At 41.3% G+C, this 102948-nt stretch overlaps 2 protein-coding genes across 2 annotated transcripts; both read right to left on the bottom strand.

Annotated features, from left to right (window-relative positions):
* Positions 1-11175: 11175 nt before the first annotated feature.
* LOC132830263 (uncharacterized) lies at positions 11176-59190 on the bottom strand. The gene is made up of 3 exons (XM_060847806.1): positions 59120-59190; positions 29404-29477; positions 11176-11492 (listed from the first exon to the last, which is right to left on the bottom strand). The coding sequence occupies exons 2-3, from the start codon at positions 29453-29455 to the stop codon at positions 11176-11178; spliced, it is 369 nt and encodes a 122-aa protein (XP_060703789.1). The 5' UTR covers positions 29456-29477; positions 59120-59190.
* A 31552-nt stretch (positions 59191-90742) lies between these two features.
* LOC132830425 (fibrinogen-like protein 1-like protein) lies at positions 90743-98661 on the bottom strand. Its single transcript, XM_060848105.1, has 3 exons — positions 98641-98661; positions 93542-93621; positions 90743-92128 (listed from the first exon to the last, which is right to left on the bottom strand). Exons 2-3 carry the CDS (start codon positions 93606-93608, stop codon positions 91518-91520), a joined length of 678 nt encoding a protein of 225 aa, XP_060704088.1. The 5' UTR covers positions 93609-93621; positions 98641-98661; the 3' UTR covers positions 90743-91517.
* Positions 98662-102948: the final 4287 nt, after the last annotated feature.

Below are 102948 nucleotides of genomic sequence, written 5' to 3'. Positions count from 1 at the left end.
TAACTTGAGAGTGTGAACAATACAGGCAGAAGCCAGGGACCTACAGAAGGGCAGGTAGCATCTCTTTCCCCAATAAAATATCAAAGTTGTTTTCTCTCACCAGCTGCTCTAAGTTAATGCCTTTAATCAATAAATCTCAGTTTTCTGTGTGCCTCCTGCAAAGGAAAAGTTCACAAAGCTAAAGAACTTGGGAAACAAAGAAATCCTCCACTGAACCCTGAGGATTGATGTCATTGAACATTTCACTCCCAGTATTTTCTTTTCCCTTCATCCATAACACCATTTTTTTTGTATAAGCCCATAAGATAAAAGAACAGTATTAGGCCATTTTGCTCATTACTAATCAAGAAACTAGCTTTCTCTGTCTTAAATACACTCAATGACCTGGTTGCTAGAGCTTTTTGCGGCAGTGAGTTCCACAGATTCATCACTTTTTGGCCGAAGAAATTCTTCCTGTTCTCAGTTCAAAAGAATCATCCCTTCATGCTGAGGCTGTGCACTCAGCTCCTAATCTCTCCTATTAGTGGAACCATCTTCTCCATGTTCACTCTACCAAGCTTGTCAGTATTCTATAAGTTTCAATCAGATCCTCGCTCATCCTTCTAAATTCCATCAAGTAGAGACCCAGAGTTCTCAACCACTCCTCATATGACAAGCCCTTCATCCTCAGGATCATACTTGTAAACTTCCACTGAACCCCCTCCAATGCCAGCATATCCTTCCTAAGATATGTGGCCCAAAACTGTTCACAATATTCCAAATGCGGTCTGGCCAGAGCTGTATACAGCCTAAGCAGTAGAAATCTGCTCTTGTATTCTAGCCCTCTTGAAATGAATGCTAACATTGCATTTGCTTTTCTGACCGCCAACTAAACCTGGATGCCAACTTTAAGAGAATCCTGAATGAAGATCTTTGTTTTAGATTTCCGAAGCCTTTTCCTGTTTAGAAAATAGTCTTTTTCCTACTGAACTGCATAATCCAAATCCTTCTGTAGCCTTCCCAGTTCCTCATCACTACCTGTCACTCTACTTAGCTTTGTGTCATCTGCAAACTTAGCAGAGGCCCTCAGTTCCTTTGTTCAATTGTGTATCATGTTGTGGTCTCAACACTGACCCTGCAGAACTCTACTGGCTACTGGCTACTATCCTAATGAAGACCTGCTCTCTGCCTTCTGCCAGTCAGACAATCCTCTATCCAAGCAAGTACCTTGCCCTCAACTCCACGGACTCATCTTATTTAGTAGCCTCTTGTGCAGCACCTTGTCAAAGGCCTTCTGGAAATTAAACAGATCATGCTCACTGGTTCTCTTTTGTCTAATTTTCTTGTTACCTCCCCAAAGAATGCCACCAGATTTTCCAGGCATGACATCTCCTTGATGAAGCTGTGCTTATTCAGCCCTATTTTACCATGCAATTCCAAGTACGTTGCAATTGCCCTTAATAGGCTAGGTGCATTAATTAGGGAAAATGTTGGTTAATAGGTGTAGAAAAATGGGTCTGGGTGGGATACTCTTCAGTGGGTCAGTGTGGACTTGTTGGGCCAATTGGCCTGTTTCCACACTGTAGGGATTCTAATTCTAATGGATTTTAAATTCTTACCAACTGAGGGAGGCTAACCAGTTTACAATTTCCTGTCTTTTATCTCTCCGTTATCGAACAGTGGTGTTACGTTAACCATTCTCCAGTCCTCCAAGTTCCTTCCTGATTCCAAGGATTCCTGAAAGATTAGCACCAACCCTTCCATAATCTCCTCAGCTTTCTCCTTCAGAACTCCGGGATATAGTTGATCTAGTCTGGGTGATTTATCCATATTCAGACCTTGTTAGCTTCCCTAGCACTTTCTCCTTAATGTTGGCTACTACGGTCACCTCAGCCCTCAGATTCTCTTGAAGTTCTGGTATGCTGCTGATGTCTTTCACTGTGAAATCTGATGCAAAGTACCTATTCAGTTCCTCCACTATTTCCTAATTCCCCATTGCTATTTCTCTTGCCTCATTTTTCAGCAGTCCGAGGTCCACTCTTGCTTTTCCCTAACCTTTTATAGATCTAAAAAAAACTCTTTTATATTACAATTTACCTCATCTTCTCCCCAATTACTGCTTTTTTAATTATCCTGTTTGTGTGTGTGTTTATGAGGAGATTTTTTAGAAGGGGTTACAGTTTAACTAATAGAGTTATGTATCAACAATTTATAGTTGCTTACCTGTGATTCAAATTTATTTATTTGTAACAAATAATAATTATTTTCAAAGTACAGAAACTTGGTCCAATTTTTCTGTTAATCTGCATCCATCAGAAAGATAAATTGGCAATGTGTACTTCCAACAAAAATTGTAACTTTTGTGAAGGTGGGTCTTTAGTTCCAATGTGCTACCCCAATGGAACATAACAGAACCAGTGTAATGCAGTTAGATTTCCAGGAGGCATTCAATAAGGTCCAAAGAAAGGTTACGAAACAAGATTACAATATTGGGGATAACATACTACTTGGACTGAGGAATGGTTAACACACAGATGACAGAGAATCAGGTAAAATGGATCTTTACAGATTGGAAACATTAATGACCAACTGATGTGCTCAAGGATCCTGCAAAAAAAAAGTCCTACACAATAAGTGCCTCACAACCAACTTGGTAATACTCAACAACAGGTACCACAATTTTCTACAAAGCTGAGAGTCATAGAGTACGGAAACAGACCCTTTTATCCAACTAATCATGGTGATCATGTTCGCAAACTCAACTACATGTCTGTGTTTGACCCATATCCCTCCAAACCCTTCCTATTCATGCATTTGTCTAAATGATTTTTTAGTGTTGTAACTATACCTGCATCTAACCATCACTTTCTCTGGCAGTTCATTCCACAAACAAAATACACTGTCCTTTTAAAACTTCCTCCTCTCACCTTAGAAATATGTCCTCTTGTTTTGAAAAACCCTACCCTAGGGAAAAGATCCTTGCTATTCATCTTATTTATGCCCCACATAATTTTATAAACCTCTACAAGGTCACCTCATAACCTCCTACACTCCAGTGAAAAAAGTCCCAGGCTATTCAGCTTATTTTTATAACTCAACCTCCATTCCCAGCAACATCCTGGTAAATCTTTTTTGAGCTCTCTCAAATGTTCTTCCTGTTCTTCCTATAACAGGGTGACCTGAACTACACACAGTAATGCCCTGTAAAAGCTGGTTTGCTCTTAGATTTAGTACAATAACACATGTGAGATTACTGCACTTCTCTACCAGGAAATATCATGACTGATTGGAAGAGAACTACCAGGAGATTCAGGAGCTACTAGGTGACAAAGTGCTTCTGAACTGGCAGCACCACTATAATGCAAAAATAGCACGCAGTTCTACATCCAAAATGGTTGCGGTCCAACAAAAGAAAATAAACAAAATAAAGGATAGATGGTGGCAAGAGCACAGGAAACAAGTTGCTGACAGCAATCACATATGTGATTTCTTCAATGGAGTCATGACTATCTGCCATCCAAGAACCTACCTGAGGATCACTGCCTCAGCACAACACTCACCTGACATGTTGCACACACTAATATTCATAGAATGAGACAGCAACGTTGTTTGGGATTTGCAAAGATTATTGTAAATCTATAGTACAATAAGCAAAGTTGTTGTCCCAAAGGAGCAGAGAATTGCGCTCCCATTAGAGGCACAACTGGTGGTGAATTTAGACTGAAGGTGACCATTCCTCTGGCGACAGGTGAGGTTGAGAAGGTGATACTTCCATGGTAACCTCAGCTGATATGGGAATTAAACCCACGCTGTTGACATCACTTTGTATTGCCAAATACCTGTATTGCCAGCTGAGCTAACTAACCCCGAGAGTCACATGTTGAAGGAATCAGTTTTTGCCTGTTTTTAAAATAAAGTGACTGTACAAAATGCAATATTGCTGCTACTTTTGCAAAATAAAAGCCAATAACATCACATGGCCGTGAGAGGACCGGTTGCAGCAAGCATCTGCACGTTAATGACATCACTGCATTCAGTGCATAATAACAGTGTCATCAGCACATGCACATTTGATGAAGGTTTGGGGAGTGGAGACTCAGGCCCCAGCTGGAGCAGGACTAAGTCCTGTGTCAGGAAGGGGATAGCAAGAGCTGTGGAGGGAGGCCAGAATTGGGAGGCACCACTCAAAACCAGGTAGAGTCAGTCCCTTTTATTCACATTCTGTCAGCCTGATTTTCTCATATCACTTCTGTGACATTGGGTCATGACAGAACACAGGTACACTCTTTGCTCCTCCTAGTGGTGGTATTCACAATAAATGCCACCGTTAAAATACTGAGTAATTATAACAAATGCCAAAATGGCCAATGGGCCACCCGCATTCGCAGACAAGGTCAATGACATCAGCTGGCCGTGAAAGTCACCGATTGCTATTCATTACAAGCAATTACACACATAAGCACTAAATAAATCTCTAACCTCTTATAAACTATGCTGTTCTAACATACATTGAGAGAAGAGCTCCATCAGAAAGTCAGTCAACCAAGCATCCAAGGTAGTAAGAACAATATTTGAAACGGAAGAAGAAATTATTCTACCCAAAATCTTTTCAACTTCAAGTTCGTTAAGAACTAACCTCCCACAAATTCACTCCAGAAAGTTGCACTGCTTAATGACAATCTTCTGTTCTACTAGACCTGCATTTCAACTAAAACACCAACTGATTTCAAAAATTATAGATATTGACATAATCATGAACTGTTTTATCATCATCTGCATCAGATCTGTTGTGAATATTAGAGTGTTTGCCATGAGTGAGAGTGACTGCATTTTAAAAATCCAGCATACGTATGTGATTTATAATTAACCTTTGTATTTGAAAACCCTTGAAGCTTGCTGCTGGAAATTATTTGAGACAATCTCTCTGAGGGTAAGAATATACTATCAATTACATGTAAATGTACTAAACAAAAGGTGACACATGGATGTCCATGACACCATCACTTTGCTCTGCAAATGATTAATCTGGCTATTAAATCATTAAAATGTCAAGTCATATTACACATTACTGTTTCAAAGTTTTCAATACAATCAGGATATCACAGCATCTAGGAATGCTTCCTCCTCATTCAGGGGACAGTAACTACAATGGGATGTCTCAAGATCCCATTTTAAGGGATCATTCAATGTTGTAGTGTCACAGTCATAATAGTTATAATGTCTGCACACTTAATATTGAAACTTCCATGTAGCACTGTTTTGCACCAGGACCAATGCAGCATGCATGACATAATCAACACCATTTTAGAACAGCCCTTCCTGCTTTCCAACTCTCTTTGTCAACCGATTTCCACCCACTCGCTGACTCTTTCTTATGCTTGCTAGTCTTTCTTGTTCCTCAGAGTTTCGCCAACTTGCCAGAATCCCCAAATCTATTGTAGTCCCTTAAGCTCTCTGCTTGCTGGCTTCTCCGACTTGCTCTCACTTTCTGCAATAAAAGAGGCAATGAGGTCCAGTTCATTGGCTGGAACTCTCGTCACATCTTTTTGGATGGTGTTGTGCTAATACCAGCCACAGTAATAAGACAAGCTTAACTTGGCATTGATTGCTCAGTTTTTGGGAATTCAAATACAGTCTAAACAAGGAATCATGGTACTCAAGTCCCTAATGAATTGGGAAGGATGGGGGTGCAGGACATTAAAGAAAATGTTATTATTGAAATTTCAAACCATGAAAAGGTAATTATAAAGGTAATGTAAGTGTTTTGTTGTGAATTACACAATGTTATGTTTGTTGCCAAACTTATTCTTTTTTTTAACTTGTGTACAGTGCACTGGCTGCGGCGAGCCAGCTCGGGGTCAGTCCTGTTTACTGAAGAGACCAAACTTATTTTTAAGCTTTATTTTGATTGCCAATTAAAATTGGGTGTCTATTGAAATAATTTGCCAATCATACCTTCTATAATTTCATTGATTCCATTTTAATTGCCCAATAAGTGCCTCAGTTGGTGATATTACAAAGCCTCATAGATGATCATGCCCTATCAGGGTGGAGGGAGGTAGGTGGCAGAGTTCCCACTTGGCACTGTCCAGCCTAATTAATTTACCCCATCCACCAACTTACTACTGGGGAAGGAATTAAATGCATTCACTAAAGTCTTCAGCTCTTCAACAACACACACCCACCTCCCACCCCCGCTTCACTGCTTCACTTCCTAATATTGCCTTGCTCATTATCTTCCACGTATCTCCACCCATCAGTGTCACTCACAAATAGGGATCAAAAGAGGAATATGGCAACAGAGTGGCTGTAATCAGGATGATGGGCCAGCAGGAGTGAGTTGGATAGCAGGAAAGAATGCAATCAGTAGAGATGGAGAGTGGATAGAAATAAAGATTTTTAAAATATTTTCAATTCCAATAAATTTAGCTTTTAAATGATTTCATTTACAGATATAGAAATTTAGAAATGTACATTTCAAATTTCAAGACTTAATTTTTAAATGTCTTTTTCTTAGGGCCTTAAAATCTGATTGCAGATTTTATCTTTACGCAATGGATAAATCAGATTCATTTCAAGTTGTGAGATTTAAAGGTGCTTTTTTCAGGAATGCAACAACAAGGCTAAATAAGAGTTACTGGACTTACGTACCTGATGTCTTGGGAAGGGTGGGGCACAGGACTTTAAAGAAAATGTTATTGTTGATATTTCCAACACTGAAAAGGTAATTATGTAGGCAATTTAAGTGCTTTGTTGTAAATTAAACAGTTTTTCTATGTTTGCTGCCAAACTTATTAGAATAATAGGGTGGTTATTGTAGGGGATTTTAACTTTCCAAACATCAACTAGGATTGCCATAGTGTTAAAGATTTAGATGGAGAGGAATTTCTTGTGTGTACAAGAAAATTTTCTGATTCAGTATGTGGATGTACCTATACAGAAGGTGCAAAACTTGACCTACTCTTGGGAAATAAGGCAGGGCAGGTAACTAAGGTGTCAGTGGGGGAGCACTTTGGGGCCAGTGGCCATAATTCTATTTGTGTTAAAATAATGATGGAAAAGGATAGACCAGATCTAAAAGTTGAAGTTCTAAATTGGAGAAAGGCCAATTTTGACGGTATTAGGCAAGAACTTTCAAAAGCTGATTGGAGGTGGATGTTTGCAGGTAAAGGGACAGCTGGAAAATGGGATGCCTTCAGAAATGAGATAACAAGAATCCAGAGAAAGTATATTTCTGTCAGGGTGAAAGGGAAGGTTGGTAATTATAGGGAATGCTGGATGACTAAAGAAATTGAGGGTTTGGTGAAGAAAAAGAAGGAAGCATATGTCAGGTACAAACAGGATAGATCGAGTGAATCCTTAGAAGAGTATAAAGAAAGTGGGAGTATACTCAAGAGGGAAATCAGGAGGGCAAAATGGGGACATGAGATAGTTTTGGAAAATAGAATTAAGGAGAATCCAAAGGGGTTTTACAAATATATTAAGGACAAAAGGGTATCTAGGGAGAGAATAGGGCCCTCAAACATCAGCAAGACGGCCTTGGTGTGGAGCCACAGAAAATGGGGAGATACTAAATGAATACTTACTGTGGAAAAGGATATGGAAGATATAGACTGTAGGGAAATAGATCTTGCAAAATGTCCAGATTACAGAGGAGGAAGTGCTGGATGTCTTGAAACAGTTAAAGGTGGATAAATCCCCAGGAGAAAATGAGGACTGCAGATGCTGGAGATCAGAGCTGAAAATGTGATGCTGGAAAAGCGCAGCAGGTCAGGCAGCATCCAAGGAGCAGGAGAATCGACGTTTCGGGAATGAGCCCTTCTTCAGGAAAAGGAAGGGCTCATGCCCGAAAAGTTGATTCTCCTACTCCTTGGAGGCTGCCTGACCTGTTGCAGTTTTCTAGCAACATATTTTCAGCAGCGATAAATCCCCAGGGCCTGATCAGGTGTACCCGAGGACTCGGTGGGAAGCTAGAGAAGTGATTGCTGGGCCTCTTGCTGAGATATTTGTATCATTGATAGTCACAGGTGAAGTGCCGGAAGACTGGAGGTTGGCGAACGTGGTGCCACTGTTTATGAACGGTAGTAAAGACAAGCCAGGGAACTACAGACTAGTGAACCTGACCTCAGTGGTGGGCAAGTTGTTGGAGGGAATCCTGAGGGACAGGATGTACATGTATTTGGAAAGGCAAGGACTGATTCAGGATAGTCAACATGGCTTTGTGCGTGGGAAATCATGTCTCACAAACTTGATTGAGTTTTTTGAAGAAGTAAAGAAGAAGATTGATGAGGGCAGAGCAGTAGATGTAATCTATATGGACTTCAGTAAGGCATTCGACAAGGTTCTCCATGGGAGACTGATTAGCAAGGTTAGATCTCATGGAATACAGGGCGAACTAGCCATTTGGATACAGAACTGGCTCAAAGGTAGAAGACAAAGGTTGGTGGTGGAGGGTTGTTTTTCAGACTGGAGGCTTGTGACCAGTGGAGTGCCACGAGGATTGGTGCTGGTCCCTCTACTTTTTGTCATTTACATAAATGATTTGGATGCGAGCATAAGAGGTACAGTTAGTAAGTTTGCAGATGACACCAAAATTGAAGGTGTAGGTATAGCAGGACTTATACATTTAATGGTAAGGTCCTAGGGAGTGTTGCTGAACAAAGAGACGTTGGAGTGCAGGTTCATAGCTCCTTGAAAGTGGAGTCGCAGGTAGATAGGATAGTGAAGACGCGTTTGGTATGCTTTCCTTTATTGGTCAGAGTATTGAGTACAGGAGTTGGGAGGTCATGTTGCAGCTGTACAGGACATTGGTTAGGCCACTGTTGGAATATTGCGTGCAATTCTGGTCTCCTTCCTATCGGAAAGATGTTGCGAAACTTGAAAGGGTTCAGAAAAGATTTACAAGGATGTTGCCAGGGTTGGAGGAGCTGAGCTACAGGGAGAGGCTAAACAGGCTGGGGCTGTTTTCCCTGGAGCGACGGGGGCTGAGGGGTGACCTTATAGAGGTTTACAAAATTATGAAGGGCATGGATAGGATAAATAGGCAAAGTCTTTTCCCTGGCATTGAGGAGTCCAGAACTAGAGGGCATAGGTTAAGGGTGAGAGGGGAAAGATATAAAAGAGATCTAAGGGGCAATGTTTTCACGCAGAGGATGGTACATGTATGGAAAGAACTGCCAGAGGATGTGGTGGAGGCTGCTACAATTGCAACATTTAAGAGGCATTTGGATGGGTATATGAATAGGAAGGGTTTAAGAGGAATATGGGCCGGGTGCTGGCAGGTGGGACTAGATTAGGTTGGGATATCTGGTCGGCATGGACGGGTTGGACTGAAGGGTCTGTTTCCATGCTGTACATCTCTATGACTCTATGACTTAACAAATGAACTGTGAATGTTGGAAATCTGAATCATAAACAGGAATTGCTGGAAAATCTCAACAAGTCTGGCAGCAGCTGTAGCGAGAAATCAGAGTTTTGGGCCCAGTGATCCTTCTTCATAACTTGTTCTTCAGAACTCTAGCTATTTGGTTTTATTATTTTTAGTTCTATTTGATTGACTGATGAAACAAGGTGTCCATCAAAATATATCTATAATTTCAGTGATTTCGTTTTACCTTACTGACAAATACTTCTTTATTGGTAGGTTCAACCTCATCTTGGTACTTTTTCATTCAAAGCTTTTGTTCCTTCTTGACAGCTGTTGATTTTTTTGTAATCATTAGACCATCATTGGCCTGGATAGTATTTATTATTCATCTCTTGTTATTTTGATAATATGATAGTTTTGGAATGATTTTTTGATGCAAATGAGTAGCTTCCTAAGCCGCTTGTGAATCAATCACATTGTATGGGTTTGCAGGCATATATATTAGACAGCAGCCAAAAGATATTAAAGGACAATCTGATAGCTTTAATGTCATATTCACTGATAGTCTTCTTATTTCCAAATTTTTAAAAATTTAAAATCTGAAATTATCTTGGTGGGATCTTGAATTGTTTTCTGATTCCTTACTCCATTAACAATCACTAATATACTTGATTTGTTGCTGTCTTCTAAATAACATTTAACACCTTTAACTGAGAGGTGCATGTAACATACATAAATACCACTTGAGTGTGGTGAATTGGTCTGCATGTTTTGCCTTTACCTCTGCATCATGCAGTGACTGTTATCATGAATATTGTTTCAAGACTGTTTTATTTAATTCAGGCAGAATTAACTACTTTGGTGTTTTTACTTAATGTGTGCTCATGAAAGGATTTTGCTACTTAATATCAGAAGTGTTTCTACCATTCCAATACACCAGCAGAGGGCTATATTTGCAAGAAGGCTAAATAAGTTCACAGATAGTCCTCCAAGTGTAGCTCCCTGGTGGCATAGGGCAGAATTACAGAATTAACCTTATTTGGAAATACACATGAAGAATAGATTTCTGGCATATTTCTACCTAATGTGTTAATCAAAAATGAATACCATCACCTAGCAATCCTTTCAACAGCATTCCTAAATCCACTTTCTGTTTTGAGTAGAAAGCTTAATTGATTCTCAAAGTACCAAGAACTTCCAGAGGAAAAAAACATCACAGATTTCTAAAACATGAACAATTCAAGAGATTTTCCCTTGCAGATACATGTTTAAGGTCCCTTAAGTCTCTCAGGATACACAACCTGAAATACAAGTGCCATTCAAGAATGGGCGGCATGGTGACTCAGTGGTTACCACTGCTACCTCACAGCGCCAGGGTCCCAGGTTCGAGCCCAGCCTTGGGCGACTGTATGGAGTTTGCACGTCCTCCCAGTGTCTCAGTGGGCTTCTTCCGGGTACTCCAGTTTCCTCCCACATTCCAAAGATGTGCAGGCCAGACGAATTGGCCATGCTAAATTGTTCACAGTTATTAGGTACATTAGTCAGAGGGTTACTCTTCGGATGGTCGGTGTGGACTTGTTGGGTCAAAGGGCCTGTTTCCACACTGTAGGGAATCTAATCTACATTCAAACCCAAATATGTTATCCAATTAGAGTAATCAATTCACCATTAACAGCAATCATGAAGCTTAGACTATTAAATTGTATGACTAACAAAATCAAATGGAGACACATAGAAGTCTTTATTCCCTATTGTTACTTATTTTAGGTAGACACTATGGACAAATTCATTTTGAACATCTGAAAAATCAATGACCACTAATAATGTAATTAACGCACATAGTCATCAATATCCCTGGCAAACTTCCCACGAGAATAATATTCATACTCCCTTTTCTTCCTTTCTTCATCTAATGCTTTTCTGCTTCTGTGTGCATGTTGCTTCAATTTCATTTTTGGCTCCTCATAGTCAATATCGGAATCTTCGTCGTCATCATCCTCATCTTCATCCTCATCATAATCCTCACTACCATCTAAATTTCTCTTTTCCTTCTCGTAATAACCACCAGCAGGAATTCTTCCATCCACAGCCCTCTTTGTCTTCTCATAATAGTCATCAACATCTTTTATGGCTTGCACTTGGAATACTAGAAAACAAAATAGGGTGATCTAAAAATTTACAAACAAAGCTTAAATGTATTTTATGATTTAAAAACATTTCTGAAATTTCAAATGATGCTTAACGTTAAAATATCTTGAAATATATTATATTTTAATTGAGGGCTGGCATGCTGTGCCCTCTATCTGTCAGTATTTTCATGTTTCCAATCTTTCCTTGTTGAAGATGCAAGAGTTTTGGCAGCTTATAGTTTCACAAATACTAATTATATTTAAGTGACAATTTTTGACACTTGCACATAGTTGTTTTCAACTGGAAAACATCACAAAAAATATCAATTCCTCTCTCATCTAACATCTATACTTTCTAACAAGTAATATTGGAATGGTTCAAAACAGTATTTTGAAAAAGGATGATCCTAACTTGATAATACCTTTCTCTTCGTACATACTGATCAGCCTATACAGTATTTTTGCATTTGTTTTTGTTAAGTGTGCTGAACACTTACTCAAATATGTGTCACCAAACAAATTTCTAATGTGCAAATGACACAAGGTCAAAGTTTTGCCACATAACACTAATGAACTTTGGTTAAAACTAAATGACAGAGCAGTGGACGAAGGCTCCATGAACATCCCCACTAAAATTGATGATGTAAACTGATATTTGACCGCAAAAAGGCTGAAACTCTTCATCCAGAATTATCAAGTTAATGGTCCTTGGTTGCATGTTCCAGTAGTCTTCACCATCACAAATACCAATCGTCATTCAATTTGAGTAATCCTGCTGTTCACAAAGTCAATGGAAGCTGACATTACTCTGACTACTTGCGTTCCAGCATGAACCACATCATTAATTAAGTTTTTCTAGTGCCAATAATAATACTGGTAAAAAACAGAGAAGTGAAAGAAGCAGCCAGATATTTGCCTTATGAAAAAAACCTAACCAGATAAATCACACTGCTCACCACAGTGATGGACCTGATTAAGTGCATTAAGTCACAGGACATTGTGGGAAGCTTGGGAAGAAATTGCAAGGACTGATTAGCGATAATCAACATGGCTTTACGTGTGGGAATCATGTCTAACAAATCTGATTCAGTTTTTTTGAAGAGGTGTTCAAGAAGGTATATGAAGGCAGAGCAGAAGATGTTGTCTACATGGACTTTAGCTAGCCTTTGACAAGGTTTCACATGGTAGACTGTTTAGTAAGATTAGATCATATGGGATCCAGGGAGAGCTAGCTAATTGGATACAAAATTGGCTTAATAGTAGAAGGTAGAGATGGTAGAGGGTTGTTGTTCAGACCGAAGGTCTGTGACAGTGGTGTGTCACAAAGATTGGTGCTGGGTCCACTGTTGTTAGTCCTTTATATAAGAGGAATGGTTAGTAAGTTTGCAAAATTGGTTGTATAATAGACATAGAAGAAGGTTGTCTAGAAGTGTATTTTGGAGTGAGTAAGGGATGGTTTTCTTGACCAATATATGGAGGAACCAACTAGAGAGCAGACCATCTTAAACTGGGTACTGTGTAATGAGAAGGGAATCATTGCCAATCTAGCTGTGCGAGATCCCTTGGGGATAAGCGACCATAACATGATGGAATTTTTTTTATCAAGGTGGAGTGAGATAGTTGATTCAGAGGCGAGGGTGCTGAAACTTAACAAAGGAAACTATGAAGATATGAGGCATGAGTTATTTATGCAATGGCAAACATTCAAGGAACGCATGGGGCAAACTACAACAACTGTCCAGCACAAAAGCAAAATGGGTAAGAAGGTCAATCCATGGATTACAAAGGAAGTTAGAGATAGCATCTGATCCAAGAAAGAAACATATCTAGATTGGCCAAGAAAAACAATAGGTCTGAGGATTTGGAGCAGTTTAAAACTCAGCAAAAAAGAACCAAGGGATTGATTAAGAAGGGTAAAATACAGCAGGATAGTAAGCTTGCAGGGAACATAAAGATTGACACAAGGAATTCCTGAAGGTAAATGAAAAAAAAGAGATTAGTGAAGACAAATGTAGGTCTCCTACAGACAAAAACGGGAAATATATATTAGAGGACAAATAAATGGGCTGAGCAATTGAAGACATATCTTGTCTCTGTCCTCATTAAAGAGGACACAAATCAGATGCCAGAAATGTTGGAGAATGCAAGATTTAGTGAGAGGGAAGAACTTAGAGAGAACAATATTAATAGAGAAATAGTGCTGAGAAAATTGATAGGATTGAAGGCAGATAAATCTCCAGGACCTGTTATCTACATCCCAGAATACTTAACTGAGTGGCTCTAGAAACAGTGAATGCATTAGTGTTCATCTTCCAGGATTCTATAGACTTTGGAACAGTCCCTGCAGATTGGAACTAATGTTACTTCAATAGTCAAAAAGGGAGGTAGAGAGAAACCAGGGAATTATAGACCAGTAAGCCTAACATTGCTAGTGGGGAAAATTCTCAAATCCATTATCAAGGACTTTATAGAATCCATTATCAAGGAGCATTTAGGAAGCAGTGGCAAAATCAGCCAGATTCTGCATGGATTTATGAAGGGGAAATCACGCTTGACAAATCTGTTGGAATTCTATGAAGATGTAACTAGTAGAGCTGACAAGGGGCAACCAATTGATGTGGTATATTTGGACTTTCAGAAAACATTTGACAAAGTCCCACATAAGACCTTTTTGTTCAAGATTCAAGCACATGGGATCAGGGAAAGTGCATTGAGATGGATAGAAAACTGGTTGGCAGAGGCAAAACAAAGAGGAGGAATTAATGGGTTCTTTTCAAATTGGCAGACAGTAACTAGTGGGGTGCTACAGGGATTGGTGCTGGGACCCCAGCTATTCACAATATATACTAATGATTTGGATGAGGGAACAAAATGTAACATTCAAAGTTTGTAGATGATACCAACTTGGGTGGGGTGGGGGAGGGGTGAACTGTGATGAGGATGCAGAGATGCTTTAGCATGATCTTGACAGATTGGGTAAGTGGGCAAATCAATGGCAGATACAGTAAAATTTGGATAAATTGAAGTTATTCACTTTGGAAGCAAAAGCAAGAAGGCAGGTACTACTTGAATGGCTATAAATTGGAAAAGGGGAGCGTGCAGCAGGACCTGGGCGTCCTTGTGCACCAGTCACTGAAGGTAGGTATGCAGGAGCAGTAGGCGGTAAAGAAGGCAAATGGTTTGTTGGTCTTCTTTGCAAGAGGTTTCGAGTACAGGAGCAGGGATGCATTGTTGAAGTTACACAGGGCTTTTTGAGGCTGCACCTAGAATACTGTGTGCAATTGTGGTCTCTTTTTCTGAGGAAGGATGCTCTTGCTCTCGAGGGAAGGTTTACCAGGTTGATTCCAGGGATGGCAGGACTGATGCATAAGAAAAGATTGACGAGGTTACGATTGTTTTCGCTGAAGTTCAGATGAATGAAATAGGGGGATCTCACAGATACTTATAAAATTCTAACAGAAATGGACAGGGTAGATGTAGGGAGGATGTTCCCGATGGTGGGTGTGTCCAGAACTAGGGGTCACAGTCTGAGGATTCAGGGTGGACCATTTAGGATGGAGATGAGGAGACATTTCTTCACCCAAAGAGTGGTGGGCCTGTGGAATTCAGTGTCACAGAAGAGAGTTGATGCCAAAACATTGAATGCATTCAAGGGCGGCTAGATATAGCACTTGGAGCCTGTTTCTCTGCTCTATGACTCTATGAATGATCTTCAGAACCCATTACAGCTTTTATCCAGATATGCTTTCAAGCTGAGTTCCAAATGAGGCAACAGTATTTGTACTTGGCATTAAGACAGCATTCTACCAACTGTGGCACCAAGAAACTCTAGTCAGCCAGTAAATATAGTTCCAGGTGTTCTTCCCAACATTATCCTCTACCCAACCATATTCTGCACGCTTTATGGTGACATTGTAAAGTTAGATTTGGACTGTTCACTTATCAATATAGTTAAGCTCCATTTACAATTCTTCATAATGAAGCAGTAACCAGAAATTCAGCTGTTTAAATACCCTTACTATCTGACCGGTATTCTACACTCCTGACTCTCCAAAGCATCTCTATCAGCTACGAGGCATAATCTTTAGATATGATATGGAAATTTCTTCACTTGTTTTGATAGGGTCATAAAGTCCTGCAGCACCGAGACAGGTCCTTTGGCCCAAACTGGTCCACACTAACCAAAATGTCCATTCATGTTAAATCCATTTCCCTGCACTTGGCCCATTTCCTTCTCATCCTTTCCTCTCCATGCATTTTTCCAAATGCCTTTTAAATGTTGTTAATGTATCTGCCTCAACCACTTCTGCTGGCAGTTCATTCTATACACGTACCACCCTCTGTGTAAGACAGTTACCCCTCAGGTTCCCTTTTATTCTTTCCTCTCTAACCTTAAACTGATGCCCTCGAGTCCATGATTCCCCAACCCTGGGAAAAAAACTGAATGCATTCACACCTTCCATGCCTCACATGATCTTTATACTCGCATAAAGTCCTCTCGTAATCTCCTACGCTCTAAAGAAAAACGTCCTAGCTTGTCCAACCTACCCTTTATAACTCAGACCACTGAGTCCAGGCAACATTCTTGTAGATTTCTTCTGCCCTCTTTCCAGTTTAATAATATCCTTCCTATAACAAGGTGACCAAAACTAAATACAATACTCCAAGCGCAGCCTCACCAACGCCCTGTACAACTGCATCATAACTTCCCAAACTTCTAAACTCAATGGCCTGACTGAAGGCCAGTGTGCCAAAAGCCATCTTCATTGCCCTGTCTACCTGTGATTCTACTTTCAGAGAACTGAGCACCTGAACTCCAAGATCCCTCTGTTCCACTGCACTCCTTAAGGCTCTACCATTCACCTTGATTTTACCTTCCAAAATGCAAGACCGCAAAGCTACCTATATTAAACTTCATTTGCCATTCTCAGCCCACTTCCCCAGCTGATCAATGGCCTGCTGCAATTTCTGATAACTTCCCTCATTGTCATCAATACCACCTATTTAGGTGTCACCAGAAAATATACTAATCACACCTTGTACGTTCTCATTCAAAACATTGAAATAGATAAACAATAATGGGCCCAGCACTGACCCCAGAGGCACTCCACTTAATCACAGGCCTCCGGTCCGAAAAGCATCCTTCCACTATTACCTTCTGCATCCTACCATTAAGCCAATCTTGATGGTACAAATTTGCCAGCTCACCCTGGATTCCATGCGATCTAACCTTCCAGAGCAGCCTACCACGTGGAACCTTATCAAAGACCTTACTGAAATCCATGTAGACTATGGCTACCACCCTGCCCTCATCAACCTTCCTGCTAACTCCACCAAATTTGTGAGGCATGAGCACCCACTCACAAAGCCATGCTGACCACTCACAATCAAACCCGGTCTTTCCAAATGCATGTATACCTTGTCCCTCAGAATCTTCTCAAGTAACCTACCCACCACAGACGTTAAGTTTACTGGTTTAAAGTTCCCAAGCTTGTCTTTGCAGCCCTTCTTGAATAATGGCACAATATTTGCTACCCTCCGGTCTTCTGTGATATCATCCATGGCTAACTATGATGCAAAAATATCAGATAGGGCCCTGCAATTTCTTGTCCGGCCTCTTGTAGTGTTCTTGGATAGGACCAGGAGATTTATCCACCTTCATACATCACTTCCTCTACTGACCCCAAGATATCACCACGAATTTCCCCAAGTTTTCATGTCTTTCTCCATGGTAAGCACAGAGGAGAAATATTTATTGAGGACCTCGTTCATCTCCTGTGGTATTACGCATACAAGTCCACTTTAGTCCTTGAGGGGTCCTATTCTCTCTCTAGTTATTCTTTTCCTTTAAGATACTTGAAGTATCTATTTGGATTTACACTAATCTCTCAGCCAAGGCCACCTTATGCTCCCTTTTCACCCTCCTGATTTTCTTCTTCAGTCAACTCCTGTCTTCCCTGCATACCTCCAGGGATTCCCTTGATCCCCGCTGCCAGTACCTGAGCCATGCCTCCTCCTCTTTTCTGGTCAAAGCCTCATATCTCTTGTCATCCAGGGTTCCCTATGCCTGCCAACCTTGCTCTACATTCTCATAAGGAACATACAGACCCTTAAGCTCGAGCTATCTGACTTTTAAAGGCCTCCCACTTGTCAGAGGATCCCTTTGCCCGAAGGAAACTACTCTAATCAACTCCTGCAAGCTCCTGTATAATTCCATTAGAATGTGCCTTGTCCCAGTTTCGAACTTGAATCTGTGGACCAGTTTCATCCCTTTCCATAACTATTTTAAAATTAATAGAACTTTGGTCACTGGCCCCAAAGTGCTTCCCTATTGTCTCCTCCTTCACCTGTCCTGCCTTATTTCCCAAGACCAGGTCGAGGTTGGCCCCTTCCTGACTAGGACCCTCTATATACTACTTGAGGAAACTTCCTGAATACACTTAACAAATTCTAACCCATCTAAGCCCATCAAATGAATAGGAAGGTTTTGGAGGGATATAGGCCAGGTGCTGGCAGGTGGGACGAGACTGTGTTGGGATATCTGGTTGACATGAACGAGTTGGACCGAAGGGTCTGTTTCCGTGCTGTACAGTTCTATGACTCTATAACCCTGTTGCTCCTGCAAGTCTCCCCAGTATCCCTATGTATTTGTTCCTCTAATTCCCGTTGACTATTTGGTGGCCTATAGTACTACCTCAATAATGTCACCATCACTTTCTTATTTCTTAGCTCCACCCACAAAGCCTCACTGAATGATCCTGCAGTTATTTCATCTCTGCCTGCAGCTGTGATACTCGCCTTAATCGAACATGCCTAAATCACCTGTACTCTGGCACATTAAGCTGCCAGTCCTGTCCCTCACTTAGCCATGTCTCTGTAACGGCTATAATATCCCTGTCCCATGTACCTGTCCATGCCTTGAGTTCATCGGCCTTAGCTGTCTGCCCTCCTGCATTGAAATGAGTGCAATTTATTCCAACAGGCTTTCATTGCTTGCTCCCTGTAGTATTCCAGCCTGACCTATCTCTTCAACCGATTATTTCTGATTACTATATCTCCTTCGAGCCTCGATATTTGCCTTCCTGCTGTTGAGGATCCCACCCCTGCCAATCTAGTTTAAACCCTCCGTTGCATCTCTCACAGACCTGGCCATCAAGAGATTGGTCCCCGTCCAGTTCAGGTGCAACCTGTCCCTCTTGAACAGGGCACTTCCGCCCCAGAAAAGATCCCAATGATCTAAAAATCTGAATCCCTTCTCCCCACACCAATTCTTTAGCCACGCATTCATCTATCATAGCCTTCTGTTCTTACCCTCACTAGCATGTGGCACTGGAAGTAATCCGGTGATTATCACCGAGATCCTGGTTTTTAGCTTTATTCCTAGCTTTCTATAATCACTCTGCAGAATCTAATCTCTATTTCTACCTGTGTCATTTGTGCCAACGTGCACAATGATTTCTGGCTGCTCACCCCCCTCTTGAGAACATTCTGCAGATGGTCTGAAACATCCTGGAACCAGGGAGGCAACACACCATCCTGGATTCCCATTTTCAGCCACAGAATCTCCTATCTGGCCCCCTAACTATCGAATCTCCTATCACCAAGGTCCTGTTTACCTTTATTCTTTCCTACTGTGCCCCAGAGCCAGTCGCACAGCCACCAATCTGGCAATTGTTGCTTTCCTCTGAATGGTCATTTCCCCCCGCCCTCCAAAAAAGGTGGAATAGATAGACAGATTTAAACATTCTTTCCTATTCCTGTAAATAATAATAAGGACAATAGAAAAGTGATAGAGTTGCTTGATGTTGTGGTGCAAAGGTAACAATCTGTCCTTGAACATCAGCAAAACCAAAGGGCTGATCACCTACATCAAGGAGCAGAAGTGGAGAGGGTAAAGAGCGTTAAGTTCCTAAGAGTGATGATAACCAACAATCTATCCTGGTCCTCCCACACAGATGCAACAGTCAAAAAGGCACAACAATGCCTCTTCTTCTTCAGAAAGCTCAGAAAATTCAGCATGTCCATAAGACCCCTCACCAACTTTTACAAATGCACCACAGAAAACAATGAGTGCATCACAGCTTGGTATGGCAACTGCTCTGTTGAGGACCGTTAGAAACTTCATAAACTTGTGTACGCAGCCCAGACCATCATAAAAGCCAGAGTTCCATCCATGGACTCCATCTACACTTCTCGTTGCTGTGGCAGCCTACCCCAGTTATTCTCTCTTCAAATCTCTTCCGTCAGGCAGAACATACAAAAGCCTCAACACACGTACTAACAGGTTCAAGAACAGCTTCTTCCCTGTTGTTTTAGACTGCTGAATAGACCTCTCTAATTTCAAATCTAATTCTGATCTTGCTTTTGTGCACCTCCTGTACAGCCGTAACCTTTATGCTTTGCTCTATTTAAACACACTATTATCTGCATGTCCTTATATGTTTTGATCTGCCTGTACTGCACGTAAAACAAAACTTTTCACTGTACTTAAGTACGTGACAAAAACAAATAAAAAAAATCAATGCCAACATCATAATCATTTTACATTAACTGTACAATGAAATGCCAAAATCTACAGTTATTGTCCAAGTTTTGTTGTAACTCAGAAAAAACGTCAACTCCAATTGGTTGAGGCAGTGCCATGGAGAGTGCACCAGCTCTCCCCATTTGCCCTCTGCTTTTATTTAACTGAAAGAGGTGCAATGCCTGCAATTTATTTTTAGTTTGCTGGGGGGGGGGGCAGGGCCCTGTATACAGGTAAGTGTAGCTTCATGCAAGCATGAGTAAGCCACTTCATGGTAAGGATCACTTTGTCAGGCCAACTTTTGATCTTAAATTGAGTTTTTGTATAACTGGAAAGAATATGTTCAGACATTGTGCCTTTTTCAATTAAACAAAAATAAGGGGAGAATGGTTCCCTGGCATATTTTCCATTATTACACTTCTATCAATCTGAGTCTTCTTGACAATCAGTCAGCACCTTCCTCTCATGCAGCATAAATTGTTGCTTGCTTTAAATTTTGATATTCTTGTCTTTTTCCTGATCAATGCAAGATGGAAAGCTTTGATATTATGTACTTTTTCTTAGCAATACAGCAATTAATTTTTTTTTTGTAAGCCATTTTTGCCTGGAATATTCATTTACTTGCCTGGTAAAGGTGCTCTGTAGAGAATTGGGCTTCATTAATCCCATGTCATATTCTTTAGCGCAGATGGATGCCGGACCCCAGCCTGAGAAAGCAGGCAGTTAAGTTTGATGATCTCACCAATTGGTGTCCCATAATCCCTTGAAGTTTGTTCATGCACCAGCCTCGAACCTTTCTGCAGCATTTCAATTAGTGATCTAGAAACCAGACAAAATAATCTAGGAAGGAAGATATTAGGCCAACCAGAAGAAAGAATATTGCAGTGAAGGGTTGGGATGGTATATGAGGAACAGTGACAAGCAAAATTCAAAATGGTGTACTTCAGTGAGGAACATTTTTTAAAAAATGTTGGTGCTTCACTAATTCTATAACATCCTTTTCAGTAGGTGATGCAAAGTAAGGCAAAATAAACCAGGCTTGGGTGAAGGGCAAATGGATTTCACAGCTGAGATGCAGATGAATGCAACAGACTACTTGTATGAGAAATTGCTTGCTTGGATGCCTCAGAACTCTTCAGTTTGAATAAAACAAACGCTTAGAACATCAAGACAATTGTTTGAAAAGTAATTCACAAGCCAAGATTGAAACTTTAATTCTAACCTGTTTAGTGAACATAAGCACTTAACAGGTAATGAGTATGAATGTGAGGTGCACAGAAAAACCTACTTAAAGAACTGGAAAGAAAGGAATTTGATTGAAAGTGCATCCATCTCAACACCAGACTGAAAATTACTTTGTCACTTTTGAGTGCCAAATGTATGCAGGGACACTACTTGTGTTTACAAAGAGACTCAAGAAGGCATTAATTTAATAACAGCGATGCTGCTTATTAACAAGACTATCTAGATTTAAGCTGGTTTGGATGCCAGCCCTGTCCCAAGAAAGAACTTAGAAACAAAAGAAGCATTCCTGCATCCTCTGCCTGCAAATTGAGTAAGCATCGAATAACTTAGTCTTTTTGATAGTCTCATGCAGTTCCTTGTAGATACTCTGGTTAACTTTGTGAAGAAACTAGTCAGAACTTGAGTGCAAGCTGCAACTACTTTTCATAAATTCAGAAAATGGATTGTGAACATAGTGCATGATCTTCATTTAAATAAAGAACACAAATTGGATGCAAATTGTACCACAAAATTTGTCACCATTGCACCCAAAAACTGGGTAGACAGTATTCTAACATCTCACTCATTGTCTCTGTGCATCTGAAAGACATTGAGAATTCATTTAAGATCTATAAGGAGAGAATAGGATGTAGGAATGGAAACATTTTAATGCCAAGCAGATATAGGTCAAATAGTGCCTATATCTAGATACTTAAAGGACTGAATTTTTTTTTAATAATCTACTCATGGAAGATTTATTGCAGTTTGTCTGTTTGCAATTTTTAAAAAGCTTATATAACCAATGTTTATTGGACAGGATAAGTTGTTGATTTCAATCATACACTAAACAAGACTGTAGTTATTCATACTATGCACAGTGAAGTTTCAATTAAGCAGGAATAGGCCTTAATAAGCTCAAACACCTTTGAAGTGGAAGTGCTTCTGACAAGGACAACTAAATAAAATTACACCATCAATGTAAAGGGAACAACAGGTAGCCATTAGAAGAACTAAGTTTTTGTGCATATTTATTTTCTGCTCTGAATGGAAAATAGATCACGAAGGTAAAACAGAAGAGATTCATGGCGAGCTTGACCTTCTCAGCTGACAACTAAAAGCTACTGATAACTCAAAATCAGCAGGCATATAAGGAATAAAGATTGTTTCCAGGCAACAGCTTACATTTGGAGAAAAAATACTATCTGTCCAAACCAACAGGATAAGAAATTATGACTTGTTGAAAGTATGAATAATAAGGGCATAGCATAACTCATTATAGAATGAGAGACCTTGAGATACAGAAGATATCTGGTCATTTAGGACATGTGCAGTAAACTATTTATGTTGAAATTAAAGTAGTGCAAGGTTGCTTGCTTGAATCTTATGGGAAAGTGGTAACTATTGAGCAGATAAGCACCAATGAAAAATTGTTCATAACTATGAATCAATATGATCAAATGTTTTTCCAGTTTCTCTGAAAAAAATGCATTACTACACAGCAAAGCATTTACGCCTCAAGAACATGCAAAAGGCAGTTTTAAATTTATGAAACACTGGCAAACCTCAAGTTTTTCATGCTCAAAAGAAAATGCTCAAAATGTAAACTCAGGAATATAAGCAGTAATAAATAGTATGTCAAGTGTAATTCTAGAAAATTAAACTGAAATAGTAAAACAAGGGGACATGAGTACAAACTAATAAATTGCAAATTTAGAATTTCTACACGAGAGCTCTTTATTCATACAAACAGTAATAAATGTATGTAATAGGTTCTGATACAGTCCTGGAGACAAAAATCCTGCATTGATTTATGGGTGCTCCTATGAATAGATGACCATGCAACGTTTTCTAGAAAGATGAGTAAAATGCCCAATGTCTTTCCTTTCTTGTATTTATCTTGTCAACTATGGACCGCTTAGACCAAAGGGTCTGTTTCTGTGCTGTATGACTCAATAACTTTATACACTGACTGTCCATGGGAAAGTTGTTTCCTATTAATCTTGTCAAAACACTTGCCAATGTTAAAATTGTGCAAAGAATCTCCTCAGCCTTCTTTGCTGAAACTGAATGGTCCTCACACCAAATATCCTCAGATGACAGGTCTTGATCCCTGATTTCTTTTTGATCAATCTATACCATACACTTCCTCTTGCCTTAACACATCTTCAGGTCTTAAAAGAAGAGGTTGCAGAGCTAGTCGATTGGTGGCAATCTTGTAAAACATCCCTAGGCTCTGGAAAGTTCCCAGTGGATTAAAAACCACTAATAAAAGACTCCTGTTCAAGAATTAAAGGAGACAGAAACTAAGAAGTTACAGGTTAGTAAGCCTAACATCTCACTGGAAAAGTGTAGGAAGTAGTTACAGGACATTTTGAAAGTAGGTATAATCAAGCACAGTCAGCATCAAATTATAGAGAAAAATTGTATTTGATCATTTATCTGCCACTTTTTTCCCCACTTCACTTATCTCTACCCTTTTCTGATTTCCGTGACAGACTTACAACTTGCTTTCACGTCTATCTTTGCCAACACATTCTTTTCTGTTAGTTAATCAATCTTCTAAGCTTGATGACACATTACCACATACATTAAGGGATTTTATCATGTAGTTATCCTTTGCAGCACCTCCTTGAATACCTCTTGAAATTTAAATGCATAATATTTCTGTGTTCCTCTTTAACAAACTTATTATTGCATCCTCAGAAAGTCCAAATTAAATGATCAAATACAATTTTCTCTATAATTTGATGCTGACTGTGCTTGATTATACCTACTTTCAAAATGCCCTGCAACCACTATCTACACTTTTCCAGTGAGATATTCGGCTTACTAATCTGTAACTCCCAAAAAAGTAGCATGCGGTTACATCAGAAGAAAAGTTTCATTGGTGCAATTGGCTGACTAGGTGTGTTTAGTTCATAATTTGCAGTTTATTAAAGAGTTGAGCAAGTCTATGTTCTTTTGTGAGCATTAGTGTAAGGAGACTTCATAACTCAGAAAAGAATGGAGGATCAGTTATGTTGAATTTTAAGATTTAACCTTTAAATGTCGTAGAAAGGTAATTGCTCTGGATTTGAATTGCTGCAAATTAATGGCATTGCAAAATAGAGTGACACATTGTTTTGCTGGGTATTGAGATGTTTTTCTAACTGCTTACCTTTTTTATGTCTTTTATTTAATAAACTCTGTTGTGAAAAAACTCTGCAGCTTGTGCGACTACCATACAAACACAGGCAAAAAAACCTCTGGCTGATTACGACTGACCTGCCCCCTTAGCTGATGAATCCTCTATATCGAGCACCAGATGGAAGAACTACTGAGGGTGGCAAGAGCATGGAATGTACATAAATGCCCATCCCTAGGAGTGACTCAGTAGTACTCGTACTGCCTAGGCTGTCTGAGCCTCGATGGACACAGGTGCTACTCAGGGCCAGCAGCAGGGGTTGACACAGTTATGAACTGCCTATAGTTTTAAGGAGAAAGTGAGGACTGCAGATGCTGGAGATCAGAGCTGAAGAAGGGCTTATGCCCGAAACGTTGATTCTCCTGCTCCTTGGATGCTGCCTGACCTACTACGCTTTTCCAGCAACACATTTTTCAGTTCATAACTGTATCTGTCCATGTCAATATTGGTAGGAATGATCACCACACAGTCCTTGTGAAGACAACATCTCGTGTTCACCTGAGGATACCTCCACCATGCTCTGTGGTATTATTACTGTGGTTAAAGTTCTAGCAATTCAAAACTAGGTATCCATCTGGGCCCATCAACGGAAGCAGAATTGTATATGACCACAATCTGTTACCTCGTGGATGGCATATCACCTTCTACTATTATAACAAGGCCAGGGAATCAAGTTTGGTTCAGAAAAGAGTGCAGGACAGCATGCCAGAAGAACAACAGGCATACCTAAAAACGAGGCATAATTGAAGCTACAACACAGGACTTTTAGAAAGTCAAACAACAGAAGCAGCACATGAACGCAGAGCTAAGCAATCCTACAACAAGCTCTGTAGTCCTGCACATCCAGGCATAAAAGGTGATAGACAATTAAATAACTAACTGGTGGAGGGCGACTTGTCAAATATCCCCATCTTAACAATGAGGGAACCAAGCACATAAGTGCAAAAAAGGAGACAATCATTTAGAACTAAGAAAGGGAGATCATGCTCAGCCTCCTCTTGATGTTCACAGCATTCAACCAATTCCATGTGATAGCAAGAAATACTGAAGGCACTGGATACTCTAAAGGCTATGGGCCTCTTATAATATTCCAGCAGTAGTACTAAATATTTGTCATTCTGAACACAGCTACTAACCAGAAAGTTGGAAAACTTCGGGATATCCTATACACAAAAATGAAACAAATACAACCTTGCCAAATACCATCAGTATACTCTCCATCATCAGCAAGGTAATTGAAGGTGTCATTGAAAGTGCAATCAAACAGCACTTCTACGCCAAAAACTTGTCCACTGATGCTCAGTCTGAGTTCCACTAGGGCCGTTCAACTCATGATGTAATTATAGCCTTGATTCAAACACGGATCAAAGAGGCGAACGCATAGCTAAGGAAAGAATGATTGCCTTTGATATTAAGGCAGCATTTGGCCAAGTATGGCATCAAGGACTCCTAGCAGAGTCAAGGGCAAAATTATTTACTGGATGCTGTCATTCCTAGCACAAAGGTAGACAATTGTGGGTTATCGCTGCAGGAGGTCCTCAGTGCAAATTCCAAGGTCCAACAAGCTTTAACCGCTTAATCCTTTCCTCAATCATAAGATCAGAAGTGATGATGTTCTTTTATCATTGTACAATGTGCAAATGCTCAAATATTGAAGCAGTCTATACTCCATTGTTGGAAATCCAGGAAAATGTTCAGGATTGGAATGGTAAGTCGCAAGTAACATTTGTGTGGCACATCACCAGGCAATAACAACTTCCAATGAGAGAGAAACTAATTATCTCTCCTTGACTTTTAATGGTATTTACATGATTAATATTCTGGGAATTTTCATTGACTAGAAACTGAACCTGACTGACCATGTAAATACTGCAGCTAGAACAACAGGTCAGAGGCTGGCAATTTTAAGACATGTAATTGACCATCTCGCTTCCAAATCCTTTTCACCATCTTCAAGGCACAAGTCAGGAGTATGATGGAATACACTCCACTTGCCTGGATGCATGCCACTCCAACAACCTTTAAGAAATTTGACACTGTTCAATACAGAGGAGTCTATTTTAAACAGTCATTCCCTCTACCACTGATGCATAGTGGCAATAGTGTGTATTAAATTGCAAGATGCACGAGCAACTATCAAGCTTCCTCGATAGCACATTTCAGATCCGTGATCCACTTGGAAATCTATCACTGTTCCTTTTGTGTTACTGGGTCATAAAAGGAACAAGCACAAAGGCTGGCCTACCTACATCCTGTGAAAGAATAATAAGTAGGAACATGATTCAACAAATAGAATGCACATTTAGGCTACTATGTTGAGATTGTTTTGTACTTTTCTGAGAATCTTTAATATTTAGGTTTCTCAGGAAGTTTTGTATTTCACCTTGAAGAATTATAGTTCAAGAAAATAAAAGCGTTGAAAGCTTATCAAAGGCAAAGACTTCCAGGTTATGGTGCTCGTTTGATAAATGACAGAAAGGCTGTCATTGCCAATTTCCATGTTATAGCATAACAATAGAAGTCTTGCCTGTTAAGAAAGGCTCTACTTTGCACTTGATCAATATTTGGAGGGATAGGGAAGGGAGTAAGAGGGAATTGTGACATTTCTCAACAGAAGACAAAGAATTCCATAATGAAACATTATGGAACATACATTTATGATGTAATCAAGTTCTTCAACTGCCTTCTGTCTCAGGTGGGGTCCAGCATCCATCTACTGTAAAGAATAGGACAGGATTAGTGAGGCACCAATATGAATACCAAACAGAAATGGCAGTGGTAGTGGTTTACAGGGGCTGCTACTGACATGTTTCTGGAGGGTTTAGTAGATATTTAAATACTTTCTATGAATCTTTGCTGTTAGTCTGCTGAAAAAAGCTGGACAAAGCCAGAGGATTGGAAATATTGTAAGTTTGGTGCTAATTTGTTCAATAAATAAATGCCATCTGTTAAAAGTTTCATAAGTTAATGATTCAACATTAAATACATGTTAAAACACAATTAATCTAATGCAAAATGCCACAACAGTAAAATAAAAAATTGAAGTCTGGAGCCCAGGTTGGCACTTATGTCGGATGTATTTGCTCATCTGGAGAGAAATGTAATTGGTTAAGTTAGAAATAAACAAGAAATTCTAATAACGATCCCAGAATTGAAAACCAAACTTCGCTTAAATAAATAGTGCTTTGAAATGCTCCTTAGTCATATCTGAGCAGCATTTATTTATATGCATTTAATAGATGAAGGTGCCTGCAGCTAGGTCAATACTTTATCATTGATCCCTAATTGCCCACAGGGCAGTTAAGATCATCACTGAGAGTCTGGACTCACATATAGGCCAGACCAGGGATGGATCACATACTTTCCTTCCTTAATAAATCTTGGGTTTTGGATTGCTATTCCAATGACATTACCAATTTGCTATCACCTCGATGGAGTTATGTACAATATTTTCTTTATATTGTCTTGTATGTGTCTTGGGAAACTTCAATCATTTTACAAGAATACTAATTAAAATATTAATGTATGTCTTGAGTGAAACAAGGCCATTCAACCAATTCACTCATTTCAGTAAGTCAATTATTCACATGAGGTTACCCACCCCCACGACCTCCCCACTTCCCTATAGTTTCAAGGTCTTTGCTATGAAATATTGACAATATATTGTTTGGTTAAGATAAAGTCTTAGTTTTGCCACTGTATTAAAGATGAACTTCTAAGTTGGGATTCTTATTAGGTTAATATTTTGTGCTTTTAAACCTATTTCAAGAGCTAATCCATCTCTAATTCACAAAAAAAAGTCATCCACACATATAAAATGTCTTCATGAATTTGATTTGAGCAGTTTTCTACAAGCTGTGTGTTTACACTGAACCAGAGTGGCATTTTGGCTTGCTCTTCTATAAGGAGGTTAGTACATCAGTTAGAATAATGTTTAGACAGAACTTTGAGCTCTTTAATTGTTGAAGCAGAATGAAATTCAATAAGTGGATGAAAGAAAAGAGGGTAAGGAGTACGGGAAGAGATGTTGTAGTTGTGGTTCTGTTCGCTGAGCTGGGAGTTTTTGTTGCAAACGTTTCATCCCCTTTCTCGGTGACATCCTCAGTGCTTGGGAGCCTCCTGCGAAGTGCTTCTGTCATGTTTCCTTCGGCATTTATAGTGGCTTGTCTCTGCCGCTTCCGGTTGTCAGTTGATGTCCACTGCAGTGGCCGGTATATTGGGTGAGCAAGCTGGAGAAATCTGCATTCATCCCTTCAACCACAAAGGATGAATGCAGATTTCTTCAGTTTTCGCATTTCCCCTCCCCCCACCTTTTGTCAGTCCCAACCCTCAGTCTCAGCACCACCTTCTTGACCTGAAATCTTCTTCCCAACCTCTCCGCCCCCATCACCTCTCTGGCCTATCACCCTCACCTTAACCTCCTTCCACCTATCGTATATCCAACGCCCCTCCCCCAGTCCCTCCTCCCTACCTTTTATCTTAGCCTGCTTGGCACACCCTCCTCATTCCTGAAGAAGGGCTTGTGCCCAAAACGTCGATTCTCCTGTTCTTTTGATGCTGCCTGACCTGCTGCGCTTTTCCAACAACACATTTTTAAGCTATGATCTCCATCATCTGCAGTCCTCACTTTCTCCTACGCCATTTGACACCAATGGTCTAAGAAGGCAACTCACCACAACCTTTTCGATCATAATTTGGGATGGGCAAGAAATTTCTGGCCCAGCCAGTGGTATCCAACTCCTGTGAAAGAATACATTTTAAAAAGATGACAGTTAACATAATAGTGTAACCTTTCCGAAATACTGGATGAGGGTTTGTGAAACTATATTAATTTCTTTATCAAATGAATTTAAATTTGAAGTTATTCAACTTCATCATTATAATAACAGATGTGATGTACATTTAATTTCTTCCTGTGATTACATTAAGGAGTTACAAAGAAAATGCTATTCCATATATAATTGTAAAACTGCAACAAAATTTCAAAGTGACCTACCTGCAATAGATAGTAGCTGCATTGTCAAAAGGAATTTCACATGTTTCATCATCACTTTCACAGAAGGATACAAACTGTGGATATAAATGCACAGTTTAAGCACTATATATAAAGCAATATATAAAGTTTATTTGAAATAGAAACTGGAAAATGAGTTTTGGACTGTTGTGTTGTAATAGAAAGAACTAGTTGCTTTTTTTAATAATCAAGTAAAAGTGGAACAATGTGAAAGAGAGAGAGAAAAACAGTATTTAAGAAGCTGGAATTGCAGATTCATGAGAGAAAAAGGGAAAATGAGAGGAACATGACAAAAATATACCAGCTTAAAAGGCTGCTGGTTAAAAATGAAGACAGATTCAGAGGAAGATTTTGATGAGGAAAACCCTAGCTATAATCTAAATTTCAGCAAGAAAATGTTTAAATTTGTGCAGTTCTAAACAAAATTTCAGGCAAGGATGTGGAGGCATACTTTATGTTGTTTGAAAAGTAGCAAAACAAATGAAATAGTTGAACAAAAACCAGATACTGCCCAAGTAGAGCACGCTGACAGAAACAGTACTTGAAATTTATGCACTACAGTCAGACAAGATTTCTATGCCATAAAATAGGTTATTCTGGGTGCTTATGAGTTAGTTACTGAAACATAGTGGCGATAATTTGTAGTTTGAGGAAACTGCCTGAGCTAAATTATTTTGGCCGGTGGATGTGGGCATTAGAGCAAATACCACATATGAACCTCTCAGAAAGTTTATTCTCTTAGAACAATTAAAAAATACTCACTACCTTCAGTAAATAAAACCCAGGTTGAAGACCAGAATATTGTAACTGGTAAACAGCAAGAATGGCTAATAATTATTCGCTGATCCATAAACTAAATGTTGTTCCTTAAACCCGAAAGGACAGAAGTGGGAGAGTGAAAGGAAGGCAAGTAGCAAATGGGTAGAGAAGGGAAAGCATGGAATGCCTCAAGATCTCTTCCTCAGACTAGAAAGGAACGCACTGAAGGTCAAAGTGAGAGTTATGGGCCTAAAGTGGGATGCCTTCATTCAGAATACTGCAAATTGTGTGGGAAGGCCATGAAACTTCCAGGAAGAGTCCAGAAATGGGAATCACAAGAAAAGTACTAACGGATCAAATTGCTTAATTATTAAATATTAATTACAACACAGAACTGAACGTTAACACTGTTTTGAATGCAGGAGAGTTGAATAAGGGATGAGATATATAGACTACTTTTGTCAAAAGGAGATAATACATAGTCATTCACTGATATATGAGCTACACAAACTCTTTTGCTCAAGAAGGACATGCGTATTTCTCTACAGAGGGCATCAAAAACTAACATTTTAATAAAGGGACCAGTGAAGAATATATACAAATTGCACTTAGAATGTGACATGATGTCCAGAGCAGTGGCTATTGGAGTTGTTTAGAAATTACCTGTGGGTGAAGTTGGGCTTTCCCCTAGGTAAATACTTGGCTGGAGTGAAAATAATAGTTTGATCTATAAGTGAAGTTAAAGAGATAAACTATTGCAGGAACAATTTTTCCATCCTGTGTGGTGACCAGAACAATGGCTAAACCATTGGCAAGGTCATCACCAGAGCACAGAGTAATACAACAAGCAGACGTTAGAGAACCTGAAACTTTCTTTAAGCATGGGTACAATTCAAAAGAAATACTTAGTATGTCTCCTTTAATTGAAGCATAGACAGCAGCTCCAGGTAACACAATTGGCTTACCCTGAACCAAGACTAAAGCAGTCATGGAGTATCATTATCTTAAAAACTGAGTTCTGAATGGAAGTAAACACATTCTCACAAACCTAAAGATGAAGAATGGATTGTTCCTCATCAGACAGCAGCACTGCCCAGCTATCATTGTGAGTAGCAAATGAAATTTCCAAGGTAGGGCATAGAGGAATATGAAAAATGCAAGCATCAATAAATAGATATTTTACCCGGTCCAAACTTCCTAAGGACATAATACCATACATGCCATACATGTCAGGCAACATGCCCTCTCATTATGTTTTCCTCCAATTCCATGCGTGGCAGCAGCTTTGGAAAATGGTTGCCATGTGTCAGCACATCCATCAACATGCACAGAGCCAACCAGTTGCTGCATTTGCATGAACTTAGAGGAAACATTGATGTCAGGTAGTCGGAAAACCTTAGCACGTAACCAGTCTGGTATTTTCAACATCCGTACCAATGTTTGAAGAGCCATTTAGCAGATCTTTAGTAGACTTTGTAGGTCAATTACCAAAACCAAAGCAGGGCACTAGGATACCCTCACAGTTACGGACATGAGAACATGATTTCCAGAGCTATTCCTTTGAGCCAATTATAGCTAAAGTACTAGTGAAAAAGTTAACTTTGTTTTAAGCTTGTCATGGACTACCAATAGAAATACAATCTGATCCTCACAAGTTTTAAAAACATACGGATATAAATTTGAAATGTCATTACATTCAAGGCTATGGGCCATATGCTGGAAAAGTCAGACTGCTGTGGATTTAGAGCAGTTTTTGTCGATGGCAACTTATAGAGTCATAGTCATAAAGACTTTATGGGCATAAAAGCCTGTTCTGTACTGTATGAGTCATTCTCTGACTCTAAATGTGTACAATGCTAAGTTTAAGACAAATAAAGCAAACAAATCATGGCTACTACTTTTGTTTTGATTTCAGTTTACAGAAGTTTCCTTTGGGCAGGAGAATCAAGTTAGCAATTCAGGAGAAAGGTGACCCAAGCAGACAGGTTTTAGTTTGTGAAGCTATTTCCAAGCTGAGGCAGTTTGTAAACTCGTTTTCAAGTTGTCGCAGTGAAAGAAATCATTAAACTGTCTCAGCAGTACAAGGAGGAGAATTGGAAAGACTCTTAGGTAATAAAGTGAAGAGTTTAGGCAGGAGTGATATTTCTTTCGAGTTGAATATCTGTAAAAGGATATTGTTAGGACATGGTTGAAATTTTGTCTTGCCATTTAAGATTTTTCTAAACTGACATTCACACCCCTTTTTTTTAAACCCTTGTGTAACTGACTTGCATTCGCTAATTAAAGAATATTTGCAACCTTGAGAGAATATTTTCAGTGACTAACCAGTATGATAACCAACTGGAAATTTAAATGTATGATGTAATGCACCAGGTTTCACTCTGGGATCTGCTTTGTCCAGTAATATCATCAGCTGTATCATGCATCAATTGTTCAATTTAAATCAGAGATGCAGTAAAAATGGTTGTAACTGACTGGTTAAAATCTTCCAGCTTTGTGCAAATACAATGGAAATACATTAACTGTAACTTCACCAGTCTGGAGAAAGTGTACTTAAGGTGCTGGTTTTGAGTGTGTAGAAGTATATATCAGCTGTTTGCAAAACAAAACTTTTATCTCTCAGCTTTGTCTTTGTCATGTCAATTTAAAAACTGCTGTGTCAAAGAAAGCCAGTGCACTCCTTGTTTATTGGAGCTTTAAAATTAGTGGAGGATTAACAATTATTGAGGACATCGATGAATTTTCTAATTCTGTTTCTCTGTGAGAATACTGCACGTCAACAAAAATACAGAAAGTATTGAAATGTGTGACTGCCGCACGTAATAAATGATTAGTAAGAATGAAAAAGCAACACCTGAAAATCTCAAGAGAACCAACTAAAAAAGTTTTGTTGAGCACCCTGTCTATCATCCACCATAGACAGGTCCATTGCCCATTGAAACAAAAGTGAAGGCATTTGATTTACTGCAATGGCTGAAAAGCTTAATGGGCATTGACAAATGGGCGCATTGTCATTTGCAGAACTGTTCAGCTCGACACCCTCAGAGAAGCAAAGGAAGATATATTCCAAAATACAAAGCCAGCACCAGGTGGCACACAAGATATATGAAAAGACCAGATTTAAGTCTGAAATTTCATTTTCTGACACATCTGGGAAGATAACATCAGCAAATTATGGGCATTTAAACGGGCATTGGATAGGCATATGGAGGATAGTGGGCTAGTGTAGGTTAGGTGGGCTTGGTTCGGCGCAACATCGAGGGCCGAAGGGCCTGTACTGCGCTGTATTTTTCTATGTTCTATGTTCTATGTTAAATTCCACTACTTTGAGGTCAAAAAGGGGACATGAGATAGCAAATAGAATTAAGGAGAATCCAAAGAGTCTTTACAAATACGTTAAGGACAAAAGGGTAACCAGAGAGAGAACAGGGCCCCTCAAAGATCAGCAAGGCGGCCTTTGTGTGGAGCCGCATAAAACGGGGAGATACTAAATGAGTATTTTGCATCAGTATTTACTGTGGAAAAGGATATGGAAGATATAGACTGTAGGGAACATCTTGCATAATGTCCAGATTACAGAAGAGGAAGTGCTAGATGTCTTGAAACAGGTATAGGTGGATAAATCCCCAGGACCTGATCGGGTGTACCCTAGAACTCTGTGGGAAGCTAGAGAAGTGATTGCTGGGCCTCTTGCTGAGATATTTGTATCATCAATAGTCACAGGTTAGGTGCCGGAAGACTGGAGGTTGGCTAGCGTGGTGCCACTGTTTAAGAAGGGTGGTCAGGACAAGTCAGGGAACTACAGACCAGTGAGCCTGACGTCGGTGGTGGGCAAGTTGTTGGAGGGGAATCTTGAGGGACAGGATGTACAAGTGTTTGGAAAGGCAAGGACTGCTTATGGATAGTCAACATGGCTATGTACATGAGAAATCATGTCTTACACACTTGATTGAGTTTTTCAAAGAATTAACAAAAAGGATTGATAAGGCCAGAGCAGTAGATGTGATCTATATGGACTTCAGTAAGGCGTTCGACAAGGTTCCGCATGGGAGACTGATTAGCAAGGTTAGATCTCACGGAATACAGGGAGAACTAGCCATTTGGATACAGAACTGGCTCAAAGGTAGAAGACAGAGAGAGGTGGTGGAGGATTGTTTTTCAGACTGGAGGCCTGTGACCAGTGGAGTGCCAAAGGATCGGTGCTGGGTCCTCTACTTTTTGTCATTTACATATATGATTTGGACGCGAGCATCAGAGGTACAGTTAGTAAGTTTGCAGACGACACCAAAATTGGTGGTGTAGTGGACAGCGAAGAGGGTTACCTCAGATTACAACAGGATCTTGACCAGATGGGCCATAGGCTGAGAAGTGGCAGATAGAGTTTAATTTAGATAAATGCGTGGTGCTGCATTTTGGGAAGGCAAATCTTAGCAGAACTTATACACTTAATGGTAAGGTCCTAGGGAGTGTTGCTGAACAAAGGGACCTTGGAGTGCAGGTTCATAGCTCCTTGAAAGTTGAGTTGCAGGTAGATAGGATAGTGAAGAAGGCACTTGGTATGCTTTCCTTCATTTGTCAGAGTATTGAGTACAGGTGTTAGGAGGTCATGTTGCAGCTGTACAGGACATTGGTTAGGCCACGATTAGAATATTGAGTGCAATTCTGGTCTCCATCCTATCGGAAAGATGTTGTGAAACTTGAAAGGGTTCAGAAAAGATTTACAAGGATATTGTCAGGGTTGGAGGATTTGAGCTCGAGGGAGAGATGAACAGGCTGGGGCTGTTTTCCCTAGAGCGTCGGAGGCTGAAGTTTACAAAATTATGAGGGGCATAGATAGGGTAAATAGGCAAAGTCTTTTCCCTGGTGTCGGGGAGTCCAGAACTAGAGGGCATTGGTTTAGGGTGAGAGTGGAAAGATATAAAAGAGACGTAAGGGGCAACTTTTTCACATAGAAGGTGATACGTGTATGGAATGAGCTGCCAGAGGATTTGGTGGAGGCTGGTACAATTACAACATTTAAGAGGCATTTGGATGGGTATATGAATAGGAAGGGTTTGGAGGGATATGGGCCGGGTGCTGGCAGGTGGGACTAGATTGGGTTGGGATATCTGGTCGGCATGGACGGGTTGTACCGAATGGTCTGTTTCCATGCTGTACATCTCTTTGACTCTATCTGCCATCAAGAGAAGAATGTGTTAATTGGCCTAATTGGAAATATGAATGAAGCAATGAATGTTGAAATACCAGTAAACACCATTCCCAAAAAAATACCAACTTTGTAATGACAATTGGCCACAAGAGGAGACAGCTCACATTGGTTCTATCTTGTACAGAGATGGTATAAAAGAAAAGCTGACGATGATATTCAAATGCAAAACTCTCCACAAAGAAATATTCTGAAGGTGATTGTTGTCTGTGTTCATAGGAAGGCTGCATTGATAAATGATAGTTGCAAGAAATTATTAAAAGTGTGAAATTTAAGAACAGGAGGACTATGAAAAATGAAATTGTTAGTCTGGAACATGATCTAATTCCACCTTATTGACAACATAATGTGCGATGGGAGATCAACTAACAGTAACACGGCAATTATCTCTGGCAGACCCATGAGTGTTGACCGGTCCTTGGAGAAGTACATAAACCTCTCAAGGACAGTATCCAAGAGATGTGGAACAAATAAAGCTGAAAGGCAAAAATAAATTGCTAGGTCGGAAACTAGCAACTATCCCCGCTAGCAACATTGTGTCAGTTGGTCATAGAAACATGAAATGAATGATACTTATATTGCTAAAAATTATATCTCAAGTGTGGAGTATCAATGTGTTCAATGGTACACATGATGCTAAAGTTACCCATACTACCAAGAATAACTATGATAAAAAGGAGGGTGATCTGTCTGACGTTGATGATGCATCACCAGGTTTCTGGGATTCAGGCTTATTCAGTGATTCAAAAGGTGGTACAAGGAGTGATGAAGAAGTTCAATGTGAAGCATTGTGGTTAATTCATTACTCCACAGATTCACATTATAAACTATTAATGTCTCATTCATTTTAATGTTAAAATTAAGTGTTAGCAAATTAATATCAATTTTTCACTTATTTTCTTCCACTGCACTGATATTTCTTCAGCCTAAATCAAGCACAAGAGTCAATTCTTCCAAAATTGGACAAAAAGATGAATTAGAGAGATGAGGTAAGAATGATTATCCTTGATAGCAAGGCAACATCAAGAGAGTGTTGCAGCAAGGAACGTGAGCATAATTGTTGGAGACCCATAATCTCAGGTCTAGGAGATCACTGTAGGGGTTCCTTCGGGTAGACATTTTCTCATCAACCTGTTCAAAGATGCTATTACACTGATGTCTGGAGCAGAGGGGTATGAACCAAGACTTCCTGACTCCTCGGCAGAGAGACCATCACTACACCACAAGAACTCTGGTTCCTCAGGGTATGTGACCTTGGTCCAACCACCTTCAGCTGCATCATCATCAATGATCTTCCCTCCACCCTCCAATCATTCTAAGGTGAGAAGTGGGATTGTTCAGTGTTGATTGCACAATGTTCAGCACTATTTGCAACTTTTCAAATTCTGAAGCAATCTTTATCTCTATATACAGCAAGATCCTGACATCATATAGTTCTAGCTAGCAAAACTCACACTACAAGTGCCATGCAATGATCATCTCCAACCAGTAATAATCTAACAATCTCCTTTGGCATGCAATGGCATCACCACTGCTAAAAGCAAATAACTCACCATCAGACTCCCCAAAGCCTGCCCACCATCTACAGATCACAAATCAGGAGTGTGATAGAATACTCTCCATTTGCCTAAATGGATACAGTTCCAGCAACAGACAAAAACTCACAAAGACAGGCCACATGAATGATACCCCATCCACCATTTTAAACATTTTCACCACTCCTTCACTGTTGCTGAGTGAAAATCCTGGAACTCCATTCATGTTAGAATTTGGACCACTAATTACTAAACCATGTGACTTATAGCAGTTCAAGACAATTAATATTGGATAAACATCAATAGTATTCCACCTCTACTTGAGCAGGTAAACAAGATCAGTTCAAAGTTAAAAATCACACAACACCAGGTTGTAATCCAACAGGTTTAATGGGAGGCACTAGCTTTTGGAGCGCTGCTCCTTCATCAGGTGATTATGGAGTATACAATTGTAAGACAATTGCTATTTGTTATAGCACACAAATTCTGTGTCTTACAATTGTGTACTTCACAACCACCCGAAGGGGCACCGCTCCGAAAGCTAGCGCTTCCAATTAAACATTTTGGACTATAATCTGATGTTGTGTGATTTTTAATTTTGTACACCCCAGTCCAATACCAGCATCTCCAAATCAAGATCAGTTCAAGCACAGTTACCTGATAACCATTCCCAAATAATCTGAAATGTATCTAGGTCATAAGCCTAGACAGCACGATATATATTGCACACTTAGCCAAGAAAGAGCATCAGAAAATGCTGACATTTTTCTTAAAATATCTGAGGAAAACCATAAAATTACCAAATTCCTTGGAAGCTGCATTTTGATTACACAATAGTTTTATCACCTTATTCAGTACTCAATCTTTTTTTTGTTTCTAAGATACATGGTCCTTGCTATCAAACTTAACATCACTTCAACTTTTGTTTTGGATACAGGTTAGAAATATTTTATCAGAAAACCTCAGGACATATTTTTTGGGATAAAGGATATTTTTGGATACACCAAAGTCCATTTGGGCTTTGAAAAAAAATTTCACTTTTGGGCCTATTTGGGCCAAGTGAAGTTTTCTTCTCCCAAAGGGCCCAAAACTCAGCGTGCCTACAGGTCTGTTCAGGTTTCAAAAAGACCTTCAGTTTTTAGTCTGTTTGGTTTTCCAACGCAGGTATAAAGGATACCCAACCTGGTATTATTTAAATGGTTGTGATGTGCTTATAGCAGTTTTTCTTGAATATATGCTTCGGAAACACTGCTAGAATTTCATGTGTTGACATCAAATGGGAGTTTGTCCAATTGGCAGCAGAATCCAGGATAGCCACGTTTTTTTGTTTTAATACATGTAGTTCATATTCCTGCAAACATGTTTATTTTAATGAAGCTTAGTATTATGGGGGGCAGGAGTAGGGCTTTAGCTCATTCACCCAGCTCTGCAATTCAACACAATCATGGCTGATCATTTAGTTCAATGCCTTTTCTTCAGATTATCCATACTCATTTGTCATTGGTATTTAGAAATCTGCCAAACTCTATTTTTAACATACTCAATGACTGAGTTTACACAACCTCCTGGTTTGAGAATTCCAAAGATTCACAACCGTTTGAGTGGAAAATGCCTTCATATCTGTCTTAAGTGACACCCCAGCCAATTGATTTGAAATTTTGTCTCAGATTTTAGACTCCCCAGCCAGAGAAAACACCCTACCTGAATTGACCTTATCTATTCTTTAAGTATTTTGTAGATATCTGTGACCTCATTCTTCAAAATCTAGAGATTTCCCATTCTCTCTTCATAGGACTACCATCCCAGGAATCAGGTAGGTGAAGCTTCATTGCACTCACTCTATGGCAACACAATCTTCCTAACAGAGTCAAAACTGCACTCTCCAGGTATGGTTTAACCAAGGTTCGATATCACTGAAGCAAGACATTTTTCTACTTTTGTACTCATGTCTTCTTGCAATAAGGGTTAGAATTTGCCTTCCTAATTGCTTGCAGCATCTGCATGTTAGCCTTCAAAGTGGATAACCTCACATTTTTCTATATTCTATTCTTTCTGTCACTATATTTGTCCAAACCTCATTGAACGGGTTTTGCATTTTCTTCACAACGCATATTCAATTCAAACCTAACTTTATGACATCTGGAAACATGAAAATATTATATCTAGTCACCACATCCAAATCATTGATATAAATTGTGAACAGCTGGGGCCCAAGTACTGATTCTTTCTGTACTTCACTGGCAGCAGGTGACTGATTTTTTTGGGTTTTTCTGCCTTGAAGGAATGTATAGTTGCTGTAAATGATGTTATAATTCTTTAAAGAGAATCCACTACCTACGTGTTGTCATAATTTCTACTGTATTGTCCCAATCTATCCCAATCAATTTGCTCCTTATTTCTTTAAAATTTCCTCTGCTCAAACCTACCACCCTGCCTCCTGCTTGAATGATTTCATTTTCAAACATAATGTAAAATTCTGATATTAGTCACTTATCCCTATAGGTTCTTTTGCTACATTATTAAATAGCTCTTTCCTGTTTCATAATACTAGATTTAACATAGCCTGTTGTCTGTTTCATTTGAGTCAGTTTCCTCAACGTACAACGTGAGGAAACCATACCGAACACAATCCAGAAATTCATCCCCCACAGTGTTAGTGCTCAATAGTTTTATGCAGTGGATAAGAAGATTGAAGTGACTCATTAATATTGTATTACCCTAGCTACTTTTTTCTTTATCTCCTGATTACAAACCATGTTCTATACTACCACTACTATTTGGTGGCCTTTAAAATCCTTTGCGGCCCCTTGCTGATTCTTAGCTCCACCCAAATAGATTTCACATTTTGTTCTTCTAATATGAGATGTTTCTTTATAGTACTGATCCCATACCTTATTACCAACACAACACCAACTCATTTTCCTTTCTGCCTGTCTTTCCAACATGTCAAGTATCCTTGAATATTTATTTCACAGTCTTGGTCACCCTATAAACATGTTTTTGTACTGGCAATAGGATCAAACCAATTGACCTCTGTGCCTTTGAAGCATCTACGTTGTTGCAAATACATTCAGGTAGGGTGTCTGGACATTATTCCGCATTCTAAGTTTAGTCGATCCTCACTTCCATTTTTAACTGTGTTCTAATTTCACTTGTCGCATTTTTGCTTCCTGTTACTAGCTTTACTTGCTTCCAATTTCAGCTACACTTCAAGTTGCCATTCCTCTGCCAAAAGCACTAGCAAATCTCCTTGCAAGGATGCAAGTCCCAGTCTTGGCAAGGTGAAACCCATTCAGCTTCAGCTGGTATCAGCAAAAGAGCTGCAAATGACTTTTTTATTGGAAATATTCATTTTACTAATTATTGGTCATCAAGTAGAACGTACAAAATTTTAACTAACTTGTATTAACACTTTGGGTCGAGTGACCCTTCCTCAGAACGTTCCTCACTTGACCAGAAACATTAACTCTGATCTCTTTCCATTGATGCTGCCAGATCTGCTTAGCTTTTCCAGCAATTCCTACTTTTGTTTCTGATTTACAGCATCCACAGTTCTTCCAGCTTTTATTCAACTAACTTGTCACTGGATAGCAAAATGCATTTCATAACAACAGAAGAAACAGTAATGGGGTAAGCCACTTGGCCTCTCATGTTTGCCCTGCTATTCAACAAAATTATGGCTAGTCTGTCTCAAGCCTCAACTCCTCTTTCATGTCAACTCAGCATAGCTGTCAACTTGCTGGTATTTCAAAAATCATTCTACCTCTTCTTTAAATACTTTCAGTGACTTTTAAGGGTACATTTCTGAGTTTGGAGTTATGGAGTCAGAGATGTACAGCATGGAAACAGACCAGTTGGTCCAACTCATCCATGCCGACCAAATGTCCCAAACTAATCTAGTCCCATCTGCCACCATATGGCCCACATACCTCTAAACCCTTCCTATTCATATACGCATCCAGTTGCCTTTCAAATACTGTAATTGTACCAGCTTCACCACTTCCTCTGTCAGCTTGTAAGGTCTTTTGAACAGGATAAACTGAAGTCCAGGATCAGAGCACAGCAGAAAAGAAACAGCGACATTACAGGAAAACTCTAAGTTAATTGATTGATAATAGTTGCTAATTTGATTATTATAAGTTACTTTTAGATTAAAGGTAAATAGAGAAATATTTTGCAGATTAAAAACTAAAAGACTTTTTAGGTTTTTACAAGATATTTTTTAAAGAAAGAATTAAGTAAATAAAATAGAGATAAAGGACAAACAATGTGTTGTACCTGCATGATACGGGAGTTGGTGGACCCCATTGTGATTCATAGTGACTACACCTGTGACAAATGATGGTTCTTGAGGAACTCTGGCTCAGAACTGATGAACTAAAGTCTGAGCTTTGAACACTGTGACACATCAAGGAGGGGGAGAGTTACCTGGATGCTGTATTTCAGGAGGCAATCACAGCCCTTAGATCAACTACCTCAAATCTGGTCAGTGGCCAGGGCAGTAGGATATCACTATGAGCAAGACTGGTGGAGAGACCCAGGAGATACTGCTGCAAGAGCCTCAGCCCTCAAGCTTGTCTAACAGGTTTGAGATTCTTGCTTTCTGTGTGGATCAGAGCGGGGTTGTAGGGAAGATAACAAATTGACCACTGCACCATAGTACTGGGAGCCATTCAAGAGGGAGAGAGGAAAGAGAAATCTAGCTGCAATTGGGGATAGTATAGCCAGGGTATACCTACGGTTCTGGGAGCTGTTTCAATAGGATGGGCTCCACCTGAACCTGGTGAATTGCATAGCTAGGGCTGTAGACAGGGCTACATAGTGGGAAAGTGGGATTCTGTTGCATGGAAAATTAGAGATGAAAAATAAAGGAGAAGGTAAGATTGTAAATTACTGATGGGGCTGACTGTTACCAGAAAACAAAAGGAAGGGGCAGGATGTGTGAATGTCCTATTACACTAAGAAAACAAAATTGTAGGGAAATTTGATAGAAAAAACTTAAAGGGTTTGTATTTCAATAAATGGAAGATACAGATTTGGAGTAAGGCAGACAAACCGATGGTGCAAATCAAGTTAAATGAATACGATCTCATAGCAATTATAGAAAACATGGTTACAAGGAGGTCAAACCTGGGAGTTTAACATTCAGGGAAATGTAACTGTTTGGAGAGACAGGAGGGATGGAAAAAGTGGTGAGATAGTAGTGTTAATCAGAAATAAAAAGAGGACAGTTGAGAGAAATTATCTTGGCTTGGATGATGTTGGGTCCTTTTGAGTGGAGGTAAAATACAGCAAGGGAAAGAATACATTGTTACGAATAGTGAACAGACCTCCAATCAATAGCCACACTTCAGGAAAGGTTATAAATCGATAAATAATATCAGCAAATAAAAAAAAGCAATAAGTATGGATGATTTTAATCTTCATGTTAACCAAGTTAATCACATTGGAAAGGGTAGCTACGACATGAATTCATAGAGTGCATTAGGGATAGTTTCCTAGAGCGATATGTCATCAAACCAATCGGGGAACAGCCTACCATGGAGTTGGTTCTGAGTAATAAGGCAGGTTTAATAAGTCACTTCTAATAAAAGATGCCCTAGGAAGTAATGGCTATAACATGGTAGAACTTAATATTCAGTTCTTGTGAGAAACTTGTGTCAGAAACAACAATGTCTGACTTTAAAAAAGTTAATTAAAGGATAGAGTTAGCCAAAGTGAATTGGGTGGATAGATAGAAGGAATAATAACAAGCAACCAATGGCAGACATTTAAGAAGGTAATTCATGATTTTCAGCAAAAATACAGCCAGTAAGGAGAAAAGATCCCAACAAAAGCATAAGCGAACCATGGTTAACCAAGAAAAATATGGGGAGTATTAAGTTAAAAGAAAAAGCATAAGGAGGCAATATAGCTCCAGAAATTGGGATAAATTCAGAATCCAGCAAAGGAGGACTAAAACAATAACAAGAGAGAGAAAATAAACTACAAGGGCAAACAGCAAATATAAAAGCTGACAATAAAAGCTTCTTTCCGCATATAAAAAGGGAGAGAGGTCAAAGTGAATATAGGTCCCTTAGAAAATGAGTTTCAGGAGACAATTATGGGGAACAAAGAAATGGCAGAGGAGTTAAAGAATGGGGCTAAAAGCAGATAGGTCCCTGGCCCTAATGGCTTGCTTCTTGAATCCTTAGAGAGGTAGTGGCAGAGTCTTTATGTTGCAATAAGATCATCCTTCATTCTTCTGAAGACTAATAAATAAGTGTTATCTGTTTAGTTGCTCTTGATAGCTGATTCCTGAGATGAAGTGATTTGCCTAAGTGAATCTCTTTTGAAGAGTATCCAATGCCAGTGTATCATATCAGGATATAGAGACTGAAATTGTCCATTGTATTCCAAATGTGGCCTCATCAACACCCTGCACAGCTTAACAAGATTTTGGTTTATAAACACCAATCGCTAGGCGATGAGGGCCCAAATTCTATTTCCATGACTTGGTGCACCTCCACGCTAACTTTTTATGTTTCAAATAGGAACACCTAAATGCCTCTGCATTAAACATTTTGGAGTCTCTCTCCATTTAAATTATAGTCTTCCAGCCAAAGTCCATGACTTTACATATCGCTGCATTAAACTACATCTGTCACATTTTTGCCTATTCACTCAACTTATCCTTGCTGATTCCTTATGTCTTCATCCCAACTTACCCTTTCAAATACTACTGCATTGTCAGAAAATATGGATATATTACACGCTGTTTGCTGTTCCAACTGTTTGATACAGCCAGTAAATAACTGAAGCCCTCAGGCTAATCTTTGTGGTTATCACTAGTTATGTCATTTGAACATGAAAAAGACTCATTAATCCAGATTCCATCTCTACTGCATGCTAACCAATGCTCAATCCATGCTTTTATGTTACCCCACAAAAGTGCAAGCTCCTTTCTTGCGCAATAACCAATGTGGCACCTTATTGAATGCCTTCTGAATATCCAAATACAAGTATCAGTCTCCTTTATCAATTCTGCTTGTTAAATCCTCAAAGAAGTCTAGCAAATTTGTCAAACATGATTTCCCTTCAACAAAACTATTTTTGCTCTGTTTGAATGTATTAAGTTTTTCTGAAAGCCTTGCTATTTCTTCCTTAATAATGGACTCAAATATTTTCCCAACAATGTCAGGCTAACTGGCCTATATGTTCCTGCTTTCTGTCTCCCCCCTTTCTTGAATGTAGCTTCACATTGTGGGCGGCACGGTGGTTTGTGGGCGGCACGGTGGCACAGTGGTTAGCACTGCTGCCTCACAGCGCCTGTAGACCCGGGTTCAATTCCCGACTCAGGCGACTGACTGTGTGGAGTTTGCACGTTCTCCCTGTGTCTGCGTGGGTTTCCTCCGGGTGCTCCGGTTTCCTCCCACAGTCCAAAGATGTGCGGGTCAGGTGAATTGGCCAAGCTAAATTGCCCGTAGTGTTAGGTTAGGGGTATGGGTGGGTTGCGCTTCGGCGGGTCGGTGTGGACTTGTTGGGCCGAAGGGCCTGTTTCCACACTGTAAGTCTAATCTAATTAGCAGTTCTCCAATTTGCTGGAACTCACCCAGAATCCAGTGTGTTCTGGAATAGCTTAATGAGCTTCCATTATTTCCATCACCAACTCCTTCAAAACCCTTGATTGCAGATCATCAGGTCCCGGCGACTTGTCTGCTACAGTTCTATTAGATTGTCAAATACTTTGTCCCTTGTGATAGAAACTAATATAAGATCTTTTATCCCATTAGCACCTTACATGAGCACCTTTGGGATGTCTCGTGTCCCCCACCATGAAAAACAATGCAAAATATTGGTTTAAATTATCTACTCTTCCTCTGTTCCATTATAAATTTCCCAATTCTGATCACTAAGGATTTCACACTTACTTTAGAACTTTTACTTAACCATAGAAGCTCTTGCTTTGTGTTTTTGTATTTCTTACCAATTTACTTCCATGATTAATTGACTCCTTCTTTATTAACTATTTAGTCATCTGCTGCTGTTCCTAAAAACTTCCCAATTCTCTGGCCAATCACTTTCCACTGCTTTGTATACCTTAGTTTTTGATGGGAATTTTCTTTGAAGTCCTATCTCTATGGCCAAATACCGTTCACATAATACCAATAAAGCATAAAGCTTCAAATTTCTAAATACTCAAGGGTTTTTTTTTGTTTCCAGGTATTCAATTCTAAATAGTGTTCAACAGTTTAATTTGATATTTGGGTCTATTTGTCTATGTATTCGCAGATTTAATTATAGATTTAGGCATCTGGAACATATAATTGCTGAAAATGAAATTTCATTTGTCCACAATCTTTCAAGTGATGGGGACAAAATGAAAGCAGGAAAAATCTTGTTGACATCAAGAAAATCATTATGGGTAGTCAACAGAATATAAACAGTTTGAAGTTATCATTCCTTCATGCAAACCAGGAAAGAAAAACATGAAAATAAAATTGAGTTGCAACATCAGAAACACTGGTGAAAGCTTAATACCAAGTAAACAAAAAGGCAAAAAATACACCACAGCAATGTCACACTTCACTTTGGTGAGTATTTAGAAAATTAATTCAATCCTCATTGCTCTTTCAAAAGAAAACTTGAAAGTAACATATGAAAATGTGGGATACTTAGGTCTGGCAATGCAGAATATTTGATCTTGACTCATGAAATAACACAGAGTCAAGAGTGTGGTGCTGGAAAGGCACAGCAGGTCAGGTAGCATCCAAGGAGCAGGAGAATCGACATTTCAGGAATAGGGGTTTGATCACCATTCCTGATGAAGGGTTTATGCCCAAAACATCAATTCTCCTGCTCCGTGGATGCTGCCTGACCTACTATGCTTTTCCCAGCACCACATTTTCAACTCTGATCTCCAGCATGTGCAGCCCTCACTTTCTCCTCATGAATTAACACATTCAGACAATACTAATGAATAGCCTTTGCACACCATCTAGTACATTCCCATTTATTTGACGCAAAAACAAAATAGCTGTCATACTTCACAACTGCTCATCAATTAATTAAAATGATTTCTAAAATCATTTTACATGAAAATCATATTGATTTGAAATAAGAAGAGCAGTTCTGATGTGTTCTTGAATTGAGAGATACTGGGAGAATGAATAGCAAAATAAATTATCAGATAATAATTTCTCCCAAACTTTGAATATCAGGTAATAAGAACAATAAGAAATTATATATTACTAAGTACTGCATAGCCATATTTTATTTAATAAATGACAAACCTCTGTAGTTATTGATAATTTTAATCCTTTTGTTTTCCGACTAGTGATTCGAGGCAGTTTGGAAGCAAACTTCTGCGAAAAACTCTTCCTCTGTGAATCATGAAGCAGAACAATTGTGGGTGTACTCCCTACTGTGGCATCATGAATAAGGAGAGAATACCCCATTCATGATGTCAGAGTAAAAGAAACTCCGCAAAAAACCCAGCTGCTTATAACTGCATAAAACAGGATGGAGGAGCCAAAAATATGTAAGAGTAGTATCCTTTGAAATATTTTGGATCGTGTGGCAAATCAGTGGAATATCAATAATAAACCAACACAGAGGAAACTATCTTACCCAAAGTGCAACTACTGAGAGAATCAGAAGAGAGGCTTGTAGTTTTATGAACATAGAACTATATGGCAATATCTTCAGAAAGAACAGTAACAAGACTTAAAGCGGAACACTTCTTCACCATTTGATTGCACATGTAACCATTGCCCTCCATGCTCAGTACCAACAGTACGTATGTACTATCTATGAAGTGCAGAAGTTCACCAAGGATCCTTGGACAATACCTTCCAAACCCACAACCACTACCAACTAGAAGGAAAAGAGCAACAGACACATGGGAACACCACCACCTGCAAGTTTCCCTCCAAGCACTCACTATCCTGACTTGGAAATATATTGATGTCATTTCAGAGTTGCTGGGTAAAGATCCTGGAACTCCCTCTTTTGCAGCATTGTGGGTGTACCTATACAAAATGGACTGAAGCAGTTCAGAAAGGTAGCTCACCATAACTTTAAAGGACAAAGAGAAGGGCAATAAATGTTGGCCAAGCAGCATCATCCATGTTTAATGAGTGAAGTAAGTAAAATGTCAGTCACGTTTGACACTTTTTAAAAACTGGATCTAGTTGAATAACTAGGCTTCTATCAGTTCTCCTATTGCAGTGCTCATAATAAGTTAGTGAGATACACTTTTTCATAGAAGTTGTTCAGGGTGAGGACCAGTTCAGTCAGTTGAAGGAGAGTATCAGTAGAAGGGTACTGGTTGGTATGGCGGGAAAGGAAGAAGCGGAGGGCTTTGAGTCCTTCATGATGGGGGATGGAGGTGTACAGGGACTGGATGTCCATAGTGAAGATAAGGCGTTGGGGACAGGGGAAGCGAAAATCATGGAGGAAGTAGAGGGCATGGGTGGTGTCCTGAACATAAGTGGGGAGTTCTTGGTCTAAGGGGGACAGGACCGTGTCGAGGTATGCAGAGATGAGTTGTCCCACAACCTCGCACCGCCCGTTTAAAAACTCACCCTGAACAACTTCTCTTTCCAATCGACCCATTTCCTCCAAACTAAAGGAGTTGCCACGGGCACCCGCATGCACCCCAGCTATGCCTGCCTCTTCGTAGGATATGTGGAACAGTCCATCTTCCGCAACTACACTGGCACCACCCCCCACCTTTTCCTCCGCTACATCGATGACTGTATCGGCGCTGCCTCGTGCTCCCACGAGGAGGTTGAACAGTTCATCAACTTTACCAACACCTTCCACCCCGACCTCAAATTCACCTGGACCGTCTCAGACTCCTCCCTCCCCTTCCTAGACCTTTCCATTTCTATCTCGGGCGACCGAATCAACACGGACATTTACTATAAACCGACTGACTCCCACAGCTACCTAGACTACACCTCCTCCCACCCTGCCCCCTGTAAAAACACCATCCCATATTCCCAATTCCTTTGTCTCTGCCGCATCTGCTCCCAGGAGGACCAGTTCCAATACCGTACAGGCCAGATGGCCTCCTTCTTCAAGGACCGCAGATTCCCCCCAGACGTGATCGACGATGCCCTCCACCACATCTCCTCCACTTCCCGCTCCTCCGCCCTTGAGTCCCACCCCTCCAACCGCCACCAGGACTGAACCCCACTGGTTCTCACCTACCACCCCACCAACCTCCAGATAGAGCGTATCATCCGCCGTCATTTCCGCCACCTCCAAACGGACCCCACCACCAGGGATATATTTCCCTCCCCTATCGGCGTTCTGAAAAGACCACTCCCTCCGTGACTCCCTCGTCAGGTCCACACCCCCCACCCAACCCAACCTCCACTCCCGGCACCTTCCCCTGCAACCGCAAGAAATGCAAAACTTGCGCCCACACCTCCTCCCTTACTTCTCTCCAAGGTCCCACGGGATCCTTCCAGGTCCGCCACAAATTCACCTGCACCTCCACACACATCATCTATTGCATCCGCTGCACCCGATGTGGCCTCCTCTATATTGGGGAGACAGGCCGCCTACTTGCGGAACGTTTCAGAGAACACCTCTGGGAACCCGGACCAACCAACCCAACCACCCCGTGGCTCAACACTTCAACTCCCCCTCCCACTCCACCAAGGACATGCAGGTCCTTGGACTACTCCATTGCCAGACCATAACAACATGACGGTTGGAGGAAGAGTGCCTCATCTTCCGCCTAGGAACCCTCCAACCACAAGGGATGAACTCAGATTTCTCCAGTTTCCTCATTTCCCCTCCCCCCACCTTGTCCCAGTCAAATCTCTGGAACTCAGCACCGCCTTCGTAACCTGCAATCTTCTTCCTGACCTCTCCGCCCCCACCCCACTCCGGCCTATCACCCTCACCTTGACCTCCTTCCGCCTATCGCATCTCCAACGCCCCTCCCCCAAGTCCCTCCTCCCTACCTTTTATCTTAGGCTGCTGGACACACTTTCCTCATTCCTGAAGAAGGGCTTATGCCCGAAACGTCGAATCTCCTGTTCCTTGGATGCTGCCTGACCTGCTGCGCTTTTCCAGCAACACATTTTCAGCTCTGATCTCCAGCATCTGCAGACCTCACTTTCTCCTCAGTTTAACTCAGCTGGCTGGACAGTTGGTTTGCAGAGCACTGTCTTGCCGATAGCGTGGCTTCAATTCCTGCACCACTGAGGTTATCACGAAGGACACTCCTTCTCAACCTTTCCTCTTGCCTGGAGGTGTGGTGGCCCTCAGCTTAAATCACCAGACTCTCTAATGAGAGAACAGCCTATGGTCCTGTAAGACTTAACATGACTTTTTATTCTGATTGACATCCCAACTCTTCTATTCAGCTGTCTTTATGGCAAGCAACCAATGAAGGAATGGCATCCTCAGACCAAGAACTTGAGATGTTAGAGAAGATTTATAGCTCAGTTTGTGCATCAGATTGTCTGTTTGCTCGCTGAGCTGCTGGGTTTGTTTTCAGATGTTTCATCACCATACTCGGTAACATCACCAGTGAGTCTCTGGTGAAGCATTGCTGTTCTGTCCCGCTTGCTATTTGTGTGCCTTGGTCTGTTGTGGGAGGTGGTATCATTTCTGTTTCTATTTCTGAGAGGTTGGTAAATGGGGTCCAAATCTATGTGTTTATTAATGGAGTTCTGGCCTGAATTGAATTGAATTTATTGTCACGTGTACCAAGGCACAGTGAAAAGCTTTTTCTTGCAAGCAATACAGGCAGATCACAGAGTTAAATAGCACAGATAAGTAATTGTTGTGGTTCTGCTCGCCGAGCTGGAAGTTTTTGCTGCAAACGTTTCGTTCCCTGGCTAGGGAACATCATCAGTGCTGTTGGAGCCTCGTGTGAAGCGCTGCTTTGATGTTTCTTCCGGTATTTATATTGGTTTGTTCTTGCCGCTTCCGGGTGTCAGTTTCAGCTGCAGTGATTTGTATGTGGGGTCCAGGTCGATGTGTCTGTTGATGGAGTTTGGGGATGAATGCCATGCTTCTAGGAATTCTCTGGCTGTTCTCTGTCTGGCTTGTCCTATGATAGTGGTGTTTTCCCAGTCAAATTCATGTTGCTGGTTGTCTGAGTGTATGGCTACTAGAGATAGCTGGTCGTGTCGTTTTGCGGCTAGCTGATGTTCATGGATGCGGATTGTTAGCTGTCTTCCTGTTTGTCCTATATAGTGTTTTGTGCAGTCCTTGCATGGTATTTTGTAAACTACGTTAGTTTGGCTCGTGCTGGCTATTGGGTCCTTTGTTCTAGTGAGTTGTTGTCTGAGCGTGGATGTTGGCTTGTGTGCTGTTATGAGTCCTAAGGGTCGCAGTAGTCTGGCTGTCAGTTCTGAGACGCTCCTGACGTATGGTAGTGTGGCTAGTCCTTTTGGTTGTGGCATGTCCTCGTTCCTCGGTCTATCTCTTAGGCATCTGGTGATAAAGTTGCGTGGGTATCCGTTTTTGGCGAATACCTTGTTTCGATGTTCCTCTTCCTCTTTTCGCAGTTCTGGTGTACTGCAGTGTGTTGTGGCCCTTTTGAATAGTGTCCTGATGCAGCTTCGTTTGTGTGTGTTGGGGTGGTTACTTTCATAGTTTAAGACTTGGTCTGTGTGTGTTGGTTTCCTGTGTACCCTTGTGGTGAATTCTCCGTTGGGTGTTCTCTCTACTAACACGTCTAGGAATGGGAGTTGGCTATCCTTTTCTTCTTCTCGTGTGAATCGGATTCCTGTGAGTGTGGCGTTGATGATTCGGTGTGTTTTTTCTATATCTGTGTTTTTGATGATTACAAAGGTGTCATCAACATATCTGATCCAGAGTTTGGGTTGGATTTGTGGTATGGCTGTATGTTCTAACCTTTGCATAACTGCCTCTGCTATGAGTCCCGAGATTGGTGATCCCATGGGTGTTCCGTTGATTTGTTCGTATATCTGATTGTTGAATGTAAAGTGTGTGGTGAGGCACAGGTCCAGTAGTTTAAGTATGCCGTCCTTGTTGATAGGTTCGGCCTCCTGTGTTCTGTTATGTATGTCCAGTAGGTTGGCTATTGTTTCTCTGGCTAGGGTTTTGTCAATTGAAGTGAACAGTGCCGTCACGTCGAATGATACCATGGTTTCTTCTTTGTCTATGTGTGTATTCCTGATGACAATAGCCAACCTACTGGACATACATAACAGAACACAGGAGGCCGAACCTATCAACAAGGACGGCATACTTTAACTACTGGACCTGTGCCTCACCACACACTTTACATTCAACAATCAGATATACGAACAAATCAACGGAACACCCATGGGATCACCAATCTCGGGACTCATAGCAGAGGCAGTTATGCAAAGGTTAGAACATACAGCCATACCACAAATCCAACCCAAACTCTGGATCAGATATGTTGATGACACCTTTGTAATCATCAAAAACACAGATATAGAAAAAACACACCGAATCATCAACGCCACACTCACAGGAATCCGATTCACACGAGAAGAAGAAAAGGATAGCCAACTCCCATTCCTAGACGTGTTAGTAGAGAGAACACCCAACGGAGAATTCACCACAAGGGTACACAGGAAACCAACACACACAGACCAAGTCTTAAACTATGAAAGTAACCACCCCAACACACACAAACGAAGCTGCATCAGGACACTATTCAAAAGGGCCACAACACACTGCAGTACACCAGAACTGCGAAAAGAGGAAGAGGAACATCGAAACAAGGTATTCGCCAAAAACGGATACCCACGCAACTTTATCACCAGATGCCTAAGAGATAGACCGAGGAACGAGGACATGCCACAACCAAAAGGACTAGCCACTCTACCATACGTCAGGAGCGTCTCAGAACTGACAGCCAGACTACTGCGACCCTTAGGACTCATAACAGCACACAAGCCAACATCCACGCTCAGACAACAACTCACTAGAACAAAGGACCCAATACCCAGCATGAGCCAAACTAACGTAGTTTACAAAATACCATGCAAGGACTGCACAAAACACTATATAGGACAAACAGGAAGACAGCTAACAATCCGCATCCATGAACATCAGCTAGCCGCAAAACGACACGACCAGCTATCTCTAGTAGCCATACACTCAGACAACCAGCAACATGAATTTGACTGGGAAAACACCACTATCATAGGACAAGCCAGACAGAGAACAGCCAGAGAATTCCTAGAAGCATGGCATTCATCTCCAAACTCCATCAACAGACACATTGACCTGGACACCATATACAAACCACTACAGCTGAAACTGACACCCGGAAACGGCAAGAACATCCATCAACAGACACATCGACCTGGACCCCACATACAAATCACTGCAGCTGAAACTGACACCCGGAAGCGGCAAGAACAAACCAATATAAATACCGGAAGAAACATCAAAGCAGCGCTTCACACGAGGCTCTAACAGCACTGATGATGTTCCCTAGCCAGGGAACGAAACGTTTGCAGCAAAAACTTCCAGCTCGGCGAGCAGAACCACAACAACGGATACCCGAGCTACAAATCTTCAATCAGATTTTAAAGATAAGTAATTAATAGGTAAATAGTGGCAAAACCAAAACACAAGTGCAGGCGAATGCTCAGACTTTGTGAATCCATTCAGTATTCTAACAACAGCAGGGTAGAAACTGTTTTGAAACCAGCTGGTGCATGTGTTCAGGCTTTTGTACCTTCTCCCCGAGGGTAGAGGTTGTAGAAAAACATTGCCAGGGTGAGATGGATCTTTGAGAATGCTGGCGGCCTTTCCTTGACAGCGGGCCTGGTAGGCGGATTCTATAGGTGGAAGGTTGGCCTTTTGTGATTGTCCAGGTCGAGTTCACCACTCTCTAATTTTGAATGGTACAGCTGCCATACCAAGTACCGATACATCCAGACAGAATGTTCTCGATGTGCACCTATAAAAGTTGGCAAGGATATTCACCATCATGCCAAATTTTTCAGCTGCCTGAGGAAGAGGAGACGTTGTTGGGCCTTTGTAACCAGTGCATCCACATGAAGAGTCCAAGAAGACTTGTTGTTGATTACCACTCCCAGGGGCTTGATACTTTCCACTCATTCCACTTCTGTGCTGTTAATGTGTAGAGGGGCATGAGTAACATCCGCCAAAAGTCAATAATGAGTTCCTTGATTTTGCCGGCATTGAGAGCTAGGTTGTTCTCAATGCACAATTTTTCTAGGTCATCCACCTCCCGTCAGTAGTCTGTTTCTGAGATTCAACAGACTATGGTGGTGTCATCAGCAAACGTATACATGGCATTAGTGTGGTATTTGGTGACACAGTCATGGGTATACAGCGAGTACAGTATGGGGCTGAGTACATACCCTGGGGTCTCCAGTGTTGAGTGCTAGTGAGGATGAAATATTATCCCCAATCTTCACTGAGTGTGGCCCGTGGGTCAGGAAACTGAGGATCCAATTGTTGAGAGTGGGGTGTAGTCCGAGATCACTAAGTTTAGTAATCAGTCTCAAGGGCATCTGACATGGATCTGTTGCTCTAATAGGGAAATTGGAGTGGGTCAAGAGTAGTGGGAGGCTGGAGTTAATTAATGCCATGACCAGTCTTTCAAAGCACTTCATGACCACTGAAGTTAGGGCCACTGGGCTGTAGTCATTGAGACATGCTGCATGAGCCTGCTGAGACACAGGGGTGATGTTGGCCCTCTTGAAACTGGCAGGGACTATGGCCTGCTGTACAGAGAGGTTGAAGACGTCCGAGAAGACCTCTGCCTGTTGATCTGCATATGCTCTGAGTGCACAGCCTGCTACTCCATCTGGTCCCATTGCTTTCCTTGGATTCACACAAAGGAAAACTGTGATCTGACCTCTGATGCAGTGACTGTTGGGATAGGTTCATCAGGACTTGTCAGAATAGGTCACCAAAATTCTGCTCAAAGAAAGCACACAACTCGTTGAGACAATGTGGGAGGGATGTGTCATCGTCTGCTATCTTGCACTGTCTTTTTTAGAACCTGTGATGTCATTGAGTCCTTGCCATAATTGCCAGGTGTCTGAGTCTCTAGTTTAGATCAGTATTGGTCCTTGGCTCTGCGAAAGCCATACTTGGATTCCTTATATTTGAGTGGGTCTCCTGATGCAAAGGCCTCACGGCTGGTTTTTAGCAGGTTCTGTATGTCCTAATTCATCCAGGGTTGATGACTTCCTCGATATGCAGTCCTCCACACACTTGCAGATAAAGTCTGTGACGGTGGTGGCGCACTCGTCCAAGTACGCCAGGCCTCTTGGAATTCCCACGTGTCTTTGTTTAGCCTGTTTTAGTCGAACTGGTGTTCTTCATTGTCTGTGTGCATAGGACACTAGTGATAGTTGGCCATGTCTTTTGGTGGCTAGTTGGTGCTCATGTATCCTGGTGGCTAGTTTCCTGCCAGCTTTTCCAATGTAATGTTTGTTGCAGTCCATACAGGGTATTTTGTACATTATGTTCACTCTGCTGGCTGTGGGTACAGGGTCCTTTAAATTTATCAGTGGTTGTTTCAGTGTGGTAGCAAGTTTATGGGCTACCATGAGAGTAAGTCTGGACATCTCTGAAACGTCTGGGCATGTTGTAATACATTGTATTTCTTGTTGGCTTCTCGAACTACCAAGCTGCTGTGGTTTGTTGTGGCTTGTTTTAATACTGTGCTGATGCAGCTCTATTTGTGGGTGTTGGGATGGTTGCTTCTGTAGTTGAGTATCTGGTCAGTGTGCGTGGCTTACCTGTAAATGGTGGTCTGCAGTTCTCCATTGGCTTTTTGTTCTACCGTGACTTCCATGACAGGTGAAATTAATAAGACAGGCCTCCTAAGAAAGAAACCAGATGGGTCCAAGACACCCCATTTCTACAGATTACCAAAAGGTACACAAACAATGGGCTTGCCTCAGACCCATAGTCTCAGTTCCTGGCACACCGACATATAGGCTAGCCAAGGAACTGCATGTAAACTAAAGCATCTGGTAGAAGAGCTGAAAAATGTGTTGCTGGAAAAACGCAGCAGGTCAGGCAGCATCCAAGGAGCAGGAGTATCGACGTTTTGGGCATAAGCCCTTCTTCAGAAATTTCTGCCGTCCTCACTTTCTCTCACCTGGTAGAAGACTCAACCCACTCCATCCAGTCCACCCAGGAATTCCTTAACATCAAAGACACCAAGATAGAGGACTACAAGGTCATGGTTTCCTTCAACGAGACGTCATATCAATAAACATCACCAAAGAAACACTGGCCTCACTGTTAGACAAACCAGGGATATAAACACTCGTTGGCTCAGTGGTTAGCAGCGGTGCTTTGCAATGCCAGGATTATGGGTTTGATTCCAGCCTCCGGGCTACTGTGGGTTTTCACCAGTCTTGGTGAATTGGCTATGCCCATGGATGGGATTGGGTGGAGGGACGCTCTTTGGATGTTAATGTAGGGCGGCACAGTGGCACAGTGGTTAGCACTGCTGCCTCACAGTGCCAGAGACCCGGGTTCAATTCCCGCCTCAGGCGACTGACTGTGTGGAGTTTGCATGTTCTCCCCGTGTCTGCGTCGGTTTCCTCCGGGTGTTCCGGTTTCCTCCCACAGTCCAAAGATGTGCGGGTCAGGTGAATTGGCCATGCTAAATTGCCCCTAGTGTTAGGTAAGAGGTAAATATAGGGGTATGGGTGGGTTGCGCTTCGGCGGGTCGGTGTGGACTTGTTGGGCCGAAGGGCCTGTTTCCACACTGTAAGTAAACTAATCTAATCTAAACAGTGTCAACTCCATCAGCAAGGATAACATCTTCAACTCCGGGAGCTGTGCCTCACAATCCACTTCACCTTCGATGACAAGATATATAAATAAATTAAAAGGGACGTCTATGGGGTCACCAATATCAGACTTAGAGCAGAAGTAGTTACACAGAGGTTAGAACGAACAGCCCTTCCCAAGATCCAGCCTAAGCTTTGGGTCCGCTTTGTGGATGATACCTTTGACATCACGAAACGTGACAAACTAGAACAAACCCATAGACATAAACAACATCCACACAGGTATAAAGTTCATCAAAGAGGAAGAGAACAATAACCAGCTCCCCTTCTTGGACGTCGTGGTAGAACGAAAAGCCAATAGAGAACTGAGGACTAGTGTTTACAGGAAAGAACTGACCAAATACTCAACTACAGAAGAAACCACCCTAAGACCCACAAACAGAGCTGAATCAGGACACCATTTAAATGAGCCACAACACACTGCAGTACCCCAGTACTACGAGACGCCAAGGAGAAACAACGTATTCAGAAACAGCAGTTACCTGATAAGCACAGTCCACTAACTCCTGCAGGAAGACCCAACATGCCCAGAGACTTTAATCACCCTACCATACATCAATGACATTTCAGAGAAGATCAGTAGACTATTCCCGCTCCTAGGCATTATGGTAGCCCACAAACCTACTACTACACTAAAACGACTGCTGAATTTAAAGGACCCCATACCCACAGATAACAGAATGAACATAATGTACAAAATATCCTGCAAGGACTGCAACAAACATTACATTGGACAAACTGGCAGGAAACTAGCCACCAGGTTACATCAGCACCACATAGCCATCAAAAGACATGACCAACTTTCATTCGTATCCATACACACAGCTGAAGAAGACCACCAGTTCGACTGGGACAACGCAGCCATTTTGGGACAGGCCAAACAAAGACACGCATGGGAATTCTGCAAGGCCTGGCATTCAAACCAGAACTACATTAATAAACATACAGATTTGGACCCCATTTACCAACCTCTCAGAAATAGAACCAGAAGTGATACTTTCCACCACAACAGACAAAGATACATAAATAGCAAGTGGGACACAAACCCAATAGTTCACTGAAGGTTCACTGATGATGTTACCTAACATGCACGAAATGTCTGAAAACAAACCCAGCAGCTCAGGAAAAAAACAGACAACCAGACCAAGAACTGGCATGAATTTCAGTCCCTCAAAGATATTACTCATGTATTAATCAACCCTCTTCTTTAGCCTAAACATTTGGTCTCAAAAATGCAAGCTTTCCATGAATCTTAATGACATATTACATAAGAAAAAAAATTTAAAATTATGAGGAAGCATGTCAAAATTTGAAGAGAATGCATACTAAATATTATACTTTATTTTGGAAGAATACAATGGAATTTTTAAAGTATGTAACTTCAGTTGGCAATAACAACAAACAGAAGGTAACACAATAAAGAAACCAATAATTTGAACCCATAATCTTGGGCATCAAAGTATATTAAACATTGGAGTAAATATTAAAATTTAATAATATTTGGTGTATACTATATATTTAAGAACATGGACTAATGATTCTTTCAATATGCTACACCTCTTTCATTAGAATCAACAGGAAGGTGATACCCTTTGAGTTCCAACATGATGGATTATGAGCTATAGAATATGGAGAACTGATCTGATTGTGAATCGTTTAAATACTTAGCCTGCACATGCTAATACCAATTTCCAATTGCTTCATATCATGAAGGATATACAGCAGTTAGGAACTTCATCATTATTCTCCTTCTCATACCATGAATTATCCATCAAATGACAGTTTCAAATTAAAAAAGTTAACAGAACATTGCCAAATAACATTGCATATACATTATAGCATTAACTAATGATAGTTACCACGCATATACCATAGGAGATATGAATTAGCTGTGAAAGGCACATTCAGAAGTTTTTAAAATTTATTCGCAGTATGTCATTTATTGCTCATCTCTTATTGCCCCGAACTATCTTTTTGAACTATTGGCATCCATGTGCTGTAGGAATACTCAGTGCTGTTAGGGAGGGAATTCAAAAATTTTGATGGAAGGAACAAGATAGTTTCAAATAAAGATGGCTTGGAAGGAAACTTGCAGCTCATGATATTTGTGCATCTGCTGCCTTTGTCCTTCTAGGTAATAGAGGTCAGGGGCTTAAAGATATTATCTAAGGAGCCTTGATGGCTTACTGCAGTGCATTCGGTAGTTGATATACATTGCTACCGCTAAATATTGGTAGTAGAGGGAGTGGCCATTTGAAGTGTTACAGCATAAATCAATCTGGCTGTTTTTCCCATATGGTGTCAAACATCTTGAATGTTGTTGTTGCATTCATCCAGGTAATTGTGAAGCATTCCATCACACTTCTGTGCCTTCTCAATGACAGACAGGTTTTGTGGAATCAGGTGGTTTTACTTGCTGCAGAATTCCCATCAAGACCTTTTATAATTACAGAATTTACATTGTTGGTCCAGTTCAGTTTCTGTGAATGTAAACATCTGCCCAAAATGTTGACAGTGGGGAAGGCAGCAATTGTGACATTGTTTCATTCACTATTAAGAACTGATGGAAGCAAAGTGCCTAGTAGACAAGTACTGTAAATAGCAAGGTCAGAAAACATGGTTTAGGATTACACTTGGCAAAACATCAGCAATATGTACGATCTGACAGGTTAAAGGGCAGGGGATTGAACTGAAGAGTCATACCTATCTCAAAATGTTAACTTTGCTTCTCTTTCCACAGATGCAGCAAGAATTGCCGACTTTCTCAAGTATTTTCATGTGTCTGATACTGATTTGGTGAATGCACCAAAAAAAAATTGTCACCAAGGAATGGGCTCTGAAGCCTTGGATGATGGCGTTGAACAAAAGCAAATGATAGAAGATGCTGGAAATCAGTCAAGATGGGATTATAATTAATACTTCCATTCAAAAAAATGCAACTACCTGACATGTTAACTCTATTTCTCTATAGATGCTGCCACTACTGAGTATTTTGACCTTTTTTTGCTTTTATGCCTTGGACAAGGTGTTACATGTGATGTTCACGCTTGGATAAAGTTGGATGATGATAATTGTGTTTTGGGGTTATTTATGTTAAACAGCTTGGCTCCTATGGAGGAATGTCCAGTGAATGCACTATTTGTACCCTAATTGATTTTAGCATCATTTTGGTGCTCACTGGGGAAGATCTAAAGGGGTAGAACCACAAAAAGGAGTTGATCACACTCCTCCATCGAGATAGCCATTTGGTCAATGAGATAGATACACACTATATGGGGGGAGAATGCAAATTCAACACCTTGTCATATATGTCATGTACCTATTTGGGACATGCTCCCAGCTATTTAACACCTTGTCATATACCTATTTGGAACATGCTCCCAGCTACTCACAGGTGCACTTCTACCCTCGGTAACTGCGCAATTCCGAGCGTCCCTCTTGCCCCGCTCCGCTTCCACACTCTACAACCGTCTCCTTGCCTAGCCGCGGTATTCAAACCCAGCGCGAGAACCGCTTCACAGGGTGAAACACCGTCCCTCGCCAGTGACCTCCAGGGACACCGCCCCCAATGGCAACCGCCGGAGACACCATCAACACCCTCTCCCAGCGGCAACGTTCAAAGACAGCATCATCTGCAAAGCAAACCGCAGAGGCATCATTAACACCCTTACCCGGCCAGCAACCTCCAGAAACACCGCCCCCAGCGGCATCCGCCGGACATGCCATCAACTCTCTTCTCTTGCCAGGCAACGTCCAGAGACACCGTCAACTGTCCTTGGCTGCCAGGCCACTGCTAGAGACCCTATGAACATCTTCCACCGGCCAGGCACCAGAAGGTAGCAACCCACCTTTTAAAATTGAGAGTTCTTAAAAATGTGATAAAATAGTTGAAGGTGTGTCCATAAAAAGCCAAATGTCAGTTGATCAAGTGCAACCTACACGTCTTTTAACAATAAATTGTAACTGTTAGGATAGTTGTAAGTATGGCCTATCAAATTTAACATTTATAATCTGATTCTGTGAGGATGGAGCACAGCTTTTGCCCAAAACGTCGATTTTCCTGTTCCTCAGATGCTGCCTGCCATGCTGTGCTTTTCCAGCACCACTCTAATCTAGAATGGCCTTCCAGCCATTCCATGTCAGAAATGGACCAGCCGCTATCTCTGGATGAGCTGACCAAGTTTATTGAGTCTATTGAGAAGAGTAAAACTCCCAGAAGTGACAGTTGGCTGGGAGCAAATGTGAATCTATAAGGAAGGGCAACATTATCCTGATCTTCAAGCGGAAAATGGAGAAGGAAGAAATCAGAAATTTGTGAACAATTTGTTATGTACTAGAGCAGACCCCCTCAAAATATATTAAGGAGATAGCCTAGGCCCTAACTTCTTTTTTAAATTTTAAAGCAAATGTAAGGTGCTGTGTTCTAGATGCAATTTGATTTGTCAAACTACTCGATGTTAAGCAAACCAATTTATTTGTACACTCTAGTTAAAATACAACAAAAAAAGAGAAAGAATTGGAATAACAATGCTTTTGGGAAACTTAACAGAATAATAGATACAATAACTATTACAACATATATGTTCGGATATAGCACCATCCCATAAACACACCATTAGCAAAATATTAATTCAGAACACAGATTGTCTCACATGCAATTCTCCAATCCAGGTTGAAAGAACATCAAAGGACAATTCCAAGAGGTCGGGAGAGATTCACTGTCTTCCAACCCTGCTGAGACTCCAACAGCAACTGCTGAAAACTGAACCTAAAATCCTTGGGTCTGTGGGTGTGTGTTTGACCATACCCATTCAGGCTATTTCTATTGTTCCAACTTCTAAAAAAACCCGAAGTTTTACAAGCTGTTTATCGTCTCATAGACTGCTCAGCACGTGTCCCTCAATCTCTCTGTATAAGAAAGCAGGACAAAACACAGCTCTTAAAGCCACAGCATCATCACAAGTCTCACTGCTGAGTACTGGTTACTAAATGTGGATCAAGGTCACCATCAAAAGGATCCAATTTGCTCTGGGATTGGTAATTCACCCGACCAAACCTGTAGTGTACCAGGAAGGAAGATCTCTAAGAACTTCGCGTTCCTCAGATATAGGATTGCCGATGTGTAGGACAGGAGGTTGGACACCAGCCTAATCAACCTGGACCAGAAGGTGGCCTTTGACAGGATGTTACACATCTATATGAGGTATGTGCTCTTCAAAATAGGCTTTGGGGAGGGAATCCATTATTGAATCTGACTGCTCTACACCAACATTGTTAGTGTCAATAGGTGGGAATCAGAAAGCTTCTCAATTAGGTCTGAAGTCAGACAGGGCTGACCATTTTCTTTGCTGCCTTGTTTGTATGTTGTATAGAGCACTTTGCTGAGTTCATCATTAAGGATACGAACCTGAAAGGGGTGACTATTCCAAGCTGTGGAGGCCTGCATGTCAAAACCTCCCTGTACATGGTTGATGTGCGGCCTTCTATCGGATCCACTGTCAATGCGCAGATCCATGAGCAACTGTGACCAGTTTAAACTGGTCTCAGGAACTAAGATAAATGAGGCAAGAGCAATGCCATGATCTTTGAGAACTGAGATGACTAATCCTTTATCTCCCTCACCAACAGGTCAGATTATCCGAAAGTGCTAGGAATATGGTTCTAAGAGGCTGGGCAATGTGAAAAGGTCTTAGGCGGATTTTGTCAGCAAGGTGAGGCAGAATCTGGGCATATGGGAGCACCATTCCCTCTCCATTGCAGGTGAAAACCTGGCCATCAATTGCTGTAGTATGTGCCGAATGTCTTGCCCGTTTCCAGAATCTGCATCATTTCAGTCACCTGAATTATCTTCCGCTTCATGTGGACCCTATCCTCAGGGATATCACGTACAAAGCTCTGGATGAGTGGGGTTGTGGGGGAGAGGGCATGGGAAGGATGTACTCAATGCCACTCTCATCCCGATGACCAGTTTCGTATGTGGTTGCATCAAACTCTGCGTGGACCCTCGGTACACAAACACCAAATGTCACTGTGTACTGAGGTTCTACCTGTCCTTGGTATTCCGAAGGAATGGCCTGGCTTTGGCACATGGAACAGTTATGGACTGTTCCATAACATCTGTCTTTTGTGGAAATATTTGTAAAGAAACACATCTTTGACCACAAATCCACCAGGAAGTGGTCAGTACCTAGTGTCCTTGAGACCCTGCAGGAAAAAGAGAGGGTTGATCCTGTCAGCTGGTTCCCTGAGCAGAGTCTCAAAGTTATTTGGCAGAAATCCACATCACCAGACTTTATAACATGCACCAAGATGTGGCTTGGCTGGTGCTGAGAAAGGCACTGCCTGTCCGATCCTTCGTGTATGCTCAGAATCTCTGTGCCACTGCACTCTGCCCTCAAAGCAGCTGTGCTGGTCAAGAGCCAGTCTTTCTTTTGTGGGTGTCCTTGGTAAAGCCAGCCAGTTGCCCAAGCCTGATTGCCCTTGAATTGAATGGCTGGCTCAGCCATTTCAGAATCAATTACTGACTACAGAGGTTGAAGTTACAGTGGGAGGAGCATGATACAGCTGTTGTGGCCCACATAGGCACTGCAATATATCACCAAAGAAAGGCCACTGGACCCAAAATGTTAACTTTAATTTCTCTCCACAGATGCTGACAGAATGTCTGAGTTTTTTCAACAATCTATCTACATCCGGCTGTATCCATTCACAATCGTTGGCACTATCTGCAACCCCACCAATCCTCATGTCATATGCTAATTTAATAATCAACCATCCACATTTTCATCTATTTCATTTATATATACTATAAATGGAGAAGACCATAGACTGATATGTAGAACACCACTAGTTCCCAGTCTCCATTCTGAAAAGCACCCTTCCAGTGCTACCCTCAAACTTCAGTGACTAAGCCAGTTTTGTCTCCGTCTAACCAGCCCACCCCAAATCCCATGAGATTTTAGTTTTTGTACCAATCTGTCATTTGGAACTTTATCAAATGCCTTACTGAAGTCCATATAAACTATGTCCATAGCCCTTCCCTCATCAATTATCCTTATCATCTCTTCAAAAAATTCAATCAGCTTGGTGAGACATGACCTTCCTCGATGTCACCGGTATCAGAAGAAGACAAAGTTGCTTCAGTTAAATGTTGGGAAGACTGGAACAATTGTCTTAAAACCCTACCACAAATTTTGTTCCCTCATCACTGATTCCATCTCTCTTCAAGCAACTACCAGAGACCAAACTAATCTGTTCACAAACCCAATGTCATTTTTGAAGCTGACCAGTAAATTTGTGCTATCAGTGAGATGGAGTAATTCCACCTCAGACTTTGCTCCTGCTTCAAGTCTGTTGCTACATCTTTTGTTACCACTAGACTTGACAACTTTAATGTATTCCTGGACAGACTTCCATTTTCTACATTCTAAACTTTGCCCATGCCTTAACTCATATGGAATGCAGTCCACCCATCCACCTGTGTGGGATCCTGGTTAAACAATGGCTCCATTTTAAAACTCATATTCTTGCTGTCACTTCCCAGCATAGTCTCATCCCTCATTATTTCTATATTCTCGCAGTCTTACAACTCTCCCAGAGGCATGCACTGATTTAATTCTGGTCTCTCAAGCATCTGCAGTATTATTGCTCCACCATCGGTCTCACTGTCTTCAGGTTCTACGTAAATACAAGCATTTGTTATTGATGACAAAGTGATATTATCATTTCATCCAGTAAAAGGGCAGCAAAGCAGCATATGGGTAGGCAGAAAACTCAAAAGCTAGTAAAAAGTACACGTGAGTCTGATGAACCAGCCGAAGAACAGGAGGAAAATTCATGTCAGCCCTATAAGTGCTGCTCAATTCTAATCAGATACATATGTGAGCACTGTTGGGCTTCCAAAAGAAGTACGGCAGAAACCAGCATCTGGCAGGTGCTGCCGGTAGTGTTCTGTGGCTTTTACGAGGGTGAAATATCGACAGGTGAATGGGTCAATTTAGATTTGTGTGGAGTGGTTTGCCAGCAAGGGTACTGTGATAAAACCCACTGTTATTTATTCATGCATGCTTGTGGGCTGGTCACCTTTCAAGATTGTAAAATTTAAGCACAAGATGTTCCAGTGCTTGAAACATTTACTCCTGCTTTATCACAAGAATAGCACATCCTCAGAGAATTTTGAGAAGTCACCCAGATCTGTTCACTGAGTTTTAGTTAGTGAAGGTGACTCCATGTTAGCTGCAAGATGATTGCTGATCAGCTGGAATTGTGTGAGTGAGAAGGTGTCGGAGTATTGCTTTGGAAATCCAGTCTCAAAGAAGAGATTGAACTAACAAGATGTGAGCAGTCATAGAGGCAATCCATGACGGAGGGGCTTTTGAGTGAGTTTCAATGCTTGATATTTGAAAACAAAGAATTGCAATCTCTTGCAAAACAGTTGAAGTTTTGATACTATTTAAAGACTTATAATTTGGAGATGCCGGTGTTGGACTGGGATGTACAAAGTTAAAAATCACACAACACCAGATTATAGTCCAACAGGTTTAATTGGAAGCACACTAACTTTCGGAGCGTCGCTCCTTCATCAGGTGGTAGTGGAGGGCTCAATCCTAACACACAGAATTCATAGCAAAAATTTACAGTGTGATGTAACTGAAATTATGCATTGAAAAATTGATAGTCTGTTAAACCTTTCATCTGTTAGAATACCGTGATAGTTTCACTTCTCTGGTTGTAAATCACTAAACCTTTTCTTAAAAAGTTGCATTCTCGGGTTAGCTGTTAACAATGGTGATAGCTAGACAATATGTTGAAGATGTTGGCCCCCTGTGTTCTCTGTCTATGCCATGATGTTTAGATTGATTCTAATCAAAAAAGTGAAAAAATGGAGTTTTACATGAATTCATGCAGTTTTTGAGCAAAGTACAATGTAACTCTGCAAGTGCAAATTCACCCCACAAAATATATGTTTGCATGTGGTTCTTTGTCTGTCTGTGTGTGTGCCAGTCTGGGTAGGGGGTTGTGAGTGTGAGAAAATGTATATGTGTGTGTAATGAATGCAGAGTGTCTTAAGTCTGTGAGGGGGTGCATGTGTGAGTATGGGAGTGTGTATGTCTGAAAGGGTGTGTGTGGGTGTCTGTGTGTGCGTCTGTGTATAGGAGTGCTTGTGTGTGTGTGTGAGTGTGTGTGTAGGAGTATCTGTGTGTGTGTGTAGTGCAATGGTGGTCACCTGTAATGTGACATGAACCCAAGGTCCCGGTTGAGGCCCTCCCTATGGGGTACCGAACTTAGCTGTCAGCCTCTGCTCGGCCACTTTTCGCTGCTGCCTGTCCCGAAGTCCACCTTGGAAGATGGTCACCCGAAGGTCTGAGGTCGAATGTCCTGGACCGCTGAAGTGTTTCCCAACTGGGAGGGAACACTCCTGTCTGTTGATTGTTGTGCGGTGCCCATTCATCCGTTGTCGTAGCCTTGGCTCGGTTTCCCCAATGCACCATGCCTCCGGGCATCCTTGCCTGCAACGTATAAGATAGACAATGTTGGCTGAGTGACATGAGTACCTGCTGATGAGTCCCAGACCTCCCTAAAGTGGGCAATGAAGTCTGGCATGGGCTCGTCTGCTTTCTGCAGACACCGGGTAACAGCACCAAAGTCAGCATGTTGTCTTGCAGCTTTTCCTGTCTCCTTCACAGTGCTGTCAGCCATCTTTCCCAGTCTGCAGCAGTGTCCCAGGGTTGGGTGGGGAAGCTAATGGTAGAGGAAATCATTGCTCAGTTGTAACAGGGTCTGCACATCTTGCTGCAGACAGTTGTAAATGGTGGAAAGTTGTAGTAGCCAATTATAAAATGCGAGTGGTAGTTTCAATGGGTCTGAGGCATCTTGCAACATGGCCCAGACCTCTGCGTGGTTTCCGGCCTTATCAAGGGGAGTAGATCCAATCATAATGCGTGGAAGTTGGCAGTGCCCTGGTTTTCAGGGCAGCAGTCACGCTACCTGTGACCCTGAGGTTGTTGTCTGGGTTGGGCAGTGGTAGTGAGCCAGGCTGCCTGATGGCTGCTGTGTCCTGCTGCGAGCTACTTGTGGGCTGCGTGGTAACAAAGGCAGCCATTTCATGTAGCAGCAGGCAGGGCTCTGGGGCCGTAGGGGTACTGTTCTGGGTACTGTGGAGCGTAGGGCGGCGGGGCTGTGCCAGGGGTGATTGGGGTCTCCACTGTCGGAGTTTTATTGCCGCAGTCTTTTACTTTAGGGGGCTGATGGTGTTTGGCAAGGCCCCAAAATTTTGTGAGGCACTGCAACATGTTGACAGTGTCCCATGAGGGATCCCCGTGTCCCCCCTGTAATGGCTGTGGTCCAATAGTCAATTTTGAAGGACCCCAATATGGCCAGTTCTCTTGGGACCAGGTGTAAGGGTCCCTTGTGAAGGGGATAATGTAACGGCTGTCCCCTGTGTCTTTGAGAACGGTGTCTGCCTGTGACCCAGGTGTAACAAGAGCACCTCCTTCCTTGTTCTTGAAATTCACGTATTTACCATGCCTTTTCTGGGTACTCTTGTTCACTTTCGCTCCTGGGCCGTTCTCACCACGTGGTTGGGGTTGCCCAGGTCCCACAGCAGGATCTCCCGGCAGAGGGTGAATGTCTGTGCCCCCATGGCGTCCCTGGGTTGATTTCTAAGTGCTGTGCTTCAGCTTTCGAGGAAACAGAAACAAAGAGCGCGCTCACAGAGCACCCAGGCAGGGAGTGACTGACAGGTTAGGTGATAAAGGGTCATCAAGCGTGGAATCGCAGACCGCAAGGTAAACAAACACTTAAGCGCTGAACAAACACAGCCAGAAATTGACAAGACCAGCCCTCAGTGACTGCAGAACCAGCAGAGAAGGGTGGAAGCATTAATTTAATCTTATTAATAAAACTTACGCAGAACTTTCATTTCTTAAGAAAAACGATCGTAGATCACCAAATGCCAAATAAATCAAATCGTCTCTGGATCTTGAGCTGCAGGGATTGAAACAGACATTCAATCCCCAGCAAGGCAAATGTGCATGCAAGGCCGAACACAGAGTTTAACTTTTCTCCAGGGTTTAGTGAATAAGTGTATCAGGTCACTAGGACCCTGTTGAGTACAAACCTGAATTCCGACAGGTTGGCCAGTCTCTCTCTGTGTCTGTCTGTCTCTCTCTGCTGCCCTGTGCAGCTGGGAAGCTAGTAACTCAGCCACCTCATCCCAACCCCCAGGATCAAGTTCCTCAGTAACAAGGTAAGTGTGGGGTAGTGAAGGAAGGGAGCTGGGAGGGGTCCTTTGTTTTTCAGAGTTTTCGGGACTCTGAATTTTAAATTTTAATTTAAGGGTTGATGGGGGGGGGGGTGGGGGTGGGGGGCGGGGAGCGGTGTTGCTGACCACTTCCCTAAACTTAGTTAAACTCAGGCCACGAAGGGTCACCAAACCTACCTTCCCTACTCTGCTTCCAAACAATATTGGCTGGTGACCTGTATAAACAGGATTTGGAGATGCCAGTGTTGGCCTGGGGTGTACAAAGTTAAAAATCACACAACACCAGGTTATAGTCCAACAGGTTTGGGCGGCACGGTGGCACAGTGGTTAGCACTGCTGCCTCACAGCACCAGAGACCCGGGTTCAATTCCCGACTCAGGCGACTGACTGTGTGGAGTTTGCACTTTCTCCCTGTGTCTGCGTGGGTTTCCTCCGGGTGCTCCGGTTTCCTCCCACAGTCACAAAGATGTGCGGGTCAGGTGAATTGGCCATGCTAAATTGCCCGTAGTGTTAGGTAAGGGGTAAATGTAAGGGTATGGGTGGGTTGCGCTTCGGCGGGTCGGTGTGGACTTGTTGGGCCGAAGGGCCTGTTTCCACACTGTAAGTCTAAGTCTAAGGTTTAATTGGAAGCACTAGCTTTCGGAGCGACACTCCTTCATCAGGTGGTTGTGATGAAGAATCACCTGATGAAGGAGCGTCGCTCCGAAAGCTAGTGCTTCCAATTAAACCTGTTGGACTATAACCTGGTGTTGTGTGATTTTTAACTGTATAAACAGGGTATTCCCTACCTTACTCTCAAGGTGTAAGTGGTTACCCTGATGCTTGTCACTTCCTTGAGAGAGTCGGTGTCCGCGGACCACTGCCTCAGCAGGACAAGTTAGACTTGTTTCTGGGGCGGTCCTTATGGACCTCTGTTTTAAGCTGGGAATAGAGAACAGACTACAGCACAGAAAAACACAAGACAGACAGACAAACAAGACAGCAGGGCCCCTGTCAATTTCCCATGATCTGTGGATTTCTTAGTATTAAAGCGAAAATGTAATTGGTGAATCTCTCCTTCTGTTTTACTATACTCTGCCTGACCGTCTTTCTCCTGGCCGGATCAGGATTGTGACACAAGTCCTGGCTCAAGTTGGATCACGCATGGGCCAAACTGCTCTTTCTATAAAAGTTGGGTAATGAATTTAGGAGTACACCTGACTACCTCCCCAGGCCAAGTCGAAGGCTGCTCAATTCCAAATTGTCGGCTGCCAATTAGTTAATTTATTTGCTCACCAGACTACCTCCACAGGCCAAGCCTTGGCAGCTTAAAATTTAGTTCACAAATTTAGGAGCCCAAATGACTGCCTCCACAGGCCAAATCTATGCTCAATTCTGAATTGCCACAGCAACCGGCTGCTAAATAATTTGGTGATGAATTTATTTGCTGACCAGTCTACCACGACAGGTCAAGTCGGGGCAGCTGAAGCCAATTCGCTGCAGTCACTAGGTCAGAATTGTGGACAGCCTCCGCAGTTGTCCAGCTTTCCTCTGGTCTGACCCGCTGGGGCAGGCCTGAATGCCAGGTCCGACTCGGGCTCAATTTAAAATCTTAGGTTCGCTTACCCTGTTGAGAGACAAAAATGGCCTGCTGACTAACGCCAAACTGTTGGAGAAATTAGCCCAAGAGAGCAGATTCCACACAAGCCAGAGCGGGTGAAATTGACAAACTGTTTATTACAAGCGATATGGCTGGAAGAGAAATTGACTAGGCTGACACAGAACTGACAGTCTGTGCAGGTAGGTCAAGGATTCTCTTCCTCGAGCTGAGGAAGAAGCCAGTTTTTATAATAATCCTGTACAATAAGGCTAATTAGAAATGGGGAAAATACAATGTATCTGGAAGTGGAGTAAACTAGTTACAATGATGCTAATCAGAAAACAGTTATAAAGTAGATTCAGATTACTTACAGTGTGGAAACAGGCGCTTTGGCCCCACAAGAGCACACCGACCCTCTGAAGGACAACTCACCCAGATCCATTTCCCTTCACCTAACACTAGGGGCAATTTAGCATGGCCAATTCACCTAACCTGCACATTTTTGGACTGTGGGAGGAAACTGGAGCTCCCGGAGGAAACCCACGCAGACACGGGGAGAATATGCAAACTCCACACAGACAGTTGGCTGAGGCAGGAATTGAACCTGGGTTTCTGGCAGTATGAGGCAGCAGTGCTAACCACTGTGCCACCATGCAGCCCATACTAGGTGAATATCCTGATGCAATACAACAACCTGACAGTATCATTGGGTCTGGAGCTTCCATTCCCTTTCGCAGGTCTAATGTCTCCTCCGAAACAGTAAGGTGCTTCCATTGTCTTCCCCTGAGCTCAATGCCTCTCTGTCTGACCTGTTCTTTGTGTGGCTTTGGTATTGCTGGGTTGTGAAGCTGCCCTCCGTGCTTTGGGGTAGCTGTGTTGCTCTGCCATTGTTAGTGGGTGCTGGGAAGTGTATTCCCTTGTCTGCGAGTGCTGTCTAGTTTCACTTCTCAGCCTGCTTGGTCCCTGCTGAGGCATTCTGGATATTTTTGGTATAGTTTGGCCAAGATTCCTTCTTATGTTCTGGGCCTATTATGGGTCGACAGGGCGGCAGATCTTTTCTCACAGACCCCAACATAATTGCCCTGGACGTAGGATCAGGTAGGCATAGGATCACCCTTCACACAGATGACATTCTTCCTTTAAGTGATCCGATGACATCTGTGCCCCATTTAATACAAGTGATTAATCTCTTTGGCTCATTTTGAGAGTATAAAATTAATTTTTTGAAGTCCAAGCCCATGCTTGTGGGGCACCTTATAGAATATCCAATCTTGGGGATGGAACCCATTTCCCTTTCAGGTGGTCACAGGGAGGTTTCTTGTACTTCAGCATTTTTATCACCCCGGACTTCGATCACTTATATAAAGCTAACTTTGTACAGTTGCTGAAGAAGATTAGACAGGACCTTCGGCACTGGGAGGATCTTCTGTTATCCTGGGTGGGTAGAAAAGCTCTGGTCAAAATGAATGTTCTTCCTCGCTTATTATATCCCATCTGCATGCTCCCTTTGATGCTACCTAGGCAGACGCTACAGAGGCTGTAAAGTTAGCTTGGATCTTTCATCATAGGTGGTCTCTTATTAAGCTTGCTAATTTGCAGCTTTCACACAGGATGGGAGATTTGGAGTTCCTGGATTTTAAGAAATACCAATTGAGTTCCTTACTATCCTATGTGGATGACTGGGCCTGCCGGACCCGTGGTCAATCTGATTGGACATTGAGGCCTCCCAGGCAGAATGCCCCCTTGTTAATTCATTGTTTCTGGACAAGATGAGGACCATTGCAGAAACCCGATTGTCCTTAACACAGTTAAAGCATGGCGAATGATGCTACAAGGTGACGGCAACTTACAAAACAACCTCCCCTTCCATTCCCATAATAGGAATGTTTGGATTTTGGTAGGGATTGATGGTCTCAGGCTTTAAGCTCTGGGAGTCTAGAGGAGTCTCTGGTTTGGGAGATCTATTGACAGAAAGGTCATGATATCTTTTGAGCAGCTGATTCAGAAATACGAGCTATCTAGGAAGGACCTTTTTCCTTACTTTCAGGTTAGGGATTTTATACAGAAAAAGTCTACATTGATGGTTAGTCCCTATTAGTTGGACATGGAGAGGAGAGTGCTTCAGTCAACGAGTGCTCTCTCGGTCCGCACCCTATAATTAATAAGTTTGCAGATGACACCAAAATTGGAGGTGTAGTGGACTGCAAAGGAGGTTACCTCAGGTTACAACAGGATCTTGATCAGATGGGCCCATGGGCTGAGAAATGGCAGATGGCGTTTAATTTAGACAAATGAGTGGTACTGTATTTTGGGAAAGCAAATCTTAGCTTTGATGTTTCCAGTGGTAGGGAGCTTTGGTGGGGTTGCGCTGAGTGCAATAACTTAATGGAATATAATTTAATTTACCTTGGTTTAACTTGGTTTAATTTAGTTTTTCTTTTGGTTATTTATTGAATTGTAGGTTTTATAGGGTTTTTTTTTCTCTCTCCAGTAGTTTGTGAAGTAGAGTAGTAGTTTGTTTATTGTTATTGTTGTTATATTATAAGGTTGTTATACTGTTTTGTAGTGATTTTTGTAATTTTGTAAAAAATTTAAAATCTTTTTTCTCCAATAAAAATATTTACAAAACTGCTTGTGGAGTAGAAAAGTAGTTCATATATTGTTATTGTTGTTAAATCATAAGATTGTTATACTATTTTGTAGTAATTTTAAAATTTTGTAAACAATTCAAAATCTTTTTTATTTACCAAAAAAAATAAAATAATGAAGGCCGTGAATAGGGTCAATACACAAAGTCTTCTCCGAGGATGGGAAAATCCAAAACTAGAGGTGAGCGGAGAAAGATTTAAAAGGGACCTTAAGGACAACATTTTCACACAGAGCTTCATGTGTGTATGGAATGAGCTGCCAAAGGAAATGGTGGAGCCTGGTACAGTTACAGCATCTACAAGGCATCTGGATGGATAGGTGAGTAGGAAGACTTTAGAGAGATATGGATCTGCTGTTATTGTTATAGTGGGGGTGGCAAGTGGGGCTAGATTTATCTAGCATACCTGGTTCACATGGACAAGTTGGACCGAAGGGTCTGTTTCCATGCTGTGCAACTCCATGATTCTATAACACAGGGATAGTTTGCTTGACATGTTGACAGGATGGTTAAAAAGGCATTTGGCATGCTTTGCTACATTGCTCAATCCTTTGAGTATGGGAGTTGGGAAGTCATGTTGAGGTAGTACAGAATGTTGGTTAGGTCTCTTGGTCATAATCATAGAATTATACAGCACTGTAGTAGACCCTTCAATCCAACCAATCCGTGCCAGTCAGAATCCCAAACTAAACTGGTCCCACTTGCCTGCTCCTGGCCAATATCCCTCCAAACCTTTCTTATTCATGTACTTACCCAAATACTTTTTAAACATTGTAATTGTGCCCACATCCACTATTTCAGGAAATTCATTCTAACTACAAAGTTGGTAGCCCAATTACGGGAAGGATATTATTAAACTGGAGAGAATTTAGAAGGGCTGTTTCTGGGTATAGAAGATTTGAATTATAAAAAAAGGCTGAATAGGCGGGACTTCTTTCACTGGAGCGTAGGAGGTTGGGAGGCAATCTGATAGTAGTTTATAAAATAATGAGAGGTAGAGGTGGCGGGAATGGTAGTTGTCTTTTGTCTAGCATGGGGTTTTCAAGACGGCGGGGCACATGTTTAAGGGAAGAGGAGGGAGATCAAAAAAAGCTGTTGGGGGAAAACATTTTACACACCGGGTTGTTCACGTGTGGAATGAATGTTCTGAGGAAGTGACGGACATCTGTATAATTATAATGTTTAAAAGACGTTTGGATAAGCACATGAGCAAGAGAAGTTTGGAGAGATATGGGCCAGGAGCAGGCAGGTAGAACTGGTGGAGCTTTGGATTATGTTCAGCATGGAATGGTAGGACCGCCGAGTCTGTTTCCTTGCTGTATGACTCTGTGACTATGACTTTGTAAGTGTGAGTTGTTACAGTTTGGGCAATCCAATGTAGAGGGAAAGAATACAGTTAATGGCAGGACCTTTAATAGCATTGGTTTACAGAGGGATCTTGGAGTCCAAGTCCATAGTTCCCTGAAAGTGGCCACACAAGTAGATACGGTGATTTTGAGTGTGAGCAGTGGCTGAGTATAAACGAACCTGGAAGACTACAGCTAAGGTAAGACAGTTTGTTTTAAAATTACTTACTGGTAGCGGGCAGCGGTGTTTTTTTTCTCTCTCTCTTCACAGAAAGAGCGGGAGCAGCAGGGGAAGTGACGAAGTCCAGAGAGGCAGCCAGGAAGGAAAGTATATAAATCAGTAAGGATTTTCTATTTCTTTACCAGTGACTGGTTAAAAATTTACTTTCATATATATATATATTCTTTTTTAGGAAAAGACTATAGCAGAGAGATATCAGAAAGTATTTTAACTCAAACCCGTACAAAGTAACAAAGTAATTAACTAAGCAGAGATGGCTGGGCAGGTGATGTGCTGTAGCTGTATGATATGGGAGCTGGCTGATCCCATTGTGAATGGCAGTGACCACATCTGCAGCAAGTGTTGGTTGCTGGAAGAACTCCGGATCAGAGTTCATCCTGAATCTGAGCTTCAAACACTGCGGCACATCCGGGAGGGGGAGAGTTACCTGGACGCTTTGTTTCTGGAGACAGTCACACCTGGGAGATTAAGTAATTCACTTTTAGTTAGTGATCATGAACAACAGAGTGTGACTGTAAGTGAGGCAGGTAGGGGGAACCTGAGTTCAGGAGTGGAGGAGCCTCAGCCCTTGACCTTGTCCAACAGGTATGAGATTCTTGCTCTCTCTACGGATGAGGAAAAGGGGTCTGGACAGGATGAGCCAGCTGACCATGACACCATGGTGCAGAAGGCCATTCAAGAGGGGGGAGCTAATAGACAAGTAGTTGTTATAGGGGATTCTATAATTAGGGGGACAGATAGTATCCTTTGCAAGCCGGATCGGGAGTCTCGCATGGTGTGTTGCCTGCCCGGTGCCAGGGAGTGGGACATCTCCGACTGGCTTGAAAGGATATTGGAGCGGGAGGGGGAGGATCCAGTTGTTGTGGTCCATGTTGGTACTAACAACATAGGCAAAGCTAGGGTGGAGGACCTGTTTGGGGATTACGAAGCACTAGGAAGGAAATTGAAGTACAGGTCCTCAAAGGTCATAATCTCCGGATTACTTCCAGGGCCACGTGCCAATTTGCATAGGGATAAGAAAACATGTGGCTAAGGGATTGGTGTGGGAAAGAGGGATTCCACTTCATGGCGCATTGGCATCAGTTTTGGAACAGGGGGGATCTGTACCGTTGGGACGGTCTCCATCTGAACCGATCAGGTACCAATGTTCTAGCGAAGTGGATAAATAGGGTGGTCAGTAGGACTTTAACCTTCTGAGTTGGGGGGAAGGGAAAGTGAAAGTGACAGGGAGTATGGAGTTAAATGGAAAGATAAGCAACAGGATAGCATGTGTGCAGGTGGATCTAAACTCAAGGCAGACTGGGAATGCAGCAAAAAGAAAGGATAACTTAGGACATCTTATGACTTCCAATATCTCTAATGATCAAGTTAGCATCAAGGCACTTTACCTGAATGCTCGTAGCATTCCTAACAAAGCAGATGAACTAATGGCACAGATCATAATGAATGATTATGATGTGGTAGGCATCACAGAGACGTGGTTACGGGCGGGGGCGGGGGGGGGGTGGTGGTGGGGGGTTCAGGACTGGCAGTTAAACCTCCAAGGATTTTCAACTTATCAAAAAGACAGGGAGGTGGGCAGAGGGGGTGGGGTTGCCTTGTTAGTTAAGAACAAAATTAAATCTATGGCACTGAATGACGTAGCGTCGGATGATGTGGAGTCTGTGTGGGTAGAATTGAGGAACCACAAAGGCAAAAAACCATAATTGGAATTGTGTACAGACCTCCTAACAGTGGTCAGGACCAGGGACGCAACATGTACTGGGAAATAGAGAAGGCATGTCAGAAAGGCAAGGTCACGGTGATCATGGGAGACTTCAATATGCAGGTGGACTGGGTAAATAATGTTTCCAGTGGATCCAAAGAAAGGGAATTCATGGAATGCTTACAGGATGGCTTTTTGGAACAGCTTGTCATGGAGCCCACGAGGGAGCAGGCTATTCTGGACCTAGTGCTTTGTAATGAACCAGACTTTATAAAAGATCTTAAAGTAAGGGAACCCTTAGGAAGCAGCAATCATAATATGGTAGAGTTCAGTCTGCAGTTTGAAAGAAAGAAGGCAAAATCAGATGTAATGGTGTTACAGTTAAATAACGGTAATTATGAGGGCATGAGAGAGGAAATGACAAAAATAGACTGGAAGCAGAGCCTAGCGGGGAAGACAGTAGAGCAAAAATGGCAGGAGTTTGTGGGGGAGTTTGTGGGTATAATTGAGGACACTGTACAGAGGTTCATCCTCAAGAAAAGAAAGATTATCCAGGGAGGGATTAGACAGCCATGGCTGACAAAGGAAGTCAGGAAATCTATGAAAGAAAAAGAGAGATCCTATAAAGTGGCCAAGAACAGTGGGAAATCAGAAGATTGGGAAGGCTACAAAAACAAACAGAGGATAACAAAGAGAGTAATAAGGAAGGAGAGGATCAAATATGAAGGTAGTTTAGCCAGTAATATTAGAAATGATTGTAAAAGTTTCTTTCAATACATAAGAAACAAACAACAGGCAAAAATAGACATTGGGCCACTTCAAACTGATGCTGGAAACCTAGTGATGGGAGATGAGGAAATAGGAGAACTTAACAAGTACTTTGCGTCAGTTTTCACAGTGGAAGACATGAATAATATCCCAACAATTAAAGGGAGTCAGGGGGCTGAGTTGAGTATGATTGCCGTTACAAAAGAGAAAGTGCTAGGAAAGCTAAAAGGTCTTAAAATTGATAAATCTCCTGGCCCCGATGGGATACATCCTAGAGTTCTGAGAGAGGTGGCTGAGGAAATAGCGGAGGCATTGGTTGAGATCTTTCAAGAGTCACTGGAGTCAGGGAAAATCCCGGATGATTGGAAGATCGCTGTTGTAACCCCCTTGTTCAAGAAAGGATCAAGACAAAAGATGGAAAATTATAGGCCAATTAGCCTAACCTTGTTTGTTGGTAAAATTGTAGAATCCATCATTAAGGATGAGGTTTCTAAATTCTTAGAAGAGCAGAGTCTGATTAGAACAAGTCAACATGGATTTAGTAAGGGGAGGTCGTGCCTTACAAATCTGTTGGAATTCTTTAAAGAGGTGACAAGTAGGTTAGACCAGGGAAACCCAGTGGATGTGGTCTATCTAGACTTCCAAAACGCCTTTGATAAGGTGCCACATGGGAGGCTGCTGAGCAAGGTGAGGGCCCATGGTGTTCGAGGTGAGCTACTGGTATGGATTGAGGATTGGCTGTCTGACAGAAGGCAGAGAGTTGGGATAAAAGGTTCTTTTTCGGAATGGCAGCTGGTGACAAGTGGTGTCCCGCAGGATTCAGTGTTGGGGCCGCAGATGTTCACATTATATATTAATGATCTGGATGAAGGGACTGGGGGCCTTCTAGCAAAGTTTGCCAATGATACGAAGTTAGGTGGACAGGCAGGTAGTACTGAGGAAGTGGGGAGGCTGCAGAAGGATCTAGACAGTTTGGGAGAGTGGTCCAGGAAATGGCTGTTGGAATTCAACGTGAGCAAGTGCGAGGTCTTGCACTTTGGAAAAAATAATTAAAGCATAGACTGCTTTCTAAACGGTGAGAAAATTCATAAAGCCAAAGTCCAAAGGGATCTGGGAGTGCTAGTCGAGGATTCTCGAAAGGTAAACATGCAGATTGAGTCAGTGATTAAGAAATGTTGTCACTTATCTCAAGAGGGTTGGAATATAAAAGCACTGTTGTGCTACTGCGACTTTATAAAGCTCTGGTTAGGCCCCATTTGGAGTACTGTGTCCAGTTTTGGGCCCCACACCTCAGGAAGGACATATTGGCACTGGAGCGTGTCCAGCGGAGATTCACACAGATGATCCCTGGAATGGTTGGTCTAACAATCGAACATCGAACCAATGAGGCGATACGGTGTTGGGGATATACAAATGCAGGCATTTTGAAAATTGGAGACAGAGCAACTGCCATCAAGAGATAACCAAGAAATTAGCAAGCACTCTCCATGAAAGGTACCTTTTCATATAAAACAATTTGCAGTTAAAAGAAAGGTGACCCAGGGAGATCTTCAGCCGGAAGAAGAAGACACTGAAGACGACAGCCGGTGTATGGTTTTGAAATAAAGTTGTCATAATTTTAATCATTGTCTTATTGGAACAGCATATTGTTACAGATTTCAAGGCAAGCAATAAGCAGTTACGAGAAAGTAAGGCTAAGAGTTGTGAATAGTTGTTGCTTACTGTGTACTTGTAGAGTTAAAGAGTTATCTTTTTTAAAGTAGTGGAATTTGGGAGTTCTCTGTCACTCATATTTTAATAGATTTGGAGGTGAGGTGAGCTTTTCTTTGAGTTTGGTTTAGTTAACAGAAGGATTCACTGCCATGTTGTAACACCTGCCTTTATTGGTTAGAGCAATGGGTACAAGAAGAACGTTAGGACTGCAGATGCTGGAGATCAGAGTCAAAAAGTGTGGTGCTGGAATAGCACAGCAGGTCGAGGAGCAGGAGAGTTGACATTTCAAACATAAGCCCTTCTTCAGGAATGCTGATGAAGGGCTTAACTCAAAACTTTGACTCCCCTGCTCCTTGGATGTTACCTGACTGGCTGTGCTTTTCCAGCACCACACTTTTTGACTTTTGGCAATGAGTACAAGAGCCACAAGGTCATGTTGCATCTTTATAAAACCTTGGTTAGGACACATTTAGAGTATCATGTTCAGTTCTGGTTGGCACATTACAGGGAGGATATGGAGCCTTTTGAAATGTTGCAGAAGCGATTTACCAGGATGCTGCCGGGATTAGAGGGTATGAGCTGTAAAGAGAGGCTGGAAAAACTAGGGTTGTTTCCTCTGTAATGGCAGAGACTGAGGAGAGAGCTGATAGAAGTTTACAAAATTATGACGAGCACAGGTAAAAGTCATAGAGTCACAGAGATGTACAGCATGGAAACAGACCCTTCGGTCTAACCCGTCCATGCCGACCAGAAATTCCAACCCAATCTAGTCCCACCTCACAACATCCGACCCATATCCCTCCAAACACTTCCTATTCATATACCCATCCAAATGCCTTTTTTATATAGTATATTTTCATCAAGAAAAAATATATTTTTAAATATTACAACAAATACAAAACAATGCAATTCAAAACAGTACAAAACTAAACCCAAATAATAAAAAATATTCCCCAACCCACCTTCCTATACGAATGCATAAACATATATAAAGAAGTATAAAATTTAAAAAAAGTAAACTAGCTATTTAGCTAACTAAATAAATACCTAACAACAAACAAATAAATAGTAATAACTCAGCCCAGCCAAACAAAACACTCATACATTCACAGTTCCTCCTCCCTGGACATTGGACTCATGAACCACAATCGTTATGGCTATATAAAAACCCTTGTTAGTGTGGCAGATAAATCTGTGTCCAGGTATTTCAAAAAGGGTTGCCATGTCTTGTAAAAATTCTCAGTTTTGTGGTGTACCATATTTGTGAGAAAATCCAGGGGAATATGGATATAACATCTTCCACCAACCCGACAGGCCTGGGGGGTTTTCTGATATAACCTAGCAAGATATTCTTCCTTGCACAGAATGTAAGAATGTTGAAAAGTTTTGCCTTATGCGAGTCTGCAGGAAATACAATGGGTAGACCCAAAAGGAGCGAAATAGGGTCCTTCTCCCCCCTACACCTAAAATCCTCTCCATTGCACCCACCACAGCGCTCCAATATGTTTGAAGCCTGTCACCAGACCAAAGACAATGGGTAAGAGTGAAGATACCCCTGGTTTATATTTTGACAAACGGTCTGGGGCTAAGTGGACCCTGTGGAGAATCTTCAATTGTAAAGAATGGATCGTATTGCAAATTGATATCTTCCTTGCATTCTCCCAAATATCCTCCTATGCCTCTGAAGAAACTTCAACACCCAGCTCTCTTTCCCACATCTTGCAGAGTCAATCAGACTCATCTGAGGTGGCACACCCCAATTGGTGATATAGAGTACTGACAGAGAGTGTACTCTTAGCCCTTAGTACCCCTCTTTCTACGTCAGAGTTTTAGGGATCAGTCAAAAGTGTGGTACTTTTTTGAAAAAAACTCATACTTCCGTACTAACTGATCGAAGGACATCATTATACCTCCCTCAAATAAATCACCCATGCAAGATATACCCCTAGCTGCCCAACATTTAAATCCTGAATTTATCATACCTGGTTGAAAACTTGGCATACCCACTAAAGATGTAAACCAAGATGTTTTGCCAGTATTACCTTCCCTCTGCCGAATTGCCCTTCATGCTTTAACGGTATTGATGACTATTGGGTTATGGCAATATTCCCGAACTGTCCTCACCTTGTCCAAAAACAGCAAACTGTTAAGGGGGCACCTTGCCTGGGCGACTTCGATATCTAGCCATTTTGAAAGAGGGTCCCCACAAACCCAATCACTCACGTAGGTCAAAAGCGAGTTTAATTGGTCATTTTTAATGTCTGGAAGGTCTACTCCCCCCAATATAGCAAACGAGGGAGAATATTCATCTTAATAAGCGCTATCTGACTCAACCATGAGACTGAAAGTGCCTCCCATCTTTGGAGATCTTGTTTAATTTTTTCAAATAATTGAGTAAAATTGGCTTTGAATAGCCAATCCAGAACTGGAGTAATGAATATGCCCAAATACACGAAACCCCCCTGTGACCACTTAAATGGGAATCTATAGTTACTCTCAAGAGCCAACTCTTTTGTAAGACCACCCATAGTCATAGCCATTAGCAAAATTAATCTTATACCCTGAAAAAGCGCCAAACGCGTGAATGCATTGTATCAGGCAAGGCACTGAGACTGCTGGATTTGTCAAGAAAATTAGAACATCATCTGCATACAGTGAGATTTTATGTAATTTTGACCCCACTTCTGGAGCTGATATATTGAGATCCGCACGAATGGTCTCTGCCAACGGTTCAATCACCAACGTACAAAGTAATGGTGAAAGGGGACAGCCCTGCCAGCTGCCTCTAGAAATATTAAAATTGCTTGATCGTACCCCATTGGTAATGACCGCAGCGAGAGGTACACTGTAGAGAACCTTTACCCATCTTATGAAAACTTTGCCCAGACCAAACCGGTCTAGAGTATAGAAAAGGTACGGCCACTCAACTCGGTCACATGCCTTCTCTGTATCTGAAGAAATCACCAATCCCTCTATTGACTGCTGTTGGCATGCTTGAATTACGTTAAGCAACCTCCTAACCTTATTGGAGGATCGGCAACCCTTTATGAAGCCCATCTGATCCTCTTTAATAATAGAGGGTAACATAGTCTCCAGCCTTAACGCAAGACCCTTAGAGAGGATCTTAAAGCCCACATTTAAGAGCGAGATGGGCCTGTATGAAGCACAGTCTTCTGGATCCTTCTCTTTTTTAAGGATAAGTGAAATATTGGCCTCTCTCAGAGATGGTGGGAGATAAACATGACTGTATGAATCATTACATATATTCAGCATTGGGCCTGACAGTATACTTATAAAGTCCTTACAGAATTCACTGGGAAGTCCATCAGGACCAGGCACCTTTCCACTCTGAAGCTGCCTCACAGCTTCCTGCACTTCTTGCTCTGATAATGGGGCATTGAGAAAGGACTGTTGTTCAGGAGTCACACCTGGGAGCTTCAGATCTCTAAAAAAGATTCCATTTTGGCCTGGCCCTCCTCACAATTCTCAGACTGATATATCTTAGAGTAGAATCTCTGGAATGCCACATTAATCTTTTTAGAATCACATGTTAGGTTCCCAGACCCTTCCCTAATCACTGTAATGGTTTGTGGGGCACTTCTCTTTCTTGTAAGGTATGCTAAGTATCTGCCTGGCTTGTCACCATGCTCGTATAACCTTTGCTTTGCAAAAACCAGCTCCTTCTTTGCCGTCTGCGTGAGCACGGAATTTAGTGCAGACCGTAGTGTTGTAATCCTCTGTAGTTTGACCAACGAGGACCTGTCAAAATAGGCCTTCTCGGCTGCCTTCAACCGTGCTTCAAGGAGACATTGCTGCTCACCCTTCTGCTGCTTCCTACTGGTGGAATATGAAATAGCTAACCCTCTGGCATAAGCTTTGACAGTTTCCCAGAGAACAAATGAGCTATCAACCGAGTCTATGTTGATGTTTAGGAATGCCCGAAAAACCCTAGAGAAATACTCCACAAACTTGCTATCCATGAGGATAAAGGGATCCATTTACCAGTACCTTGAATCCACTGTAACATCCTTAATTTTAACCATGAGGTACACTGGAACATGATCAGAGATGGCAATATTACCAATCGTACAGGATGCCACCAGATCCAGGGTTACCGCAGGGGTCAGAAAAAAATCAATCCTAGTGTGACATCTGTGTGGATTTGAGAAAAACGTGAAATCCCTATCTGTAGGGTGCAGACACCTCCAGACGTCCACCAATCCTAATTGCCCACACAAACCCAATAACTGTTTAGTTTGTGCAGAGGGTATCGAGGGACCTTTAGGCAACCTGTCTACTGTGGGGTCCATGAGGCAGTTAAAATCTCCCCCTATAATGAGGTGCCGAGACTTGAGACTTATCAGTTTAGAAAAAGCATCTGCCAAGAATTTAAGAGGATGAGCTGGGGGACAATAAACATTTAACATGCCATATTCTTCCCCATTTATCAAGGATTTAAGAATTACAAACCTCCCGTATGTGTCTTTAAAACATTCCAACAATTTAAATGAGAGATTTTTCCTAATCAATATAGCCACTCCCCTACTTCTGGTATTAAATGATGAAAAATGAACTCAGTCAAAGCCATTCTGCTGTAATTTCAAATGTCATCCAAATGTGTCTCCTGTAACAAAGCAATATCTACCTTCTCCTTTCTGAGACTCAAGAGTACCTTCTTCCTCTTAATTGGTGAGTGACTTCCCTTGATATTCCAGGTATACCATTTAATCAAATCATTAGCCATAATCTTCCGCAATTACATTTAAATTCCAGAGAGGAGGAACCCGAACCGCAAATTGCTGAGCCGTTGTGTCGCATGGTCCACCAAATATAAGGAGAAAGTGAGGACTGCAGATGCTGGAGATCAGAGCTGAAAATGTGTTGCTGGAAAAGCGCAGCAGGTCAGGCAACATCCAAGGAGCAGGAGAATCTGAAGAAGGGCTCATGCTCATTGCGTCAATTCTCCTGCTCCTTGGATGCTGCCTGACCTGCTGCGCTTTTCCCGCAACACATTTTCACCACCAAATATAAAAACTACATAAACTAAAACCACTATATTTAACAAACATACAACATTATTAAAAATAAAAAAACAACAAAAACCAGAAAACAAACCAACATATAAGGTGCCAATACCGCTGAGTAGGGGAACTCACCCCCTGCCCAGAGGGGGCAACTACCCGTCCCAAACTGCCCATAAATAGGCATCTAACCACCTCAACCACCTTCACTTCTCCCACCTAGAGCCGCATCACAAGCACAAGTTAAAAGAATAAATACCCCATAGAATATCAATATGAATAATAAAACATTCTTTTATATAAAAAAGGAGGGAATAAATACCCCACCCATCCTTTGGTATATCCTAACTTAGAAATTTAAAATGTACATCTTAACCACTGCCAGACATAGTTTGAACCAAATTATTATCAATAGAGGGGAAAAAAAGGGGAAAAACAAAGTTCCAACTGGATTTCCTCCATTTCTTTTACAGAATGATAAACGCGTACCCAAGCAACAATATTTATACATACTACAATTGTTTAAATTAGGTTAGTTTGTCTAGAAAGTCTCTTGCCTTCTCCGATGTGTCAAAGAGATGCATGGATCCATCTAAGGTGATCCGAAGCACTGCTGGATATCTCAGGGAATACTGAATCCCAAGTTCCTTCGATCTTCTCTTGACACCATCATAAGATTTTTGTTTCTGGATCCCCGCCACTGAAAAGTCCTGAAAAAACATGATCTTAGACCCCTCATAAATTAGGGCCTTTGGATCCTTCCCCTGGAGACTGGAAGCCTCCATGACTCTCTCATTATCCCGGTAATGATGGAACCGCACCAGGACAGGACAAGGGCGTTGACCCAGAGCTGACCTCCATGCTGCAACCCGGTGAGCCCTATCTTCAATCCTCCCATGCCAGTCTCCAAGTCAAGGAATTTCAGAAGTCAATCTTCAACAAATTCCGCAGGCTGATCACCTTCCTTACCCTCAGGCAGACTGATGATCCGAATGTTATTTCTCCTGCCCCTGTTTTCAAGATCATCCACTTGGTCACGCAAATTACGAACCTGCATCTTCAGGGCTTGGATCTCTTCCTTGAATGAACTAGCATCAGCTTCCACCACTGTGACCCTGTGCTCCACCTCATCCGTCCTCTTCTCCAGGTCTCCCAGCTGCTGCTCATGCTTCTGCAGCATGAGAGAGACTGGAACCAGCTTCTCTTCAATCTGTTTCCCCAACATCCCACAAGATTCTGAGAGCTGGTTCACCAGGTCCTGGAGAGAAGATTGAGACTGCTGCAGGCTGAGCTGCAGGCCTGGCCTCAGATGCTCCTCCTCCCTTTTCAGGCATTTCTGGACAGCTGAAAATACAGGTAAGTCAATTTTTAAATGTTTCTTGGGGCTCCACAATCTTTCCAACTTCCCAAGAAATCCTGATGACCTGGTTTGGGTGGGTTAAAGGACCGTCCTGCTCCTGCTGCGATGCAAAGCTCTGCAGTGTGATCTTCTCAGATCGCCGCCATCTTCGATTCCCCCCAAATACCTTTTAAATGTTGCAATTGTACCAGCCACCACCTTTTCCTCTGGCAGCTCATTCCATACACGTACCACCCTCTGCGTGAAAAAGTTGCCCCTTAGGTCTCTTTTATATCTTTCCCCTCTTTTCCCATTCCAGGGAAAAGACTTTGTCTATTTGTCCTATCCATGCCCCTCATGATTTTGTAAACCTCTCTAAGGTCACCCCTCAGCCTCCGATGCTGCAGGGAAAATAGCACCAGCCTGTTCAGCCTCTCCTGATAGCTCAAATCCTCCAACCCTGGCAACATCCTTGTTAATCTTTTCTGAACCCCTTCAAGTTTCACAACATCTTTCCGATAGGAAGGAGACCAGAATTGCACACAATATTCCAACAGTGGCCTAACCAATGTCCTGTACAGCCGCAACATGACCTCCCAACTCCTGTACTCAATACTTTGACCAATAAAGGAAAGCATATCAAGCGCCTTCTTCACTATCCTCTCCACCTGCAACTCCACTTTCAAGAAGCTATGAACCTTCACTTCAAGGTCTCTTTGTTCAGAAACACTCCCTAGGACCTTGCCATTAAGTGGGTAAGTCCTGCTAAGATTTGCTTTCCCAAAATGCAGCACCCCGCATTGACCTGAATTAAACTCCATCTGCCACTTCTCAGCCCATTTGCCTATCTGGTCAAGATCCTGTTGTAATCTGAGGTAACATTCTTCGCTGTCCACTACACCTCCAATTTTGGTGTCATCTACAAACTTACTAACTGTACCTCTTATGCTCACATCCAAATCATGTATATAAATGACAAAACGTGGAGGACCCAGCACCGATCCTTGTGGCACTCCACTGGTCACAGGCCTTTAGTCTGAAAAACATCCCTCCACCACCAGCCTCTGTCTTCTACCTTTCAGCCAGTTCTGTATCCAAATGGCTAGTTCCCCCTGTATTCCATGAGATCTAACCTTGCTAATCAGTCTACCATGTGGAAGCTTGTCGAACACCTTACTGAAGTCCACATATATCACATCTACTGCTCTGCCCTCATCAATCCTCTTTGTTACTACTTCAAAAAACTCAATCAAGTTTGTGAGACATGATTTCCCACACAAAAAGCCATGTTGACTATCCCTAATCAGTTCTTGCCTTTCCAAATACAGGTGTATCCTGTCCCTCAGGATTCCCTCCAACAACATGCCCACCACTGAGATCAGGCTCATCGGTCTATAGTTCCCTGGTTTGTCCTTACCACCCTTCTTAAACATTAGCTAACCTCCAGCCCTCTGGCACCTCACCTGTGACTATCGATGATACAAATATCTCAGCAAGAAGCCCAGCAATCACTTCTCCAGCTTCCCACAGAGTTTGAGGGTACACCTGATCAGGTCCTGGGGATTTATCCGCCTTTATGCACTTCAAGACTCCAGCACTCCCTCCTCTGTAATATGGACATTTTTCAAGATGTCACCATCTATTTCCCTACATTCTATATCTTCCATATCCTTTTCCACAGTAAATACTGATGCAAAATGTTCATTTAGTATCTCCCCCATCTTCTGCGGCACCACACAAAGGCTGCCTTGCTGATCTTTGAGGGGCCCTATTCTCTCCCTAGTTACCCTTTTGTCCTTAATGTATTTGTACAAACCCTTTGGCTTCTCCTTAATTCTATTTGCCAAAGCTATCTCATGTCCCCTTCTGGCCTCCTGATTTCCCTCTTAAGCATACTCCTACTGCCTTTATATTCTTCTAAGGATTCACTCGATCTATTCTGTCTGTACCTGACATATGCTTCCTTCTTCTGAACCAAACCCTCAATTTCTTTGTCATCCAGCATTCCCTATACCTACCAGCCTTTCCTTTCACCCTATCAAGAACATACTTTCTCTGGATTCTCATTATCTCATTTCTGAAGGCTTCCCATTTTCCAGCAGTCCCTTTTCCGGTGAATATCTGCCCCCAATCAGCTTTTGAAAGTTCTTGCTTAATATCGTCAAAATTAACCTTTCTCCAATTTAGAACTTCAACTTTAAATCTTTTCCTTTTCCTTCACTATTTTGAATCTAATAGAATTATGGTCACTGGCCCCAAAGTGCTCCCCCACTGACACCTCAGTCACCTGCCCTGCCTTATTTCCCAAGAGCAGGTCAAGTTTTGCACCTTCTCTAGTAGGTACATCCACATACTGAATCAGAAAATTGTCTTGTACACACTTAACAAATTCCTGTTCATCTAAACCCTTAACACAATGGCAGTCCCAGTCTATGTTTGGAAATTTAAAATCCCCTACCATAACCATCCTATTATTCTTACAGGTAGCTGAGATCTCCTTACAAATTTGTTTCTCAATTTCCCTTTGACTATTAGGGCGTCTATAATACAATCCCAATAAGGTAATCATCCCTTTCTTATTTCATAGTTGCGCCCAAATAACTTCCCTGGATGTATTTCCTGGAATATCCTCCCTCAGCACAGCTGTAATGCTATCCCTTATTAAAAACACCACTCCCCCTCCTCTCTTGCCTCCCTTTCTATCCTTCCTGTAGCATTTGTATCCTGGAACATTAAGCCGCCAGTCCTGCCCATCCCTGAGCCATGTTTCTGTGATTGCTATGATATCCCAGTCCCATGTTCCTAACCATGCCCTGAGTTCATCTGCCATCCCTGTTAGGCCCCTTGCATTGAATAAATGCAGTTTAATTTCTTCGTCCTACCTTGTCCTGCTTGCCCTGACTGTTTGACACTCTTCTGTTCTCAACTGTACCAGTCTCAGATTGATCTCTTTCCTCACTATCTCCCTGGTCCCACCCCCACTCCTTACTCGTTTAAATCCTCCCAAGCAGCTCTAGCAAATCTCCCAGCCAGTATATTAGTCCCCTTTCAATTTAGGTGCAATCCATCCTTCTTGTACAGGTTACTTCTACCCCAAAAGAGATTCCAATGATCCAAAAATGTGCATCCTTCTCCCATACACCAGCTCCTCAGCCATGCATTCATCTGCTCTATCCTCTATACCTGCCCTGACTAGCTTGTAGCACTGGGAGTAATCCAGATATTACTACTCTGGAGGACCTCCTTCTTAAATTCCTGCCTAACTCTCTGTAATCAGCCTTTAGAATCTCAGCCTTTTCCCTTCCTATGTCGTTGGTTCCAATGTTGACAATGACCTCTTGCTGGCCCCTCTTTCCCTTGAGAACATTCTGCTCCCTCTCTGAGACATCCTTGATCCTGGCACCAGGGAAGCAACACATCATTCTGATTTTTCACTGCTGGCCACAGAAGTGTCTGTCTGTACCTCTGACTACAGAATCCCCACACACAATTGATCTCTTGGAACCTGTTGTGCCCCTTGTTGCATTAGAGCCAGTGTCAATACAGAAACTTGGCTGTTCGTGCTATGTTTTCCTGAGAATCTGTCACCCCCTACATTTTCCAAAACAGCATACCTGTTTGAAATGGGTATAGCCACAGAACACACCTGCACTAGGTGCATACCTCTATTACCTTTCCTGGAGTTAACCCATCTCTGTGACAGTATCTGAGACTGTCCCCCCTTCCTATAACTGCCATCCATTACATTTGTTGCTGTTGCAAATTCCTCATTTCTTCTAACTGTCTCTCCAACCGATCCATTGGATCTGATAAGATTCACAACCAACAGTATTTATTGCAGATATAATCCGCAGTAACCCTTGAACTCTCTTTAAACTCCCACATCTGACAAGAAGCACATATCACTCTACTGAAGGCTATTTTTGCTCCTTCACAGTCTACAGACCCAGAAAATAACACTGTCTTGCACCTCTACAAAACACTGCCCCAGGTTAGATTAATAGTTACGGCTTATATGTGAAGTTTAATCAAGAAACATATCTCAAAAAACATATAATCAAGAAAGAACCCACTCTACTCACTACTGCAGACTTTCTGTAGGCTACTTAAAACAACTAACTTATCTAATTCTGTGCTATGAATTTCACCCAAACAGTTCTTCCAAGATCAATTGTGAATTTCACTGTTTGTTAATTTTCCCAGACGCACTCCGATGTCCAGAATACATCAGAATCTTTTTTCCCACAGTTGAAGTATCTCATACTAGCAGGCATCTATTTAAAAGGGGGAACGTACAAAGAATATTTGGATGGCAAGTTTTGTGCACAGAGATTGATAGATGCCTGGAATGTCCGGCCAGGGATAGTGGTGGAGGCAGATGTATGGGGTGGTTTTAGATAAGCACGTGAATAAGCAAAGAATGGAGGGATATGGACATGGACAGGCAGAACAGATAAGTTTAATTTGGCATCATGTTTGGCACAGAAGGGCCTGTTTCTGTGGTGTACTGTACTACTCTATGTTTTAATAGTCCTCTATAATTTACTAATAGTGAATTGAATTTTTTTTTCAAAATTCAGTATCAATATTAAAGGTGCCAATTTGATTCCATGCTGAAATTTTCTAACTACCTGACTTTATGACATTTTACAATACTGCCCTACCTCGTAATGACTTCTAGACCAGGTAAAATACCTGTTTATTGATGCTTGAGTTTTTAAAATTCTAAATGTCCTGCTGTAGGAATTTCATGTGCTACTTATAATAACTGGGCAGTATTACTGTCTGATAAACAACAATGCATTCCTTGTAGCATCATTGGGATGCTGTTTTTAATACAGTAGCATTCCAGAACCCCTTCAGTTTCAGCTTCTGTGTGAGCTGTCTGTACCAGCTTACTCAACTGCTTTCTGAACCTCAAATATGAAGACATGGCAGAAACTCCCTTTGGGTTATCACCATCTTCACCTCTTACTCAGCTTGTTGCATTGCTTTGATCTCTGGTGATGAACTTCCTTGCATGATTGCTCTGGTCATTACACATCGTAAAAGAAATCTGGAACTTGTTCTTTGTTCTGTCTCTTTAATCTTATTTAGACATTTTGTGATTTTGGATGGAGTTATAACCTTTATTCTTACCAAAACATCACCCTGGAGTAAATCTCAACTCCATCCATGTGTAATTTTTTTCACAACTACTCTTGACAGCAAAAGAAAATATATCAGATGGGGAAGTTCTCCGAGTTGCGATGAAAGGTTGGTGAACTGATCATGCGTGAATGGCTGAGTATTGTAGGTCCTTTTCAATTTTAAGTGTGAAATCTGGCAGACCATGAGAGGCAGTGCCACAGTGGTGCAAGTTGTTAAACATAATAAACATAATATAGGATTCATCTTTTTGTTGACATTGACTGAGGCAACTTACAATGCAACTCCATTGAAGCATTGAGTGTACGGTAGTACTTAATCAGGCACAGTGCAGCAGATTATTCATCCACATGCAACACTGGAACCAGATTCTTTCGAATCACTTCTGGGCACAAAACTCCATAGCCATCTCTGTCCAGGCTGCCTTCTTCATTTGGGATGCCTCTCATTGCCATGCATAGGAAAAACTTGCCTTCTCTACTCGACAGCTTTCAGGTGTACATTTAGAGAGCCATCACTGAAGCCTGGTGTCATTATTCACCTGGTCTCTGACATTTCTAGGGGTGAGTGAAGATGATGAGCAGAGTAGTATGGTCTTAGTAGTGCAGAGTTTTTTTTTATGCATTCTCAACATTGTTAAGTCTAGCAGAAATAATGGATAAATCTGTAAAGAAAATATCCAGGTTCTAAAGCTGTAAAAATGGGAGTAAGAAATGCAACAGCAACCAGATCATAGTAGGGCTTTTTATGTCATTGATTGGGTGGCAGTTGGATTACAGGTTTCAGTTCTGGAATCTGATTTCAAGAGACCGATTAGGATAATATAAGGGATGAGAGATATTTTGCAGAGAGACTAGAACAGAGCAAGTTGAGAGAAAATTTGATGATGATGTTTAAATTATGGAAGAATTTGTAAAGATAAAGAAGGCAGTATGGTTTTGGATATTTACTAAGTCAGTAATTTGAAACTATCAATGCATGTTTGTCATAAAAAGAGGCAGATATATTTTTGCACAGGTTTGTTCAGTGTTTCATCAAAAGAAGGCATAAAACCAGATTTTGCAATGACTTTTGAATGAGAATTACAAGGATACTTGAAAAATAAAAATGAGAAAAGTATGGCCAGCATTGGCTATAATGGGCCTTCTGTGGTGTAAAATATGATGATTCTGTGCTGATGGACTCATCTGACTTCACAATATTGGGATAGGCTGGGTCTGTTTTCCCTGGAGCATCGGAGGCTGAGGGGTGACCTTATAGAGGTTTATAAAAACATGAGGGGCATGGAGAGAGTAAATTGACAAGGTCTTTTCCCAGGGGTGGGGGAGTCCAGAACTAGAAGGCATAATTTAGGGTGAGAGGGGAAAGATATAAAAGGAACCGAAGGGGCAACTTTTTCACGCAGAGGGTGGTGCGTGTATGGAATGAGCTGCCAGAGGAAGTGATGGAGAACTGGTACAATTATAACATTGAATAGGAAGGGTTAATAGGGATATAGGCCAAGTGCTGGCAAATGGGACTAGATTAGGTTGGGATATCTGTTCGGCATGGACGAGTTGGACCGAAGGGTCAGTTTCTATGCTGTACATCTCTATGACTATAACTCTATTTCAGTTTCCTGTGAACACCTTTCCAATACTTTATTGTCCAATGGTATTTCTCTGTTCTACTTTTTCAGCATTTAATTCTGTGTGACTCTATGGCTCTGTGATGGAAACTGAATGGCTTTGCCATTGTGTAAGTACATGCTTGGGGACCAATTCATTCAGATGGCTGGGTTGTAATACATAGATGCCAACAGCATGGGTTTAATTCTCAAACCTGCTAAGGTGTCGTGACCCTTTGGTTAAACTACCACCAGTCCACATCAGTCATATGGTCTGGTAGGACTTTGGTGACATTATCTTTATATGCTTGTATCAACTTCTGCTCTACATTATTTTAATACATTTATATTTGTAACAATCCCCTCTAATAATAACCCTTCCATAGTCTTGGTATTAAATGTGCTTAGTTTCACAATCAATTGCTGTGTGCGTGAACTTGATATTCTTTCTGTTGATGCAAATGTTGACTCAGACACACTAAACAAACAAGATAAAAAGAATTTTGATGAGAGGATGAATTGAACGCGGAATAACATTGCAACACTAATTATATCAATTCTGAATGAAATTGTTGAAAAATGTGAATAGTCGATTATACTGAGTAGTTGTATGGCAATTTCAGTACAAAATGCTCATCATTTAAAGCATAAGGTCTTTGCTCATGAAAGTTTATTGGATAAGATTGCAGTAATCAAACATACACTAATTTTTAACATAAGTAGATCTGGAAAAGAGCTAAAGCAGATTAATGGAATTCTCAGCCAATTAGAATGCAGGCTTGCTCTGATAGAATCAGCCCATGTGGCGGCCAATAAACTTTCCTCACAAATTTACATGTTGCTGTCCATTATTTTCCAGACTTCAAGCATGTTCATATGTGCTCTGGATAAATGATTTGTTGCATTCAAATTTTGCAAAAATTGATTGAGCTGTGAAAAAAAGTCCAGCTTGCTTTGCACATAGTGTGATGTAGTATTTATGTGGTAACATGAAAAACATGAATTTATGAACATACAGGATTATACCAATTTTTATCATCCTGAAATAAAGACATCTCCTCTGGCAAAGAATCTGATTTAATTTATTCAGTGACTATCAACCTGGGGAATGGGAACAGTGATGAATTTTGTGATGCCCCAAGTTATTTACTATTGGGATAGTAAATGCATTTGGATCCAGGAGTGTAATGAATAATGGGGCAACTGGGAGGGAGTGGAGTGGTAAATATTTATGCCTCCCAGTTGAAATAATTTGGGGTCATATAGTGGAAGTAAGAGTAGACTGGATACTGAACACTACTGGTATTTTGTAATCATGGAAATAATTTGCTTTCTCCCCATAATAGCAATGTGATGTTAATGGCCACTGAATAAATAAGTGACAAACAAATTGATATTGCTTGTGAAGCCAGAATTAACACAGTGCTTGAACCATCATGGTGACTTTCTTAATGCTAATTCCAGACCAAAATGGGTTCTTGTTATTAAGCCACACATAACCACAGGCATCAAACCACCATCCACCACGACTACTGGCACAACAACTTCTGTAGTTATCATTATCCCTATCCTTTGTAGTAAAACCCTGGTTAACAATCATTTGATTGGTTGCAAGTTGGGTCATTTGGTCACGAACATTCCCAGAAAATGAACCAAGCCTGATTGTGTACTTCCCACTCTCAGGTTCTAAGTAAAAAGTGGAATACTCTGCATATTTAATTGCATTGCGATGATCTATGAACTCTATTCTGAGTTTGTAATGAGTTTGCCTGGTTAGAAGGTAGATGTACTCATTACCCAACCAGTGATCACTCAGCACATCACCAAAGCCATATTTATATGTGGTCCAGCTCTCTGTCCATGTGATCTTGCTACCTCTGGTGCTACTTTGAATCACTGTCCAGCCACTATCGTTTCTCATGACACAGTTGACCACAAGTGGAGGGGATCGGACAGGTTGAATGATGAAAAGCCCAGAAGTAGCATTCCTGTTGTTTCGTTGAATTTCTGTGCAGTCGTGTAGCACTAAAGACAAGCACAATCATGATATCAATTTTATTACATACACTATAATCCTTCGAGAGAAGGGAACTAGGTTTCTGGTCATTCTCAAATAATAGCATCATCTCAAATGAATACAATAAGCTGAACAAGTCCAGTTTTTATAACTCAAGGATGAAAAAGTCTTAAAGGCCTTTAATCCATTGAAGCAAGCCATCTAATATATTTATCTTCACTACTTTGCTTGAGAAAAAGTTCCAAGTATATGTTTATCTTTCTGCAAATAAATTCAATCTAATAACTCTGAAAGCTATTTCTCATTCATTTAAATTTATGCACGTTGACCCTCAGGTCTGATACATTATGCAAGGTGCTGCATTTTGGGATAGCAAATCTTAGCAAGACTCGCACACTTAATGGTAAGGTCCTAGGGGGTGTTGCTGGACAAAGAGATGTTGGAGTGCAGATTCATAGCTCCTTGAAAGTGAAGTCGCAGGTAGATAGGATAGTGAAGAAAGTGTTTGGTATGCTTTATTTTCTTGGACAGGGTATTGAGTACAGGAGTTGGGAGGTCATGTTGCAGCTGTACAGGACATTGGTTAGGCCACTGTTGGAATATTTCATGCAATTCTGGTCTCCTTCCTATCAGAAAGATGCTGTGAAACTTGAAAGGGTTCAGAAAAGATTTACAAGGATGTTGCCAGGATTGGAGAATTTGAGCTACAGAAAGAGGCTGAACAGGCTGGGGCTGTTTTCCCTGGAGCGTCAGAGGCTGAGGGGTGACCTTATAGAGGTTTAAAATTATATGGGGCATGGATAGGATAAATAGACAAAGTCTTTTCGTTCAGGCCGGAGAGTCCGGAACTAGAGGGCATAGGTTTAGGGGAAAGCATGCATAGCAGAAAGATATAAAAAAGACCTATGGGGCAACATTTTCACGCAGAGGGTGGTATGTGTTTGGAATGAGCTGCCAGAGGAAATGGTGGGAGCTGGTACAATTGCAACATCTAAAAGGCATTTGGATGGGAATATGAATTGGAAGGGTTTGCAGGGATATAGGCCGGGTGTTGGCAGGTGGGACTAGATTTGGTTGGGATATCTGGTGAGCATGGATGGGTTGGACCGAAGGATCTGTTTCCATGCTGTCCATGTCTATGATTCTATGTGCTTACCTGCCATATAACAATTAAATCTTTATATCTCAGTAGGTTTTCACTTTTGTAATTTAGTCTTTAGATTGTAGACACCTAACCTTTCTTCATAATTCATCCCCTTTCATTGAAAGCAGACGTGTTATTCCTCTGATTCAAGCTCAGCGGATGTGTATGCTTTTGTGGTTTGAGATTTCAAACTACAGTAGAACTAATGTATGGTTTTCATTCGAAAATTTAGAAAGCGAGTGGTCTTAATGTTAATTTTAATCATAATATTTCTTACCTGCTGAAGTTATTTCAATGCTAGCTAAAAGGAAGAAACCAATCTGAAAGAAGGTTCTTTGCTGCATTTTTGTAATTCTCCTGCAAAAGAAATGATCATTCATCAGACTTTTGGCACAGTTTTCTACTTCTTGAAAAGCTCAAAGAAGAAGTGACTTAAATCCATATAGTACAATAAATAAATGGTATCAATATATATTTTCTGTGTGGCCACTATTTTACTGGCTTAAGAAACTGATTTTTCCTATTTAATGGTAGTCACAGCATCTCCAGCAATGTCTTCTCTTCCAGTCACTGCCTCTGCAATTTGAAGAAGCAGATTATAAATGCAGGAAGGTATTGAATCCAAATCTGCAGTTCTAATGTCCTATGCTCATCTTACTCCAGCAGAAACGTGGCAGAGTGGCCAAAATAAATTAATTTGATTTACCTGATTTTATGGCCTTATCCCAGAATTTTATTAACATTATGAATACAGTACATTAGTTGCCTGGAATAAGGACATTGAGGCAGGAAGGAGTAGGACCTCAGATTGGAGACTCGCTGGCTGCTTAGAGGACAGGAAGACGTGAGGACTGCAGATGCTGGAGATCAAAGTCGAAAAGTGTGGCACTGGAAAAGCACAGCAAGTCAGGCAGCATCCAAGGAGCAGGAGAATTGATGTTTCAGCAGCATGATAAATACCGGCACTGACCGGTAGGTTTGAGCTTTCTGCCTTGGTGGGACAGTGTTGAGATGCTGCACGATGATTTTCCTGAAGACACCCAGCAAACCTGTCTGGCTTGTAGCTTTCAGCCAGAGTTCTGGCTTGTTAACTACATGGAATTGGCTACCACCATGTGAGTGCAAATTAGGGAACCTTCCTCAGATACCCAAGGTCAGCAGTGGAAATTTTCTGCTGTCTTAGTTCTGACATTACTACAATGCTACTACTAATAACTTCCAGCCCATAATATGCTGAAAATATGTTCACCTCTGCACTTTTACACCTAACCTTCCTTTGATGTCTAACACTTTTAGAGGTGCAAGTATCAGAAGCAGGCAAGATCTGTGACTGTACTTCACCCCATCTACTGAATGACGTTGATGCCAGGAGATTAATGTGAGACGATTATTTATCGGATATTTGCTCTGTAATTACGTTGTCCGTCTGTAAACTATTTAATATTTTCTTGTACAGTGACTCTGATTTTGTAGTGCTCAATTAGCATCTCTTTCCACAAAACATTTTCTGAGACTATATTCAAGCTTTTTAAAGTTTTTTTTATTTTGGTGACTCCTTCAGTAAGAACAAAAAGGAGACAACCTTGAAAACTACAAAAACCACTTTCACCAACCTAACTCCATATTTCTTATATGGGGCCATGTATCTCTCACATTTTTACATGAATAATCCTGTCATCGATTTTACGTTTTAATATTGGCACCTGCATGCATCAGGATATCAAAATATTATCTTGCAGAAGATATCGTAAGATAAACTTTACTGTTTATCAAAGAATAGCCTTGACAGCTAGACCCTGCACTGGGTGCTTCAAAAATTGAAATGGAAACTGGAAGTGCTGGAAATACTCTGCAGGTCTGTCTGCTTCTGTAGGGAGAAAAGCAAAGTTAATGTTTCAAGTCAATATGACTCTTCTTCAGAGCTGGTGGGTGGCAGAAATTGGTGGAGGATGATCAGTTTAATGTGATGGCTGATCATCTGGAATATGAGGACAAAGGGAACACCATCATTTCTGGGAGGGACAGAAAAGGGTGAAAGCAGAAGTGTGGAAAATTGATTGGATATGTTCCACAGCCCTGTCAAACACAGTAGAGGGAAATTCTCAGTTCAGCAAAATTAAAGACATGGGCAGATAGGAAATAAGGGTAGGAATAGGCTATTTGGCCCTTTAAGCATGCCTCACCATTCAAACTTTATTCTCAATTCTACCTCAATATCATTTCCTGTGTTTAACATCTAGAAATCCATCAATGATTAAGCCTCCACAACCTGTTGGGGTACAGAATTCGAAACATTTTAGTGCTCTGTCAGTGAAGAAATTCTTCCTCATTTCAGTCTTAAATCTCTACATCATATTCTGAAGTTGTGTCCCCGATTCTCAACCCCTCAGCCAGGCTATGTACCTCTTGACTCTACCTGTACGAATTCTACTCTGTATGAATTTGTGTGTTTCAATGACATTGTCTCTCATTCTTCTAAATGACAGAGAATACAGGCCCAGCTTACTCAAACTGATCTCATAGGACAATGTTGTCGTTCTCAGAATCAGTTTAATGATTCTTTGTTGCAATTCCTAGGAAGCTCCATTGTGGGAGGGACCATCATCAGATTGGGTATTACAGAAATGAAGAAACTGGGAGAATGGAATTATAGAGCTTACAGGAAGCAGGGTGGCAGGAAGTGTAGTCAAGGTGGCCAAGGGATTGGTGGGCTTATGATGAATATGATTTGATTGCCTTTTCCCCAGAAATGGAGACAAAAAATTCCAGAAAGGAAAGGGAAGCTTCGGAGATGGACCATGAAGATGATGGAATTTCAAAATTTGAACCAGATTAGTAGTGTGTAATAATTGTGGTCCATTAACCTCACCAGTAAGAACGGTCCGTTGTCTGAAAAGCAATAAGGAATACACCAACTGTAGTGAAAGGAAAGCTCCAAAGCTTGTTTGAACAGATGATACAGGAGCATTTGCAAGGTTAGCACAAATCTGATTGCTGCATATTTCATGTAATATTGTAAACAAAAAAGAAATAGTTATTACAGCATCTAACTGATATCAAGTCATGTCCACCCTAACCAATTATACACCATAAAACACTGGTATTTTCATTTGTGATGAAGAGTGCATGATTTGTATACATTAATATCATTTTTAGAGTTTGGGTTTCAAACTAGTGCTTACTTTTGTGAAGAGTTTTTTTTAAAAAACAAGGTTAGAGATCAGGTGTTTGTAAAGCTAGTGGAGTGTTAATGGAAGATTGTTGATACTGGAGTGTGGGGGTGTGGTCTGTGACAGCAAGTGTAAACATCAAAGGCATTAGCTTACTTTTGGTTCAAAATAACTAAGGACTGACTTTAGCTTAAAACAAAACTTAGAGATTGAAAACGTTTAGGCCAAATTTGGAGGCAATATATCTGGGGTCAGATGCAAATTTAGTTGTTTTTTTCTTGAAATGAGTATTGGACAGTTCAGGAAATCACAGTTACCTTAAGATTTAGTTTTTTGTCAAATTTCTATGCAGGAATATTTGGTTAGAAATTGCAAGTTAGTAAATGACAGAAAATATAACCTTTTCAGTTTTGTCAGTGTTCATGTAAGAAGACTTCACAATTCACAGGACTGAACTGGGGAGGCGCAGTTAAACTGAATCCATAAATTAGATATTGAAGTGTAATTTCTTTGGATCTGAAATGCTATAAAATGATGGTGCTGGAGAATAGATGAGACTTAGTTTGCTGTGAGTTTTAAGATCTTTAAGGTTCTATATTTAGATAGCTTTTTCATGTGTAAAACTTCTATTATATTGTTAAAGTAAATCTGCAGTCTTGTGCTTATGTTCAGTGAGTGACCACCATGTTAAAGTCAAGATAAGTACACATAAATATATACAGGATATATCTTGGCTTGTCATGCCATCAGTTGGGATTAAAATACATTTACTTCCTTCATTGTGAACAATTTCTCTTGTTGAATCTGCAGAGGTACAGAATGTTGCTGAATACATGTATCGATCTAAAATTTCTCTTCAAATATGATATGACTCATGAGCATCTCTATGACGATGACATTCTGAACCTACTATAGACTTGACATTGCACACATGAGAGACTTGTGTGCAAATATAACTTTGTAGAATTGTCAGAATAACTGAATTAATCGCACACCTTCCATGCTGCAACAGGCTGCTGTGTATTTGTGTATTCAAACAAAAAACATCAGAATCTTATTCAGTGTTTCTGATACTGACTTCTATAGTAAGTGAAGAATTTATTTACTTGTTGATTTGATGGATTATTTTAAACTTTTATTTTTACAAGATTTCCTTTAAAAAGTTATGTGTAGGGACCCATTAGCAGCTGTGATGCCTACATGGTATCAGATATCCCTTCAAGGTGATTACATGTTGCTTGCTAAAATTCATTATTCAGTGAAACAGACCAGTCAATGATCTGTCAGTCAGTACAACCATAAATTACTAACAGTATAGCCTAAAATTAATAAATTTAAGCTCATCCAAATCTCTCCTCCAGATAGCTTAGTTCACACCATGTTTGATTAAACCATTACTCCTGTGCTTGCTTCATACATTGGCCTGTCCTGCACCAATGCCTCAGATTTAAACTTATATCCTTGTTCTCAGACCTCATGGCTTTGCTTCACTGCATCTCAGGAACCGTCTCCAAGATCCATGTGCTGGTCTAATTCTGACTTCCTATTTCCACAATTTTAGTTGCTTCAACATTGGAAAGTTTGAGTCCTAAACTTGAAGCTTTAGAACTTCCTCCATGGCTCTCCACTTTTTTATGCTATTTATTAAAACTTAATACTTTGAGAAGGTGTAGTTACCTGTTTTAATATCTTCTTATGTTGTAGGATGTCAGCTTTTGTTTAATAAAGTTCTTGTTCAACACCTTAGGATGTGTTAAAGACATGATATTAATGTAAGTTATTTTTGCACTACAGATTAAAACCTCATTAGCATATGTTTCGATAGTAATAAGTTAATCATTGCCATTAATTAAATATCTCTGTCTATAAACCAGTTATATTACTTAGTCATCTTGTTAATATATATGAAGTACCTCATTGTTATTAAAATATAACCCTATAATATGCTTCTAATATAATATAAAAGCAGTAAATGTATTCAGATCAACAAGTACACATCGATCAAGAACAACCAGCATAAAGTGTGTGGACCATAAAGTCGGATCTTTCAGAGAACACCTCTATAAACTATATATAATGAACATGGTTTTAAATCGCATACAAGTAAAAAATGTGATCTGCTTAATTCATTTTTTTTAAGATATAACAGATTGCAAATTGCAATTCAGAACAACAAGCAAAGCTACATAGCTACTGAGTTACTTACCCATGAACAGGTTTCCAGTCACAGAGAGTTTAGAAGGCACACTATATTTGAAGGGCTTGAGTAATGCTTATTAAAGTTATATGCATGTGACGTATAATAAAGGTGTTGACATTCTCTCAACCACCTGTCAAACCAGCTTCACGAGAGCATGACTTGAATGCGAATGTTTGATTAATTTGACATAACGATTATAGAGATGTAAAGGGGGGGGGAGAATGTCTTTGCAGTAAGTAAAAATGGGGGTTATAAAGTGAATTACCACTTTACTTAATATACCAATTGTAGAACATAAAGATACATGAAGAATAAACATGCACTGAGATTTCTGCAGTATGTTTGAACCTTATTTTGTTCCTTTTGGATCACTGCAGGTCAGTCTAGTTCAGATTTTGGCTAACATGTTTGCTACTGAGAATTGGCTTTATTTTGTCAAATCTATTGCATGCCTTGTTGGTGTGGAGCTAATTTGATCATAAAAAGTCTGCTCGCTTCCCTCTCCTGTCCACAATGATTGATGCTCTTTGGTGAAACTTGTTTTCCATTATCCAGTGTGCTTTTCTGAAGCCCCCAAGATGCCATATCAAACAACAGAAATGTCACCCTATAATAGATGAGAGAAAAAAATTAGGATTGAGGGAGCAGAGTACAAGCAATTGGTTTAAGCCAGATATCATTTTTATACATTGTAATAAAATCTGAGCTAGGTATTAAATACCTAGCTGAACAAAGAAACCTTGGAGTGCAGGTTCATAGTTCCTTGAAAGTGGAGTCGCAGACGGATAGGATAATGAAGGCAGTGTTTGGTATGCTTTCCTTTATTGATCTGAGCATCAAGTACAGGAGTTGGGATATCATGTTGTAGCCATACAGGACATTGGAATACCGTGTGCAATTCTGGTGTCCCTCATATCAGAAGGATGTTGTGAAACTTGAAAGGGTTCAGAAAAGATTTACAAGGATGTTGCCAGGATGTTGACGTGTTTGAGCTAAAAGGAGAGACTGAATAAACAGGGGCTACTTTCCGTGGAGCTGAGGGGTGATCCTGTAGAGATTTATAAAATCGTGAGGGACATGGATAGTATAAATAGACAAGGCCTTTTCTCTTGGGTGAGGGTGTCCAGAACTAGAGGGCATCGGTTTAGGATAAGAGGAGAAAAATTTAAAAGGGACTCTAAAATTCAACCTTTTCGTGCAGAGGGTGGTGCCCAGATGGAATATGCTGCCAGAGGTAGTGGTGGGAGCTGGTACAATTGCAACATTTAAAAGGCATCTTGCATGGGTATATGAATAGGAAGGGTTTGGCAGAATATGGACTAAGTGCTGGCAAATGAGATTAGATTTGTTTAGGGTATCTAGTCGAATTGGACCGAAGGGTCTGTTTCCATGCTGTACATCTCTGGTTCTGTGACTTATTCTTTGCAGTAAAATACATTTAATAAACTGGCAATAGAGCACAGACCCTTTTCACCTATTGTTCCACTTTAAACATTTGTGGGAGATCCATGGAAAGACATGGAAGCTAGGGAGCTCAGCGAATTAGGAAGTAATATCTTGAAAAGAGTCCACATTACAGAGGAGGAGGTGCATAATAGATATAGATATAGAATCTCTACAGTTTGGAAACAGGCCCTTCAGCCCAACGAGTCCACACCGATCCACTGAAGAGTAACCCACCCAGATCCATTCCCCTACATTTTCCCCTGACTAATGCAGCTAACCTACACATCCCTGAACACTATGGGCAATTTTAACAGGGCCAATTCACTTAATGGTAGATAAATCCATGGTAGCTGATCAAGTATATCCCAGGACATTATAGGAAGCCAGGGAAGAAATTGCAGGGCCCCTAGTAGTGTTATTTGTGTCATCAGCAGCCACAGATGACGAGCCAAAAAACTGGAGGGTGGCTAATGTTATGCCATTATTTAAGAAAGGCTGTGTGGAAAAGTGAGAGAACTACACACCAGTGAGCCTAATGTCTGTGATGGGTAATTTATTAGATAGGATTCAGACAGACAGAATCTACATGCATTTGGAAAGGCAAGGACAGATTAGGGATAGTCAGAATGGCTTTGAGTTGGGAAATAGTGACACACAAATTTGATTCAATTTTTTATAGGGGTGACCAAGAAGATAGATGAAGGTAAAACAGTAACTGTTGGCTGGTTAGTAAATCTCAATCACTTGGGATCCAGACAGAGCTAGCGAATTGGATACAAAATTGGCTTGATGGTAGGAGACAAAGGGTGGTGGTAGAGGGTTGTTGTTCAGATTGGAGGCCTGTGATCAGTGGTGTGACACAAGGATAGATGCTGGGCCCACTGGTTGTTCATCATTTACATAAATGATTTGGATGAGAATATAGGAGGCATGACTTACTAAGTTTGCAGATGACACCAAAATTAGTGGTGTAGTAGACAGAGAAGAAAATTATTGAAGAATCTTGATCTGCACCAATGAGCTGGGTGTTCCTCAGGGAGAGGATGCTTGAGGAGGATTTTCCAACGGTCGACAGCTGAGAATCCCTGTAGTTAAAAGTCAGAGGTGGATGGTATTTCTGATTGTAAAACAACAACTGCACTTAGAACAGAAAAGGAAGGCCTAGAGGCGACTAAAGGCCGAGATCCAACAACAAACCCGCAACATAAAGAACAGATGGTGGGTGGAAAAAGCACTGCAAGCCCAAAATTGGCTGACAACTAATGGTCTGCAGGGTTTCTACTGTGCTGTTAAGATCACTTGTGGAGCAAACACCCAAGGCCCCACCCCACTGCTGGCCAAGGATGAGTGACTCTTATTAAACACAAAGAAGCCATCAAACAAAATTGGGGTGGGGGGGAGGGGAGCACTTCAGAGACCTCCTCAATCAGGGGCCTCTGGTAGATTCGAGCATCCTTGAATGCATTCCACAGCACACTACACCACTACGAGCTGAACAACAACCCAGCCCTGCACCAAGTAGTGAAGGCCGTCTGCTAACTAAAGTATAATGAGGCTGCTGGACCAGATGGTATCTCTGCTGAAACACTGAAATGTGGAGGCAAAGAGGTCCTGATGCAGTCACATAGCATTGTCTGCCTTTTATGGAAGGAGGAGAGCATCCTGGAAGAGCTCCGAGATGCCACAGTTGTGAGCATTTACAAAAAAGGAAACAAGGTAGTATTAATGGTAGCTGTCTTTTCCATATGATGGACAATTTCAAGGTTAAAAGGTACATTTTTAAAGTAAGAGGAGAGAGATTTAAAAAAGATCTGCGGGCAAATCATTTACACAGAAGGTGATTAATGTGTGGAATGAACTACCTGAGGACATGGAGAATGTGGTTACAATTGCAATGTATAAAATACATTTGGTTAAGTACATAAATAGGAAAGGTTTGGAAGGATATGGGCCAGGAGGAGACAGGTGGAACCTGTTCAGTTTGGGATCATGATTGGCACGGACTGTTTCCATGCTGTATGATTCTTTGATTCTAAATCCAACTGTGGTAACTATCAATCTATAACAGAATGATAGACATTTTCTCTTTTGAGTTGAAGTGAGCAGACTTACAAATGTCTGCCTTGGAACATACGATAACATTGGCAAAGTATGCCAATGTGGAAACCTGAAACATAAATCGGAAATGCTCAAAATACTCAGCATGCCAGGCAGCATCTGTGCATAGAGGAACAAGGTCCTGCATCTGAAGCTGCAGATCTTGTTCAAAGAGGTGGGATGGCTCTTGGATCTTTCCTTGTGAAATGGAGCTGATCTGATTAAGGTGCAGATCGAAGTACTTTCAAATCACCTTAAAGGATGCAACCTCTTGCTGAAAGTCCTCCTGTTTTCTCCATGAAAAGCTGATTTTCTTTGTTGCCTCAGCTCTATCTCTCTTCGATCCTGTAACCCAAGGAGATTACAACGATAGTGTGAATGACTAGGAGTAAGAGGTATGCACAGAAATACATGATACCACTCCAATATACAGCAATACTTTTTTTTACTGATTTAATCAACCTTTAATGAGCCAACTTGAAGTCATTCTGATAGGGCTTGCCTCATGTTATTGAGTGTCTGTTCAGTTGTTTGCAACAAAGAGATGGTATTAGTTAGAGTTACATGCTATCTGGTATTACAGTCTGTCTATTTTGAATACTTCTGGTGCTCACACACATTCACTGCTATTGCCCTCAAAAATATGGTGATAGACATAAGCTACACAACAAGTAAATAGAAGTACACCCACCTGACCATGTTTTATCTCAACAAGTTCCCACAGAATCAAAATTAACCATGACAGAAGTACATCTTGTAGCTAAAAACTCC

The sequence above is a fragment of the Hemiscyllium ocellatum genome, chromosome 31 (genome assembly GCF_020745735.1).
Source record: "Hemiscyllium ocellatum isolate sHemOce1 chromosome 31, sHemOce1.pat.X.cur, whole genome shotgun sequence".
NCBI classification, from domain to species: Eukaryota; Metazoa; Chordata; class Chondrichthyes; order Orectolobiformes; family Hemiscylliidae; genus Hemiscyllium; species Hemiscyllium ocellatum.
Note: the sequence above shows the minus strand (reverse complement) of the source record. Positions and strands in the feature narration are given on the sequence as shown.

Excerpts from the sequence above, each read along its gene's own strand:
- LOC132830263 (XM_060847806.1), bottom strand. The coding sequence starts at position 29,455 with ATGATGAAACATGTGAAATTCCTTTTGACAATGCAGCTACTATCTATT. Across the intron at positions 11,493-29,403 it reads GCAGCTACTATCTATTGCAG|TATTCCAAGTGCAAGCCATA; the intron begins GTAGGTCACTTT and ends TTTGTTTTCTAG.
- LOC132830425 (XM_060848105.1), bottom strand. The coding sequence starts at position 93,608 with ATGCAGCAAAGAACCTTCTTTCAGATTGGTTTCTTCCTTTTAGCTAGC. Across the intron at positions 92,129-93,541 it reads CATTGAAATAACTTCAGCAG|TGCTACACGACTGCACAGAA; the intron begins GTAAGAAATATT and ends GCTTGTCTTTAG.